At 36.1% G+C, this 144,179-nt stretch overlaps 9 protein-coding genes, 3 non-coding genes and 2 pseudogenes across 19 annotated transcripts; 8 read left to right on the forward strand and 6 right to left on the reverse strand.

Moving 5' to 3' along the window:
• Positions 1-12,317: 12,317 nt before the first annotated feature.
• Positions 12,318-15,950, forward strand: LOC147565930 (putative BOI-related E3 ubiquitin-protein ligase 3). 3 transcript variants are annotated; one of them, XR_015230320.1, is made up of 5 exons: positions 12,318-12,635; positions 12,728-12,774; positions 12,872-13,140; positions 13,404-15,226; positions 15,640-15,950. XR_015230320.1 is itself a non-coding variant. In XM_086652389.1 (4 exons), exons 1-4 carry the CDS (start codon positions 12,571-12,573, stop codon positions 13,926-13,928), a joined length of 906 nt encoding a protein of 301 aa, XP_086508515.1. In that variant the 5' UTR covers positions 12,318-12,570; the 3' UTR covers positions 13,929-15,950. The 3 variants fall into 3 exon arrangements, 1 of the variants encoding a protein (XP_086508515.1); XR_015230319.1 differs by having other exon boundaries at positions 13,404-14,544; XM_086652389.1 differs by having other exon boundaries at positions 13,404-15,950.
• Positions 15,951-16,347: 397 nt separating this feature from the next.
• TRNAR-UCU (transfer RNA arginine (anticodon UCU)) lies at positions 16,348-16,420 on the reverse strand. Its single transcript has one exon. It is a non-coding gene; the product is annotated as a tRNA-Arg (tRNA).
• A 10,511-nt stretch (positions 16,421-26,931) lies between these two features.
• On the forward strand, positions 26,932-30,617 carry LOC147565932 (S-adenosyl-L-methionine-dependent methyltransferases superfamily protein). The gene is made up of 8 exons (XM_086652394.1): positions 26,932-27,346; positions 27,798-27,865; positions 28,382-28,529; positions 28,635-28,715; positions 29,242-29,328; positions 29,569-29,654; positions 29,845-29,965; positions 30,396-30,617. Exons 1-8 carry the CDS (start codon positions 27,056-27,058, stop codon positions 30,471-30,473), a joined length of 960 nt encoding a protein of 319 aa, XP_086508520.1. The 5' UTR covers positions 26,932-27,055; the 3' UTR covers positions 30,474-30,617.
• Positions 30,618-30,922: 305 nt separating this feature from the next.
• Positions 30,923-30,995, reverse strand: TRNAR-UCU (transfer RNA arginine (anticodon UCU)). Its single transcript has one exon. It is a non-coding gene; the product is annotated as a tRNA-Arg (tRNA).
• A 6,996-nt stretch (positions 30,996-37,991) lies between these two features.
• On the forward strand, positions 37,992-41,982 carry LOC147565934 (triacylglycerol lipase OBL1-like). The gene is made up of 5 exons (XM_086652393.1): positions 37,992-38,639; positions 40,025-40,218; positions 40,323-40,356; positions 40,693-41,306; positions 41,557-41,982. Exons 1-5 carry the CDS (start codon positions 38,318-38,320, stop codon positions 41,845-41,847), a joined length of 1,455 nt encoding a protein of 484 aa, XP_086508519.1. The 5' UTR covers positions 37,992-38,317; the 3' UTR covers positions 41,848-41,982.
• A 3,733-nt stretch (positions 41,983-45,715) lies between these two features.
• LOC147565935 (uncharacterized) lies at positions 45,716-64,784 on the reverse strand. 3 transcript variants are annotated; one of them, XR_015230321.1, is made up of 8 exons: positions 63,697-64,102; positions 63,261-63,348; positions 63,040-63,132; positions 62,256-62,966; positions 61,396-61,750; positions 61,096-61,177; positions 60,189-60,885; positions 59,260-59,728 (listed from the first exon to the last, which is right to left on the reverse strand). XR_015230321.1 is itself a non-coding variant. In XM_086652390.1 (8 exons), the coding sequence occupies exons 1-7, from the start codon at positions 63,892-63,894 to the stop codon at positions 60,679-60,681; spliced, it is 1,734 nt and encodes a 577-aa protein (XP_086508516.1). In that variant the 5' UTR covers positions 63,895-64,784; the 3' UTR covers positions 59,260-59,552; positions 60,633-60,678. The 3 variants fall into 3 exon arrangements, 2 of the variants coding, with proteins under 2 accessions (XP_086508517.1, XP_086508516.1); XM_086652390.1 differs by having other exon boundaries at positions 59,260-59,552; positions 60,633-60,885; positions 63,697-64,784; XM_086652391.1 differs by lacking the exons at positions 59,260-59,728; positions 60,189-60,885 and adding an exon at positions 45,716-45,918.
• Positions 47,577-47,649, reverse strand: TRNAR-UCU (transfer RNA arginine (anticodon UCU)). The gene has a single exon. It is a non-coding gene; the product is annotated as a tRNA-Arg (tRNA).
• On the forward strand, positions 51,383-59,165 carry LOC147565937 (triacylglycerol lipase OBL1-like; annotated as a pseudogene). The gene is made up of 5 exons (XR_015230322.1): positions 51,383-52,151; positions 57,060-57,264; positions 57,447-57,480; positions 57,826-58,439; positions 58,692-59,165. The product of XR_015230322.1 is annotated as a triacylglycerol lipase OBL1-like (transcript).
• Positions 64,785-74,274: 9,490 nt separating the features above from the next.
• LOC147565938 (uncharacterized) lies at positions 74,275-77,747 on the reverse strand. The gene is made up of 5 exons (XM_086653029.1): positions 76,374-77,747; positions 75,528-75,944; positions 75,176-75,300; positions 75,004-75,118; positions 74,275-74,886 (listed from the first exon to the last, which is right to left on the reverse strand). The coding sequence occupies exons 1-5, from the start codon at positions 77,745-77,747 to the stop codon at positions 74,275-74,277; spliced, it is 2,643 nt and encodes an 880-aa protein (XP_086509155.1).
• Positions 77,748-78,050: 303 nt separating this feature from the next.
• Positions 78,051-82,440, forward strand: LOC147565939 (THO complex, subunit 5). Its single transcript, XM_086652395.1, has 8 exons — positions 78,051-78,328; positions 78,745-79,035; positions 79,284-79,620; positions 79,932-80,269; positions 80,355-80,611; positions 80,809-81,406; positions 81,484-81,618; positions 81,975-82,440. Exons 1-8 carry the CDS (start codon positions 78,119-78,121, stop codon positions 82,239-82,241), a joined length of 2,433 nt encoding a protein of 810 aa, XP_086508521.1. The 5' UTR covers positions 78,051-78,118; the 3' UTR covers positions 82,242-82,440.
• Positions 82,441-82,918: 478 nt separating this feature from the next.
• On the reverse strand, positions 82,919-85,685 carry LOC147565940 (Basic-leucine zipper (bZIP) transcription factor family protein). Of its 2 annotated transcripts, XM_086652396.1 has the most exons (5): positions 85,552-85,685; positions 83,884-85,184; positions 83,706-83,777; positions 83,587-83,616; positions 82,919-83,192 (listed from the first exon to the last, which is right to left on the reverse strand). In XM_086652396.1, the coding sequence occupies exons 2-5, from the start codon at positions 85,051-85,053 to the stop codon at positions 83,118-83,120; spliced, it is 1,347 nt and encodes a 448-aa protein (XP_086508522.1). In that variant the 5' UTR covers positions 85,054-85,184; positions 85,552-85,685; the 3' UTR covers positions 82,919-83,117. The 2 variants fall into 2 exon arrangements, with proteins under 2 accessions (XP_086508522.1, XP_086508523.1); XM_086652397.1 differs by lacking the exon at positions 85,552-85,685 and having other exon boundaries at positions 83,884-85,187.
• Positions 85,686-110,252: 24,567 nt separating this feature from the next.
• LOC147565941 (uncharacterized) lies at positions 110,253-110,927 on the forward strand. Its single transcript, XM_086653050.1, has one exon. The coding sequence runs from the start codon at positions 110,253-110,255 to the stop codon at positions 110,925-110,927; it is 675 nt and encodes a 224-aa protein (XP_086509176.1).
• A 4,381-nt stretch (positions 110,928-115,308) lies between these two features.
• ABA1 (zeaxanthin epoxidase (ZEP) (ABA1)) lies at positions 115,309-120,943 on the forward strand. The gene is made up of 16 exons (XM_086652398.1): positions 115,309-116,488; positions 116,872-117,034; positions 117,246-117,320; positions 117,453-117,553; positions 117,647-117,762; positions 117,899-118,110; positions 118,264-118,355; positions 118,523-118,637; positions 118,724-118,827; positions 118,996-119,041; positions 119,151-119,215; positions 119,318-119,407; positions 119,484-119,538; positions 120,239-120,327; positions 120,413-120,500; positions 120,712-120,943. Exons 1-16 carry the CDS (start codon positions 115,971-115,973, stop codon positions 120,790-120,792), a joined length of 2,010 nt encoding a protein of 669 aa, XP_086508524.1. The 5' UTR covers positions 115,309-115,970; the 3' UTR covers positions 120,793-120,943.
• A 14,143-nt stretch (positions 120,944-135,086) lies between these two features.
• On the forward strand, positions 135,087-135,796 carry LOC147565943 (uncharacterized; annotated as a pseudogene). Its single transcript, XR_015230503.1, has 2 exons — positions 135,087-135,552; positions 135,672-135,796. The product of XR_015230503.1 is annotated as an uncharacterized LOC147565943 (transcript).
• The last annotated feature ends 8,383 nt before the right edge of the window (positions 135,797-144,179 follow it).

The raw sequence follows: 144,179 nt of genomic DNA on the forward strand, positions 1-144,179 counted from the left end.
AACAAGATAATGGAAATAGGTACTGATAAGAGCAAATAGCACTACCATACTACTAGATTAAGAAAAATATCATAATTAACATAATTAAGTCAAAACTAACATAGCCTAAACCTAATTAAGCAAAAAACGAAAAGCTGCATAAACAGGTAATATACTCCAGCAAGAAATATCACCAAATTAGAGCTCAAATCATGAAATAATCAACATAGAAACTAGCTTTCATCAAGATCAGAGCAGCTTGCTGAAGTATGAAGTGAAAGGAAGCAACAACTTAAAAGATGAGGTTAATTGAAAGACTTTCCTGGAAGTAGAGAGTTGTTGATATGCTTAGGGTTTCCTTCTCTTGGCTGTCTTCTTTTCGATCGATTACTTGAGTCCGTCTTCTGCTAATAAGGGATTAGTGATCCGATGATTTGAACTTTGTCTTAACTGATTCGAGAAATCATCCGATTAGTTCAGAGATGCCCTATGTCTAAAGTGATGAGACGAACATGGGTTGAGGTGATTCCTGATTTTAGTGAGGATTTTTACTAGTAGTAGACGTGGTTGTTAACTGCTGGATCTTGGATGAAGGTTCTAGTAGGGATGTTCTTGTTTGTGAAGTGGATTGAGTACGGTTTTAGATGGAAGCTAGGGTTCCGTGAGATGAGTGTCGTTTGTGGTGTGAGGAATGAAATGGTAGGTATTGTGATGATTATGGTTGATTCTTTACTAAAAAGTAATTGCATGTGAAATAAGGTGGTTAGTTTGGTGGGTGATGATGAAGGTTTTTTGGTGTTTTAGGCTTGCAGTTTCGGGAAAAAGGAGAGGGAAGGGAAGATCGTCTGCTGACGTCAGACGGGACTCTCTCTCCCCTCAAAAACCCTTCAATCAAACCGCCCTTTAATTCCTTCCAGCCATACACTCATTCTTGTTCAGCTAGTGAACTTACTTTTATTATGACGAAGAAGGCTTGGGAAATACAAATTTAAACCTATTTTTGATTTGGGTCGTGGGGGCACGTGACCCCATAGGCCCCAACGTGGGTCTGCCTATATATTATATAAAGTAAATGTTAAAGGCAATATTTCCAGAGTAATCTCATGCTCAGTTTCAAAAGATACACGAAACTTGATCCTCAAAACAAATATAGGCTTTGCCAATTCTTAACTAATTGCAGTTTCTAATAAGAGAAAGTGTAGAGACTTTCTTTTGAACACTTAAAGTGCCAGTTTAATTCTCTTCAAATGAACGCTCTCTGTATAAGCTGAATATCTATAAATGTATGCCAAGTCTTATGCATACCGCCTAATATAAACTAAGACTATGTTGGCTTTGTTGGTTAGTTTAGGGATATTGGGTGGAATGACCTTTAACTAAAGGGTTTTTGTTAGAATGACCCAAGTTTCTTAAAACCTCTCAAATGACCTAATCTTTGCATTTTAGGCCAAAATTGCCCTCCTATATATATTAGAGTCCAGAAAGTCTAGACTCCGAATTTGCTAAAACCCACAAGCCAGAATCGAGAATAGGGGATTCTCTCTCTATAATCTTTGTTCCAAATTTGTCATCTTTAATCCATTCCACCATTTCTTGTTCGAATTTTTTGATGAAATCGTTGTAATTGAGTGTAAATCTTGAAGCATCTTGAATCTTTCCACTTTTCTAGGGTTTCTCTCTCAAATCTCTTCTTGTTCTTCACCGAAAATTTGGGGAAAACTTTTGCTCGGTTAGGGTTTCTATAATTGTTGAGGTAAGTTCATCTTGGCTAGGGTTTTGGAAATTTCAACTTCATTGTTACTTTGTTTCATATTATGTGTAGCTTGTTTGGTTTTGTATAGGGTTTTTGATTGATTTTGGTATTGTTCATCTTGCTAAGGTTTTAACTTGTTTGAACTTAATGATTAAATTATTTTATCTTATGTTTTGGTTGTTTGTCCATTTTTGTATGTCAAGTTCATCTTATGTGTTGTTAATTTTTCAATTTTGGCTACGGTTTTACCTTAATCTTTTGTATTGGTTACTTTGTTTAACAATGTTCACCATGTGTTTGTTAATAGTCCTCAATGAACTGAAATATTGTTCATGTTTGTTGAATTTTGTTCTTACTTCATCTTCATTATTACGGTTATTTATCTTATGTAGTGCTTGTTTGTCAATTTATATGTGAAGAATCAAAATGATGAAAATATTGAAAGTAATCTTGTATATGTTACAGTCGCGACTGAGTCTGAATTAGTCTAGACAGAGTCTGAAAACCTAATTTGCGACCCACATGCCAACTAGGAAACTTCCTAGTATGATTTTCTATACACTATATTATTGGTAACATCTCTAGATAACGTCCATTAAAATGATCTGATTATTACCAGTCCATCAATCTTCTTATTCTACTTCTTTATAATCTTCTTCTACTTATTCATTATTTACAGATTGCAGTAAAGGTAGAAAAAGTGGGAGGATTTAACAACGGTATTTGCGCTAGTTGTCGAGATCCGGGTCATAAATAGGTTGAATGTGTCTGCAATATGGAGAAGGTGTAGTCCAATGATTAAAGGTGAAAAATAATGAAAATCGTGACAAATATTTTTTCAATTGCTCGATACGTTGCAAATATTTTAAGTGGGATGAGAACGAGACATCGGGAACAATTGAGACTAATGAAAATAGATCATTTAACGGGGCAGTGAAGGAGGATGAAATTGCTCAACTCGAGCATATGTTTGAAAATTTGTCCCAAATAGCCGTGAAAAAAGATTTAGAGATTACAACTATCATTGTTTCGATGAAGAAAAATAATTTGTGAAGCCCCTTAATGCATCTCCAATAAAAGATATTCGAATGTAGTAGGACATTTTATTTGTTGCATTTTTTAATTCTGTTGTGAATTCGTTGTATGTGTGTGGATATTTCAAGACGTCAATTGATATTCTTCTGAAGATGTAACAAACTTGTACAACATTGTATGAAAACATTGCAACAGTCTAGACTCAATACTGCAGGAGTCTAGACTCAGAATGCAAGAGTCTAGACTCAAGACTGCAGAAGTCTAGACTCAAGACTGCAGGAGTCTAGACTCAAGATTGCAGGAGTCTAGACTCAGACTATGTCGAGGACTCTTTCGATTAGTCTAGACTCGAACTATGTCGAGGACTCTTTCGATTAGTCTAGACTCAGTTGAAATTGCGGCGGTTGTTCATTTAGAAGAACTTCAGTCTGTTAAAATGTGGTCAGGGGATATTTTAATGAGCAATAAATGATTGTTTATTTGTATCCTCGAACAATTTCTTTTGGAAGGAGTCGACATCTATCTTGTGCCTATTCTGTTACAACGACGACACACAATAATGTTTAAATTTTTTAATGTTGTGTCAATTTTTCATAGATCTTTTGTTGTAAGCACACTTACAATTTTATTTTGTTTTTAAATAATCTGAATACATATGAGGTTATTATTCATATCGAATTATTTAGAGAAATTTACAATGCTAGCAGGTCTGTCCAGACTCTGTCTTGACATGTCTAGACTATGTCTGAACTATGTCGTGATGTATCTATATGTGATTGAGTTTCACTTAAATTGTTGTAATGTGGTTCCTATACTGTAATATAGTCAAATAAATTAACTAATTATTTTTTTTATTGTTTTCAAACTATTACATTAGTATTAAGTGTGGAACACCATAGTAGGTTACACCAACTGTGGAACTAATAATAATAATCATTGTTTGTTCTTCGCATACATCATTAACTGGAATAGTTTAATCTCTGGTACAAATATCTTGTTATGCACCCAAGGTCTGACCTAACTCATCAACCCACAGACGTACTCAATATCGATGGTGATGTTGTAGCCATTATGTCTCGGATGGGTGAATCTGACTTCAATTGGTGAATGAGATTATATATTCTCATGGGACCTTTATCTTGTATAAGAAATAAAAAAATATGAGGTGGAAATTTAGATGAAATAATTTAAGTACGGTACTTACAAAAGTCCATTATGTATATTTCCTTCTAGATCTAACAATATGTTTTTGAAAGCTCAATTTTTTTTCTCAAATTTAAATAACAGGATTTCATTTTAGGATGAGGGAGGCGGACTAGGAGAACCCACGGGGGCAATATCATTAGGAAGTAACAACGATAGAGTTTTTAAATACTGATTTACATTTTTTCACTGAGCACTAACGGTAATTCTCCTGTTAGTACAAATTACTACTAAAATGTACATAAAACAACATCAATACAAACTAAACAATTAGAACTTAAATAAAATGAAATATACATAACACACTGCAGCAGTCTAGGCTCACGCTGCAACAGTCTAGGCTCACGCTGCAACAGTCTAGACTCACGCTGCAGCAGTCTAGACTCACGCCGCAGAAGTCTAGACTCAAACTACGAGTCAGTTTTTTTTCTTATGAACAAGAAAAGTAACAAGATTTTCATTATAAAAATTGATATTACTAAATCCTACCACTTATACACTTTTAATAACTCATCCCTGAATTCAACATAAACTACCATAAACTTTTAGTAAGTCAATTTGAAAGAACAATCCGAAAAAAATAAATATAATACAATTGAAGATGTATTAAGGATTCGTATCATAATATCAAATAATAATAACTTCAATCCGAAAGAGCCGATCCAACACATTTCTTTGAGTGCTCAACCTGCAATTTTAAGTTCATAATACTTATGTCAGATATCTACAAAAACACCATGCAATGTATGTGTTCAAGTAGGAATTTTTCTTTATGTGGTTTACAACCTAACTCATCATTTTCTCGGATACCTTGTTCTTCTTTAATCTCGAAGCAACTCAAATTAACCATATAATCTTCCTAGTCGGCATAAAATCATTATTCACGCATATTAAAACTACTACCAACCACAACAACACAGACAAAAACATAACATCGTAATGGTAATGGAAATCATTAAAGCTTAATGAACACGACTATCATAATTAATATTCCTATATTACCAACAATTTTGATTAGGTATTGTTATTACACTTAATAGGAAGTTAAACTAGTTATGTGATTACTAAAATGGGTAGTTTATAGTTGTTCAAGTAATATGCACCCATGTATGCCTCTATATCGAAGTAATCATAGTGATAACTTAATGGTAATATGGTTGATTTTATCATTGAGGAATATTAACAAACATTTAGGAGACATTGTAAAATATTAGCAAACAGGGCATACATAAAAGATACATTGCACCATGAATATAAAATGGAACCTAGCTAACCCTAACCAAGATAAAAACCTGCACATGTAAGAAATCAATACTTAGGTAAAGATGTATTAAGCTTATGGGAATAACACTAGTCACACAACCTTGTTTTATCAAGTTACCTGCCATTATGGAATTTCAACAACCTCTTTTATTGTTGAGATGAGTATTGCTCCAATTGATTGTTGGATCTACTCAACCTAATTCTATAGTGTGTGTTGATAGACCCTAGTAATTTTTTAGGTCAATCGGTGAAGAAAAACTAACGGATGTGTACTGCTGTAATAGATTGGAAGTTAGAAAACCCTGGGCAAGTGCGAAGATGGAAGATTGAAAGAGATGGAGAGTAAATCTTTCTATTTTCGGTGAAAATTTTGAAGAACAAAGGAAAAGTGAAACCTAAGTTGAAAGGGAGGAGCAACTCTCAGTTCTGGAATTGAAAAATTCGAGGTCTAGATTTTCTAGACTCATTTTTATAAAAGGGTAATTGTGGGAGAAAAGGAAAAAATGAGGTTATTTTCACAGTCTCCACAAAATTAAGGTCATTTTACCAAAGTCTTCTTGGTCAAGGGTCATTTGACCCAATTTCCCGTTAGTTTACAATGTATGACTTTTGTAGGATATCAACTTTTTATGTTTATTTGGCTTTAGTAGTAAACTGAAAAGAAATTCATTCATTGAAGGTATAAATTAACTTGACATGGGATGATACGAATTATACCTGAATTTATGAGTTCTCTGTTAGGTTTTTCACTGATTTTTTTTCACTATTAACATAGAGGGAAGACGATTACAGCGAATCTAAGGACTACAATCGGTAAGTTCCTTATTCTGCTTTTGATATTCTTTTTCCTGCTCTACATAGTTTGATCATAGGAATTTAAGTATTTATTTGAGTTAATCGGTTCCTAAATAATATAACTTGCATGTAGAATGTCTTGACTAATGAAACATGTTTATTTTGCAAATTAGATCACTTAGTTGCTAAAGTGTTGTCTTTCATTATCTTTTTATATTGTTTGGTTTGCTCAATTCTAATTTCCCAAAACTACCCTGCTATCTTTTTCTTACAACCCTTCTGTGTCTTGAATGTAGAGGTTTCGCTTCCTCGTACGTCTCCAACAACTATTTTTCTTGACTTGGATACAATGCTTTCAAAAGAGAAAACATGTTTCAAATATTTTATCATTTACCACAACAGGATACAACACGTCCCACAAAAAGAGAAAACCATTTGAAGTTAAAACACAATTCGGTTCTTTATCATCTGTTAATCGCCCATCCCCGCCACTGTCAACGGTTGCGTCATCGCCGCCCATTAATAAACCATCATCCCCTACATTGTCGTCCTCATCTTCTTCGTCAGTGAACGACCCTTCATCTCAACCACAACGTCCACGCCCACCTCCAATCTATGAATACTTTCGTTGTCCGCCTTGTCCCAAATGTAATACACCGTCTCATGGTATCCGAACATTCAAGTGGGTGAGCAAGACGTACATGGTGGCATGTTGTGAGAATGCCAACGAAGGACACTATGCTTAGTCAGAATGTGAAGACCCATAAACTAACATACTCTTCTGAGCCCCTTTCGCCACCAAAATGATGTTAACTTTTATATTGTTCTTTACTTTTGCAGAATAGTTTGAGATACCTCTTTTTTCTACAATCGTGAATAAATGAAATTGTTTTCTTTTGTATATGTTAGTTTATTTAATTAAATAGAGGTGGTTGGTCCGTGGAAATGATTTTACTTCTTAGTTATTGGTAATGTTGTTGTTTATGTAATGATTTCACGTAATTATATATTGAGTTGGTTGTTTCTTGTATAGTTGTGTTACCCTTACTGTTATTATATTTTACCAAACAACTATTGCATTGATGGTATTGTCAATATGCGACGTTGTAAAGTTTTTTTTCCCACAGAATACCTTATTGGATGGTTGGTTATCACTCCCACCAAGAGAAAGAACAAATCCGTGATGGCCTTTGTTGACCAAATAAGATATGTTAACTGTCGTTCCCTTGCTACATATTATTATGTATAATATATGTTTTCGTTCAGTACAGTAGTAGACATCCACAAGTACAAATCACTAATTGTGTTTTCTTAGTTAAATTGCATTGTCTGCGAAAAAAACAAAGGTGATATTATTGAGGGCATCTTTTTACAACATCCAACTCATTAATCGGATAACACATCAAGGTTGAGGTGAGGTTGATCCCTCTTTCTCATCCTTACACACATAAATTCACTCTTTTAGAATAACTCTAAATTCACTTTCATTATGTCATCTAATGATAACTTCGTGATATCAATATAGGGTTTGCAAATTATACAACGATAACACTGTTAGTTTCCAGGTTATAACTTTTTCCCCTTTCGAATAATTCTCTTAACGAACAAATACGTGTATTTCATTAGAATAACCCTAAATTCACTTTCAATATGTGATCCACCTATAACACTATAATAACAATATATTACAAATTATAAATTTTGTTCATGATAGACTTGATACTACTCCCCCTTAATAGCAAAATTTTGATATAGTCTACTTTCGCGGTTAGATCTTTATCATCATTAATATTGGAACATGTTTTGTAGACAATGAAGAGAAAATGTGTGTCAGATCAAAGCCAAGAGTCAAACATTGTTACGAAAGGAACTCCATCAAAGGCATTACTTATTAGGTCTTTAACTCCTAACCTGAAAAGATGGCCGGTGAAGGTCAGGGTGACAACAGAAAGTCCCCTCAAAATGTACAGTAATGCCAGGGGACAAGGAAAATTATTTTCATTCGATATCCTTGGGGGACTACATGTAACATGTTTTAACGATGTAGTCGATAAATTCTACGACAACATTGAGGTTCGCAGCGTGTATTTGATTTCTAATGGAGTGTTGACACCGGCCTCGCAGTCTTTCAATTACTTGAAAAATGATTACGAGTTGTATCTGAAAAAGTACTCTAGGATTCAGAAGTGTCTTGAGGATGATACGTGTATACCTCAACATCAATTCTAGTTTGTATCCATCGGTGATATTAAAACCATGCAATCCAACTCGTTGGTTGACATGATTGGGATGCTCTCATCAATAGATGTTACTACGCCTACAACGAAAAAAGATGGTACTCAAACGCAAAAAGAACACTTCGATTAGGGGATAACTCTTGCTATACTGTGGACCTAACTCTATGAGATAAATTCTGCAATAAGGAGGGACAGGAGATTCATCATATGATCGAATCTGGAGTGTTTGCTATTTTGTCTGCGAAGTCGGGAAGAGTTTCAAATTTTAATGGAAAATCAATAAGAATGCTCCCATCGGGTCAATTATTCGTGGAACCAGACCTTTAAAGGCTGACAAACTTAAGAAATGGTTTAACACAATGGGAAACAATGTCAATTCCATCCCGCTATCCAAGGATCCGCAGAAATGATGAAAAAATGTCGTACATTTATATGCCAAATCAAAGGCGATCAACTTGGAACATCTGAAAAACCCGACTTCAACTGTCAGTGCCACAATATCATCTGTCAAAATTGAAAGCTTTGCTATACAATATGTAGATATAAAACCCATATATATATATATATACCTGTCCTTGGAGGTCATCCCAAGGAGCCTTAAGCTAGCCCAACCTTATTTATACCAAAATTCAATAAATCTAATAAAATCTAAATTAGTACTTTCATAGACATACGTGTCGCAGAGTTCACAACCTCTGTAGCAAGAGATGGTGGAAGGGTCTAAGGGTGGGAATCGAGCACAAACGTTCGGTCTCGGGCACTCAAAGTCAAGGATGGAACTAGGAGTAGTAGTCAAGAGCGCCGAACAAAAAAACAAGTAAAAAATCTAAGTCTACCAATGCTCGAACCCAAGTGTCTCACATCTGAAACTCGGACCTCTACCATCTCACCCACGCTACATATATGTTATGAGTATGACTCGAACTTTATTTATACGAAAAGCCATAGAGCAATCAGCATTTCTAAAACAATTTACGGCAAGTCAAGGGGGACCATGGCCCCCTTTGGCCTGCATGTAGATCTGTCCCTGCTCAACGTGTCAGGTTGGCCCGGTCGGGTTCTCAATTTCAAAGTACACCAACAAACATCTTGCTCATCGTGTCTAGCTTATCACAAGAAAGTGATGCACACTGCCCCCCCCCATAAACACCAGTTTCTTCGTGCTTCGCGGGCCTCGGGTGACTTAGGTGTGGGGAACGAACAGATCTAAATTCTCACCCAAATCTAAGCACCCACTGAAATCAGATCTTCAATTCTCTATGTAAACTCTCCTCTACTTTCTCTCTCTACATCTATCTCTTTACCAACTTTTTTAATAAACTTTCAATAAAAAAAAAAAACTTTTTTAATAAACAAACAAAGGTCACTAATTATCTTCCATTTTTCATTATTGCCTCAAAAATCAATCCAATCGGAGGTTCTCTTTGTGTTTCTATTAGGTAGTTGGCTTTTTCATTCCAAATCCCCATTGACCCAGTTTTTCATTTTTCATCTTGTTTCTCTAATTGAATGAATTTGTCCAACGAGGCATACAGAAAAGAAAAAAAAATTAGAACGCACTTTGTATTTGTTCTAAGTAACAAAGGTTTTCAAGATTTCTTGATTTTGGTTGTAAAGTTTGAGGTCAGAAATAGTTCTGCTTTTCTAGATATGGGTTGGTAATGATGATGAATTTGTGTTTTTAACTTTGACAATTCAAATGGATCTCTGAGGTAGTATTACCATCTTCTGTTATCTTGCTTACTTTAAACAAGATATGAAGATTTAAGTTAGAGAGAACAAGATGAGAGAGATTGGAGAAAGAGGTGTGAGAAGAGAGGAGATGATGGAAAGATGTTCTGAGGTCATTATAAACATAAAGAAGCTTCTAAGGTTTAATCCAATGGATGAAATACAAGATTGAAGCCGTTGGATTATTCTATAGGTCGAGTTATTAAGCGGGCGTGTTTAGCGAGCTCTTGGGGATCGGTTTTTTCGGGCGGGGTGACGGGTGGGAGAGCCTACCCGTCCCCCGCCTATGAGTGCCTGAATGATCATGCCGGGCTTACCCTAGCCGCGTCTAAGGCGTCCATTATATGATTTCGGACCAGGTTTGACCGTAGGTCTCGAGTTCTCGGGCCGTTTTTCCAGCCCTAGAAGGGTTGGATGTAAATTGAACCACGATTGCTTTTTAATCAAAATCTTAGAGAAAGTTTTTGGGTTAATTCCGTTTTGGCCCCCATATTGTGACCAACTCACCGTTTTGGCCCCCAATTGTGTCCGGCAGTTCGTTTTGGCCCCAATTTCCTATTTGGCCCCACCATATTTTTGTAAGCTTCTCCATTCTACCCTTATGGCAATTTCGTAATTTAAATGTGTTTTCTTTCTCTTTGTCCACCTCACCAAGTAATTTCCACGTCACATTTGTCCACATAAGATCGCCGGAATATATCGCCGGAATATGTCGCCGACGACATCTTTTTCACGGCGACCTCCATTTTTTTCAAATAAAACTTAACCGATTTGTCGTACTCATTAACTTATCTCTACCCAAAAATCCCCCATTGATGAAATCTCTTCTATTCCACCTTGAGATTTCTGTTCCTGAAATTTATACCTCATTCAACAAATTAAACAAGAAAGATGAATAGATGATCACCACACAAATCATAACTTGATTGGATTCATTTTTCATGGTATGCACAATAAATAAATAAAAGAGGGAGAAACTTTTAGAGAGGGAAACAAGAGGATGGAGAAGTTAGTGATGATCATCACAAGAAAAACAAAAAAAGAGGAAAGTTTAGACGGAGAAACATTCCCTTTCTCTTTCTCTCTCTATATTCTCTTTCTCTTTGTTTCTCTATCAATACCAAGGCATTGAAGAACTCCTCATCCATTCAACAACAGTAACTGTAGAGAGAGAATATGAAAACCCAAATTAAAGTATGAAAAAAACAAAGTTAGGGATTTGTTTATCCATCAAGACCAAGGTATTAAAGAATTCTTCATCCATTCAACAACAGTAACTGTAGAGAGAGAAAATCAAATTTGAAATCAAAGAACAAACCTTAACAAGAAGAGATTTTGAGCAATCTCTCAATAACTTTTTTATCTAAAAATGTTGAAGCTACAGTTCGTGAACCGAGTAAACTGAGGAAAGGAGCTGACGTTTTTATTGAAGCCCTAAAACATGAAGAAGAACACAGTTGTTTTTGCTTATCTAGGTGGAGCTTATTTTAGAAATTCATCAAGCCCTAACTAGATCCAAAACTATAAGAAATGATCTTCCTAAACAAGAACAAGGTGGGATCTTTGCCGCCGGAGGTTATGCTCGTGCATCTGGTTGTGTCGGCGTCTGTACGTATCGCTACTTCTGGTCTCGGGCTCTCGGCCACACCAATCTCGTTAGTGGTGTTCCCGAACTCCTTGCTTGATTTTTTCCCAATCGGAACCGATGCTTTCCATGAAACCCCCTTGTTTCTATTGAACCTTCAACGGATCTGGTTTGGAAACCCAAACCAGATCTAGGGTTTGGTATTTTCTCAAATCCTGAAGTAAAGAGAGAGAGAAGAAAAGAAAAGAAGAAAGTTAGAAGGTGAAATTTATGTGTAGTTATGGTGGTAAGATTTAACCTAGACCTCATGATAATCAACTTGCTTATGCTTATGTTGGAAGAGAAAGAGAATATAGAGAGAGAAAGAGAAGATATAGAGAGAAAGGGGGTGGAGGAGATGATTGGAGAAGAATAAGTTAAAAAAAAATATATGGAGGTCGCCGGAAAAAGATGTCGCTGGCGACATTTCCCGGCGACATATTCCGACGATCTTATGTGGACAAATGTGACGTGGAAATTGCTTGGTGAGGTGGACAAAGAGAAAGAAAACACATTTAAATTACGAATTTGCCATAAGGGTATAATGGAGAAGCTTACAAAAATATGGTGGGGCCAAACAGGAAATTGGGGCCAAAACGAACTGCCGGACACAATTGGGGGCCAAAACGGTGAGTTGGTCACAATATGGGGGCCAAAACGGAATTAACCCAAAGTTTTTCTCCTCCAAAAATATCCTAGGGAGAGAAAGTTGGAGATCAGATTTTTTGGAGGGAAAACACGAAGATGGGCGGGAGGGGCCTGGTTTCAAGTAATTCAATTAAAATCGAACGGGTGTTAATTAACAATCTTAGATTAGATTTCTAATTGAACGGATTAAATTTGTTACCTATCGAATTGTAATATACTCGTTTGTACAGTAAAATATATTCCTGAACTATTTCTCTCTCCCAATCTCCGGCGTCTCTTCTATTCTGCTTGCGAGTGTGAAAATGGCGATGCCTCAACACCAATTCCAACAACAACAGCAGCATCAGCAACAAACTTCACAGTTGAGGTAAGAACAAAGAAAGATACAAGAGAAGATAATCGAAACCCTAGATTTTCATTTTAAATAGTTGACTGATTTTTATTCTTTTTATTCTCAAGGAACTTACCAACTATTGATCAAGGGTTTCCTCAATATATTCATCCATGTAATCTCTTTAATCTTCTTTCTATTTCGTTTTGATTCATTCTATTTCACATTTTCAGTGTGATTAAGCATTTTCTGTTGTTGTTTTTGTTATATAGTTCATGTTCCTGGATTTGCTCCTGCTCCGGTTTTTCCTTCTGATGCCTTTGATGGCGGATGGAGTAACGATGTGGAAATACCTAATAAGAGACTGAAAGAAGAAGATTTCTTGCAATCTAGATCAGTTTCTACTGGATTAGGGTTGTCTCTTGATTATAACCGTTTGGTTTCCTCAGGAGAATATCCGGTTCTATCTCTCTTCAATGGTGAAATTGATCAAGAGTTGCAGAGACAAGACGCTGAGATCGATCGTTTCTTCAAAGTTGAGGCAAGTTTATCTATTGAATTATAAGAATCACAATTTCATGATTCCTGCAAATTACATGGTCATAGATATGAATGTTTGAATCTATATGAGTAAGAATTGATTGTTTCAATCTAATTTCTTATCATCTCCAAAAAGCTTGTTTTTTTTATTTATTTATTTCAGATTTATGTTTTCGATTGTTTAGAATAATTTCTCTCATATGTTTTTTATGTTTTATGTATAAGCTAATTGGGAATTTGTTCAATTCATTCTTCTAAATAAAGGGTGAGAGATTGAAACAAGCAATCCTCGAAAAATTTCAAGCCAATCAACTCCAAACTATTGCAATCGCCGAAGGAAGAATCCTTCAAAAGCTTCGTGAAAAGGAAGCTGAAGTCCATGGCGTCAACAAGAAGAACCTTGAATTAGAAGAACAAATGAGACAAAAGATGGCAGAAGTTGTTGCCTGGCAGAAACAAGCAAAACATAACGAAAACATGATCACCAACTTAAAGTTTCATCTTCAACAAATATTAGTAAATAATCGAGATAGTAAAGAAGGGTGTGGTGATAGTGAGGATGATACAGCCTCTTGCTGCAACATCGGAGATACCGATTTTAACATCATTGGAAAGGAAAACAAGAACTTAAAGCAGCCAACGACTTGTAAGATCTGCGGAGTCAATCAGGTTTGCATGCTTTTGTTGCCGTGCAGGCATCTTTGCTTGTGTAAAGACTGCGATCGTAAATACGGGTTTTGTCCGCTATGTCAAACTCCAAAGGTTGTAGCCATGGAAATATTTATGTAATCAGACAACTTCGACATGAAATTTCAATATTTAAGTAATATATTTGATGTTGTTTATACTAATACCCTTACATTTCTGGTTTTAGCTATCGTAAATTCTTATATTTAACAATTCAATGTCCTAGAGGTTCTAACAATTGCTTGCAGAAAATTCTCCGATACTGGGTTTGCTTACTTTTACTTCATATTTATTCATTTTTCATTATTATTCTTCCTAGTTTTGCAATAGTGTAACTTGCTTAGTAAATGAAGAACTCACTGTTCTTGCATCACTTAAGCTTGTAATTATGTTAACTATCTTTATTGTCCTCGAGGATTCACAAAACAAAGGGTGGAAGGTTCGAGTCACTGACATTGTAGAAGCATGGAATGGAGTTATATTCTTTAGCAGTGATTTGAGCTACATATACTCTTAACTTCATTTTACGACCTCATTTGATTGATTTTGGACTTCTTGCAGTTGGAGAAGATACTAGAATTTCAAAAAAAAAAAAAATACAAAGACTGGTGAAGGATCGATAAACAATTGTTATTTGGTATATAAGCACAAGTCTTGAGCATGATGTATTATCTGCAACTTTGTCTAGATTTCCTTTTGTTGCAATCCAGGAGTATTGGTACGTGATTTTAACTTATTTCAACTTGTTATGCTTACTACAATTTGACATATACCGTACTTATCTAGAAACATTTTGTGTAGTCATTGATAAATTCCTCTTGTAGGAGAGATCTGTCTTATCATTTCTTTGTCAAAGAATACGTGTTAGTTACATTCTTCGGAAGGGCATCTTCTAGGTAGACAAAAATATTATATTACTGATCATTCTCTTGTAGTTGGTTAATGTGTGAAGGTCATGTTCTTCCATTAGAATTTCTTTTAGAAGGTTACTATCCTGGCCAAGTGAAATTGGTCATGGTAAGAGATAAATAAGAAACTAGGTGTGTATGTTACGTCCGACGTTTTAAAATATGTTTTTACGCCTCAAGGTGGTTTGTTGTCACTAAGCGAGGTGGCGCGTCAAGACATACACCTTGATGCGTGAAAGGCGTAAGCTATTCTTTTCTATGGAAAATGATATCAATTATGTAAAAGCATAATATAGCTTTCCAACTTCACTACCTTACTAATATTTAAACTAGTTTTAGTGTGGCTAACAGAGTTGGACGAAGTGAATAAAAAGATTGTTTTTTTAATAAGCTCTTATCGAGGATGGGGATTGAATCATTTTCCTTCTTGTACCAAGTTGGTGTTGACGAACTCAACCTGCTCTTTGTTGGTGAACAAATAATAGTTGATAGGTGAACTAATACCCCTGAATCTGTTTACTGATACATAAACCTCTCCGTCACTTCAATTGAGGCAGCCAGATGGAATTGAAGTGAAGATTCAGGTAGTGTTTTTTTTCCCAAGTCAGATTTATAATCTGACCCGAAGGTCTTAATTGATCTAGACAATATTATAGAGTTTGTTTTGTTTGACTCGTCGGAATGGCTGATATGGGTTGATTACGGGTACATTAAATTCAGACGCTTCAGTTGATTGTAGACGAGTCTTGTTCTGACAATGAAAGAAAACAAACACCAGCACGTTGCTCTTTTGATGCTTTAGCTAGATAGATATTTTATGATTCTGCTCCCTTTGTATGTTTTGGAACTCCTGCAGTAATTCTGTGCACTCATTAGAATGTTTTTTCTCGTGCATGTATGAGCAGGGAAGGCTGTAAAAATGCTGAATAAGGACTGGGTGGTGAAGGTTTTACTTCGTAATCTTTTTGAGCTCCTCAGGAAGCAGTGACACTCCAAGAAACCAGACCAAGAGAGGAAGGCATTCATTTGCTCCGTTTGATGGATTGCTCCGAGAACCATTGCATGAAACTAGAAACTAGTAGGTTCCTAGCCGACAAGCTCATGTAACAGAGAAGAGCTTCTTTTAATCTCCTTTAGATTTACGTATCTGTATAATAACGAATAATAAGAAAACTAGTAAAGCAATCCTTTATGTATACAGAACAAGGTTGTACAACTATGTGGCTCTTTATGAACTTGGATGACGTAAGAGCAATCCCAGTGTAGGGTTCGGGCTCCCAAATTTATGGAGCCTTTGGATTTTGAGAGCCCCTAGAATTTTCAAATGTCGGGTACCGAAAGGAGGGGTTGCCGATCAAAATTATATACGTGTGTGATCGTAGTCAATTTATCAAAAAAAAAATTGTTAGTTTCAAATATAAAATTTAATATAATTATGTGGAGAGGGAGAATTTTGAAAAGATTAACAAAAATAACTTATAAAACAGGTTAGACAAGAATTTAAAACAATAAAAAGAATAAAGAATAAAGAAAAAACAGATTTAAAAATAAATAAGAAGAAAAAACAGATTTAAAAAAACATAGAGAAAGGAAAAGAAAGAAAGAATTAAGAACACACCCGGTGGGACTCGAACCCACAATCGCCTGATTAGAAGTCAGACGCCTTATCCATTAGGCCACGGGTGCTGTTATGCCAAATGTGTTCCTATTCCATACTTAACCATCTAACTATCTAATTTCTTTAGACCTCAACATGCCTTACAAGGTTGCCCCAAATAGAAGAAGAGACCGAGAAGAACCTTTTTCCTTAGGGAAGTTTTTTTTTTGGGAAATTTGGCCAAAACTCCCTAAAAAATTATGACTTTGGTTAAAAAAAGATTCATCAAACTTTTTTAGGCTTCACCTCCCGGGTGGCATTTAGGTAATTTTTTATGATAGTGAAAAGACCAACCTAACCTTATTTAGAAAAATAGAAACTCCCTCTTTCCCAATCCCATCTTTCTCTTTCTAACTAAAAAAATTGGAAATACAAATTCCATATCTCTCTCTCGTTTCTCCGATTGCCTCCTCTTTCTGCTACTTCTTTACGTGTCAGACCTAGAAAATCTCAATTCTACGAATCATCCATTCAGATCTTCACTCAAGGTACTTTTCTCTTTAGCGATTTTTCATTTGAAGTATTTTCCACTGAAACTAGGGTTTCTATGTTCGATTGAGCTATGTTCCTTCCAATACTTCAAATTTTAGTGGAAATTACTCAGGGTTTCTATGTTCGATGTGCTTATGTTCGATTGAGCTTTTCCAAAATAGCTTAGAACAAGAGATAATTAATTACTCATTTCTTTCCGACTATCTCTGAAATTTTAGTTTTTGTTAGAAATTTCTCATTTTATATCTTTTCCTGACAATACTTTCTTCAAAACCCTATATTTTCAATTGTTTGAATTTCAATTGGTTTGAGTTTAGGATGATAAAAGGGTATTCTCTTGCAAAAGAGATGGGTGCTGGAAAGTATATAACAAGTGATACACTCACAGTTGGTGGGTATGAATGGGTTATTTATTTTTACAATCCTAAATAGACACCTTGCAAGGCCTTGCAAACACCTTGCAGAGCCTTGCAAGCACATTGTTAAGTCTAATTTATGTTCTATAATTAGACAACAATCCTATAATATCTTTGTTTTGTTTATAATCTCTTGACTAACAATCAAATTCTTTTGATGGACAATATGGGTAAAGCGGAAAAAAAAACAAAAGAGATCAAAAGATAAAGCGGTCGTAGAGAGGAAATTATCAATTCGGTCAAAGCTTAAATGGAGTATGCAAATGCATATCCGAATTCAAGGATTCGATCAACTTAAACATTATGGAGGTACTCAAGGAGACCCCTTTTGGGAGGTTATTTGAGGTGATATTTAAGAATTAACAAAGATAGAATTGCTAGTTCTTTGGAAAAAATGCTCAAATTTTTTGATTTCACACGTTTGGAATTCAACATAAGAAGCAGAAAGATAAAGTTGCATTATTATTTGGAGTTCCAAATCTTGGAAGTACAGATCTAGCAAGAGGAAATAAAAAAAAATTCGGACTTTGTCCGTAAATATTTCAATCAATTTGGAGAAGTAAACAAAACACACATTTATGATTGTTTGTTACAACACGCAAAAAAGTCAGAAGATACAGATAATGAAAATTATGATAAAGATTTTGCTACGATGTTGATACTCTACATGCTAGCATCACTTTTTTATGCAAGTGGTCCATGAGTTATACCACAGAATGTACTTAATGCTGTCATTGATTTTGATACTGTGAAATCAATCAATTGGGCAGCTGATATACATAAAGATTTGATGGACAAATTGTCAAAATGTGACAAAATTCCAATCTAGCTCGATGTGCAATATCTCTTTTGGTAAGTTTCTAATCATATTTAGCTTTATGTTGTTTCCTATTTTATTACAAAATGCTTTCTCATGATTCGTCATCTTTTTGTAGTACTTCTTTTGCGAAAGAATTAACATCATTTAAAGGATAAAAGGGAATGAAACATTGATTCCTCGGGTTGCTAGGTGGGATCTGTTTACATTGCAATCAACATTGAATGAATTTGATCTCAACAATATAAGGAGCAAAGATGTAAGATCTTATTGTTATGTTTTTACTGTTATTCCTTTGGTTATCTTTTATAATGTAGGTCTTTTCATTACAGTAACATCTTTGCAAGGCTGTTACAAAGTGTTTGCAAGGCCTTGCAAATCTCTTTCATTTTAAATGTCTTTCATGTTGCACTTTAAGATGAATGTGGATATTAATTACATTAACATCAATGCAGGTTTGTGACGAGTTTCTAGAAATTTCTGATGAAGAGAGACAGTTATTCTCTTCTTGGAATATTTTTGGAAGGAACTGAAAAGAATGAAAGCTCACCGGTGAAACGAGTGAATGTTCCTTCTAGAGCAACATTAGAAACTTTGATGGAAAGACTGGACAACCAAAAGAATGAAATTAGTATGCTTAAAAAAGAAGTAAAAGAACTGAAAGAAATAATGTTGTTACTAGAAAAGCGTCCAGAAAAAATTCATCATGGGGGAGAAATGGAAGAGGACGGAGAAAAAGATTATGAGGAGGATGAAGAGGGCAGCAACAAAGATGCAGAAGAATCTGAATCCGAAAAGATTGAAGAAGATGAGGGTAAAGAGCAAGAAAGAGTCGAAAATATGGTTTTAGCGATACTTGAAATCTTGTACAAATGCGAGGTTCAAAGTGTCAACACTTGGTTGCCCAAGTGGTTAAAAGGTTGACATAAACTCCAAACCCTGGAGATTCTAAGTTCGATTCCTAGAGGAGGTGGAATGCATGGTTTATTGAACTTGGATTATTAAAGTTATAAATAACTAGGTATCTCCCGCGCCCTACTGGCGCGGTCATTCCCGTCGGGCTTACGCCGGTCATGATCCAAAACTTTCATCTTACAAGCACGATGGGTTCAAGCATTCGCTCGAGGCACGTACTATGTTGTCTACATAGTACAAGCACGGTGGGTTCTAGCACTCGCTCGGATGCGTGTATTACGTTGTCTACGTAAATCTTCATCTGATGTCATATGGATCGGGCGGAAACCTAGACGTGGTAGCACCACATAATATTAAAATAGGCGAAAAAAGTGCTAACACGTCTAGGTTTTCGCTCGGCCCTTGTGACATCAGACGACGATTTACGTAGACAACGTAGTACATGCATCCGAGTCTGATGCTTGAACCCACCGTGCTAGTACTATGTAGACAACATAGTACGTGTCTCGAGCGAATGCTTGAACCCACCGTGCTTGTACGATGAAAGTTTTGAATCATGACCGGCGTAAGTCCGACGGGATTGACCACGCCCGCAAAGCGCGGGAGGTACCTAGTTAATTAAAAATATCCGTAGCCAAATTGATCATATCCCTCGAGTACCATATCAAAGTCTTTCAGTTCTGTAGGATATCTATTCAAATCATCTGTACAATTAAAATATGTGGAAAACTTTATTTCTCCCAACATGTCTAACAAAAGTGCTCATACATCAGTAACTTATAAGTAGCCAAATTTATCATATTACTAGGGTATAATCCGTGCCCGTTGGGCACGAAAATTTCTATATTTATGTTATACAAAATTATCAAATATTTTGGTCTTATACACGCTTAGCTTCTATTAGACCAAGATTTCAATATCTCAATTTTTGGAGACTTATAAGACGATGGATAGGATTCACAAATGAATATTGGACGACCAAGATTTAAATATCTCAATTTTTGTTAAGTGAAGAGAGTACTGAGTGGGAGTGAGCCATTAAAATTTTTCAATATCTAAGAACATTAAACAGACAAATCTCATTTGCAAGTTATTCATTATCTATGTCTTAAAGAAAAAGTTATACAAAATTTCTATATTTATGTTATAGAATTTCTATGTCTTAAACAGACAACTCTCCTAACCATCGTCTTATATGTCTTAAAATTTCTATATTTATGTTATACAAAATTATCAAATATTTTGGTCTTATACAAATATTGAAGTAATAAAAATATATTGAAAATAATAATCGAGATTATATTGAGGTGTTTGAAGGGAGAAAAAAGGAAATAGAGAAAAAGAGTTACAGAGTTACAGAGTTTTTAGGGGGTGGGTAGTTATTTTGACGGTTAAATATCTATCTTTTCAAAGACTCTTTAAAATGAAGGGTCATGATTTACAAAAGAAAAGAATCCATGGGTATATAGACCAAAATTAATTTGATAATAGGTCTATAGACCATTCTTCTTAGATTATGGATTTTTGGTCCTTTTACAAGAAGGGTATAAAGTATGGCTAATTTATTGGGTAATACCAAATGTATCCCAAATCAAAAAACCCCGGGTTTTTTGAATTTACGAGGGTTTTAGGAAACTTTCCCAAAACCCGTGGGCGTGATTTGTGGGGGATCTTTATTCAGCCGAAACAGATTGGATACCAATCTTCATAAAGACACTTTCTCTCTCTAAACCTACTTCATTTGGGATTTCAATCGGTTTAATGTACCTTGATTTTAGATTAAATTTAGGAAAAAACGATTAGATTTTCACGAAAATTTCTCTCTCTTCTATAATCTGTTTAGAAACAAAATCTAAACTTTCCCGAATCAATTTTCTCTCTCTTCTTTACAGATTTAATATGGAGATTTATTAGCCAAAAATATGGAGATTTATTAGAAAAAAAAGATAGAAACAAATCATAATTTCTCTCTCCTCTAAACAGATTTGGAAATCAAATTTTCTCTTTCCTATTATCTGAATCAATCTAGGATCAATTTAGCGTGATTTGGGGGTGAATATACAAAACATATATATCACTTTCTCTCACTTAACTTTCAGTTTTGGAAATAGTATATTTTTCTGGGAACATTAAAGCAGCATTTGTTTTCGTTTTTACTCATACATAAATACAAATCGAATACAAATTATGAAACAAATACGTAAATTATGTATTATTTATGACGAATAAACCATCATTAGTCAAGTATACAACGTAATTTATCAAATGTATTTGGGTCTTGATCAGTAAATTACACATACTTTCTATTACATAACACATAATTTCTTTTACATTACACATCGTTTACATTCTGTTACCAAAAAATCGTTTACACTATATTGTCGAAGAGCATATGTAGTCTTGAGCAGGACAAACAACATTTACACTATATTGTCGAAGAGCATATCCAAATGATTTTGCACCACCAGGAAACAAATGACCAACTTCAGTAGCAAATTCCATAAGTAACAACAAAACTGCAAAAAGAAAACATATACATTTGTTAACAAAACAAACAATTTACTAGAAACGACATGTATAATGGAATAAATTATGCATACTGTTTGTTAAACTTCATAATGTGTTAGAAGACAAACATAACGTTAGTTCGAATCACAAGGACACTGTTATGTGAAAAAATATGTATAATGTGCAATAAATTACATATAATTTTTGGAACATTTATTGTACTATAAACGGCAACTGTTTTGTGAAAAAGTACGCGTAAAGTACATGTACTTTATATCCAGAGAAAACAATGAATCTGAATATACCGCAAATCTGAGTCCGTCAGTGAAGATGAATCTGATCTGAAAAAAACTTCAGTAATGATTAAACGAAAATCTTAAGATACATACCACGAAAATTGGAAGATATAGAACATACCTAGATTGAATAAAACATTAAATATGATATAAAGATCAAAGATTTCATTATTGATATTAAAATTTTAGAGAGAGAGAGAGAAGTTTAGACTTCCATTTCAGATCTATCAAAGATGGAAATATATATTATGAGAAAGATCTACAATTGAATCGTTTTTTCAGAAATAATACATAACAATTTGATACAGTTTAAAAAATTAATTATTAGATCTGAAAAATGAATCTTAAAAACAAAATCGAAATATCAAATACATGAAAACAAAAACGAAATCTTACAAATGAATGTTCTCATTATGATTTTAGCAAAAATAATTACCTTCAAGAATTAATCTTCGATAAGTTTAATGGAGATGAATGTAGAGTTCTGATGTTAATAGTGGTTAAACAACTAGGTTAATGTTCTTGAAAATGAGATATACTATATTACGGTTACATATTAGATTTGTTAATATTTCTTTCATTATAATTCTGATTGGAGAGAGAAAGATGGAGACAATTAAGGAAATGATATATACATGATTATTTTGGCAAAAACGGTTACAAAATATATGGAAAGGTTATAATAGGTATTAATAAGGATTAAATATTATAGAGATTTGATATTTCTCTCGAGATGAATACAAATGGACTAGATCTCTTTTATGATGATTAATTTGGTTTTTAAATCCTTTTTAGGATTATAGAGGATTAAATCTCCTATTAGGACCCTATTTTTGGTCTATAGACTCAAAAATTAGAATCCATGGGTATATAGACCAAAATTAATTTGATAATAGGTCTATAGACCATTCTTCTTAGATTATGGATTTTTGGTCCTTTTACAAGAAGGGTATAAAGTATGGCTAATTTATTGGGTAATACCAAATGTATCCCAAATCAAAAAACCCCGGGTTTTTTGAATTTACGAGGGTTTTAGGAAACTTTCCCAAAACCCGTGGGCGTGATTTGTGGGGGATCTTTATTCAGCCGAAACAGATTGGATACCAATCTTCATAAAGACACTTTCTCTCTCTAAACCTACTTCATTTGGGATTTCAATCGGTTTAATGTACCTTGATTTTAGATTAAATTTAGGAAAAAACGATTAGATTTTCACGAAAATTTCTCTCTCTTCTATAATCTGTTTAGAAACAAAATCTAAACTTTCCCGAATCAATTTTCTCTCTCTTCTTTACAGATTTAATATGGAGATTTATTAGCCAAAAATATGGAGATTTATTAGAAAAAAAAGATAGAAACAAATCATAATTTCTCTCTCCTCTAAACAGATTTGGAAATCAAATTTTCTCTTTCCTATTATCTGAATCAATCTAGGATCAATTTAGCGTGATTTGGGGGTGAATATACAAAACATATATATCACTTTCTCTCACTTAACTTTCAGTTTTGGAAATAGTATATTTTTCTGGGAACATTAAAGCAGCATTTGTTTTCGTTTTTACTCATACATAAATACAAATCGAATACAAATTATGAAACAAATACGTAAATTATGTATTATTTATGACGAATAAACCATCATTAGTCAAGTATACAACGTAATTTATCAAATGTATTTGGGTCTTGATCAGTAAATTACACATACTTTCTATTACATAACACATAATTTCTTTTACATTACACATCGTTTACATTCTGTTACCAAAAAATCGTTTACACTATATTGTCGAAGAGCATATGTAGTCTTGAGCAGGACAAACAACATTTACACTATATTGTCGAAGAGCATATCCAAATGATTTTAGAGATTTGATATTATAGAGATTTGATATTTCTCTCGAGATGAATACAAATGGACTAGATCTCTTTTATGATGATTAATTTGGTTTTTAAATCCTTTTTAGGATTATAGAGGATTAAATCTCCTATTAGGACCCTATTTTTGGTCTATAGACTAAAAAATTAAAAAGAAAATTGGACGACCGTGATTTATAAATTAAAGTTATGACATGGCACCAAAACCTATGTCATTTGTTATATAGATAGTCACATTGATTATGGGAGTGGATCAAGGGCGCAGTTATTTTTTCAGTTTTAGAAAAAGCTATTGAAGAAACAAAATAAACCTCAGCTCACAGAAATAGTTGATAAAGAAACAAATAAAAAAAAAGCTACAAACATAAGAAACTTAGAATTTCAATTGCCGAATTTTCTAAATTCCAGGAAGACATTATTGGAAATAATGTTGAGTAAATGGTTTAGCATGTAGAATAAATAAAGAAATTACAAAATTTTAGGAAGATAATATTGGGTAGTTAACTTTCCAATAGATAATTGAAAATTTTGCATAGATGTTGTAAAATGAAGATAATTAGTTTATTTTAACATAAAGGTTGGATCTATCATTTTTCGTTTAGATTTAGAAAAATTAGATATAGAAGACGAAGAGATACAACTTTCAAAGAAGAGGATCAGAAGTCATGCTTACAAAGATGAAGCCTCTTAATCAATTCAAAATAATTCAATTAAACCAACTGGCATAAACAATTGAGAAGGAAAAAAAAGATAGATCCTTACATAGGATAAAAGATGAAAAAATACAAATCTAATAATTCGCGGTTGTGTACAAACTCATGTGTGCATAGTGAATTGTGATGTATGTTGAAGTAAAAGGAATCAAAGTTATTGCTATCATTCACAAACTGCTGGCACCAATTATGTCAGTGTATATCTATATACTCTGATGTAAATTTGCAAAAGCAATTAACAATCTTTACAAATTCTTAAAAGATACAAACACATCAAATACAGAGAGCCTCCATGAAAAAAGAATCAATGAAGGAGTAAAAAAACTATCCAAAAATTAATAATGGACACACCCTTTATGTCCTTCAGCCTTGATAATAGGATTTATGAATACTGCCTCCAAGGAAAAAGAAGACAATGAAAATTAAAATATAAAATAGAATATGGAAGAGTAAGAAGTTAAGAAAATTACGATAAGTGTTACATAGTTAGAAGATAAAGAAATAGTTACCTTTCAATGGTAGGTTAAGCTTAGAAAGAAATGGAGGAAACAGTATCTTATGCTCCATTGGTCTCTGAACTGATATTTTAGATTTAAAGAGTGAAAGGTGGAGAGCATTATGGCACTTAAATCAGTTTGAAATTCGAAATGGGGGTATTTAGCGAAACCCCTTCATCCCTAATGTCCAATTAGGGATGACCCCTTTTTTAATTGGATAATAAATAATAATAGGGATACCCCCTTTTTTGTACTTAAAAGTACAAAACCACCCTTGTTCTTATTGTTTCTTTTTTTTCTTCGATATCTTATATCTCTTCGATGTTATATTTATCAACTTATTTTTGTTTCTCGTATCTATCTTTTTTTAATTTACTAACAAAATTTTCAAAAATTTTAAAAATTGATAAATCACAACAATTCGAAATAAAAATCGTAAATTCTAAGAAAAAACTTAACTTTCCATTTGTTTTTTTCTTTTACGATAAAATTGATGTACGTTACCCATTTGAAGAAGACCTCTTGATATTTATTGTTCTTTTTATTAATTATAACTCGTATTATTCAAAAAATACAAATGGAAATTGAGATTATGAATCAAACAAAAAGTAAAAAAAATTAAAATAAAATTACTCAATGAACTTGCAAATGAGATTTCAAAATTCTTAGAACGGACAAAATTAGAGTGTTATGTTAGTCATGAATTTACAAAATAAATAGAAAAATTCACGAGAAGACCAAAATTAGAATGTTATGTCGGTCGTAATGATATGAAAGAGAAGAAAATAAAATACAATATGTCGGTCGTTGTGATTTATCAATTTTAAATTTTCGATAAATGTTGTTGGTAAATAAAAAAAGATGGATAAGAGAAAAAAAATTATGAGAAACGAAAAATAAATTGATAAACATAACATCGAAAAGGTATAAGATATCAAACAAAAAAAAAGGGTAGTTTTGTACTTTTAAGTACAAAAAAGGGGGCATCCTTAATATCCAAGGAGGCATCTCTAATTAGACATTAGGGATGAGGGGGTATCGCTAAATACTCCTTAGAAATGCCTAAAGGTTGGTTGTCTTGGTGGCGGATCAATATTAGGTAGTTTTGGATATAGTGGTATGAAGTGGGTGGTTATAAAAAAAAATTGAGAGAAAAGAGGTATTCAGTTATTTATTTTAGAAATATTTTGGGGATGGACAGATCTCTGCTCCCATGATTTAGGTAAGTGTCGATTATACCCTTATTCCAGAGTTAACATACTCCATTGTTGTAAGGGCATAAAACATAGAAGAAGTCTGGACGGTTATAAAAGTAGTTATTTAAACATGTGTCTTTTATTTTCAACAAGTTCACGTGGATTCAAGATTAATTTCTCACTAATTAATTTCCCATTAATTGATTCAAAAAAACTTCCACTAATTAATGGCTAAGATTTGTGGGAAGAGATTGAATGGTTCAGATTTATAAAGCCAAGTTATGACTTGACACTCAAAACCTAGCTAATTTGTTATATAGATGTAATAAGTTTGTCGGGCTTCAGACTTCTTTCATGTTATTGGGCTTTAGGTCTCTTTCATCATTAGTTTCCCTTAGTTTAACTTAGGCGGTTATGTACTTATCACATCTTCATGATGTATCAATGTCTTGTAACGACTAACGTTAATCTAGTCGATTTCTCAAAAGAAAACAAAAAATACGAGGTTCAGAGTCTAAACAAATTGAGTAACTTTAAAAATGCTCCTTCAAATTGTTATTGACGCATCCCTCGAAGCAAAATTTACAAACAAAATTGTGAGGACATGGGGGCGCTAATAAAACTTCCCATACCAGAATATCAAATATGTTTTTTTTTAAAGAAATTGACTACTATCTATCTAAGTTAGAAGCCATTGATACATCATGAAGGACGATAACTATCTAATTTAAACTATAATGAAAGAGGTCTAAAGTCCAACAAATTTATTATATTATTTACTTTATATTCTACCTAAAGTAGGTGGAATAAATCCTGAAGACAAACTGCTTCTAAAGAGACTCGATATCACGATTGTCCAACCGCTACACCAAAAGACTCTCTCTCCGTTTGGAATTTAGAAGACTATCGGAGAAGATAACGTTTTTTTTTGTTCTTTCAATGGCTTTTCTTCGAATTGGATCCGGACTCCCACGCTGTTTTTCTCCTAACCTCTTCTCCAATCTCTCTCCTCCTTCTTATTCTTCTTGTTCTCTCTCTACCATTTCTGTTTTTCGGTTACCGACAGAATTAAAAAGAAACAGAGGAAGAGAAAATAGAATTCTCCGTCGTCGCTTAATTCTTGGAATAGGAATTCCATCTCTGAGTCAGTTGATGAATATGTCTAGTAGAGGTGGAGGAAAATATTTTCTCGCATTTGCAAAACAGAAAAATGTCACCCCTGTTGAAGAGGTGATGAGTTTTCTTCAATTATTTTATCTTTTTAAGTGATTAAGGTAATGGGTTTTCTTTAATTTCTTTGTTTTGATACTAATTTTTGTTTATTTCATGTGTTAGTGTGATTAGGGTACTGGGTACTTCTCAATTTTAGATTTTTATTTTTTAGGGCATTTTTTTTTGGAGAAATGAGTTTAAGGTTCTTAATTTACATATTTTAGGAGTTATTTTTTCTCCTTTGAGGGTTTTACTCGATTTCTAGTTTAGAATCATGATTTGGGTAATGGGTTCTTCTCAATTTTTGGTTTCATTTTTTAGGGTAAATTTATTTGGAGCTAAATGAGTTAGGGTTCTTTTTTTTTTAGGATTTTTTTTATTTGTGGGTTTTACTTAATTTCTAGTTTAGAATCATGAATGCAAATAGAAAAATTGTAACTTTTTTGTTTTTTGGATCAAATTGGAATAGGTACTGAAGAATGTGGAATGGCCAGATGAATTTCCCTTCAAACCAGAGGATTTCCAGAGATTTGATGAGTATATTTACTCCTAACTCCATACTTCTTTTCTCTCATAACTTCCATATTTTTGCTTCTTGTGTATAGTAAGTAGTCCGTTTTGTGGTTGGGTTAAGCTTAGATTTGGGTTTAATTTTCAAGCTTGGTTTCTCCAATAGGAAAAGACGGGTTTTTGAAAAACGGGTTTTGGTTGGGTGGTAACATACTAACATGTATATCTCTCATTTCCGAGAGCAGAGTCTGATTCTTGGTCGTGAAGGTTTATGGTCCCCGGTTCCTCGCTATAAAACCACTGTGTCGTTTCACGAAAAAATAGGAGACGAGATTCAAATTCTCTTACTCTGGATTTTGGGAGATGTTCTTTTTTAAAACAGTAAGATGCGAACCCTGGTCTGCCAGTGGAGACACACTCATGTTACCACCTTACGGAAGTGGGTTTCACGAGTACAAGATGTTATTGTTGTTTCTATAAGGATCGTCCATTTTCTCGATAAACATAACTAAGTTTCTAAAATAGAACAGATGGCTTGTTTAGGTCATCGGATTCTGTATTCTATGAGTCTCCTCGCTTTGTGACACATATCGACGATCCTGCCATTGCTGCACTTACTAAGTACTACTCAGAGGTTTTCCCTCCTAGTAACACTCCTGGAATAAGCTTACTAGATTTATGCAGCAGTTGGGTAAGAAGTTTATGTTATCTTCGTCTTCACTTCTTTCAAACTAAACTTGCTATATATTGTTCGTTGCTTCGATGTTAGTAGTGAAAATATTTTATGTGAATGAAGGTGAGCCATTTTCCAGCAGGATACAAGCAAGATAGAGTAGTAGGCATGGGTATGAACGAAGAAGAGCTGAAGCGAAACCCGGTATGTTTAATGGTGCATAAGATGTTTAAAAGTTTTGGAAGTTCTAAGAACAATGTTGAGCTTTCAGTGATAGTTCCACGTCGAGATTAACTGTTTGTCGAAAATATTCATAACACTCGTTCTAAAGGGAATCAACATATCTGCAAAGGGTCTTTTATGTGGTGGACAAGGTCTCGAGGCCGAGCTCCATGGCAGATTCCTTGTCCTTCTTCAGGACTCTAAAGTCTAAACCGGTTGCATCTTATGGGCAGTTACACGAGGTGCCGGGTCTGTGGTTGGTCGTGTCCACTTTTGGACTTAACATGGCACAGCTTGACGATATGATGTCCCCTAAAGCCACCACCCTCGAGACCGTGGCAGGCCGGGCATCGTAGACAGGTTGTACTAGGCCTTGCCGTTTCCAAGTAGGCACGACCTACTACGAATCTCGAGTTGGAAACTCGAAGCCTTGAGGGGTTAAGTTGAAGGAAAATTAACCGTCATAGTATTCTCACTGAATCACTAAATCAAATCATTTATGTTGCAGGTACTAACAGAATATATCGTGCAAGATTTGAATGTAAACCCTAAACTTCCGTTCGGGGATGACTCTTTTGATGTCATAACTAATGTGGTAAGTTTCTCCTTAATTTCGATCTCTTTTCTCGTATTCTAGTTTCCATGTATATATTTTCTCGAAATTGGTTTCACATAACAGTTCTACAAGTAGATAATTATTAATACCTTTAACTTGATTTTTTTTCCTCAAAACCTCTCGTCTTGGATTACTAGTTATCAATCTTTTTCTCCTCGATCTTGTTCCTTAGTTTACTTCTACTTTTGGGCTTATCCTGCCTCTTATTATATCAAACAGGTAAGTGTTGATTACTTAACAAAACCTATCGACGTCTTCAAAGAGATGTCCCGAGTTCTTAAGCCAGGAGGTTTAGCTATAATGAGGTAATACTAACCGTTTACTTTTTGAAAGTCCCACTTTGAATTTTACGGTTGCTATGGTTCAAATGATCTTAAATTTGTAATCACATAGGTTACTTGCCGAAAGTTATATTTGCGAATTTCATCAGCCAAAATCTTTTTATTGTTTCGTAAAATATATGCTCAGTTTTTGTTGATATGGTTGGGAAATCAGCTTCTCGAATCGTTGTTTTTTCACAAAAGCGATATCTATATGGACATCAACCGGTGATGCTGATCATGCTCTCATTGTTGCGTCCTATTTTCATTATGCCGGCGGTTTTGAACCTCCTCAGGTACTCCAATATATCATTCTTCCGCTATAGAATTTTGTAGTGTGGTTCATTTTAAGATATCAAATGTGTAACATTTCCTGTCCCTGAGAGAACCGTTATAACGATCTTCTATTACTATTTGTATTTTCCTAATGCTTTTTTCTGTACTGACTGTTATAGTGACCGTTTTTTAGCTAAATAATTGTTTTATTGTTATAAAGTAAACGTTAAAATGTCATTTTTCCATTTTGCTAACTTTCTTACCATGTTTCAGTGAAAAATAATATAACAGCCGATATCGTTTCTGTTATAACAATAACAACCATCGACTATTATACACACTGGCTGAGATTTTCTGCCCATTACTTGTCGTTCGACTCTCTTTTGATATAGCAAATGAGTTGAATCAAGGCCCTAAACTAATCCATTTTGCCCATGATTTTGTATGCAGGCTATGGATATATCTCCGAATCCAGGGCGTTCAGATCCGATGTACATTGTTTATTCTAGAAAAATATCAACAGCTTAAACCATCCATATCTGGAACTGAAGATCGTTTCTCTCTCCTGTATGTAAAAGAACTCACATCATGGTTCTGGTAGTTCACAATTGTTGTAAATCTTGAAATTGTATAATGAGTAACTGCAATATAACCATGATCTCTAGTGGGAAACCTTGTACATTGAGAGAATGTTTCTTTGTATTTGGACCCTCATATATCAAGTGATAGTCTGCCTAGCCACATACCCCGGTCGAGATTCAACCAAGATTGTCTCTATCTAAATTCTGTCCAGCCACATAGTACGATCGAGATCCGATGATTCAAACGGGGTAGAAGAGTCCGATGATTGTAAATATGTCGAATAAGGACGGCGGACGACCATTGCATGAAACTAGAAAGTAGCAGGTTCCTACCTGACAAATTCATGTAACAGAGAAGAGCTTGTACAAGATTGAAAAGAAAAAGGTGTTCTACGACACACCCGGTGGGACTCGAACCCACAATCGCCTGATTAGAAGTCAGACGCCTTATCCATTAGGCCACGGGTGCTCCCCTGCTTATTATGTTCTTTTGGCTTTCAAATTAGAATTGAAACGCCTACAGAGTGACGGGCCTACACCCAAAAAGTGGGAGCTTATAGGAGTTGCCCATCCAACTCCTGTAACCATGTGATTGGAATACTTCTTTTCTCCCATTCTTAGAGCATCCCCAATGGGACACTAACAAATACTCTATAAATCCTATTTGTAAAGTGTCAATGGAGTTTCTCTTTCCTAAATATTAATATAGAGACATGGTCTCCAATGAAGATCTCTAAAGTCTCTATACTTAATACACATGTCCCCTCTTCAATCCAATTGATAAAAAGTAGTTGAAAAACAAAGTTTTCTATTGGTTGGAATTTTAAAGTAACACTTAGAGCATCTCCAATGGGACACTCTAATAAACACTCTAAAAGTCTAGTTGTCAAGTGTCAAATAAAGATTCTCTTTCCTAGTGTCAATATAGAGACACTCTACATTTGTTTGGTCTCCAATGGAGATCTCTAAAATCTCTTACTTAATACACATGTCCCCTCTTCAATTCAATAGATAAAAAGTAGTTGAAAAGCAAAGTTTTCTATTGGTTGAAATAATAAAGTAACACTTAGAGAGTCTCAAGTAGACACTCTCATTTTAGAGATTCTCTCTCTAGACACTCTATAATAAATGTGTCCAACTCATGATAGAGTGTGTAACAAAGTGTTCCATTGGAGATGATTTTTTAACAAAAACTCCAAAGAGTCATATGTGGCACTCTAAGTGTTAGAGATTGAGTGTCCCATTGGAGATGCTCTTAGAGAGTCTCATGTAGACACTCTCATTTTAGAGTTTCTCTCTCTAGACATTATAATAAATGTGTCCACCTCATATTAGAATGTCTAACAAAGTGTTCAATTGGAGATGGTTTTTTAACAAAAATTCCAAAAAGAAATATGTGGCACTCTAAGTGTTAGAGATTGAGTGTCCCATTGGAGATGCTCTTAGCAAATTGAGCCCATAAATAAACCTTAGAGCATCTCCAATGTAGAGGGGGCTGGGCCCCCCGCCCCTTAACTCCAACCCATGAGCCCCAGGGCTGGGCTCCCAGTGGGGCTGGGAGCCCCATGCTCCTGGGCTCCCAAATGGGAGCCCGGGCTGGGGGGCTCCCAGCCCCTAATGTGACCATTGGGGTGTTCCCAACGGTCACATTTGGGGTGGATTCCCTAAAAAGGGATCCGCCCACTTTATTTATTTATTTATTTATTATAATTTTTTTTAAATTGATTTTTTTAATCTTGTTATTATTTTAAATACTTCTTTTTAAAGTATTTTTCTCTAATTTTTTATTTTTTTTGTGTTTATCTTTTTGAAATTTTCTCTCTCGAATAATATCACACTTTGATTCATAGTCGAAATCTAATAATTCATAGTCGAAATTTAAAATCAAAATTTCGCACACATACTTCGCACACGTATATTATTTGATTTGGGAGCCCCGGTTGTGAGTCCGACGTTGGAATAGAGAAAAGCTCCGGGGCTCCCAAAATTCAGGGGCTCCCAAAATTCAGGGGCTCCCAAAATTGGGAGCTCCACATTGGAGGTGCCCTTAGAGCATCTCCAATGCAAGTACTGAAGAAAAACTTTAAAAATCTTATGTGTCAAGTGTGAAAAATAGATCTCTAAATGGTTTCTTCCCTATTTGTCTATTTAGAGATACTTTATTAGATTGTCTTCTCCAATGCATCACTCAAGAGAAACTCTAAAAACTTGTATTTTAGTATAAAACTTGTAATTTAGAGTGTCCTCTTAAAGATCTGTAAAATAACTACTGCCACCTCATTTTAGAGATCGAAGTTAAGTGTTGCATTGGAGATGGATTTTGAAGAGAAACTCTATAAAATCCTATTTGACTCTCTAAGATTTAGAGTCTAAGTGTTGCATTGGAGCTGCTCTTACAGACATAGTGGGAAGTTAGCGAACATGCTTTGATGTTTTGAGCAAATTGGGGTTTTTACTACTTATGAATAGTAGAAGACCCTACTCCCCAAAATTGTACATATATGGAAGCCACATTGTTTGTCACATTAAATTAATTTGTTGACGTTCAGGTGGATATAAAATTGGACCCAAACATCGAAAATTATGAATTTCTTTAACGGGGGATGGGATTTAAGTCCAAAATCGCATGATCAACGAGTCTAGAGACCAAAGATAATCTGAAATAGAAAATAAATCCACTCAAAGTAAATTACATGTCTATCCTTTTATTGTCGTTTACTGCCTAACCTATCCTAAGTAAAAAAAAAAAACAACTCAATATAAAAGATACTACTCCCTCCGTCCCAAATTAAGAGTCCCACTTTGAAAAGTCAATTTTTTTTCACAAGTTTTGCTTTTCCATTTTTACCCATATTAATTTAGTAGTATATCTTTTTTGGAATTTTAAGAATTATGGTAGGGTATTATTTCTCTCACTTCACTTACCATAAGTGTCCAACTATTGAAAATAAAATTAAACACTAAATTAGAAACACAATAAAACGTGATAATCTTAAAATTCAAAATTAATTAATTTTCACTATTCTGAAATTTGGCGCTTTTTATTTTCATTATAACTAAATTTGAGTTTTCAAATTAGAATTCAATTGTGAACAAAAAATTGAATTTACCGAAAGTGTTGTTTTGACAAATTTTAATTCTTGATTTCCAAAATAGATTAGTAGCACTATATAAGACTAATTTCCATAAGCACAAAATTATTCAAATTAATCATTCCTCGAGTTTTATGGTAGCAAATGTTGGTTGTATTTTATGTTTTGGTGTTTTCTTTCTTAATTAATCTCATACCCAAATAATGTTGATTTTAAGCCATTATGGAAAGCGGGATACTTTATTATGGAATGAGTTAGATTTTGGTGTTATTCAACTAAGAAAAATTCTAATTAGCTAATGATAACTCTAAAATCCAATACAAGGGTATACTTGGAAAAGGTAGAGATTTTATATGATATAAAAAGAAATGGGACTCTTAATTTGGGACAGACCAAAAAGGAATACATGACTCTTAATTTGGGACGGAGGGAGTATAATATATAGAGATTCATTAAATTATTTCTTAAAAAATAAACTTTCTTTCCCCGGAAAAATTTGCCTTTTTCGTTTAGTATAACTAAAAAAAGTAGCCTTTTCTGTTTCAAAAAAATAACAAAAAAAAACGGTTGCCTTTTCCTCAAATATCAAACCGAAGAGAGAGAGAGAGGGAAACTCTTATCATAAACACGCCTAAAATAAACCTAACAGAGAGAGAGCATCGAGTAGGAGAGGGGGATAATCCATTGTTGGTTTCGTTCATCATCATCAACAGTAAATAGTAAGTTATTTCTAGGGTTTAGTTGTTTCGAAGTGGTTTAATGGAAGTTATTTTCAAAACCCTAAATCAGTTCAAAGTGAAGAGTATGTTTCTTTTTTCCATGCAACAAAAAATTTGTATGGTTACCTTGTCTCTGTTGTTGTGTAATTTCTTTGAAGAAATAACATATGAAGCTTGATCTCTTTATAAATTGTAGTTACTACTACATCTTCTGCTTAATTTTTTTATTTTAGAACGACAATTTAGGGTTCTATCTAATTTAGGGTTTTGTATTATAGACTTTCAAGCATAGTGTTAGATCCAGAATATAGTTACTTTCAATAAAAACTTAATATTTTGTCTAGCATTATTAAGTTTCTTATAAAAGTTTATCAATGATTACCTGTCAAACCTGATTTTTTAACAACCATAGAACATTACGTGGTGTAATATGGGAAAAAAATGAAAAAATAAATTGGAAAAACAATGTCATTTTTTTTGTCTAGCATTTTTTAAATTTATCATAGAACCTTGAAATGGTTACTGTTCAAAACTGATTTCATAAGAAAAATGACTTGTTTGATTAGCATTTTTTAGTTTCTTATAGAAACGCATAAATGGTTACAACCCAAAAATGTTGAATTGGTTTGTTGTTTCAACTTTGACAGGCCTGATTGTGGGTCGTATGTGATTTTGCACATGGAAGAACATTATATCGAATTGAACTATAAACATTTTCCTAACGAGATGCCAAAAGATGATTGGACAAAACTAGCGCAAAGTAAGATGGGTGAACTCAAAATGTTTAAGTACTTTAAATTGTATTTTGTAACGGGCTATGTGATAAAACGTAACAAACATGTTTATGTTTTAAGTTTGAATAACATCTTGAGAAGTTATGGGATTATTTATCAATGTTCTATAATACCACAATTATATTATATTTTAGATGTCGTTCAACAGGTTTATAGATACGATAAAGATGTTACTCAAATTTCTTGGACACTACTGAAACTATACAATTATAATATGTGGTAGGGCAAAGTCATGATGAACTCAAACACTTAATGCTGAATCCATTGATGACATATATAACTAAGGAAACAAATAGTTCGTACAAAAATATATAAAAAATCTGGACATTTTGATTGAAATATAACACATGCTAAAACCAACCTGCTTTGATTGTATTGAAAACTGCTAAATTGCTAGAAACATCAAACAAATTTTTCTAGCATGGTCTAATGGGTATAAAGTTACCAGTAAGATGTTAACAACATTTCTCCAACACTACCAGCATTTTTTCAGTTTTTCGACATTTTGTAACTTACTCTAGCCAAATCATAATACCAACTGAAACATTGATCCAAATACATATGAGTATAACTACGATAATATCGTAACCATTGATAAAGTTTAATAGGAAATAGGAAAATCCTCTTGTTTAAATTCGATAATCTGGTAACATTGATTAAATTCTCTAAACATATAAAAGACATAAGTAGAATATTTATGTTTCTAGCAGAATACGTAAACCTTCATAATCAAAATTTAAGTTAGTTATTATATAGCTGTCGTGCATGAAGCACTATTGTGATAAGCCGGTTTTTTACACCGACCGCAACCCCTCATTTTTTTGGATATGTTTCCTGAGCTCTCTCTTCTTATTGTCCTTGGTCTTCCCGGTTTTTTTTTTTTGTTAATGGAGGTAGTGTTCTTGTTTCATCGATGTACTTCATTGGCTCATCATAATTTGGTATTGGGTAGACATAATATTGATAAGTGTTGACGAACGCTTGTTTGGGAAAAATGATCAAAAAAACTTGTCGTATCACCATCATAATTCTTGATGCACAACATGGCATGTTGACAAGGGATACCATCTATCGACCACCTACCGCAACTACATGTGAGATCAATGAGATTGACAAAGTGGGTAGGAAATGAGCATACCTCATACACAAGCTACTGTAACAAATTCATAATAGATGTCACTAGAATCGATAAAATGCTAGTAGAATACGGAAAATGTAACAAAAACAATTTCACCTTATACATTTTAATTACTAAAAAATATTTGTTAACCTATTGTTACAAATTCATTCAATAGATACTGATAGAATGTAGAATATGCTAGTAGAATCAATAGGATGCTAGAAAAATAGTATTTGCATTTTACCCTACTGTAATAAATACATTCAACAGATGCTAATAGAATGTAAAAAATGTTATTAGAATCAATAAGATGCTAACAAAATAGTATTTGTTTTTTAACCTATTGTAACAAATTCATAACAGATGCTAATAGAATGTAGAAAATGCTAGTAGAATACAGAAAATGTAGCAAACACAATCTCACTTTATAAAACTTTTTTATGAAAAAAAATATTGAATTGATAGAGATTTCAACATTCACTTTTTACCAAAAAGTGATAAAAATGTTACATATAAATTTTTTGTTAGAATAAATAATTTTTTTAAGAAGATTGTAGTAATAGAGATTTATAGATTCTAACACTCAATTTAAGTTGGACATACCTCACAAACGAATTTGTAGATGTCTAATTAGATCGAGGTAGAGATAAAACGCAAATCACAACTTCATACTTTCTTGAAGTTCAAAGAACAAAGAGTTACAGAAAGAGAAATTCGTTTTTGGGATTGAGCATCTCGTTTTAGGTAAATATCCATTGATTTGGTAGGTTACTTTAATCAAATACAACGGATTTAGAAATAATATACTTTTTTGAATTCAAAGAATATAGAGTTACATAGATAGAAACTCGTACTTTTGAGAGGCCAACTCGTTTTTGTTAAATATCCCCTGATTTGGTTAAACATTTATGGAGTTTATGGAAATAAAGATTGGTATTAAATATCCAACATAAATATTCTTTCATAAAATTTATGGAAAGAGTTATTAACTTAACCAGTATAAACCTTTGGTTTACCAATGGTTAAAAAATATTTATGAAAGGACAAAAATGAGAGATAATTAAAGGATTGATGCATGGGGCACACCAAATAGTTAATTTTTGGACTTATTTTACATTTTCGGTTTATTTTAGTTTTATTTTATTTATTGATTTAGGAGTGGATATATGATTCATTACCCCCCTATTTTTAGACCTTAAACTCAAAATTCCTTTCTTTAATACTAAATGAAGGTAAGAGAAACTTTCTCTTGTGCATTGGTATGCTCACATTCCTAAACATTCAATCATCTTTTATAGTCTTGTTGGTAAATAGAAAAAAGTATAACCGTACCAAACTACTGTTCTAGACCTATTTTGATTAGGTGTCTAATTGGTTAATTAATAAAAAAAGACGACAATAATGTCCAAGTCGTGCTAATTAACTCTTCATTAAAATAGCTAATCTCGTTTTCTACCCACGTGAAATACTTCTTTTTTATACATTAGGAAAGACCCATTCATATTATTAAAAATAATAATAAATTAATTAAATCTTGATCAAATGTAGATTCATTATATTACCAAACAAATAAATTAATTTAATCATGTTTGAAATTACTTAATTAATCAATTTGAATCCATCCAACCAACAATCAAACTCAATTGACAAAGTGACACCTTTTTTCTTCTTTTTTTTATTTATCAACAACTAACAAATATCGCTACGACGAAGCATTTGGTTAAACAAAAATAATACTCTGCCCAATCCTCAGCCTGATGATAGGTGGACGAGTTGTGGTGGACAAACATGATCCAGAGAGAAAAAGTATTGATAAAGTTTCTCTCGTTTATGCCCGTCCACCTCAGCTGGTAGCAGCCCGGTGTCAGGCAGAAGGTCGGGCAGACTACCCCTATTTTTATTTAAATTAATTAATCAAAGTAAGCTTAAGCACCATTTCAACTTAAGACTATCCCACTCTTTAAAGTCAAGATAATATTTTTCATACCAACCTATCTTCCTATCACTCTCCGTAGAGATGATTTTCTCTCTCTAGAGTCTAGAGATATCTTAGGTTTTAGAGTGCAATGGCAATGAATGGAGGTGATCATGGTGGGGAAGATGGATTTTGTGATGACTATCTACTTTTGAAACCAGAAGAAGGAAGTTGCTTTGATCTGTTGAAATTACTGTGTTCATGTGAAGTTGAGCCAAACAATTATGTTGAATCCACACAAGGGTTGAAGGTAGTAGGAGTTAGAAGAAGATGGGTTTTAGTGATATCAATTCTTGCACAAAAACTACTTCTACATTTGACAAAACCATTGTTTTGGATTGGACTTTTGTTCGATACTTTCCTCAACATTTCAGGCTCCAATTTCTTTAAGCTTTTCTTTGATCTCTTACAAGGTATGTTTTTTTTTATCATCAATTGTTTGCTACACTATTTTTGGAGTAATGCTATGTAACAAGAAAAATTAGGCAGACACTGCACAAAAATTATATGTTATTTCCATGATTCGCAGTTCAAGTCAAATTCACAGAAGCACAGATGATGTGTAAATTTGGCTTTAGGTTTTTGCCCAGAGTCTATCTATTTTCTCTTATTCCGTAACATTTTCCTATTTTTTATATCTACGCATTATAAAATGATCTATTTGACCCGACCCATGATCCAACGGTCTCCGTGCTAGTTTACAAGTGAAATTAGCAACCCGGGCTAGGGTTCGCATAGGTCTATGTCAAACAGACCAAACCATGCTTCTAAGCTACTCATGTTTTGTACACTACCATTTCTTTTCATATTTTGGTTGTATCTAGCACTATCTATTTATGTCCAACTGTGTAAATTAATAGGTTTGACCAAATCTAGACCGTTGAGAGATGAATATCACAACCGCCACATCAGCTGAGAACTTTCTTTTGTAAAATCCTTTATCAATCTAGCATCTCCCAAACTTAAATATGTAATAGTGAGTACAGTGAAACCAACAAAAAATGATAATATATAAAGCGTGGTATTATTAGAAAACAAGACTTTTTTGACCCTATGATAGATTAAGAGACAATATTTTGACATTTGAGGTAAACATGGAGATACAGGCCTACTCCTAGTGTTCTCGGCCCATTTAAAACAGAAGAAATTCATTCTTTTGACTTATAGACATCGAATGGCATGTGTGCGAAGAAATATTTATATATATACACATGTAAGTAAATTATTGAGGTGGGTCGATTTATTATGCAGGATCGACTTTAGATTGATTTTATTTCTACATTTATTTAAAAAAATTCCCACTACTATAGGATCCAAGTCACATGACAAAAAAAAATAACACACACACACACACACACATATATATATATATATATATATGATTTCTTTTCAGCTCATTTTCTCGGAAAATTACTGCATAATTTTAATTATAAAAATGGCTAATACACTAATAATTAAAAAGTATATTTCATAGATATATATCTTTGAAGAGTATCCCAAATAATTTCGAAGTTTTAGGAGCAAATAATTGTCACCGGGATAGATTTTACAGCAAAATGTTAGGGTAGTGAACCGTCGGAAAAAGTGACATACAAAACCGTCGTAAATAGTAACATACAAAATCGCCACAAATAGTAACATAAAAAATCGTCGCACATAATAACATATAAATGTCGCAGTACTTTTAGCAACGCATATATATCATGGTTACTTCTGTGCGGCTATAACTATTGCTTTTCAGAGGGTTTTAACTTTAGAATTTCAGAACAAATTAATATCATGATATCCGTGACGACAGGAAAGCTGGCAATGCCTGATAGAAACTCAGCAACGTTTAAATCGAGTATTGCACAACTAGACCCAAGAATTGAATTAGACAAGAACATAAAATTTGGAAATGTAAGATACAATTCAGCTCTTTCAGTAATGGCTGCTAAAATTTCTTATGAGAATGAAGCTTACATTCAAACAGCAGTCGAAGATAACTGGAAGGTATGTATATTCACAAATTATTGAATATATTTTTGATAGATTATCAAATTTATGGTTTATGTTATGTCTATTGGTAGCTGACCAATTTTTATTATTTTATGCAGATGAAGTTTCTAGGGTTCTATAATTGCTGGAATGGTAATAAACCTAAAAAGTTAATGAAATTGGCTTTAGCGATATATAATATGATATTGGGAAATAAAATTTAGGTACTAGAGTTTGTTTTGTCTCTAACTCAGATTTGAAATCTTACTCTAGATTTGAATTGACTCGCATTAGATTTAAGGTGCCTATTTTTGTCTGACTCTTCTGAATAGTGAGTGCATCGTCAGAAATGACTATTGTACCCTTGACTAGGACTTGTTAGGATCAAGGACCTCGATTCAAATGAATCAAACTTAAACTAGTCAGATTCAGACAGTGAAAAAAAAACACCACCTTAATTTTTTTACGTGATTACATTATTTTTTGCAGATTATGAAGGAAGACGATCGACCCAAGCCTTCATGTTCCAAGATAAAATGACAGACCCAGATTTGATAGTGGTAGCATTTAGAGGAACAACGCCTTTTGTTGCAGGAGATTGGATCACAGATGTAGATATCTCTTGGTATACTTTTCCTAGACTTGGTAAGATTCATGGTGGTTTCCTGAAAGCTTTAGGTCTTCAAAAAGGTCAAGGATGGCCTAAGCAGATTAATGAGGACACCCAACAAAAGTTATATGCTTATTATGCAATAAGAGAAAAATTAAGAGAAGTACTGAAGAAAAACGAAAAAGCGAAACTCGTACTGACAGGACATAGTTTAGGAGGGGCATTAGCGGTTATATTTCCGGTAATACTGGCGTTACACGAAGAAGAATGGATGTTGAAGAAGATAGAAGGAGTTTATACATTTGGGCAACCAAGAGTTGGAGATGAAAAACTTGGAGAATTCATGGAAGGAGAGTTTAGAACTCATGGTATTAAGTATTTTAGATTTGTTTATTGTAATGATATTGTTCCTAGGTTGCCTTATGATGATAAAACTCTCTTGTTTAAGCACTTTGGTACCTGCATTTACTTTGGTAGTCTTTACAATGGAAAGGTTAGTCTCTCTGTCTCCCTCTCTCTCTCTCGACTAATGGCAGGATACAAGAAAAATTAGGCAGACTCTGGACAGAAATCTTATGTGGCTTGATGTGATTCGTGGTTTAGTGGAATTAGAATCATCGGAAGCACGAATCACATCAAACCACATAAGATTTCAGTCCCGCGTCTAATTTTTCTTCTTCTCTAGCATTTTTCCTCTCTCTGTAAGATTGAATGGCTAACAAGTTTCATTTTGTTTGAAACAGGTTGTGGCAGAAGAACCAAACAAGAATTACTTTAACTTGTTTAGAGTGATACCCATGTCTTTAAATGCTGCCTGGGAGTTGTTTATTAGGAGCTTCTTTATAGGATATGTGAAGGGGCCTGATTATTCTGAAGGATGGTTTTTGAGATTGTATAGGGCAATTGGGTTAGTAATTCCAGGACTATCAGCTCATGGTCCTCAAGATTATGTTAATCTCACCAGATTGGGATCTCCACTTCATGCACCATTCCTTCTTCAAGACCAAACTCATGAAGGTCTTAAATCTCAATAAGATATCTTAATTCCTTACTAATGGAAGTCATGTTTAGGTCTAGTATTGTGTAGTGTGTCTTCTGCATTTCATCTATTCTAATATTGTTGGTATTTGAGTTATATGAAGTTAATAAAACCCGTATTCTACTTTTCAGTTGTGGTTTTATTTCTTCCGTCACTAATAAAGTACCCTTATGTTATGTTTGTGGTCATCCAACTCAAAACCAATTGGCAATGAGTGGAGAGGACCTATACTTTATATTTTTGGTTGCTAGTTACCTTTCTCCCACGTGGGACTATTCTCACACGCCCCCTCACGTGTGGCGTTCTTTGAGCCTAACACGTGTGTTTTTTTCTTTACGGGTGACGTGGAGCACGTGTGGCTTTTAAGCCTATCACGTGTGGGCCTAGCTCTGATACCATGTTAAGTTTGTGGTCATCCAACTCAAAAACAATTGACAATGAGTGGAGAGGACCTATACTTTATATTCTTGATTGCTAGTTACCCATTCTCCCATGTGGGACTATTCTCACACCTTCTTAGGTCCATGGTGGTTTTTAACAGAAATAAAAGATAAACCATATGAAGTCGAAGTCTCGGAACAGAATTGATATTAATACGGTGAATACAAGAGACGAACACAATAATAATTACACTCATTAATACGTACATTATTTGAACTCGTTAGCCACTACAAGATAAATCGGAATGATGATGTGGCGTTAAAATGTCACATTTGGATCGCTTAACTACGATGAGTCAGTTCGTTTCGGGTTTTATTTCTAATTCTTTATGTTTTTTTCTTGTTAAGAAACTTATTTGGAGTTTGACGTTAGATTCGGAATAAAACGGAGCATATATCACATTTTCTTCTCATGTGGAAGAGACCGGAAGGAAAGAACACCAGGAGTATTTTAGTAATTTTGTGAAAATCAGAGGTTAGATGGCAAGTGGAGTCTATGGTGAGTCCGATGGCGAAGACGGAAGTCGAATCGGAGTTCGGACGGAGAAATAATGGAAGAAAGAATTCGAAGGATGTTTTTGTCTATTCTGGAAATTATATGATGTAGAGACAAATTTGAAGGCACCCCTTTCGGTTTCTAAATGAGAAATAGGCCCAAACCAAAGCCCAAGTCTAAAGAAGAAGGCAAAGAAGACTTTATAAGCACCCCAAGACCAAGTCAATGGTCCAAAAACAAGTCAATGGTTTTTAGTCTTAGTGTGTGAACAAAAAGGAGGGAATCAGACTTGAGAGAGGATCTTCCACATTAAAAAAAGCTAGGGTTTAGAAATGATTCATCTTCTCCATCAAAGACTGAGGGTTCTTCGGGGAAAGAGGAAAGAGGAAGTTGTCGGCTAAAGCTAGGCCGGCCAGCACACTAGGCCGGCCATAGCTCGGCCGACACGAGAAGAAGAGGGACCGCGAAGCTGCTCGGACAGCAAGCTCGAGAGCAGCTCGAGAATTGCAGCAACTCCGACCTTCCTTCTCGGCGGACAGCAGCTAGGGACTTATGGATCATCTCAGGTAGGCAACAGTAGCTCGCTACCCTTCGAGAGCAAGCTCGGGAACCAGCCGGCAGTAGCTTGACCGGATCTAGGGCTTCTTCTCTTGGTCGGATTTGGTTGATGTTATTCCGGCCAATATTTGGCCGGAAAGTTTAGAGTTTATGCTTGAGATACTCACTTGATAATTTCCCTTGTGTTGCCTTGTCATTTGGTGTTGGTTTCCTAGAGAGAGAAAGCTTAGGTTAAAGCTTTCATGGTGGATTGTTATTGAAAGGAAGAAGACAACTCTGTTGTTAAGGGGAGGTCAAGTTCGGCTGAGAGGACACCTATTGTATTCTGTTAAAGGGACTCCTGCATTCTGTTACAGGGAGGTCGACAACACTTAAAGGCTTATATTATTTGACTATTTTAGTCTCGCGCCTCATCGGAATAGGGAGATTTTCACCTTGACTCGTGTCTTTCTTTATTTTCTTCTCGTTTATCATGTGTTTCACCATGTCTAGCTAGCTTTTGTATTCGGATACTCGTGAAGTATGAATCGATTTGTGATGAATGACTCATTGTTTATTAAATGTTAGTTTGATTAACTTTGTCTAATTTTATGAATTAGAAACCTCGTTCGTAATTGCTTATTGACACATAGTTTGATAGTCCGTACTTAATTTGATAGTCGATGCTTAGTAACTTTTGATCGGTTATACTTAATTTGACGGATTATGCTTATTAGTGTCATACTTTGATCATTGTCTACTCATTTGATAGTATGTTATTAGTTTGATAGTCGATACTTAGTAACTTTTGATCGATTATGCTTGGTTTGACATATTGTGCTTATGATTGTCAATGTGGGTGAAGTTAACTAACTTGCATGCCAATAGATAATTAGTACTAGTCACTATCGATTTTGTGGATCGAAGTATCCTTGTCACTCGATTCTTACTCGATCTTCTCCCGAATCTCTCTCACCTTTAGTTCAGTTAGTTTTTATTTGTTTATTTATTTCAAATCTATCCAAAAACCCAAATCATTATCTTTTTATTTTTAGTCTAAGTTAGTCAGTGACACCTAGACATGTGGGCTAGACTCTCTCGATATCTGAATCACCTTCATATCTCGTGGATCGATCCCGGTCTTACCGGGTTATTACTTGACACAGGGTATACTTGCGGGTGGAGACCTTTTAGGGTAACCTTTTAGGCCCATCAAATGACATGCTTCATATTCTTCATTTTGTATCGAAATTCCTTATCGAGTAAAAATGCTAGCACTTGCTGTTGGCTGCCGCTACAAAGTGAATCAATGGTAAATTCTGAGCGTTGCTGAGCAGTTTTATGCCAAGATGAATATGTTTATAGACCTCTGGACCTGATTCGCTTGTGTACGATAAATCTTATTAGAAAAATAGACAAGCATATTAATGTGTATAATAACAAAGAATGAATTGAACTAGGAGTTCGGGACTAGACGATCCTAAATGACATTTAGTCGATAGATAGAGGGAGAATAGTCCCACATGGACCAACGGAAATCTCAAGACTGAAAAAATAATATCTAGGACCGTTAATCTGATTGTCAATTGATTTTGAGTTGGATGTTGACAAACTTAACACGGTACCAGAGTTGGGCCTACTTGTGATAGGTCGAATTGTGGATAATCTCAAAGATTGTCGCAGTAAGGGGGCATGTGAGAATAGTCCTGCATAGACCGACGGAAATCTCAAGACTAGGGCCTTTCACTCATTTCCAGTTGATTAATAGGTAGATGGTCCTTTTTTAAGCTTTTGGCACCAGGGCCTTGTCTGACCCTTTCCTACATTCAAACACTTTAACAAGAAAAAGTGTGAAAAATAACATCCTTGGGCATTTTGGCTTGTGTAATGGGTAATTGATTGTTCTAAACAATAAGAAACTGTAAAGTTTGATCGAAACAAACATGTCAAGGTGAATTGCTAACTGTACTCGATACAAATTTATATTAAATGACGGGACGTTACTTGGTATTCACGATGAAAGAGATGGAATGGGGGAAAGACTGGGGTGTGAGAATAGTCCCACATTGGACAATGGGTATCTAGAAACCAAGAATATAAGGTCTAGGTCTTCTCCACTCATTGACAATTGGTTTTGAGTTGGATGGCCAAAAACTAACATGGTATCAGAGCTAGGCCCACACGTGATAGGTAAAAAGCCACACGTGCTCCACGCCGCCCGAAGAAATACACGTGTTAGGGTCAAAGAACCCTACACGTAAGAGGGCGGTGAGAATAGTCCCACATTAGACAATGGGTATCTAGCAACCAAAAATATAAGGTCTAGGTCCTCTCCACTCATTGCCAATTGATTTTGAGTTGGATTGCCACAAACTTAACATGGGGCACTAGATGGAAGGGCGTCTAAAGCAACCACTTAGGGAACCAATTTGTCCACGTTTACGGAAAAACAGATCTTATCGGTAGTCTCAATAACTTCGTGAGCCTGGTGGTCTGAAACGGAATTCCGCATCTTTTGAGCTTTCTTTTGGGCTGATTTTAGTTTGTTCACGATCTTGTCCATCGATGATGATCTCTTCTTCTCCAGCTTCATCTAAAAAAAACTTTTTAATTAGTGATAAACAAAAGTCATGACTAGCAGAGAGGTATATAATCTGCCTTATAGTCTAAGTATATATCTTAACATTGGGAGATAAAAATCACTACATTAAGTCTAGATAATTTATAAGTATTGAAACCATCTATTCTCCATCATATTCTCTTGAAATTTAAAATAACAAATAAATCTATTGCAGAATAGAACCTCTAATTTACGAATTGCAGCCTCAGCTTTTGCTTTCTGCAAATTCTCCCATGCCGTGATTTTCGCTTCCTCACTCTTGGACCTGTAAAAATGGTAAGCAGGGGTGGCCCGTGACCAAAGCCACCAAAGCGGTTGCTTTGGACCCCAAATAATCAAGGGCCTCATGTTTCCAATTTCGTGTGTACCTTTCGAAAAACTAATTATGCTTTAAACCAATTTCATACATAATTTAAGGCGTAGCTTAGTGGTAAAGAGTTTAGATCTTTGATATAAGGTCAAGGTTCGATTCCTACCCTTTGCACTGTTTACATTTTATTTAATTTTTTTCTAATATCCATTGCATGGGGCCCCAAGTTTCAATTTCGCTTGGGGCCTCAGATATACTTGGGCCGGCCCTGCTCATCTGGGTTGCCATGTCCCTTCTAGAAACAGCACGGAAACCATGGTTGCAGCATCTTTACTATCACCACAAGTCCCATCTGCGCGATAGTTTCAAAGTTTAGAGATAACACCAAAATGATATACTTGAATACTCAAATGCACTTTTTCTTCATGAAGTTAAGCGTCTTCGCGGATAAGGTGTTTAAAGAATGAAACCTCTCGTCTCTTGCATATTTCAGCGATGACAATCTGACATAAGTGCATCATGTGCATGACATTGAAATGGAAGGTAAAAAGGGAAGGGCTCGGGTAGAAAGTCATGGAAATGCTTGTGATAACATTAACCAATTGAATTCAACTAGATGATATCTTATTGATTGTTAGGTGGTCTTCCAAGTTCCAATTGAGCAGTCTTTGGTTATCTAACAAAGTGATGATTTGGTAAATGAAGCAATTTGGATTCACCAGTAACACAAACAGGAGAAGACAACAAGTCATATGTCTATTCAGCTCGCTTTCAGTATAATAAGGTCTCTGTATAATAAGTTAATAACGTCTCTGTATAATAACGAAGAATAAGAAAACTAATAAAGCAATGCTTTATGTACACGGAGCCCTTGGATTTTTTAAAGTCCCTAAATTTTTCAAATGTCGGGTTCTCAAAGGAGGGGTTGCCAATCAAAATCATATGCGTGCGTGATGTATGTGTGAGATTTTGATTTCAATTTTTAATTATAAATTGTTAGTTCCAAATATAAATTTTAATATAATTTAATGGAGAGGGAGAACTTTAAAAAGATTAACAAAAAGAAATTATAAAACGAAAGTTAGACAAGAACTTAAAAGAAGAATTTAAAACAATAAAAAGAAAAAGTGAAGTTGGGGAACAACTATTTTGGGGCTGGGTGGCCCCACACGACGGAGTCGTTTTAAAGGACAGAGACTGGCCAGGCCCCTGGACCTGTAGACTCGTATTGAGAACACTTCAAAACTTAATAATAGTTGTCGCATACACACTTGACGAACCGTTGCAAGGTATCAAGGAAAAGAAAAGAAGAAATTAAAAACACACCCGGTGGGACTCGAACCCACAATCGCCTGATTAGAAGTCAGACGCCTTATCCATTAGGCCACGGGTGCAATTCTGTTAAATGTGTTCTTATTATAGTTTAAACACCTGCCTAATATCTTTGGACCTCAACCTACCTTACAAGGTGCCCAAATAAAATAAGTGGCTGAGATTAACCTTTTTTCTAAGGGAAGTTTTAAGATGCCTTAGTGCTAAAGTCGTGAACTTCCCCACAAACTTCATTTCAAAGTTGTCCAGGAAAGCGTCTATAACACTATCAGGGAACGCCTTTGAAATTTCTCTTTTCTTTACTGAAAGAGAAAAATGATTTTGGGTCCTAAAAACCCTTAAGATGATCTTACGGGGTTTGAGAACTCATTCATTCCCACATCTACTATATATATACTCTGATTCAATAAATTATGAATTTCCACTTCTCTAGAGATCGAATTTGAGCCCTCTGAAAATTAGAGTAAATCAGAATTATAATCAAATCCGAATTGATTCCAAACAATTTTAGACTGTGTTTTGTCTAACTCGTCTGAATGGCTGATTAGGGTTGATTACGAGTGCACTTGATTCAGATGGGGTAGACGAGTCTGATTATAACAATGAAAAAACAAATACCACCATGTGATGTTTTGTTCTTTCGACGTTAGCTAGACACTCTTTATAGCTTTACATCAATATTTTCCCGCTGGAGTTCCTAAACAATGAAAATACACAAAACGCCAATAGGAATTCCGTGAACTCACTAGAATAATTTTTCCTCGTTAGCAAAGGAGATTGTAAATATGTCGAATAAGGAGGAAGGCATTCATTTGCTCCATTTGATGGATTGCTCCAAGAACCATAAATGAAACTAGAAAGTAGTAGGTTTCTACACGATGAATTATTGCAACAGAGAAGAGCTTTTTTATAATCGAAATCTGAATTCTTCAAGATTTACTAGAAAAGATGATCCTTCGTGATAAAATAGCTAGGTCTCTTATTTCGGGAAAAATAAATTGGACTGATTTTGCTTCCAAAATAGTCTGGGTTAGATCTTTTGGTTAAAATGGAATATAAGGTTCTCGATTGTTAGTTAAATGTTACCAGAATCAGAAATCAAAATACAAGCTCCTCAAATTTTCGCGGCTACACAATTCAATAATTCTCATACAAGACTGAAAAAAGAAGAAGAAACTAAAGACACATTCGGTGGGACTCGAACACACAATTGCCTAATTAGAAGTGAGACGCCTTATCCATTAGGCCACAGATAAACCCCTTTGTCTATTGTGTTCTTTAACATTTTGAGCACATAGATAAACCTTACAGAAATAGTAAGAGATCAGCAAAATATGTTGAGCAAATTGGGGTTTTTACTACTTATAGATAGTTAGGGGACCCTACTCCCCAAATTTGTATATATATATATATATGGAAACTACATTGTTTGTCACATTCTTAAATTAATTTGTTGACATTCAGGTGGAAATGAAATTGCAACCAAATAATGAAAATTAGAAATTTCTCTAAAACCTAATTTGATTCTAATTAGTTAATTAAGCAAAAAAAAAAAAAATTGAGTCCAAATCGTGCTAACTAACCCTTCATTGAAATACTTAATCTCATTTTCTACCCAGGTGAAAATTTCACTAAAATACTTCTTTTTAAAAGATTAGGAAAGATCCATTCATATTATTTAAAACTAATAATTAATTAATCAAATCGTGATCAAACATAGATTCTCTATATTACTAAACAAATAAATTAATTTAATCATGTTTGAAATTACTTAATTAATCAATTTGAATCCATCCAACCATCAATCAAACTCAATTGACAAAGTGACACGTTTCTCTTTTCTTTTCCTTTCTTTCCTTTATTTATCAACAACTAACCAATATTGACCTTTAACAAAAAAAAAAAACTAACCAATATTGTCATGATGGAGCATTTGTTAAAAGAAAAAGGGAAATTTAACGAACTCCCTCACCACTAATGTCCAATAAGCGATACCTCATTTTTTAACTAGATTCCTGTCGCGTCTTACGGACATGACAAATCCCTCTTGATTAGCGCTGGAGATAATATTTAAATCAAAATTCCTAAGAAGAATCTTCTAGAGATGAAAAAACATAGAACAATCAGTAATAAATAAGAAGAATCCTCTAGAGATGAAAAAACAGAGAACGATTAGTAATAAATATAATTGGAATAGAAAATAAAGAAGATAAGAGAGAATAAATAGGGAAGGGATATTAACCAACTCATAAATAAGTTGTAAAATTGTGAGTCGGAAGAGAAATACGTGGGTAGTAGTTATTGTAGGGATATCCTAACTAATTTTGCTCGATTTACACTAATATCCTTGATTTAATTTACACGAATAGGATTTTATACCAGTAGTCGGATGTGATCTTTATCAAAATCGCAATAAAATGAACGACAAGACTTATACCTCACATAACCGACTGAAGTGTTTTAATATATAGGATTAGATATTAGTGAATCTCCCATTTTTTCACTTAAAAGTACGAAAATAGCCTTACACTCAAGGGCGGACACACGTAGGGACCTGTGGGGGCACGTGGCCCCTCGGTCCCATGGTTTAGGACTAAGGCCTGATTCCTAATAGAGATGATATGTATTATATAGTGAACACTCCAGTTTTCTATCATCAAAGAATAGTTAGCTTGTCGGTACTCCCCTGGCCTTACCTTTTTCTTCTTAATTTTCTAATGAGTAAATTTCGATACGCCCCCTAGTTTGTAATTAGCTGTGCTTTTAGCCCTATAGTTTTTCATTTTGACCCCCTATTTACAGATCAATTTACTTTTTTAGTTTTTTTCATTGTAAATTCAGTGACTCCCATTAACATTGTTAGAGATATTTTTCTTTATATCATTCTTATGCCTTCTTTATATTTAATTTTCTTATACATATATGTGTTATTTTCTGACTATTTTGTAAAATGAGTTTGTCCACCCTCGTTCCTTAACTTCTTTATATATAATTCGAATATGTAAAAGATTACTTATATTGATTTCAGTCAAAATAACTCACAAGACAATAGTGGTTGAATTGGATTCGAATGTAACGATAATGTACAGATATTACTCGCTTTCACATCATATTAAAAATTTTGGACGATTTTCGTTCTAACTAAAAGTGCCTCCATAAAGAAAATTTTATGGGTCCCCCTCCGCCTACACTTATTATATATATATATATATATATATATATATATATATATATATTCCCCCCCCTCTCATGTCATTACGACGACCGACACAACACTCTAACTTTAGTCTTCCCGTGATTTAGTCTTCCCGTGAATTTTTCCATCGAATTTGTAACTCCATAGCTGACATAACACTCTAACTTCGGTCTTTCCATCAATTTTTCTATCTAATTTGTAAGTTCAATTAATAATTTCTCTTCTAACTTTCTAATTTTTTGTTCAATTCATAATTTCATTTTGCATTTGTATTATTTGAATGTATACGAGTTATAATTAATAGAAAGAACAACCGATATCAAGAGGTTATCTTCGAATTAGTTACACTTGGAAACATCAATTTTAACGTACAACAAAGAACAATTGAAAAGTAAAGAAATTTTCTTAGTATTTTACGACTTTTAAATTTTCAATTGTTGTGATTTATTAATTTCGAATTTTTGATAAATGTTGTTGTTAAAGTAGAAAAAGATAGATGAAAGAAAAAATTAGTATGAAAAATGAAGATACGTCGGCAAAGCATAACATCGTGAGAGATCGAAGAAAAAAAGATAGAAAATGCAATAAGAATAAGGATATTTATGTACTCTTAACTCTAAATAAGGGGTTTCACTAATATCCAATTAAAAAAGAGGGTATCGGTAATTAGACATTAGTGGTGAGGGGGTATAACTAAATTTCTCAAAGAAAAATAATACTCAGCCCAATCCTCAGCCTGATGATAGGTGGACGAACTGTGGTGAACAGACATGATTTAGAGAGAGAAAGCATCGATAAAGTTTCTCTCGTTTATGCTCGCCCACTTCAGCTCGTGGCGGCCCAGTGTCAGGCAGACGGTCGAGCAGACTATCGGTGTTTTTGTTTTGATTAATTAAGCGAAGTAGCCTTAAGCATCATTTCAACTTAACTCTTATATAAAGGGGTTTCCCACTCTTATTTTTCATACCAGCCCATCTTCCTACCACTCTCTCTAGAGATCATTTTCTCTCTCTAGAGTCCAGAGATATCTTAGGTTTTAGAGTGCAATGGCAATGAATGGAGGTGATCATGGTGGGGAAGATGGATTTTGTGATGACTATCTACTTTTGAAACCAGAAGAAGGAAGTTTCTTTGATCTGTTGAAGTTACTGTGTTCATGTGAGGTTGAACCAAACAATTATATTGAATCCACACAAGGGTTGCAGGTAGTAGGAGTTAGAAGAAGATGGGTTTTAGTGATATCAATTCTTGCACAAAAACTACTTCTACATTTGACAAAACCATTGTTTTGGATTGGACTTTTGTTGGATGCTTTCCTCAATATTTCAGGCTCCAATTTCTTTAAGCTTTTCTTTGATCTCTTACAAGGTACGTTTTTTTATCATCAATTATTTGCTACACTAGTTTTGGAGTAACGCTACATAACAAGAAAAACTTGGCAGACAACTACACAGAAATTATATGTTGCCTCCCATGATTCGCGGTTCAGTAAAACAAATTTATTAGAAGCACAGATGATGTCTAAATTTGGCTTTAGGTTTCCGCCCACAGTCTACCTATTTTCTGTAGCATTTTTCCTGTCCTTTTAAATATCCATGCATTATAAAATGATCTATTTGACCCGACCCGTGATCCAACGGTCTTTGTGCTAGTTTACAAGCGAAATGAGCGACTCGGGCTAGGGTTCGCATCTATGTCAAATAGACCCAAACCATGCTTGTAAGCTACTCATGTTTTATACACTACCATTTCTTTCATAATTGGGTTGTATCTAGCACTATCTATTTAGGTGCAATTGTGTAAATTAATCTGTTTACTAAAACTACTACGAATTCTATTATTAAGTGATGGTGTAACTTAAATGTAAATTATATATAATATAATAATGCTTTTTGGCTAAATTTATATATACAGTATATTAAATTAAACAGTGTTAATAATTTTGTTTAACTTCTTCAATTAATTATTGTACATAACCTATAAGTTCAAGAGATAATTTCTCATTTCCTTGCTAAAAAGCTTAAATATGTAATAGTGACGAATGTGAAACGCACGAAAATAATGATAATGTCTGAAGCTTGGTATTTGATGTAGAACGCAGCGGAATTAAAGAAGACGATAAAACTAAACAAAGAACGATAAAATAAAGATGAAATAACTCAAAATACTAAAATTTTATTAAACTTCAAAGGGGTTTTCTCTTCAACATGAAAATATAAAGATAGACTGGACATCCTTTTATAGGATATTAGACTTTCCTAGATAGACTCAAACTGCACTTTCCTAAATAATAGAAATACTGAAATAATGAAACTTCCTAAACCTGGATTCATTATGAATCCTTCTAAACTAGGACTCTTCCTAAACTACTAGAATGGCCGACTAGGCCATGGGCGCGCGGACACGCGGGCCCGGCCCGGATGCTCCTGCATCAGCACCCCTTTCCCCAGAAGGTTCGTCCCGAGCCGATTCGATGAAGAAAACAAGTTGACGCAACCGCATACGATAAATTTCTCCATACCGATCCTTAATTCCCATTTTTCACGAAAGTTGCCGAAAATTCGAAGAAGACAAAATGAACCAAATCACCGACTAGAATCCGAAACCTATGATGCGAAGACTCTCGCAAAATCAATAGTAGTGAATAAAAATCCAACAAATTTCTTCATCTACCGTCATCTAGTAATTCGATAAAGAAATCGCCAACCTCGTACTCAATCTCATATGACAATGATTCTCGCAAAATTAACTTCAGTGAATGAAGAACATCCATCTCGCCATCTGAAAAAAAACTCGTCATCAAGAGCCAATGTATAAACGTAACCAACTTCAATAAAGTTGAAACGTATAGTGTTGAAATGACACTCAAAATCTTCCTTCCCACGTTCATCTTCATGAAGTTTATGGAAGAAAATTCTATCATAATAAGTCAACTTATGATATTCCCGAGTTAATACATTACAAATGTTGACAAGATTCTTCCCAATTACGTTGAGAATCTTGTTCTGCAGAAGTATTTCCCTCGAGATGTTGAGTGTGAGATCATCTGAATCAACAACACCCTTCACAAACCCTACAGGTTCAGGAATGAGTTCGTCACAGTTGTCCATGATGTAGACTCTTCGGGGTTTTTCTCGTTTATTTTCATATAACTTGATATTGTTCATCTTCTTCCTCGTATCGAAGAGATCGAAAGGAGCTTTCTTCGGTACAAAGAGAATTTCTTTGGACTCAAGTTGTCCTTCAACAGAGATGTGCTTGACTTCAAGTTGTTCTTCCCAATCATGAGTTAGACGCTTGAAGAAAGAAATATATGCGTCCTTGGCGACTTGTTCTGGTTTTCGAAGCCAAATTGGTTCCTGCTTGTTGATTAGTTCCCATTCATGGCTGACCTCTTTCACTTTCATCTTTTTCTTAGAATCAGTTTCTTTCCCATCATCTACTTCTTCAATGTCACCTTTTTCATCCTTCTTCTTTTCCTCCATTGCCTGTTTTGCATTATCCGGGTTCTCGAAGTTAACAAATCCAAAACCCTTTGAATTCCCATAATCATCCTTTATAATAACCAGGTTAGCAATTTTTCCGAACTCAGAGAACATGTTCTTAAGAAATTCTTTTGTTATATCCTGGTCCAGATTCTTCATATATATCTTGGAAAATTGAGCATCTCTCAAACAATTCTCAATTGGCTCCATAAACCTCATAAATAAATTCATATTAAGTTCTTCAAATTTAACACAAGTAATGGTGAAGTAAAAGTCAATACCTTCAAACAGAGGATCAATTTCAATTATTGTGTGAGCAGTAGACGAAGGAGTTCTGCCTTCACAAGAAGTTCTCAATCTTCTCAAAGCTCTAGGATTTCCACTTATATTTTCTATGTTCTTTCTCTTGAATTCTTGAACAAAGTGATAAACGATTCTATTATCAAAATCTTCACTTTTATAGTTCACAGAAATCATGGGTTTATCTCCATGACCAGCAACAATCTTGAATGACCAATGCTTAATATCAGCTTGAACAGTGGGATCAAAGAGTTTTCGTCCAATCACTCGTTTGGCATCGAAAACAGTGTTAATGGGGTTCATGGCGACTTGCTTCTTGGAAGCATCTTCTATCAAACGTTCGGAATCAGTGAAAGCAACAGAAGATTGAGTAGTTATGTTTCCTTGATCATTAACAATGATCTCAACACAAATTTCTTTTTCTTTCTCCGATAGTGAAAGATTATTGTTTTCGTCGGGAATTTCTTCACTAATATCATCGGAATCATCTTCTTTAGTTAAGACACTAGCATCTCGGTTCTTATTGTCAGACCTAGTAGTCGTAACAATCGAATCATTAATCACATCCAAAGTAGAAGACTGTGAATTAGGAAACGGTGGCTTCTGTAATTCATCTAGAATTAGGGTACTTAACCCATCTTCTTCAACTTCCAATTCATCAATAAGAGAGCTTTCAGAACACTTTCGACTACTTTTTATTTTCTTTTCTTCTTTTATTATTTCTTCATGGTTGACGAAAATAAGGGGCTTCTCCAATCCAGCCAGAGATTGACTAGATTGAAGCATGCAATCATCATTATCCAAGTATTGAGATGAGAGGTTCATCGAGTATGGAAGTAAACCATTTGGATTACTTGGATCCAACTGAAGTGCATCAATATGATGTTGATGGAGAAATGGTTGTGGTGTTTGTGGTAGTGAATAGGAAAGAGATGGAGGTGATGGTGAATATGACGTAGAATAGTAATAAGATGGAGGTGAAGGTGTATAACACACTGGTGGTTGTGGTGACGGTTGGTATTGCCAAGGAGACGGTTGTGGTGTATAATAGTTCAATTAAAGCGTTTCTGGAAAAGAAGGAGACGGTTGTGGTGGTGGTGAAGTTGTTATTATAGGTGTTGAACACGGTGGTGAATACGGCAGTGGTGTATAATTAGGGTATGGAGGTGGTGGTGGTGTTGTTGTCGGATAGGAAGAAGGTGGAGGTTGTGATGGGGGTTTCTCGTACGGTTTCTCCCTGATTCCAATGATAATTGTACGAATCTCTATTCGCGTACAAACATGATGCGCATAAGCACCGATTCGTTATTCCTTCATGAGTATAATCTGATTGATTATAATCTTCTTGAGGAATAGAATATGATTGATACTGATTTAAATTGTCTGGAAAAAATTTCTAGAATCATTCACCCAAAACTTTGGTGGCTCTGAATACCACATGATGTAGAACGCAGCGGAATTAAAGAAGACGATAAAACTAAACAAAGAACGATAAAATAAAGATGAAATAACTCGAAATACTAAAACTTTATTAAACTTCAAAGGGGTTTTCTCTTCAACATGAAAATATAAAGATAGACTGGACATCCTTTTATAGGATATCAGGCTTTCCTAGATAGGCTCAAACTGAACTTTCCTAAATAATAGAAATACTGAAATAATGAAACTTCCTAAACCTGGATTCATTATGAATCCTTCTAAACTAGGACTCTTCCTAAACTACTAGAATGGCCGACTAGGCCATGGGCGCGCGGACACGCGGGCCCGACCCGGATGCTCCTGCATCAGAATTATTAGAAAACAAGACTTTTTTGACCCCATGATAGATTAAGAGACAATATTTTGACATTTGAGGTAAAGATGGGAGATACAGGCCTAACCCTAGTATTCTCAAGCATTTTTTTTCTTTTCTTTGATACATGCATGTTCTCCGAGCATTTAAATAAAAAAGAAATGCATTCGTTTGACTTATAAACATCGACTCTCATGTGTTTCTACAATTATATATATTACAAGTAATTATTGAGGTGGGTCGTTTTATTATTCTGGATCGACTTTAGATTGATTTTGTTTCTAGAATAGTTTAAAAGATTTTCCACTGTGATAGGATCAAAGTCACTTGACAAAAAAAAGCGTACACTACAACCAGTTCACATCTTAGTTTAAATATTGATATATATTTATTTTTTTCAGCCCATTTTCTTGGAAAATTACTGCATAATTTAATTATAAAAATGGCTAATACACTAATAATTAAAAACTATATTTCATAGAGATATATCTTTGAAGAGTATCCCAAATAATTTTCAAAGTTCTAGGAGCAAATAATTATCATAGGGATAGATTTTGCAACAAACTGTATGGTAGTGAAACCGTCGCGAATAGTAACATGTAAACCGTCGCAAATAGTAATCTACAGACTGTTGCTTTTCAGAAGGTTTTAACTTTAGAATTTCAGAACAAATTAATATCATGATATCTGTGACGACAGGAAAGCTGGTAATGCTTGATAGAAATTCAGCAACGTTTAAATCGAGTATCGGACAATTAGACCCAAGAATTGAATTAGACAAGAACATCAAATTTGGAAATGTAAGGTACAATTCAGCTCTTTTAGTAATGGCTGCTAAAATTTCTTATGAGAATGAAGCTTACATTCAAACAACAGTCAAACAACAGTCGAAGATAACTGGAAGGTATATATATATATATATGTTCACAAATTATTGAATATATTATCGATAGATTATATAATTTAGGGTTTATGTTATGTCTATTGGTAGCTGACAAATTATTGAATATATTATCGATAGATTATATAATTTAGGGTTTATGTTATGTCTATTGGTAGCTGACGAATTCTTATTATTTTATGCAGATGAAGTTTCTGGGGTTCTATAATTGCTGGAATGGTAATAAACCTAAAAAGTTAATGAAATTGACTTTAGCCTACATAATACTTAATATATTGAGAAATAAAATTTAGGTACTAGCGCTTGTTTCGTCTCTAACTAAGATTTGAAATCTTACTCCAGATTTAAATTGACTAGGCATCAAATTCTAAGGTGTCTATTTTTGTCTGACACGTCTGAATAGTAAGTCCATCGCTAGAAATGACTATTGTGCCCTTGATTAGGACTTGTTAGGATTAAGGACCTCGATTCAGCTGAATCAGACTTAAACTGGTCAGATTTAGGCCATGAGAAAAAAAAACACACCACTTTTTTTTGTACGTAATTACCTGTTCTTTTTTGCAGATTATGAAGGAAGACAATCAACTCAAGCCTTTATGTTCCAAGATAAAATGACAGACCCAGATTTAATAGTGGTAGCATTTAGAGGAACAACGCCTTTTGTTGCAGGAGATTGGATCACAGATGTAGATATCTCTTGGTATACTTTTCCTAGACTTGGTAAGATCCATGGTGGTTTCCTGAAAGCTTTAGGTCTTCATAAAGGTCAAGGATGGTCTAAGGAGATTAATGAGGATACCCAACAAAAGTTATATGCTTATTATGCAATAAGAGAAAAGTTAAGAGAAGTACTGAAGAAAAACGAAAAAGCGAAACTCGTACTGACAGGACATAGTTTGGGAGGGGCATTGGCGGTAATATTTCCGGTAATACTGGCGTTACACGAAGAAGAATGGATGTTGAAGAGAATAGAAGGAGTTTATACATTTGGGCAACCAAGAGTTGGAGATGAAAAACTTGGAGAATTCATGAAAGGAGAGTTTAGAACTCATGGTATTAAGTATTTTAGATTTGTTTATTGCAATGATATTGTTCCTAGGTTGCCTTATGATGATAAAACTCTCTTGTTCAAGCACTTCGGTACCTGCATTTACTTTGATAGTCTTTACAGTGGGAAGGTTAGTCTCTCTGTCTCCCTCTCTCTCTCTCTCGACTAATGGCTGGATACAAGAAAAATTAGGCAGACTCCGGACAGAAATCTTATGTGGCTTGATGTGATTCGTGGTTTAGTGGAATTAGAATCATCGGAAGCACGAATCACATCAAACCACATAAGATTTCAGTCCCGCGTCTAATTTTTCTTCTTCTCTAGCATTTTTCCTCTCTCTGTAAGATTGAATGGCTAACAAGTTTCATTTTGTTTGAAACAGGTTGTGGCAGAAGAACCAAACAAGAATTACTTTAACTTGTTTAGAGTGATACCCATGTCTTTAAATGCTGCCTGGGAGTTGTTTATTAGGAGCTTCTTTATAGGATATGTGAAGGGGCCTGATTATTCTGAAGGATGGTTTTTGAGATTGTATAGGGCAATTGGGTTAGTAATTCCAGGACTATCAGCTCATGGTCCTCAAGATTATGTTAATCTCACCAGATTGGGATCTCCACTTCATGCACCATTCCTTCTTCAAGACCAAACTCATGAAGGTCTTAAATCTCAGTAAGATATCTACATTTTCTTTTACGTGTTTCGGTTTTGAAGAATTTGTTTGCTCATCGGAAGTGACTACTTAATTCCTTGCTAATGGAAGTCATGTTTAGGTCTAGTATTGTATAGTGTGTATTCTGCATTTCATCTATTCTATTGTTGGTATTTGAGTTATATGAAGTTAATAAAACCCGTATTCCCTTTTCAGTTGTGGTTTTATTTCTTCCCTCACCAATAAAGTACCCTTCCTAGGTCCATGGTGGTTTTTAACAGAAATAAAAGATAAAACCATATGAAGTCGAAGTCTCGGAACAGAATTGATATTAATACGGTGAATACAAGAGACGTACACAATAATAATTACACTCATTAATACGTACATTAGTTGAACTCGTTAGCCACTACAAGATAAATCGGAATGACATGCTTCATATTCTTCATTTTGTATCGAAATTTCTTCTCGAGTAAAAATGCTAGCACGTGCTGTTGGCTGCTGCTACAAAGTGAATCAATGGTAAATTCTGAGCGTTGTTGAGCAGTTTTATGCCAAGATGAATATGTTTATAGACCTCTGGACCTGATTCGCCTGTGTACGATAAATCTTATTAGAAAAATATACAAGCATATTAATGTGTATAATAACAAAGAATGAATTGAACTAGGAGTTCGGGACTAGACGATCCTAAATAACATTTAGTCGATAGATAGAGGGAGAATAGTCCACATGGACCAACAGAAATCTCAAGACTGAAAATATAATATCTAGGACCCAGGGGCGGAACCAGGATTCCATACTAGAGAGGGCAAGCCTAAAGTCTCTATAGAGTAAAGTTCTACGTATATTGTGTAACGCCTTACTAGATACAACATAAGACAATTTTTTAAGAACATCCATTAGTATCATGATTTTTTACATCTATCTTAATAATCTAAGATCTTTGTACAAGAAGAAAAAATTACGAAGCCAAAAGTGTACCCAAGTGAAAACATTATCTTGTGTAGCAATGGTCTCTAGTAAAATGACACTTCAAACCAAAATGAAAATGAAAAAGAAACAATGATGCTGGCAATGGGATTTGAACCCCTGTCTATCATTTGGAATGCATTCAGACTTCCCACCAGAGCTATAGTACAATACTGTCTCATTGTTAGCTTGACTCAAATATGTGGAGACCAGGCCGGGCAGCTGCCCAGCCTGGTCTCCACATAGTTCCGCCCCTGCTAGGACCTTTAAACTGATTGTCAATTGGTTTTGAGTTTGATGTTGACAAACTTAACACGGTACCTTGGGCCTACTTGTGATAAGCCGAATTGTGGCGCATGATCCACAATTCCACATCACCCAACAAAAGGACACGTGATAATCTCAAAGATTGTCGCAGTAAGGGGGCATGTGAGAATAGTCCCACATGGACCAACGGAAATCTCAAGACTAGGTCCTTGTTTAGGCTTTTGGCACTAGGGCCTTGTCTGACCCTTTCCTACATTCAAAGACTTTTACAAGAAAAAGTGTGAAAAATAACATCCTTGGGCATTTTGGCTTGTGTAATGGGTAATTGATTGTTCTAAACAATAAGAAACTGTAAAGTTTGATCAAAACAAACATGTCAAGGTGAATTGCTAACTGTTACTCGGTACAAATTTATATTAAATGACGGGAAGTTACCTGGTATTCACGATGAGAGAGATGGAATGGGGGAAAGACTGGGGCACTAGATGGAAGGGCGTCTAAAGCAACCACTTAGGGAACCAATTTGTCCACGTTTACGGAAAGACGTGATCTTATCAGTAGTCTCAATAACTTCGTGAGCCTGGTGGTCTGAAACGGAATTCCGCATCTTTTGAGCTTTCTTTTGGGCTGATTTTAGTTTGTTCATGATCTTGTCCATCGAAGATGATCTCTTCTTCTCCAGCTTCATCTAAAAATTTTTTTTTAATTAGTGATAAACAAAAGGCATAACCAGCAGAGAGCTATATAATCTGCCTTATAGTCTAAGTATATATCTTAACATTGGGAGATATAAATCACTACATTAAGTCTAGAGAATTTATAGGTATCGAAACCATCTATTCTCGATCATATTCTCTTGAAATTTAAAATAATAAATAACTCTAGTGTGGAATAGAACCTCTAATTTACGGATTGCTGCCTCAGCTTTCGCTTTCTGCAAATTCTCCCATGCAGTGATTTTTGCTTCCTCACTCTTAGACCTGTAAAAATGGTAAGAACATGATAAACAGAATATGAGAATACTTTTCTTCCTCAGTTTTTTCCTTTACAACTCAATTCCAATCATCTTCGAAATGAATTCTTCTAGGTATCATTAACTATTTCAATAATTTATTGGCGCAGCAAGTTTGGATTCGTAAAGCTATTTTTTTGGCGAAAACATTATAAAGGAGTGCATTATATAAGAAAGCATCCATACATCGATGTGGATTTTGTAGTTTCTGCAGCCTCCCAAGCAGATGCCCGAGATTCAGCTGCTTTATTTTTCCAGTCCTCAACATTTGCCAAATCAAATTCTGGCCGTTTTGTTCCATGTTTCTTCGACCATCTGGTCATAATAACTCGATCATCCATCTGCACATCCCTGGCTTCTGAATGAGATGAATGGCGACCATTTTGCTCCACAATGGGAAGGAGAGAGGTAGAAAATGAAGGTCCCGCTTCGGGAGAAGAACATGTGCTACCCTCAGGGCTCATCTGGGTTGCCATGTCCCTTCTAGAAACAGCACGAGAAACCATGGTTGCAGCATCTTTACTATCACCACAAGTCCCATCTGCACGATAGTTTCAAAGTTTAGAGATAACACCAAAATGATATACTTGAATACTCAAATGCACTTTTTCTGCATGAAGTTAAGCGTCTTCGCAGATAAGGTGTTTAAAGAATGAAACCTCTTGTCTCTTGCATATTTCAGCGATGACAATCTGACATAAGTGCATGACATTGAAATGGAAGGTAAAAAGGGAAGGGCTCGGGTAGAAAGTCATGGAAATGCTTGTGATAACATTAACCAATTGAATTCAACTAGATGATATCTTATTGAATGTTAGGTGGTCTTCCAAGTTCCAATTGAGCAGTCTTTGGTTATCTAACAAAGTGAAGATTTGGTAAATGAAGCAATTTGGATTCACCAGTAACACAAACAGGAGAAGACAACAAGTCATATGTCTACTCAGCTCGAGCTTTCAGTACATGAAATTCAAGTAGAGACTACACTAACATTCAATTGGTGTTGGTAGAATTCACTTAGATGGCTAATTAGATGTAAACATCCGTACCTTGTGAATCGGGTAATGATGATCTGTTTAAAAGTTCCGAGGACCATCCATGCACACTAGCCGAACGCATTATACAAGGATCTGTATTTTCTGGATAGGATTGTCCTCCTCCACCAGCACCACTACTGAGGGTACCATCAAAATGACCCCGACCAGACAAATCATCAACAAAGACTCCAGCTGAAAATGGAGAAGGTGCCATAAAATTCCCACCACTACGACCATCAAACATGGGAATGGCGGGTGAGTACATCGAATAGTAGGCAACACCCGGTCGCCCAAGCGGTCCACTTTTCGCTTTCGGACGTCTCTGAGGCAATTGTGATGAAGTTCGAATACCTCCGTCTCCAGAAACTGGACTAAAAATCCATTTCTCTGCATCTTCCCATTTCGATGGTAAAGCCCTTCCATTTTGTAAAGGAAGTAATGCAGCACCACCATTTCTTCGATTACCATTAGGCAAAGCTACTCTTTCTGAGCACCAACCCTTCTGCATCCCTACATTACCTGGCCTATAATTCGGCGTTCCAGGACTTGGAAAAGCACCTGATTTGCGAGAAGAAACAGTATTTTTCTTCATGGTAGTTAAACGTGGGGAAGGGCTAGTCCCATTGCTTCCTGGGTAGTTTAGATCTAACGAAACCGGATTTCGCCTATCAGGTTGTTTCGCTGCCTGCCCAGCTTCAGACGTGACCAGTTGATTCCTAAATTCTGTAAACAAACAGAAAATAAGCTAAGGGTATCAAAGAAAGAAATCAGGAGCTTAGTATTATTGCTTTTCTACCTCTGCCAGCTTGAGAGATGTAGTTATTTGCTGGATATTGATTAAGATCTTCTCCTTCCTCTTCTTCTCCTTCCTCTTCTTCTTTTTCTTCTTCTGTATCACCAAATAATTGATTGAAGAGAGAACCAGTTAGCTAGCACTGAAGTAAAGGAAAATCTAAAGAATCTTTTCACCTTTTTTCCTATCTACACTAAATTAACCCTATTTTTTTGTAGGAGTACCTTTTTTTGCAGGAAGACTGTGGTTAGATCTGGTCGGATTTAGATTTAGACCGGTTGAATAGTCTTGTAAATCACTTCCTGCCAAATGCTGGATCAAATCAAAGGATTTTAAGTCATTTTCTGTATTAAATGAGACACAAATTCAAACCTCACTTTACTATCTAGTTATCAAGTTCCTTTCTGTCGTTTTCAAAAAAAAAACCGCGTTTTCTAATAAATCCTTATTTGAACTCAGTACAAGATATAACTCAATAAATCACTGAAAGAAAGAAGCTTTAGAGAGAGAAAGTAGTGAGAGAAGAACGACAATCACAGGCAAGATCGAGAAGATGAATCGACTACTGAAGAAGAAGAAGAAATTCAGCTTAAAGAATGAGACTGATTTATAAATCTTTCTTTTAAATAGATTTTCTTGAAGAAGTTGATGTATTATTACCTTGGAGAGTTGAGAAAGATCTTGATCATGAACATCAGAAGCAAATGAGGATCGATCAACACTACCAGAAGTAGATGATAAATGACTTAAGTTGTTGGAGTCAAGAGCGAAAATCACAGAATCAGGACTGTCATCACGATGTCTGAATATCAATTTAGAGGGTTTTTTCTTCTGATGGTAAAACCCTTTTCCCACCATTCTCAATTACTTCTCAAAAGATAGAAGAAAGAGAGAGAAAATTTCGGAGGTTGATTCTTTTTTGTTGCAAGAGCGGCCTGAAACATCTGCTTGAGTTTCGGGTCTTTGAGAGGGAAATTGTTTTTCTCTCTGCGCGTGCTTAAAAAGGTCAAGAAACTAACGTGATTTCTCCGCATCCAGTTAAGTTGTTTCGGACGATAATATCCCCTCCTTCCAATTTTAACTCAAACCAAGAATTCATCCGACCTAGACGACCAGATCCGACGTTGACGACCAGATTTGACCGAAGTTCAGATCGGGTTTTTGGAGCTATATTGACAAAGTAACATTTTCCATTATCAACTGGAGAGGATTGGAGAGTCATGTTTCGACCCTTCGAATTTTCTAGTGACATTGTGTGGTTCTGCACTTGGATTTGCAGTTTTAAACGTGCTACTATAAAATTTGTTTATAACGCGCTACAGTATTGGTGTAATTTGGGATTTGGGCCGACAAAATTTATTCCGCATAAATAAGAGGTGCAAAGTCCGCCCGCGCATCACCATATTTGAAATCAATATCAAAATATTCTTCAAATATCGAGATCATTATGATAAAGAATTAAACTTGATGGTGATGGAAGACTTGGAATTGATTGAATCGAATCATTTAATTGATTATAACTTAAACCTACAGTTTGAAGATTTGGATTTTCTAAAAGGGATTTAGGAATCAGACCAGAAATGAAGTCCTTATTAACAACAAGAAACCTAAGATTATTTCAACAAAAAAAAACAAGAAACCTAAGATTTTTGGAGGGTTTCTAGCAATGAACCAAAGTTTCCTATTTTTCTCTCTTCAAATTTCGTTGTTGGTGATGAAGAAGATGAAGAAGAAGGTGTCTGAAGTTTGTGAAAAGAAACAAAATGATGACTTAAAATAAAATTCTAATTTTTGGAGCGTATTACTTTAATATATTAGAGTAATATCCTCTAAAAATTATCGTCCATACAAGATTTCTAATTTTTTCATTTGTCAACATAAATTATTGTCCACATAAGATATTTAATTGTCTATATACTAGTTACCTTAGTAAAATGAGAAGCCACAATATAAAAAGTGTTTTGTGATATTAGGATCCACGAATGACATTTAGTAAAAATGTAGCCATAATAATCTGATGACTGAGGCAATTAGCAGGTAATTCATGACTAAAGCAAACGCCCCTCCACCTTCTATCTCACTTTGTAATAATAAATAACGAACACCACACTTCCTCTCTAATCCTATGTCAAATACTTTCAACAATATAGCCTTCAGAACCCATCATAAAAGATTACCGTTGTTTCGGTGACGTATTCTGTGATTGTTTTCGACACACCACAAGTGTTTATTCTCTTGTAGAGTAAGTTATAACGTATTATTATTGGTGACAATAATAGACATCATGTATTGGTCTAATGTAAAATTATTCTATATTTCTACTTGTTTATTTGGTTTTGGACGCATCAAGCACGTGATTGGAAAAGCTATTTTTATGTTTGCTGGATACTCTCATGTCCATATGCCAATAAAAGGTATCGTATATTATATGATTTTTTGCCTTGAAACTTTTAAGTAAAATATTGTAATATGAAAATACTCCTCGAGCATAACTAAAATCCTAGCGGATAGGTTCAAGGACACCCTCAAAGATATCATTTCTCCGTTTCAAGCGGCTTATATCCCGGGTAGGCAAATTTCGAACAACATAATCATAGGTCAGGAGATCATCCATTCGATGAAAAAAATGAAAGGTCCAACAGGATACTTCGGGTTGAAGCTTGACATGTCTAAAGCCTTTGATAGGATCGAATGGAATTTTATTACGAGCATAATGAGAAAATTAGGGTATTCAGAACATTGGATTAAGATGATCGACAGCTGCCTTTCTACTTCATCTATGGCGGTCCTTATTAATGGTCGCCCGGGACCAACATCTCATCCGTCCAGAGGCATTAGACAAGGAGATCCTCTCTCGCCTTTCCTTTTTACTTTGGCAATGGAAGGCTTAAGCAGAATGTTAATAGCAGATAGAGACTCGGAATCCTTCATAGGATTCCCCTCTAATCACCCAGACCTAGCTATCAAGCACCTCTTGTTTGCGGATGACTGCATCATCTTTGGCCGAAACTCCATCGACAACATCCACATCCTCAAGTCCATACTTCAGATCTTTTGTGAGTCCTCAGGTCAGATGATAAACTATAAGAAGTCTAACATCTTCTACTCGAAAAACTCTCACCCAAAATTCAAGCGAATCATTATGCGCTTGTTAAAAGTTCGGAATGCATCAACATCTGAGAAATATCTGGGGGCGCAGCTCTTCATAGGTGCTAATAAAACTAATGCGTTTAAGGATATTCTTCTTCAGATTCAGAATAAACTTGAGAGTTGGAACCACTCTTTCCTCTCTCAAGCTGGGCGCACTATTGTTGCTGCAACAATAGTTGCTGCTGTACCCCGATACCAAATGCAATGCTTCGCCATACCTAAAGGTGTAAGCAAAAGCATTATGACTTTACAAAAGTCATTCTGGTGGGGTAAGTCCAGAGGCATTTGCACGAAAGCTTGGTCGTCCATTTGCCTCCCCAAAGCTCTTGGAGGGCTGGGTATACATCTTCCAGAGCTTGATAACAAAGCTATGTTAAGTAAACTAGCTTGGAGGGTTAAAGCGGAGCCTAAGGCTCTGTGGGTGCGGTTCTTAAAAGATAAGTATTTTCCATTTACTGATACTCCGGGCCCCGTCAAACCCTACCACTCTTGGACTTGGAATACCATTAGGAAGCACATGTATCTGATAGATGACTTTCTGACTTGGGAGGTTCACAATGGTAAAAATATTAATATATGGAGAGATAGTTGGATTCCGGAGATTAATACCCCCCTGAATCATAATAACGAATCTGACATAACGAAAGTAGCACAGCTCATTCATAATAATAAATGGAACGAGGAGGTTCTGTCCAGAATCTTTGACAACCAAACACAAAACTTAATTAAAGCCATACCCATAGATGTAGAAGGGGAAGATGAGAGGAAATGGACACTCAATAAATCAGGTAGATTTACGGTCAACTCTATGTATAGATACTTGACCACCAGTATGCATTCCCCCCCTCTTCTCAACCCAAATTGGAAGTTCATCTGGAAGTTGCCGACTATCCCTAGAATCCAAACCTTTATATGGAAAATATGCACAAAAACCCTTCCAGTTAGAAAAAGAATAGACAAATTTATAGATGGCAATCTAAACTGTCCCAACTATGCGGAAATAGAAACTATTGAACATGCACTCTTACACTGTCCTTTAGCCAAAAATATTTGGTTCTATTTCAACACCATCTCAGAAAATATCTTTAATGTGACGGAATGGATTTTTTCATGGGAAAATACTACCCCCCTTAACGACCGGAATATCCAGAATCAGTTAGCTACGATCCTTTGGATTATTTGGAAAATTAGATGTGACCATTGTTTCCAACACGAGATTAATAATCTAACCCACATTATTAATATGATACAAAACTTCCCCAGAAATGACCACACGAATATCACAAAAAACGGACCAGTGAAAACTAAATGGACCCCACCTAAGCGAGGTTGGTTAAAAATTAATGTAGATGCATCTTTCTTGAATGTCCATGAAAGTACAGGTACCAGTCTGATTATCCATGACTCCGACTCTAAATTCATAGAAGCTCACACCTCCCTTGCGAGGAGCAGAACTAGCGAAGAAGGTGAGGCTATAGCAATTCTTAATGGCCTGGTATGGGCGGTTGAACATAATTATAAACACATCATCATTGAAAGTGATAATATCAATATCATCCAGAACATCAAGAACAGTAAACATAAAGTTCAATGGCAATCATGCACCCACATAAAGAGAATTAATGAAATCAAACGCCAGTTAGATAGGGTCTCTTTCAATTTCACTTGCAGGAAATATAATGCTGCGGCGGATAAGCTGGCTAAAAGGGCGCGTAAGAAGCATAAATCGGAATCCTGGAGCAGAATACCGTTCTTTATTTTGAAGTTGTATTGTAATGACACTCTTATTACTTAATAATATTTCACACCTTAACAAAAAAAATATATGGTCGGAATATTTATTTCTTGCTTTGGTTTTGTCAACTTTACAGTTCCCTATTTCAACAAAAAAAAAACTTTACAGTTCCCTATACCCTTGTATAGATAGAGATTCTACTTTTTTTTTGTTGAACTTTAGAGATTCTACTTATGAAGTGAATTCATTAGTATTCATTTTGCCGTGGCCACAACTATTTCTGATTTTGTACTGTTATTTTGTATTAGCAATGTGTTATAATTTTAATAGTAATATATAAGAAACTTTTATATGAAGATAATTTCGCTTGCTAACTTGAAATTTTGTGGTCAAATCAAAAGCATGATCCAAGATTATGTATTTTACCTCGACCAAATATTGAACGAAAACATTATCAATGTTTATGCAGTAGTTAGATGACCATTAAAAGACATTCTATGGTCTTTGAAGATCCAAACGTCAATTATATTGTAGTGTAAGAGTTCATCTAATTCTGATGTTGTACTTTAGTGTTGTATTTTTCTGATGTATCAATGCCAAACAATGATGTGGTGTCTTGTGGGGTCATTCTTAATGTAAATTAGATTATAATAACATGTTTTTCAAGAAAGAATTATAAAGGCAACAAGTGTGTCTCCTCTGCAATACAGAAGTCTTAGTTTCGATTACATGGAAATGCAAATCCAAAGGGCATAAGCAAACGCATTATGACTCTTCAAAAGTCTTTCTGGTGGGGTAAGTCAAAAGGAATATGTACCAAATCTTGGAAGTCGATCTGCCTCCCAAAAGATATGGGAGGTTTGGGTATTCATAGTCCCGATATTGATAACATAGCTATGTTAAGCAAACAAGCCTGGAGAGTAAAGACTAATCCGGAAGCAGCATGGGTAAAATTCCTGAAAGCAAAATACTATCATAATTTAGAGAATCCAGGACTAGTTAAGAAACACCACTCATGGATTTGGAAGAATTTGTGCAAATCGTTGAACCAAATAAACAGCCTGAGCATATGGGAAGTAAAAAATGGTGAGAATATAAATATTTGGAATGATATATGGATCCCACATACAAACCTCCCAATTACAAATCAACACAACTCAAATCTTACAAATGTATCTCAACTTATTGAAAATAACAAATGGAATAAAAATCTCCTACGAGACATCTTTGATGAAAATACCCAAAACTTGATAAAAGCAATTCCAATCAGCCAGGAAGGTAAAGATGAACTGAAATGGGCTTTAATAGAATCTGAAAATTTCACGGTCAAATCGTTATACAATCATCTGAGAAGAGAAAACCTTGATCCGAATCCCGATCAAACTAACTGGAAATTTCTTTGGGGTCTCCCCGTTATCCCCAGAATCAAGATTTTTCTATGGAAAATATGCAACAGGGCGCTACCGGTCAAAGGCAGAATAGGAAAATACATAAGAAATAATATGAACTGCCACATATGCAATGATATAGAGACAATGAAGCACGCTCTTCTTCATTGTCCGGTTGCCAGAAATATTTGGTTCCATTTTAATATCATTTCAGGAAATATAGAATCGATTAAAGATTGGATTTTCTCGTGGAAAAATTCTACTCATAGATGCAACAATCCAAAAAGAACACATTTTGCTACTATTATGTGGATTATATGGAAAACAAGATGCAATAGCTGTTTTCAAGGAACCAAAACCGAGACACTTAACACTATCAACGCTATACAAAATTTCCCGGACAATAGTAATGAAATTATCACGGAAAAAAACAAAGATACTAAAAAATGGTCCCCCCCAATAGAACCGTACTTTAAAATAAATGTTGATGCCTCTTTCAAGACGATTGATGCTATCATAGGCACGGGGTTAATTTTTCACGATTACAAAGCAGCGTTCATTGGAGCTGCGGCCGCTTGCACTAGAGCTAGAAACAGTGAAGAGAGCGAAGCTATAGCTATTTGGAAAGGTATGGAATGGGCAATACAAAGAGAATACAAGCACATTATCATTGAAAGTGACAGCTATAACCTCATAAAGCACATCAAAGATCGGAAGCATTCGATAAAGTGGCAATCAAAGATTCATATCCAGAATATTAGAGATATGATGAGAAGCTTTGAGGGTATTTCCTTCCAATATACAAAAAGAACGCTGAACTCTCAAGCAGATTTATTGGCGAAGTGGGCGAGAAGAAAGAAAAAAAAAAGATATGGAAGCAAGTGCCTTATTTTCTTATTAAAAAGTACTGTAAGAACATTTTAATTTAGTGTATATATAGCATTCTATTTCAAAAAAAAAGGACTATTGTAATATATATCCAAAAAAAATATGAAAATCATCAACAAACTTTTTACCGGCCTTCAACCCCCTTTCAACTCATTATCAAATATATATAAAAGAAAAAAATAAATACATTATTTTATTAATAAATACAATGGATCTTGAGTAGAATTTAAATCTCATATGCTAAACCCTAAATTCGGGAATCATGTGCTGCCTGAGTGAAACTACCTCAGTGGGAACGCTGAATAAGTGTTGCCGCTCGCTATCAATTTTTAATATGTAAATTTCCTGCATCTTCTGCAAGCCTGCGACTTTCACATAATTACAAACCAAAGAGAATTCATACAAAATTGAAAAACACACCATGTGGGGCAACCAACCAAGAAGTAATTGAATAAACTTATTTAGACCTAATGAGTTCTGGATAGAAGTTTTAGAGAGTCATTCTCAACAGGAAAAAAAGAAGTTGTCATTCATTCAACAAAAGATAGGAAAACTGCCCGAAGTCCCGGTGTTCGCTTGAGTCCGCCCGAGTCCAAAGTGGACCGCAGATACCTTATACTCGTCATAAGCATACCCGATATGCCAGAGAGATTGTTATGGGCGGAAAGTGATCATATGGTCTTTACCGGATAAACGTCTCGTTTAACTCAAGTGGTCGAAGACCGATGAGATGACCGATACCTCTACCCGTTAGATGTGACCCTTACTTTTAGGGTATGATCCGTGGCTCAATATAAGGGGCATTTAGAATATTCTCATATCAGCTGGACCATAAAATCCTAGGTTTCTTCACACCGCTTTCAGAAGTTTCTTAGCTCCTTATATATCATTAACACGAACACTGCTTATTTTAATAATGTTTTTCTCTATCTCTCTCTGAGCATTTTACTAGGCATTAACCTCTTCTCCTTCCTCTCGTCTCTGTAACTTTTCTCTTGCTAGTCTTCTAGAGGCTTATTTCATTGTAAATTATATTGAGTATCAATCTTAACAACTGTGAGACTGTAACTTCATCTTTCTCTTTGGACGATAAAAAGAAGGTCATGAATGGCGTTTCTTCGTCTTTTTATCATTAACTTGTTGAGTTTCTCTATGTGAACCATCTATTGATAAATATTTTTTCTGATAGAATTCTGCAACTTTTCTAATGTTGTATGATTTGTAATCTTATATCAGTAAGTATCTAATAAAAAAATAACTACCTTAACCTTTTTACTGGAGCTTCAATTGCTTAAGTAGTCAACATAGACTTGCGTGATAACTAACACGCATGTCCCTTCAGCCTGTCACAGATGAGTAATGCTCAAAGGAATTTTTAATTTTGATAGGACGGGACCGAGTGATTGAATGGATACAAGATTTTGGTTCCCGATCGAGACTGGCCCGAGAAATTTAGTCATGCAGACAACCTGACAAGACCGATTTCCTCTCTTACACCACCTGATTGTTGTGTCATTAAAACCGCGTTCTTCGATAAACAATCTCTAGATCGTTGTTTCGGGACCCATTTTTTATTTTAGGGCATGTATGAAAGAGTCTATCACCCCTTCACTAGTTGGGGACTTGGGGCCCCTGTGAGAGGGAGAGAGAAGATCACACAAATGGTGGTGGTGAAAAATGATTAAATGAAGATGATCTATTTTCATAATAGTCAGCGGTTTCGAGAAACAAGAAGATTACCGAGGTGCAAATATTTTGTTAAAAATTAGTCAACTTCAGTTGACTAATTCTTTTTGTGATTGTTAGAGAGAAACAAATTTTAGTTGACCATTTTTTCTCTAAGCCGACAAGGGACTCGGGTAAACTACCATCGCCGAAGACATTCAATTTTTTTCTCGAATATTTCTCTCTGCTCCTCCGTCCACCACCACCATTATTTCTCTCTCCCTTTTCTTCTTCTCTCATCCTTTCTCTTCCTCTACTCTCTCTCCTCCCTCTTTTTGCCCTCTTGTTCTCTCTTTAGTTATTCTGGCGAAGGAGATCCTCCCTTCGTCGGGTTAGATAGAGAGAGAGAATATGAGAGAAAAAAAAGGAATGATAAGAGGAGAGAGAAAAAGAAGGATGAATGGAGGTGGTGATGGAAGGAGAAAGGAAGAAAAATAGTGATAATTTGGTAGTGGGAGGTGAGGAAGACGAAGAAGCTACTTTGTTTCCTTTTAAATTTTACACCTTGAATTCTTTTTCAAAATTACATTTTCTCTTTAAAATTTTACACTCCATAAACTTTTTTATTTCTCCAATTCACCCTAGCTAGGGGTGGGAATTGGGCGGGTATGGGCGTCCATGGGCACTTAAAGCATCGGGTCGGGCGGGTCGGGCGGGTCGGGCACCAAATTTCAATGGCTATTAGGGTAAGTGGGTTAATCGGGGGGCAATTTTGAAATTCGCCTTACCCATTACCCGCACAAGCCCATTAAGAAGCTCGGGTAATTCGGGTATGGGCGGGCGGGTAGCGGGTAAGCTCATGACTTGAAAAAATTCACATTTTCCTCTCTTTTTTTTTATTTGAAATTTGTCAGCGGGTTGAAGGGACCCTACCCTTTACACAGAAACATTAAACCAATAAAGAAATAAACCAACTATCCAGAAAAGGGAAACAAAAAAATCAAGAACAAGTAAACAAGAAATTCAATGACGCCTAACTCTTATTATACCCTCTTTGTCTTCCCTCACAATCTTTTCTAATTCTTCCGGTAACACATTTGAACTCATTTCTTCATAGCCCGAAACTAGTTTCAGTTTAGAAAGGTAATCGGCCGCTTGATTTATTTCGCGATACACGTGTATAATTGTGCAATCATCCATACTACTCCATATGGTCCGTATCTTTCTGACTAATCTTGTGATCTGTCATGGTGGCTCTCTCTCGGTTTGTGATAAAATAAGAACAGCTAGTGAAGAGTCTGTTCTCTTGGGTCATTATTTATGTTGTTCTAAAGAGACAACACAAATAATGACCCAAGAGAACACTTTCCCTAATTCTAAAGAAACAATTTGGGATTAAAACTAGTTTGTGTTGTTCTTTTTAGGAATTTGATCTCACATTGATAACTAATGAAGAATTCTCATGAGATACAATATAAACTTATCCCTATCCTTGTTCCTTTAAAGCCAAACACTACTTCAGGAACCTACTAGGAATTCTCTTGGGTCATTGCAAAACAATGCATTGGGTTCGTATGGTTGCCCTTAAACATATTGTTTACCATCTTAACTAGGCTTAACAACATGGGCGGTTGGGCTTCATCAACCCAAAAAGTTGATGTAATTTGGTTGGTTATCATTGGGGACGTTAAATGGGTGCGGGCATGGGCGGGTGCGCGGGTAGAGGTTTTAACCCATGCCTGTCCACTAAAATTTGGCGGGCTGGGCGGGTTGTGCACGAGACGGACGCGGGCGTCCATGGTCCTCGTTGGGCTCGAGTGCCCGTGGACGGGTGCGGGCTCATGGGGAGAATTCCCACCCCTAAATTCACCTAATTCATCTTCCTAACATTTGTTTTGACATTTGTGTGCTCACACACAAATGAAGTCACACATCTCAAATTCAAAATTTCTAAGTTCTTATACATTACTAGAACACAAAATACTAAAATTAAATAAACAAGATGAAGTAAATAGTTGATAGAGGTGTGGCGGGCCAATTTGACAACTTCTCTCTCTTTTTTTTTTTTTTTTTTTTTTTTTTTTGTTGAAGAACAAACTTCTCTTACTTCAAAAAAAAAAAAAAGAACAACTTCTCTCTCTATCTAATCCTTTTTCATCTTCACCACCACCACCACCTCCCTCTTTGTGTCTATCAACCATCATTACCACCATCATCGTCAAATACCAATGTGTCCCGCCATGGTAAGAATATAAGTTCACTTGCCTCCATCTACAACACTATGAAGGGAAGTTTTATTGGCGTCCCCCACATTGGGTTAACAGGGCGTGTCGATTATTTGACTCAAAATCGGTGAGAGCCCGAATCAACTTTCTTTTTTTTTTGTTGAGAAGAAAACTAAAGACACAAGGACTAAACAAAAGAAGACAGTAAGGAGACTGGTAGATCTGATCGAGCTAGCCAAATCCAGGTTCCCCAATTCAGACGACTCCATTTAGCTAACTGATCCGCTCTAGTATTTCCTTCCCTGTTGATGTGAGAGTAAATAATTCGGACGAAGTTTCCTTCGAGCTGACGAATTCTGTCGATGAGTTTGATTGTTTGCCAACCAATGTCTACATGTTCCCCATTGAGCATCTGAACGATATTACTATTATCACTTTCAATATGAAGATATGCAATATTCTTTGAAGCCGACCATTGAAGCGCTTTGACAATTGCCCAACATTCACATTCTTCTGCGTTTTGGCCTCTGAAGTTACATGCCGACACCGCTAGAAAGTTGGCTTGATCATCATACACAACATAACCAATGACCGCAAATTCTTTACCATCCAAGAATGAGGCATCTACATTAATCTTGATGAAAGGCGCTACCGGAGGAGACCAAAGGGAATTCCTATCATGAGGTTGAGAAGTTAAAGGAGCCTTAAGAAGTTTTGGTGTGCTGTGAATCTGATCAATAATCATCATAGGTAAAACCTTAGTCGACGAGAAGCATTTATCACACCTCGCTTTCCATATCTGCCAAAGAATAATAGCAAAAAGTCCACTAATCTGCTCATCAATAACTTTCCAAGAAATAATCCAATCAAGAAGATTAGTAATGTTGCCAAAAATAATATTAAAGTGAAACCATACCACAGAAGCTAAATCACAATGTAAAAGAACATGAGTAATTGTTTCAGGTTCTCGACAAAACGCACAGTCAAAGTTATGATCAATAAATTGACCAATTTTACTCCGCACTGGTAAGCTGTTTGTGCAACATTTCCATAGGAATAGTTTGATTTTTGGTTGGATCGGTATATACCAGATGAAATTCCATTCCTTAATATCATACTCATTATATTCCGTACGTAAATAATAATACATGAATTTGATGGTGAATTTACCCGATTTGGTCAGAGACCATTGAGCAGTGTCGTCCATATGTTCCTGTAGATTGATGCTCAGAATAGAATTAGATATATCATTATTAAAGCATTGCGTAAGAATATTCGTATTCCACTGGTTGTTAATAATAAGTTGGGAGACCTTAGTGAGGTTACTATTATTAATATTATCTATAGGAGGAGGGTGATTAGGGATCCAATAATCAGACCAAATGTTAATGTTAGTACCTTTGTTGATATCCCAGAAGATTAATTTGGTAACATTACAACCTGTTTGGAGATAGATTTCCAGAACCACGAGTGATGGTTCTTAGCACGAATAGGTTTATGATCTTTGTTGAAATACTTCGCTTTGAGAATCTTAGCCCAAGGAGAACCAGGATCTTTGAGAAGACGCCACAGTAACTTACTCAAAAAGGCCTGGTTATTCAGAGCAGGTAAATGGAAACCAAGACCTCCCAATTTCTTAGGAAGACAAATAGCAGACCAGTTAATGGTATGAATCGTTTTAGATTTTCTCCACCAGAAAGTTCTTTGAAGAACTTCAATGCGGCTGCTTATGCCCTTAGGAATGGCAAAGCATTGCATTTGGTATCGGGGAACAGCCGCAACTATTGTGTTGATAACAATAGCGCGGCCAGCGGGAGAGAGGAGAGATGTCTGCCATTTAGAAAGTTTGTTTTGGATCTGAGTAATGAGGGAAGAAAACAACTTCCGTTTATTAGCACCAATGAAAAGATGAGTTCCGAGGTATTTGTCAAGATTGGAGGATTGATGGACCTTAAAATCACGGATGATCATACGTTTGAATTTCGGATGGGTGTTTTTAGAAAAGAAAATGGTAGACTTAGTGAAGTTGATCATCTGACCCGAGGCTGAACAGAAGGTGTCCAGAATATTCTTAAGGGTGGTGATATTGACAAGAGAGTTATGACAAAAAATGATGCAATCATCAGCAAAGAGGAGATGCTTGATAGTGATGTCGGTCTTTGGAATGGGGAAGCCCTGAAAAGGAGTGGTATTACTATTGGTTTCAAGAAGGCGACTGAGACCTTCCATGGCAAGAGTAAACAGAAAAGGAGACAGAGGATCGCCTTGCCTGATTCCCCTACTGACATTGAAAGTAGGACCAGGACGACCATTAATAAGGACAGCCATGGTCGAGGTGGAAATGCAGGTGTGAATGAGGTTAACCCACTTGGAGTTAAAACCCATCCGACACATGATAGTCTCTAAGAATTTCCATTCAATCCGATCAAAGGCTTTCGACATGTCCAGCTTAAGCGCGAAATAGCTCTTCGAACCTTTGATGAGTTTAAAGGAATGGGCCACTTCTTGGCTGATGATGATGTTATCAGTATTCTGCCTACCATGCACATAAGCAGCTTGAAAAGGCGAAATGATGTCGGGAAGCACCAGTTTAAAGCGATTAGCCATAATCTTGGTGATGATTTTATAGGTGGTATTCATAAGACTGATGGGACGGTAGTCAGCCGTAGTCTGTGGGGTTTTAGTTTTGGGAATAAGACAGATATGAGTATGATTGACCTGCTCAGGAAGAAGAGTATGAGTAAAAAAATCCGAGACAAGCTTAATCATATCGGCCTTCACCGTATCCCAATTAGTCTGATAGAAGAGAGGGGGGAAACCATCAGGTCCCGGGGCCGAGTCAGCTTTAAGCGACATGATGGAAGCATGAATCTCCTGCTCCGAAGGAACTCGAGTGAGAGCAAGGTTAGTAGAGTCAGAAATTTGATCAGGGAAGAGATTCAGTAAATCATCGGAGATAAGCGACCCCGAAGTAGTGGAAATGTTCCCAAGGTTGGTAGAGAAGATGTTAGCAATATCCAAAGCCCCCTGAATCCAAGAGCCATTATTGTCCTTGATAGCCGTAATGCGATTCTTTCTGTTCCGATTAATAGCTTTAGCATGGAAGAATTTGGTGTTTTGATCCCCCAACTGAATATTGTCATTCCTAGATTTCTCTTTCCAGAGGCTTTCCAGCTGATTATAAGCTTCTTCTAAAAGAAGAGTTAACTCATGAGCCCTATCACCACAGTCAGCATGTTGGAAAGCCTCAGTAAGACTACGAATCCTGGTGTCAAGGTGACCAAAAACCTGTTTATTCCACCTGGCCAGATTAATGGCTAAATGATTCAGTTTGGGTTGAATAGATTGCTGACTAGGAGGCCAATGATCTCTGATAAAGTCACCACACTCCGGATGAGACATCCAGGTCCTAATGAATTTGAAAGGGCGTTTGCCAAGATTGTTCAAAGCAGAGGTAGTCAGAAGAATATGAATGTGGTCAGAACCAACTCCCGGCAGATGAGTAACCAGAGAAGCCGGGAAGTCCATCAACCAGGAATGGTTCATAAGGGCCCGGTCTAATCTCTCTTTAATGAGAGTCCCTTTAAATTGCCGATTAGTCCAGGTGTAGGTGGTGCCCTTATACCCCGCATCTCTAAGACCCAGATTATTAATCCTCATATTAATTTTAGTGACCTGGCTAGAAATCTCATTACGACCACCCTCCTTATCCGACGGATGTAAGATAGTGTTGAGATCGCCAATGACAACCCAAGGGACAGTGGAGTCAATATTCTGATTACTAAGGTAAGCCCGAATCAACTTGAGTTCACAAATGTGTGTATACACGAAAAATGAGTAGGGTAAGCCCGTAAGGTAAAAAAAAGAAAAATTGATGTGTGAGTTTGAATAACCATGAATATATCGTCTAAAGGTTAAACAGTGGAGTGCGCCCATAAAACCTTTCAGCTGAATGAAGCAATCATTCCTCTTCAGTCTATCAAAGCCGACTGAGGAAGAGTAGCAGACGACGAAGAAGAAGAAAGAAAACAATGGAGGTGGAGGGGGAAGATAAAACGGCATCACTACCGGCGGAAGCGCGCAAGATAGAGAAGACGGCGTACGAATTACTGGAAGAGAGTAGGACATCAATGGAAGAAATCGTCGCTAAAATGCTCTTCATTAAGAAAGAAGGTAGACCCAAATCTGAACTTTCTGAACTCATCACTCAGATGTCTCTCCATCTCGTCAATCTACGCCAGGTATCTCTCTCTCTCTCTCTACGTATTTTTACGTATATAGAGATCGCTTTCTAGGGTTTTTTTCTTCTTCTAGTAGGGTTTATTCTTCGACTAAAGATGATTGCTTATTATACAATTCTAATGAAGTAAGGGAAAAATGAGTTCAATTTGAGGGGTTTTTGTGAAATGGGTCGTTCTAGAGGTTTGATTTTCAATCATTTCATAAATTTCTAAAAAGAATTCCTTTTGAGTTATTTATAGTAAAAAAATCCATGATCCCATTCCATGTTATTCAATTTCTTCAGTATAAGCAGACTGTTGGATTCATTAGGGTTTAGTGATGGATTACAATTGTGAATTGTTTCAGGATGTTAACATCATTTATTGGAATGTTTGAATAGCTATCGACAATTTGGTTGTTTGTTTTAAATATGCAGGCGAATCGATCAATCTTGTTAGAAGAAGATCGTGTGAAAGCCGAAACGGAACGTGCAAAAGCGCCAGTCGATTTCACAACATTGCAGCTTCACAACTTGATGTATGAAAAAAATCATTATGTTAAAGCTATTAAAGCTTGCAAAGATTTCAAATCAAAATATCCAGATATTGAACTTGTACCAGAGGAAGAATTTTTCAGTAGTGCTCCTGAAGAGATTAAACAAAAAGCTATGTCTACCGATAATACCCATGATTTAATGCTAAAGCGGCTCAATTTCGAGTTTTTCCAGGTATTCCCTATTTGTCATCAAACCTAAGTATCGTAATATCTTAATATACGAAGGACTATTGCGCGTATGTCGATTGCCGTTACTTCAAATGAGACATAATATTAGTTTTTTTTTATCTGAATACAAGATTGTTATCAATTATCATAAACAAAGAGAGGGTTATAGTCATTTGCTTTACAGTTTTGGTATTTCATTTTCATTATGATCTACTAATATAGTCCTATATACATTTCTCTTACTTTGAGCAGAGAAAAGAACTTTGTAAACTCCATGAGAAACTTGAGCAACACAAAAAAGGTCTTTTGGAGACCATTGCCAACAGGAAGAAGTTCTTGTCGAGTCTCCCTTCACACTTGAAATCTCTGAAGAAAGCTTCCTTACCCGTACAACAACAACTTGGGATTCTCCATACGAAGAAATTAAAACAACAACACTCCGCAGAATTACTTCCACCTCCTCTCTATGTTATTTATTCACAACTTGTAGCCCAGAAAGAGGCGTTCGGAGAGAACATTGATTTAGAGATCATTGGAAGTATGAAGGACGCTCAATCTTTTGCCCAGCAACAAGCGAGGAAGGATACAGGTAATTAGTGAGAACCATTTGAATCATGTCAAATTTATACTGAATGAACTTCGTTTGAAACAGTTCTAAGTTTAATTTATTTGGGCCTCTCATCTGTGGACTTAATATAATAGTTCAAGGTGAATGATAAAATGGTCTTCAAGGAATAGGTTGAGGTTTTTACTTGTTTGGGTCTTCACAACAATACATTTGACATTGTTGTCATACTCCAATGCAATCATTTGTTTGAATTTGTCATGAACCTGCTAGGTGGTTGCATCTAAATTGGACTCAAGTTTTCGAGATTGATTAATCTAGTTGTAAGATCTCAGGTATCTCTACAAATTCAGACACAACCAAGTTGGATGATGATGCACCTGATGATGAGGATGATGGCCAGAGACGGAGGAAGCGAACAAAGAAAGTTCCTAGCAAGGAGAACCTTGACCAAGCAGGAATCTATCAATCGCATCCCCTTAGAATTATCCTCCACATATATGATGACGACGATTCCAATCCCAAACCTGCGAAGCTGGTCACTCTAAGGTTTGAGTACTTGTTAAAGTTAAACGTGGTATGTGTTGGACTTGAAGGGTCACGAGAAGGACCAGAGAACAACATCTTATGCAACTTATTCCCTGATGATACTGGTGCTGAGTTTCCTCACCAGGTACAGATATTTGGAGCAAGTTTGTTTCAACTTAGTCATTCTCTTCTTTAGTTTCAGAAAATAATATGTTCCGATTATGATGCAGTTATCTAAGTCATGTGCTGGAGATGCTGTATTTGATGAAAAGAGAACCTTACGCCCATATAAGTGGGCCCAACATTTGGCGGGAATTGATTTTTTGCCTGATGTTTCGCCTCTCCTTACAGCTGACAAAACTCAAACCAATGAAGCAGTTAAAATTGCCACAGTCACGTCTGGCCTTTCGCTTTATCGCCAGCAGAATCGAGTCCAGACAGTTGTTCAAAGGATCCGATCTCGGGAAAAGGCTCAGCTGGCTCTTGCGTGAGTCACTGCTTTGCTTATTTTGTTGTCTTGGTGAACTGAAAATGGAATTTAAATACATACTTAGACAAACATAAAATGTAGGACTGGAAGCTGGATTTAAATTGACACTTAGAATTATGGCAGATGTCAATTTCACATTTTCTAATGCAGTAGTGAAACATGACGAGCACTTAAAATCTTTGGTTGCCTTACAGGGAGCAGCTTGATTCCTTAATGAAGCGTAAATGGCCTTCTTTGACTTATAATGATGTTCCATGGGCGTTGCATACTCGTTCATGCAATTTGCAGAGTTGGTCACGTATAGGAGCTTCAGTTAATCCGACCTCATCCTTGTCCGTTGTTGCAACAGAGCAACTTGCAGACCCAATGGACCTTGATGTGGATGGAAGAGGTGGTAGATCGAAAGAAGAGTTAGAGAGTGCAAGGGAAGATGGGGAGCTTCCTTCTATTCTGCAGGTTCCAGCCATCTTAAATGATGATATGAAAGTGACTTCTTCAAAAGGGTCCAATCTTGAGCATTCTAGAAGTCTTGCTTTGATTTCAAAAAGCATGACTCCGCCTTCGAAAATGGGAAAATCTCAAAGTTTCGTAAGACATGATGATGATATGGAACTCATCCCTGAGAGTGAGAGTGATCTGGATGAATCAGCACGAATTGAGCCAGAGATGGACAAGTTAGCAATCCATGAGCTGGTTGACAAGTCATGGGAAGAATATGGGGTTCAAGAGTTCCTTATAGTTTTGAGTCGAAGAATGGATAAAGATGACAAGACTGTAAATTTAGAAGCCAAGGTAACTTCCACTTCTTTTGTTGGATTAGTTTGTTTCTTGGCTAATTTGCTTTTCTAACTACCCTTCCATTTTAATAGATCAAGATAAGCATGGAATATCCTCTTAGACCGCCTCTTTTCACATTAAGTTTGAACCAGACTCTTTTTGAAGAGAACTCTTCCAAAAGAGATGCAGCTGAATGGTACAATGAACTGCGCTCTATGGAAGCAGAGGTAAGCAGTTAAATCGTTTATTTCTGGCTGATTCATGAGTCGTGGGGTCTGACTCGTCTGAATGGTTGACTCCTGTTGATTTGGGTTCATTTGATCTGGATTTAGACAATGAGAGAGAAAAACTCCTCTTAAGATGCATTTCATAGAACCAAATAATGGCGATGTTATTGCATTTTTCACGTTTCATCACTAAAATTGAAAAGGCGATGAGGGAAGTATATTGAACTTCGTATGCATCTCAAATCGAACTACGGTGGAATTAAAGCTTCTTAGCTCAATATGAGTTTAATATTTATCAACCCCACAGTTTTTTCGTATGGAATGTATATGAACTTGGCTTTTTATGGTTGTTGCAGGTCAATCTTCACATCTTAAAGATTCTACCATGGGAGTACGAAAACTACATACTAGCTCATCAAGTGTGTTTTCTTGCAATGCTATTCGACTTTTACTTGATGGAGGCCTCCCCATCTTCTAAGACGAGGAAGAGTACTTCTGTGGTCGATGTTGGTATGTGCAAGCCTGCTAGTGGAAGTATTCTCTCTCGATCTTTTAGAGGAAGAGATCGTAGAAAGATGATCTCTTGGAAAGACGTCGAATGTACTCCTGGCTACCCTTACTAAAACAGTATGATATAGGTGCCTTATTTCAGTCTTAGTTAGGTATGGATTCACCACTTTCATGTAGCTGTTGTTTGTACTTGAAAATTTTGTAATTCATTTTATACTTCATGAGTCATTGTTGCTGATTTGGGGCTCTAAGTTAACTTTTTCTATGTATTAGAAGTATAATACGAGGTTGCTTTCGGGACCGTTTGGATTAGATGATTCAGACTCAAAAGAGTTAGGTTTGAACACCTCATTAGCATGAACCTCTTCTTCGGTTTATCTTTTTGAGGTTGCATACTCCGATATGATACCCTAATATCTTGTCAGGCATTTCAATCATTGTTGGCGCTGTGATAGGGCCGCTCGAATATCTTGTCAGAGATTTTAGTCGATGTGGGTTTTATTAGCGAGCCTTGTTTTCATATAACAAAAAAAAGTATAGATAAAACTGAAGGACCTATAACCTATCAATTGAGAAAATAATATCATCCAAAACAATCAAAAAATAATTCATTCCAACTTCAGTCATTCATGGGCAAGAAAATATGTTCTAAATGAAACTTGAAAGCTGAAATCAACCATTAGCAAGAACATAAACAAAAACAAAAACAACGGTTACCCCGCAAATGGATAACAACTGCTACTCATCTACACTAACCGTATTCTTTCTTAAAACCTAGCAACCTATGATGTTAGGAAAAGTAATCGAAGATTAGGTAAATGGGGAACCTGATTCATAAATAGTAATACACTTAAAAACCTCAACTCACTACAGCAAACCGCTCGTTTCCCTTTACTTATGTACAGAACTACTTACCCTTTCATATCAAATTCAATAATTTTAAGTAATTAACCAAGCAAGCATTTCAATCACAACCCAATCCTTCAACTTCACCAAGGGCCAGTTTGTGTCCTCCTTAAGCATAGTCTCTTAGCTCCTGGTTGTTGATTCATCCTCTCTAACACCTGTGGAACCATATAGGAAAGAAAATAAACATTATATTTCCCTCAAGTACTTCAATAGCAAACTCAATTAAAAAAAAATGTACACTGTATTAGCATTATATCACATCGCCTGGGCATTAGAATATGCAAAGTAGACAAGCCTAGGGCAATCCTATCCCTGCAAGCCCGGTTTCAACGAGAGTTAGGGACTTAGGGCCAATAGGCTCTAACATGGTAGCGGGTATTTTTGGCATCGACTAATATGCAGAGATTACCACAACAATCTCTCGTCTAATGGGTAATATGCAGATTCTTTCGACATTCAAACTCCCACCTAATCCTTTACAAATGAATTATGTTAGCTTATTTAGTAAACCAAGGCAATTTCAGATTGATTGCTTAAGGAGCTACGTACCTGATTTTTTTGCATCTCCATAATTTTAGCCTGCAGCAATAAAACACATTCGAATATTATGATAGGAAACTAACCATCGATAAGGTCAAGGTGTTTGCTGCATTAAATAAACTACCAACCTGTTTCTTCTGCAAAATCTCGTTTTCCTCTTTAAGTTTTGCGACTTCTGCTTCGAGTTCCATGGTGTAAGCCTGGGCGAAAAAAGTTAAACATATAAGATGATATCACTATTGCTCCAGATATCAAAATTGAAAACAATCCATGACAAGATAGAAAGAAACATGGATCAATGTTTACCTGCTTACGAGCTCGCGATCTTGCAGCCGATTCTCTATTCTTTATCATTCTCCTCTGCCTTCTCTCGACAACCTTCTCCACGGCACCACTGCATCGTTTTCCCCTTAAACTTCCATTAAAAACATAAGGAACTGGAGATAAGGAAGAATTATCACCATTACTCTTCCCAAGCCCATCTGAAGAAGTTGGATTTGCAGGAGACACCGTCGAGATTGTAACTTGACCGGCTCCTAAACCAAGACCACCGCCCGGTACTCCACCACCTTGAATGAAGCCGTTACTTATCATAGTCTCTCCTAGTCCGACAACCCTATTTCTCATCCCTGGACTAGTCAATTGACCATTGTTGACTAAATTCAGTGGAGAAGCATAACCAACAGGAGTTTTCTTTGGGAGGATTTGCAGAGGCTGTTGATGGGTCGGTTGAGAGGCTCCGTTCCCGTTTAGGTTGATACCCATATTAGGGTTTAGATTGTTTAGTGAATTATTACTCTCAACAACTCCGTTTGTTCGATTTAGATGTCCAAACCCAAGAGCTAACCCTGCATTATTATTATTACTCGGAGTATATAATTCACCGTAAAATCCGTTAGTAGTTGGTTTTCCAACTGGTTGAGTCTCTTCTCTTACTACTCCAGCTCTCACCAAGAACTCTTCCAGAGTCATCTCTCCCATTGTATGTTGTCTCTGCTGTAAATTCGATCCGCCATTAACATTCCCATCTTTATTACCGTTACCCATACTACCATTATTAACATTGCCATTAGTACTAGTACCAACAACACCACCACTTTCTTTAAACAAGTCTCTCCAAACTTCGTCAACGGTTTTCGTACTTAGGGTTCGAGGTAACGTTAAAGAACCCTGTCTCTGTAAATTCCCATTAGGTATTCCTCCATCGTTAACCCCGAAGGACGAAGAAGCCATACCCATGACTTGAGCTTCTTCAGCTGTCCAAATATTTCTAAGAAATTCATCCATATTCATTGATCCAAAATCCTTCCCAAGTCCACCCATAGTGTTTTGAAATTCATCAAATGTCAATGAGTAGATGGAAGTTTGTCTAGCTAATGGAAATATTCCTGGAGGTCTTCCACCATCACCACCACCACCATTATTAACCTCAAGTGGCCCATCAATCATGTTCTTGAAGTTCAAATTTGATCCCATTTCTTAAAATCTTAAAACTAATCAGTAATAGTAAACTGAACTGACTGTCTTATCACCAAATTTAGAACCAGATCAAATACTTTTCCTTACTTCCCTTAAAATCCAAATTGATAGAGCAAACCAGCAAAACCCTAAAACAACTTCAAAAATTAAACATCACCCAAATCCAACTATCTAACAACTATACTATCTACCAAATCAAAATTCACAAATTCAAATCTCAATTAAAATCAAATTCTAACTCCAAAATAATAAATCATAAAAAACCTAACCCTAATTTACTTACATAACTCAACTCAATATCAACAATTCATACAAATCAGATTAAATCAAAGAACACCCAAATTACAAAGCTTATAAATCAGTTAAATTTTAATACCCAAAGTCTCAAAAGTTCATAAATTCAACTACCCAGAAAAAAAAAATCAATTTTTTTATGATCAAAAGAGGAAAATTAGAGAGAGAAAGAAGGAAGAAGAAGAAGAGAAAATAACTCACTTCAGCCGTTTTTTTATTCTTCCTGTTTTTTCGGGTTTTTTTTTGCTTTTCTTTCTTTCTGTCTCTCTGTATAAAATTTCTCAACTGTATTTTTCTTCCTTCTCTTAAGTAGCAAATTGGCAACCTATAATGATGCCAAGTGTCCAGGAATGGGTTGCCTTTAAATAGAATGAGGTTGCCTTTATTAATTATAAATAATAAAGCCAACTACTCTATAAAATCGTGGACCACTTAATCTTGACCTTTTTGACCTTTCTGTATTTAGTATCTGACCAATAAGAAGCTGCTATTTGGTGAAATCCTGACCGTTCAATTATCTTTCCGACAGGTCATTACGTCTTGATATTTGTTTTTTTATTGAGCCTTTCCTTATCGGGGAAGTAATAAGACACGCATGATGCGCATTACCCATCTCCTTCTATATTAGTATATTACATGGATTATATTTAGAATATACTTTTTTTTTTTTTTTTTTTTTTGTTGAAAAGATTATATTTATATACTACCCATGCCGCAATGCCTCTTTGTGATTCTATGTGGTATACCAAAAATATGTCTCTACTTTTTCATTTTTCAGGTAACCCATTTTTTCCCTTCTAAAGTAGGATGGGCAATGATAGAGTGACTTAGAAATTGGTACTTAGAGGGTGACATATTTTTCCATTTAGAAACAAAAGCGGTCCCCACTGTAGTCAAATTTTGAAAAACCTTGTCTTTTAGGGATTCCACATCAGCTGGGCGTTAAAATGCCCAAAAATTTGGGCACTCTAACATCTCCCAAGTAGGATTTAGTATTATAAGGTAGTTAAAAACAAAATAAGAGATTGTACAATTCATTTTGCGTACAAGATTAAAAATCAAGGTTTTTTGACGAGTGTTCAAACAAACTGATGAAACCAAGTCCGAAGATTGATTACATAAGTTTAGCGTTATATATATATTTACATATCTAGACATAAAAACACTTGAAATGTCATTTAAGAATGAGCTAAAATAGTCAAATGAACTAGGGGAAACAAATGAAAACTTGTGCATTACTAGTAAAGGATTCTTAAGTGTGATGAAAATATAAAAAGATTCTAATTAAAAAAGTGATAGGATAAGACAAAAAAAGTAGAAGGATAGAGATTAGGAGATAGATAGTAGCAAAGAGAGAAGTTAGGAGTAGAAGATTGATTAATTCTAAAAACAGAAAGGGGAGGGGTCATTTTCTAGGTTTGTGAAAAGGGAAAAAACATTTTATGGGTATAGGAGCTCGAGTCAATCTTGTTTTTAATTTGTAATGTTTAAAAAAGGGAAGGATAAGGGTGAGAGATTATGAGGCAATTACTTGTGGTATTTGTGCTCACAACTCATGAATGCTAACAAAGTCAAACCTACTTCCCCATCCGTGATCTTTTTTTTAAAAAAATTGCTTATGTTATACAAAAGAGTTTTCATAAGTTGAGCTGCAATTCATCAACGAGGGAAGGCTGACTTCATTTACATCTAATATACAATACTAGTAAAACCTTAGATAGTCTAACTCACTTTGCCATTAGCTTGTCTCTCTGCATGGCTAAAAGAAACAATTTCAGATGAGTTTGTGAGAGTTTCTGCTTTCAAAACCCAGTAGTTGATGGTCTAGTGTGTCAAGGATAAATCATAATTCAATCCAACAATACTGTTTCTCAAGTCTCATTTCAAAATTATTTGCACAACCTCCATTTGCTTCCAAAAGTATTGCATTCAGTGCCGACTTCACCTTCATCTATGGATCTGCATTTGATGCGTAGGGTATTCTCAGCAATAGAGATACCATTTTGATTTTGAAAAACTATTCCTACAACAACATCTTCATTGATTTTTTCAAAAAGAGATATCGAAGTTGAATTTGATTTTATGCGGAAGTAATGGTTTCCATGAAGTATCCACTATTTGGTTAGGAGTTTTGTGTGCTCTGTTTTGTGACTGGACGTCAGCTAGTCTTATTATGTTTTTCATACCGTCAAGAAGTTGAGAATGTTTGTTGTGGAGTAAGGACCGTAAAACCTCACAGCTTTTCTTCCCTATTAGAGAGTTGTGGTTATTTGTGTTGAGGTAGTAGGCTTTTAGCTCATCTAATTTCATAACTTCTTCAAATTTGTCATAATAATTATTTAGAATTTAGATTATCTTCACCAACAATTCTAATTTTTGAAGGATCTAAAGCATTACTTAAAATAAGTACTATTACCAACAAAAGAAAGGATATTTTAGTGACTTTAGGTTAGAATCACATAATTTGCACCTGCATGGGACTGACAGTGCACATGGTAACCATATCTTTAGACAAATTATATTCCGAAATCTAAGCTAAAAGAGATCTTTGCCGATCATATTCATGTGAAAAAATCTCAAGAACACGTGAGAGGCATATCAAGTTTCTTGTTTTAATCTTTGATTATGTCATTATTTTACTTAAAACAGTATATGAAAGGTGTATTAAATACCCTAAGCACTTTCTTTTGATAGAGTATTGACTTCACTATTCCTAATTTAGAAGGGACCTTGTCCAGATGTCCTTTATTGGTAACACCAATTACATTTCATGGAGTATTTCTTAAGATGTAATAAACAATGGAAACAATGAGAATTATTGAGGTTATAGTTTATGAAACTTGAGGTGAACCACATTCTTAATTGATAAAAGTAATGGCTGTCTCCATCTAGGAGACCTAAACATACAATCAAACACTTTAAGTTAATGGGATTTCTAGAAAAGACTCAAGTTAATGGGGTAAAATATTAATAATTTTGGACATAATGTATTTATATAAATGTTTAACTTGTCACACTTACATATATTGCCTTTGAAAGATAACCAAAGGTTATATGATATATTGATATGAGAGCTAACTTATATTATGATTTTTTTTAGATGACACGGATAGTTGAATAGTAGTATCGCTAGTTGTTTTCAGGTTTGTTTTGGATATTTACTTTCACTGTTTTATTCGATTAAAATAAAGTCTCGGTTTATTTTCTCAAACAGAATAATTCTTCTCTGATTCAATTGAGATGTAAACGATAATAATGGATTAAATAGTAACAATTCCTTTGGACTTAACTGAGATTAACAAAAACATATTTAGTCGAGGCGAGAAAAAAATTATCTTTCTTTAAGACATTTTACATCCCAGTGACAGTACCAACAGTTGGGTGTATGTCTCCAACGATTCGATTACATCCTTTCAAGCGTGTAATTGTACTTCACAGTTCTGAAAATGTGCGTACCCTCGAAAGTAATAAGAATTTCTTGATTTCTTCTGACTTGATATTCTAGACTAACTAAAATTCTTCAGACTAGAACTTCTAGACTGACTAGAATGCTTCTGACTTGATATTGTAGACTAACTAAGATGTGCCTGACTTAATCTTCTAAACTGACTAAAATGCTTTTAGGTTGATGCTTGAAACACTCATAAATAAATCCTAATTTTCTTTTGTCTTCGAATTCGGACTCTTCATATGAAAGAGAATAAAATCCGGTGTCCAAGAACTGACTAAGTGCATATTTTTAGTGACGACAATCTGTACCGTCAGATCTGATCGTTGAACAAATGGGACAGTTTGGGTCCCAAATCTTGCCCAGAATTTAAAAATTGGACTTACCCATGATTTCCCATTAAATCTAACAACCTTTAAAATTATTTGTTTTGGTGTGTGAGCCGTCAGATTTGGACGTTAACATATTGCAAAACGACCCCCAAACTAATTTTCTCATCTTACCTTTTACTCTTTATTTTAACTAATTCCGTCAAAAAGTTTAAACGAGAATGTTTGGTTCATCCGAAACCAATTTGAAGTGATTATTGACTTTGAATTAAAGAGTTTGATGAGAAGAACGTAATGGGGTACGTCTTTTATAAGTTTGACGAGTCGAACTGATCGAGAATTAGTTATCGAATCTAACATCCCTAACTCTCTTAGTATTCGATATAAAATTTTGAGATAAAAAGTGAAAGAGACGTAAATTCTAATACACCACCAATTCGATAGTACTTTTACCACCACAACTTTAAATTTTAGGGTTATTTCTTAAATAACCCCTAACTTTGTGACCAGCTTCCTGCCTAGCCCCTAACTTTATAAAAAATTCTCAGATGACCCATTTTTTCAATTACCGTTAGAACATCGTTTAACCAGTCATCAACTCTCTCTCCTACATCTCATCACCTCTATTTGCCACCTCATCTTCTCGCCACCTCATCGTCTTCTCCGGAGAAGGTCGCCGACCGACCAATTTTCCGGCCGACGACCTTCAAATATTAAATTATTTTTTTATTTTCTCTCTCTTCTCTCTCTCTCTCTAAATTTTTTTTATTTTTTCTCCTCTCTCTCTAGATCTGGCTCTAATAGACCTTTGAAGGTCTGTTCGACAGATCTGGTTCATGGTGAACCAGATCTAGAGAGAGATGAAAAAAAATTGGAGAGAGGATTATTTTTTTTAATGTTTGAAGGTCGCCGGTCGGAAAATTGACCGGCCGGCGACCTTCGTCGGAGAAGACGATGAGGTGGCAGAGAGAGGTGATGAGATGTAGGAGAGAGAGTTGATGACTGGTTAACGGCGTTCTAACTGTAACTGAAAAGAAAAGTCATCTGGGAATTTTTGACAAAGTTAGGTGCTAGGTAAGAAGCTGGTCACAAAATTAGGGGCTATTTGAAACATACCCCTAAATTTTTATTTCCTCATTTTTAGAAATGATACTTTAGCAACCAATAATATGATACATATGTCCGCTCCCCTCACAAACTAATCATATGAAATTATCTTTTCTTCCAAGTCTGTCATTATCAATTAAAACGTAGTATTAAGTAGATCTATCAACCTTTCTTTTAGCTGAGAGTTCTTTGAGGAGAGAGAGAAGCTCCACGGTGACGTAAGCCCTTCTCTCCTTTTCACTCTCAAACCAGACGAACCAATCTCCAAAACCCTAATCTCAACCCAATCCCTACTCAGACATCATCTTGGAAATCTTCATTGAATCTTCTTTTGATATTCGGCAGGGGATAATCATAATCCCCACCCCTTTGATTAGCTCTACCCCCAATCAACTCCGGCACAACTTCCCGAATCTTCATTATACTTTGCATGCAGCAATACTAAACTCCAGAAGGATCGACAACATTGGTAGAGCGTCAGATCGAGGTATTATTCAAGGCAGGTTCGTAGCTCTCCCGAGACTTCCCCTTTCACGCCAAAGATTGCATTAATAGTAAGTCTGCTCTAAAATCCTTTTGTTTCCAGTGTATTTACTGCTCTCTCTCTTAATTCCGTTTTAATTCTTGTTGTTGGGTTTTGTCGTTTCGTATTTTGGCTTTCGCCTCCTTTCTCTCTCTGATTTCTGCGTTTGAGTCTTCTCCCTCCGGCATGTCAATCGTCTTGTCCGACGAGTAGACTAGTTGGGTGGTTGGCACCAACCAATCCCTGAGCTTGCATGGCGATCATAGTCTGGTGCTTATATTTCTTGACTCTTCCTCGACCTCACTATTTAAGCCACAGTAAGTTCTACATCCTATCCACCCTCATTTGCTACCTTTCCTATTCCTGTTCATCTCCTTCCAAAATCCTTCCCTTCCAGCTTCCAAACTCATCTCCAATGGCAACCCACTTCGCTATTTCTCCCAGAGGACACTTATCTCTTCGATACCAGAAGCCCTCTACTAACCACGAACTCCAATCCATTACCCAGGGCTTTGTAACAAGGTGGTGCTGTCCTGAGGAAGCCTCACTTGCTCAAATCAAGAGAATGCTATACCCCCTCACTGTTTTCTTCAGGGACTGCTACTACTCTCCATTAGATGGCCCTGTCAACACATTCCTCATCAAACCTAAGAGCTTCTTCATCCTCAATGCCCTAAATTTTGGTCGGCCATGGATAATGAGGGGGATGTTACTGGTCCTTAAACAGGTGGATTTTCAACTCACTGAAGGGGTAGATGATTTATTCTACGAACCTATGTGGTGTACTCTATACAAATTACCTCTAGCTATCCAAAACAAGGAGGATCTCGACACCATATTTGAACGTATGGGTAAAATCATAGAAATCAAACCAAGAAGTCTGGGTTTTATAAACAACAAAGTCATCAAGGTCCATTTCCTTTACGATGTTCGCACTCCTCTTCTGGCAGTCATCAACCTACTTTTTGTGGATAAGGAATGCAACATAAATATCAGCTATCAAAAGTTCCCGGGTGCAATTTGCCAATCTTGTCGGATTATTGAACATCCCCTAGGCCATTGCCCTAATCAAGACCCAGGGGTCCCCTCTGATGAGGATGATGATTCGAGTTACGAACCAATGGAGGATACAGAGGAGGTTCCCCCTACTCAACATCCAGAAGAACCAATCCTTAGAGCCCCACCACCATCCCCGGTGCAACCCCACAACCCTTCTAACCTTCGGATCACCACCACAGGCAAGAGAGTTCGCACCAGCTCCTCCCATTTGTCTATCAGTTCCTCTGACGAGTCCATTGATTCTCCTCATCTTCGGGCAAGGTTGGTGGACAACTATGAAGCTCGTCAACTCCTGGAAGAGTCAACTATTCTGTCCCGAAGCTTAGACATTCTTGTCTCTCAGGGTGCGGAGGGTGCCTCTATACCACCTGCCTAGTCTACCATGTGTTTTGTCTTTTATTTGGTCTTTCTGTTGTTGTTTTTCTGTTTTGTAAATTGCTTGTTAGGTGGTTAGCTTGGTTGTTGCTTAGTTTCTTTTGGAACCCTGGTACACACGCAAGAGAGGTGGTCACCTAGGGTTGATAGTGTGGTGGCTCTGTCCCCACCTTTTGTCTTTTCTTGCTTGGTGTACCAGGGTAGGTTTTGGTCTTGTCTTGTCTTGCCTTTGCAGTCTTTTTCGTTTAGCTCTTGGTGCTGCTAGTTTTCTGTTGGGTTGTGTTGTTTGGTCTGCTCTTAGTATTTTTATGTTGTTTTGGTAATTTTGGTTTGGGTGGTAGTGCTTTTAGCTATTTCTTTTCCCTTCTTTTCTTGTGTGGTTGTGCCTTTAGATTGTAGTTTGCCCGTGGGCCCTGGGTGTGGAGCGCTTCTTTAGTTTTTCTGGCCCTGGCCAGATGGACCACCATCAGACGGACTCGTCTAGAGACCTGCCCCGACCTTTGTGGCTGACCCGGACCTCTAATTCTACAGACACCCCCCTCTTGACACCATTTCTATTCTGGCCTGGAATGTCCGTGGGTGTGGGAACTTTCTGAAGGATTTATCCGTTCGGTCTGAAGGAGATGTCCTTCCGAAGGAGTGTCCTTCGACCAAGGTGGCAATGCGATCAATTTGTCAGTTAGGATAACGATGACCACACGTAAAGATCATCCAACCCGGTCCAATTAGGGGTCGTAATGCTTTGCTAGAAGCCAACTACGATCGTCGGATCAAGGAGTTGATTCGCGGCTAACATAGACCGGATCCTACAACGGGTTACACATAAGAGTGGTAGCTTGATCGGAGAGAATTGACTAGACGGGAACTGGCTAAAGTTGGATGGGATTCAACTGGAAAGGCCGAAAGGGTCCGAATGGAGATTCAGGACAAGATAGAAGGAAGGCTCATTGGGCCGGCCATGAGATGGCCAACCAGAGTAAGTGGGCCGGCCATATAAGGCCCATGGTGGGCTGCCCTGGCCGGCCACACTTAAGTACGGGTGGCAATTTAGCCCGAACCGGCGGGTTTTTTCCCAAACCCACCCCTAATGGGACGGGTTTTACGGCCCCGTTAATTAAACGGTTCGGGTTTGGTATGAAGTTAAAAAAACAAATCGGGTTCGGGGCGGGTTTGGTATTAGATAGTAAACTCCGCCCCGAACCGATTAGTATGTTATATATTAAATATTTGTTTTATTTAAGGTTATGTTTCTAAAACTTTAATCTCATATTATCAATTTAATTATTTTATGTTCTATATTATTAAGTAGTTGTAGTGTTTATGATTGATAAACTCAAAGTCTTACAAAATTTTGTTAACAATTGTTATGTTACTTCAAACTAAAATAATTTTGTGAAGCAAAATACTTTGAACCCGACCCGACCCGACTCGTTTTATATTAAACGGGGCGGGGCAGGTGAGTAATGGTTTAGCAATTTTTAATTGGGACTGTTATGGTAATTGAATATCCACCCCGATTAATTATTAGAACGGTTATGGTAAAACCCGTTTACTAACGGGACGGAATTGGGAAGGGGATGAACCGTCCCAAACCCGCCCTGTTGACATCCCTACACTTAAGGGGATTATCAAAATACCCCAAAAAGGGGTATTTTGGTAATTATCTTTTCTGTGACTCGAAAATAGAAAACCTAATCTGAATGAGATTCTAATTAGGGTTTGTCTATATATTGGGTCAGTTGAGAACATAAAAGGTGTAGATTTTTCTCTAGTGGAAAAATATACAGCTCTCTCTCTCTCTGAATATACAGCTATTGGAGAGAGAGGAATATAGAGAAAAAGCTCCCGTTCTATCAATCTAGTCAAGAAGAAGAGTTCTTCTCAACCTTCTAGTAAGTCCTAGCAGTCTGAAAGGAAGGGAGATCAAGTCTATTCACTCGGTGTCTCAAGTAGAGGAGCTACAATTGGAGCTCTCGATCTTTGCATGCGATTGGAATGGTTCGAGGGAAAAATGCGTTAAGGTATTTATCCCTCTCTAGTTCATTGATTAGTTTATGCATAATGATCCTGGGCAATCTAGTGTTAAACATGTGATGTTTGAGATTCCGCTTAGAACACTAGTTAGTGCATAGGATACACAAAACCCTACAGTGGCATCACGAGCCGGTTGCATGAAACTATCTCTGACTAGTCGAATTAGATTCGAGCTTGATTGATTAGATGATTTTATGTTTAAATAGGGATTTAGACATGAAATTGATTAGTTTAAATTGGATTTAGACTTAATCGGATAGAAATTGAAAGAGTTTCAATGGGAGGACTTTAAAATTTTGAGTTTTTGAAAAGAGTTTTCAAAAGAAAATTTTAAAGTGGATGGTTTTTTGAAAAAAGTTTTCAAAATTGCTGGTTTTTGGATGAAGATTCATCAAAAACAGCAGCAAAAAGTTGGAAGATTTTGAAAATTGGAAGAGAAGATGGTGCTGTCCAGGAGCCGGACTGACCAGGACGCGTCCCAGTCCTTCCCGGACTGGGAATCCGAGAGCGTCTCGGATAAAGACGCGTCCGAGTTTTTCTCGGACAGGAAGACGTGTCCGAGAGCGTCTTGGACTGGGATCCCGAAGGATCAGCGTCTGGCACTTGAGGCCGCGTCTGTCCGGACGCGTCTCGGATTGAGAATCCGGACGCGACCGGGACTGTTCCTTCCAGAACGCGTCTGGGACGCGTCTGATGAGACCAGTAGCTGTCTCGGACTGGGAGTCCGAGAGGCATGAGCTTGGACAGAGCGTCTAGGACGCGTCTGTGGGGCTAGGTAAGCGTCTGGCCTGGGGCCAAGACGCGTCCACCCGAGGGACTTGGCACGGTCTGGAACGTGCCAATCCGGGTCCGACCTTGGTTCGAACCTTGACCGTGACTTGACTGGGTCTAGTCAAAGGGTTCCTTGACCAAGTTTGACTTAAGTCTTTGGAATTAAACTCAGGTCTTTTGGGTCTTGACTTAAGGGGTCCGTGGGTATATGGCCCAAAATAATGTTCAAAAAGGGTTTAGGGTTCAATCTTCCCCAAAAATGGATTTTTAGTCCTTTTGCTCTTGGGACTAAAAACCCTTAATATATATTACATAATTCCTTCCATGTCCCAGTCGTTTTTCACGGGATTTTAATGTGTGGGGCCGCACAAAAATTTCAAACAGTTTAATGTACCTTGATTTTAGGATAAATTTAGGGTCCGTTTGATACGTTACAATATGTGAGTAAGAAAATCAAGTTTTTTCTTATGGGAAAGAAATCAACTTTCTTTCACATTAGAATTTCAAATAAAAGTGTTTGGTAGGGTGTAGTAAAACTCTAGAGTGCCTATAAAAAATGACATAATTAATTAAACTCTTTAGGGTGCCTTCAGAGAAGCCATTCTTCTTCCCAAATCGATTACAGGGGAATGAAACTCTTTTTTTAGAGAGAGAGAATGGAACTCCTAACCCTAAATAAATTATATAACCCATTCCAAGCAAAATCAAGAACAAATCTGCCATGCCGGAAACATGATTGCTTTATAGATTCGTCGTTGATGTGGTACAATCTCTTTAACAACTTCAATACCATCTTTACACTTTAACCAAAACAAGGAAAAAAATGGGGAAATTTATGATTATGAGTTCAGCAGAAATTTTATCTTCACAACCTAAATATCATCTTTCATCTTTCTTGAACATCATAAATTCAACCACAATCTTCCATGAAATTCAATTTAGATACTTCAATATCACCTTCAATATGATGTTCCATGGAAAATCATCTTTATAGATCCAATCACGATCATCTCATTTTTTTCCTTTCTATCCTCATAACTTCAATATCATTTTCTATATTTATTCACTTCCATCTTTTAGTACTAGCTTACATCCTAGGGTTCTTCTAGTTGATTCAGAGAGAGATTAGGAGAGTTTCGTTGGGAGTGGATATTGAGATAAAGTCTCGGGATTTAGATGAGAGAGAGCGCGTTTTACTACGGGAGTGGGTGAGAAATGCCTTTTACCACCTTTTTGGTGGTAAAATAAAACACCCATTTTTCCCATCTTTTTTGCCAATGAGAAATGGGTTTTCTTACCTTTGAGTGCAATCAAACAACGAAATTTCAACTTTCTCGCGAAAACGACTTTCTCAGCCATGTTTTCTCATGTATCAAACAGACCCTTAGGAAAAAACGGTTAGATTCTCACGAAAATTTCTCTCTCTTCTATAATCTGTTTAGAAACAAAATCTAAACTTTCCCAAATCAAATTTCTCTCTCTTCTTTACAGATTTAATATGGAGATTTATTAGCCAAAAATATGGAGATTTATTAGAAAAAAAAAAGATAGAAACAAATCATAATTTCTCTCTCCTCTAAACAGATTTGGAAATCAAATTTTCTCTTTCCTATTATCTGAATCAATCTAAGATCAATTTAGCGTGATTTGGGGGTTAATATACAAAACATATATATCACTTTCTCTCACTTAACTTTCAGTTTTGGAAATAGTATATTTTTCTGGGAACATTAAAGCAGCATTTGTTTTCGTTTTTACTCATACATAAATACTAATCGAATACAAATTATGAAACAAATACGTAAATTATGTGTTATTTATGACGAATAAACCATCATTAGTCAAGTATACAACGTAATTTATCAAATGTATTTGGGTCTTGTTCAGTAAATTACACATAATTTCTATTACATAACACATAATTTCTTTTACATTACACATCGTTTACATTCTGTTACCAAAAAATCGTTTACACTATATTGTCGAAGAACATATGTAGTCTTGAGCAGGACAAACAACATTTACACTATATTGTCGAAGAGCATATCCAAATGATTTTGCACCACCAGGAAACAAATGACCAACTTCAGTAGCAAATTCCATAAGTAACAACAAAACTGCAAAAAGAAAACATATACATTTGTTAAAAAAACAAACAATTTACTAGAAACGACATGTATAATGGAATAAATTATGCATACTGTATAATGTGTTAGGAGACAAACATAACGTTAGTTCGAATCACAAGGTCACTGTTTATGTGAAAAAATATGTATAATGTGCAATAAATTACATATAATTTTTGGAACATTTATTGTACTATAAACGGCAACTGTTTTGTGAAAAAGTACGCGTAATGTTGAATAAATTATATTTAATTTATGCAGATTTATAAGATGTTTTTGATATTATTTATAAAGTATGTATAAATTGTAACAAAATACATATATCTTACATTCTGTTATAAAAACATCGTACAAAAGACGTCTGCGTTATGTATGTGTTATGTTCAGTAAACATCATGTAATGTCGTGTAAATTATATATCGTTTACATTCTGTTACAACCAAATCGTATTAGATCTACTCTGGATAAAAAATGATATGTAATTTATTGTAAACGATCCGTAATTTATGTTAAATTATATATCGTTTGCATTCAGTTATAACAAATCTTACGAGATCTTCTCTGCATCAAATATTGTACGGAAACATTGATTTAGATGTGAAAAAATGATCTAAAAATCTGTAACCTAAAACTACTAAAAAGTAACAAAATACATAGATACAAACACTTCTTAATCGCATTATCTTCAGTAAAGACGGATTTAACATTAACATAATAAAATCGGTTATGAATCTTAGAGAGAGAAAATACTGAATAATGATGAAGATTTGATTAGATGATACAGAGAGAAATTCCATACTGAATTTGTAAGAATCAGTCATGAAGGATTGTCTCATCAAAATATATATCATTCAATAAATTTTTAGAGAGAGAAAGACAAGAATTTCATATTCATTTGAAACAGAATCATTTAAGAAGATGATTGTTAACCTGTTTAACAATATTAAGAAACTATTTTTGAAAATCTCTAATGAATATTAAACACAAATTTCTTTGCTTTAATGGAAGATTTTCAGTAGATTAAGGTGTAGAGAGATAATCAATTATCATAAAATAAAACAAAATCACAAAAACTAATAACTTGATTAATGTTTTACCTGATTAACAATGGTGATTTGATTTCAGCAAATCAAAAGAATATGAATCAAGGTGTCTGATTTAATGGAGGATTTACTTTCGAATCAGATGAAGAGAGAGAGAGAGAGAGTGCAGAGACAATAAGGTTTCGGTTAGAAAACTTACTGATTATGAGAAGATCACGGTTTCTTAATATAAAAACGTGATTGGAGAGAAAAACAGGAAGATAAAAATGGAAAATATATTTGGTGATTTTGATCTTATAACTGTTTTTATATTTAAGAAAGGTTAGTCTAGGTATTAATATTTAATAGTTATTCTCGGGATTTGTGTTTTCTCTCTAGATTGAACCAAATGGACCGGATATCTATTTGTAATATTATTTTGGTTTTATACCCTTTATGGGATTAGAGAGGACTAAAAGTCCTATTAGGGCCTATTTTTTGGGCCATACACCCAAAAATTCTGACTTAAGTGGGAGGTTTATATTTTCTTCTTCCGACTTTGACCATATTTTTTCCGAAAGCGACCCGGGCAAACCAAAAGCCTAAATCGGAGTTTTTCCAAAACGATTTCAAATCTTTTAGGATAAAACCGAAACGAGCCATTAGTTAGACTTAAGGCACGTTAGACATAGAAGATGTCGGTAGCATCTCCCGAATAGCTATCTAGAACATAGCAAACCTGATTCGACCTAAGGAAGCGAATCTCATACATACTTGGGTGTTTTATGAGTGTCATATTATTATGTATGTATGGATGTGAATGCGGGTTCTAGTATGGCCATAGAATTGTTCTATCTTGTTTTTAAGCACGGATGGGTGCCCGATGTAATTAATTTAATTTCAAGTTTTATACGATCTGCGAATCGTTGAGTCTTGTAATTAGAGTTAAGGGTAAAAAAGAGTCCATTGAAGAGCCAAAGGATGAGATCGTGGTTCGAGTGGGAGAATTCAATGGATGTTCGAGGATGGAGATCCAGGCGAACGGAGGCTAAACAAGCAAAGAACCTAAGAAGATTAGATCTTTTAGGTTAGGGGCCATACTAGGATCATATCTCTTGATTTATTTTCTCGCGCGCATTTACTTATTTACGTTTTATGTGGTGTATGATTATGTTAGAGTTCACAGTAATGCATACAAACAAAAACGTAAGAGTCCCCAAAAAGAATTTTGAGTAATGCCTACCCAGATTAAGACACCTGTTGCGCCCTTGTTCATCGATGGTGGGTCATGCCAAAGCAGGGTGCCATCTTTTACCTCGGGACAATACGGGTAGACCTATGAAGAGGTCTACATGTCTAAATGGTTATTCTCAACGAGTCAGCAAAAGGGTTTTGGATTTCGAGGCAAAAGGATGAATTGAACACATAAGTGTTATTCATCAACCAAGAGTCATATGAGATATGATCAGTAAGGAGTTACTCACCCAGGAGGGTGAAGTTAAGGGCAGTGCCAAAGTACGCTTAACTTCACAGGAATGGAATCTTGGAATCGTATTATTCATAGGGGGACGGTTTTCATTGAATAATATGGCAAAAAGTGTTTTTGCGTAAACATTGAATATAGTACTTAGCAAAATCCTTATTTTGTTTCTGTAGAGTAGAGATGGCAAATAGTATTAGTTCACGTTTAGATAGAGATCTATACGACTTTCTAGATTGGGAGGAAGATCAGAGAAGAGTTCTCGATGCTTCAAAGAAAGAAAGCGTAATAGAGCTACCAGAAAGGGAAGTGGAAGTCGGTGCCTATGTTATAGAGGTCAATTTGGCAGATATGGCTGACTCTCCCTCATGGGTATATGATACCGGATGTGGAGCACATATAATTTTAGAATTAGATGAGCTCAAGGAGGTCAGGTATCTGACAAAGAGCGAGATGGTTCTACGAGTCGCAAATAAGGCAAGAGTTGTTGCTGTGGCTGTAGGAACCTTTGAGCTCAGTTTAGAGACTGGGTTGATATTAGTGCTTCATAATTGCTATTATGTACCCACTATATCAAGGAACGTCATCTCTGCGTCGGTGTTAGACAAAGAGGGATATCACGCTATAATAAAGGACAAGAGTTGTTCTTTATACAAAGGTGAGATATTCTATACCAGTGCTAAACTGCGTAATGGTCTTTATGTTGTGAACATAGAAGACGAAATCCTGAACATAGACACGAAACGGCTTCGTACTCATGATTCTAACCAAAGTTATCTCTGGCATTGTCGTTTGGGTCACATTAACATGAAATGCATGCAGAAGCTTTATTCAGATGGACTTCTGGGATCGTGTGATTTGGAATCATACGATACATGTGAGCCATGCTTAGTGGGCAAGATGACAAGATCGTCCTTCAAGGGGAAAGGAGATCGGGTGAGTGAACCATTAGGACTGATACATACAGATGTATGCGGACCTATGAGTACACTTGCGAGAGGTAACTATGGCTACTTCATAACGTTCACAGATGACTTCACTAGATATGGTTACGTATATCTAATGAGGCATAAGTCGGAATCGTTTGAAGTGTTCAAACAATTCCAGAATGAAGTAGAGAATCAGCTTGGCAAGAAAATAAAGACCATTCGATCGGATCGAGGTGGTGAGTATTTGAGTCAAGAGTTTGAGGATCATCTTCGGAGTTGCGGAATAGTTTCACAACTCACTCCTCTAGGAACACCTCAGATGAACGGTGTGTCCGAAAGGAGAAATCGAACATTGATGGACATGGTTCGATCGATGATGAACTTAGCCGATCTTCCTAACACTTTCTGGGGGTATGCTCTAGAAACGGCTGCTTTCACACTTAACCGAGCTCTGTCAAAAGCTGTAGAAAAGACGCCATATGAGATATTGATGGGTCATGAAAATGTCCCATCTAAGTCGTTTAATTTAGCCAAGTTAGTCGGTTTCGAGTCTTTATTATAATAAAATGGTTGGTTTTCTTGATTAGGTGTCTTTTGCGGAGTAAGATGCGAAAAACGGTTAAAAACGAGGAAAAGATGCATGAAGGGTATTTTGGTGATTTGGAGTCAAGGACAATCTGGTAATTTGGCCAAGGTTAGTGCGTGGTTGAAAAGTAGAGGTCGAGACGAGTCCGTAGGAGAAAACGGAAGTTAAATCGGAGTCCGGATGAGCGAACTAGGCAAAGTCAAAGATGGAGTCAAATCAGGTTGACTAGCGGGACAATGTCGGGCACTATTTTGGCGCGCGGTAATCCAAGGGACACGTGGCGCGCTATGGAGGCTGGTGCATCTAAATCCCGTGTTTCCTCTAAGCAGCGAAGTGGACCCTTATAAGCCTGATTCAGTGTAGCGCGTCGCATCTTGCTCCAGTAGTCCCGCTCCCACGTTATAATCTGGACCGTAGCCTTCCGCGTTTTCAAGATCTACGGCTGATGTGCGTCCGTCCTTGATTTCATTCCCGTGTAGCCCGTTGCAACTTAGTTCCGTACTCCCTGATCTAACGTTTTAATCTCAGCCGGTCGTTCCCGCGTTTTCACGATCGTGTGGCTCCTGTGCATCTCGTCCTTTATTGTTTATTCCGTGTACCCGTAGCAGCATAGCTGCCGTGCTCCCGGACGCGTGTCACTCTCTTAACAGCCCAGATCCGCGCGCTTCCAAATCCGACGGTTTCTGTGGCCGATTCACCCTACTATCCTATAACCGGGTACACCAAATCACCCGAATTCCCACTTTAAAGCCCTAGCCACCTGGTTTTGTCCTTTTAACCCATTAAATTCCAAAAGTAACCCTATCTTTTAAATCTTTTTACCATTTAACCCAACCAAAACCCTAACCCTATAAATAAATCTCTTTCTCCTCCATTAGAACCTAGACTTGCAAACCCTCTCAATCCCTCTTCTCAATATCCTTCTTCTCTATTCCCTTACCTTCTCTTCTCTACTTTACTTCCTCTTACCTAATCTTTCTTCTCTACTACTAAATCCATTTCTTTTCCATTCTTTTTCCATCTTCTTCTCTACTACTATTCTTTCTTCCATTAATAGTCTTCTCCTTCTTTCTTCCATATTCTTCTATCATCTTTACCCTCTTCATCTCTTCTTTACAACTTCTTTCTAGATCTAATTTCTTCTTTTTCTTTCTTTTTCTTATTTGTGTGGCAATAAAATAGCTATTACTTGGATTTCTTGGAGTACAATTCTTGAACACAAATGGAGCAAATCTTGGATAAAATGGAGATACATGGGAATATGGATTTTGAACATTCTTGGTGATTTCTTTCCATTAATTTCTTAGTATTTTCATTTATTTTACAATGTCAATGAATGTCACTCTAGATTCCATGTATAGTTAATTTAGCAATCTAAGGTTGTGAATGAAACCCATTTTGGATCTTTATAATACTTGTTCTTGATTAATTAAATCCTTTGATGTGCTTTAATGTCTATTGATTGTTTATCTATATGGATTGGATTTTCTTTCTATTACTCATGCCTCATAATTAGATATTTCATACTTTCGTTAAGTTGTTAGATGGAGTATGCTTTTTAGATGATGAATAATAGTTTAGAAATCTGAATCTCTATAAGGTAGACAATTAGAATTAGTAATTATAAAATTGTTTTAACTAGAACATCATCCGGAATCCAAATAGTTCATTATATTGGATCCCGAGTAAATACAAAAGAGATTTAAGTAATTAAGTGCTTGTCTTATAAAGTGAAATTATGTGGTGGATTTTATAACCTTAGATATCCTCTTACCTCTCACTTAGATAGTTTAGATAGTTTTATTTGTTTTCTTATTTCTTGCAAATCAATTATCAAATTTATGAAGTGGTGTGTGTGTGTGTGTGTTAGTCTAAGTTAGATATTGACATTTTGATTATTGGGCTAAACTCGCCGTTAATATCTGAAGTTACCTACCTATCCCTTGGGACGATACTCGATCTTATTATAAGCACTATAACTTGACCCCGTATACTTGCGGGAATAGACCTATTTTTAGGCCTATCAGATATGGACTGGAAAGGTTCCAAAGTTGTCTTTTCTCAAAGTCTGGGGTTGCGATGTTTATGTAAAGCGTTTACAAGGAGATAAACTAGCACCAAGATCAGACAAGTGTCTCTTTGTCGGTTATCCGAAAGAGACAAAGGGGTATTACTTCTACAACCCATCAGAGAACAAAGTGTTTGTTGCTCGTGATGGTGTCTTGCTTGAAAAGGAGGTCCTTTCCAAGAAGACAAGTGGGAGAAATATAGAGATCGAAGAGGTTCGATCTGAGCAACAAACTGACACCGTTGTACCGATGTCAGAAGTCGCGATTCCTAACTATTATGAGCCGATAGAAAAGGAAAGAGAGGAAGAGATGGTAGATCTCGGAGATCCTCCCGCGCAGAGCGAATGTGATTCGCAGGAGAACCCTCAAGGAGTTGAGAGTGTCTCACCTGTTGCTCAAGCCCCGCGTAGGTCCGCAAGGCTGATTGAGTTATCTCAACGACAAGAGTTGTTGTTGGTAGAGGATAATGAACCCAGCACCTACAAAGAAGCTATGACGAGCCCAAACTCCGAAAAATGGCTGGGAGCCATGAAATCCGAAATGGAATCCATGTCTGAGAATCAAGTTTGGAACTTGGTTGATTTGCCCGATGGAGTAGAACCTATCGGATGCAAATGGATTTTCAAGATGAAAACAGACAAGGATGGAAACGTGAGCATTTTCAAAGCTAGACTCGTGGCAAAAGGTTACAGACAAGTCCAGGGTATAGACTACGAAGAAACCTTTTCCCCTGTCGCGATGCTTAAGTCCATTAGGATTATTCTAGCAATTGCAGCTCATTACGATTATGAGATTTGGCAAATGGATGTCAAAACCGCCTTCCTGAACGGTAAACTGGAAAAGGATGTGTACATGACACAGCCTGAGGGTTTTGAGGATTCCGAGAATGCTGGAAAGGTTTGCAAGCTTCAAAGGTCCATCTACGGGTTGAAGCAAGCAAGTCGGAGCTGGAATCTTCGATTCGACGAGAAAATCAAAGAGTTTGGTTTTCTGAAGAATGAAGAGGAATCTTGTGTATACAAGAAGGTTAGTGGGAGCAACCTAGTTTTCTTGGTCCTATATGTGGATGACATACTGATCGTTGGAAATGACATTCCTATGCTTGACTCCGTGAAAGAGTGGCTTAGGAAGTGTTTTTCAATGAAAGACCTAGGAGATGCAGAATATATATTGGGCATCAAGATCTATAGAGATAGATCAAGGAGGATGATTGGACTTAGTCAAGAGACTTATATCGATAAGGTTCTTGGGAGGTTCAAGATGGAAGACTCTAAGAGAGGATTCCTACCCATGACACATGGTACGACGCTAAGCAAGACTCAGTGTCCCCGAGATCCTGATGAGCTAGCACACATGAAGAAGGTGCCTTATGCTTCGGCAATAGGATCTATCATGTATGCCATGGTCTGCACTCGCCCAGACGTCTCATATGCTCTGAGTATGTGTAGTCGTTACCAATCTAATCCAGGTGAGAAACACTTGATCGCAGCCAAAAATATCCTGAAGTACTTGAGAAGGACAAAGGATCACTTCTTGGTTTATGGCGGGAAAGACGAACTAATCGCGGAAGGCCATGTAGATGCGAGCTTCCAAACGGACAGAGATGATTTCCGATCGCAGTCGGGTTATGTCTTTTGTCTAAACGGAGGAGCAGTAAGCTGGAAGAGCTCAAAGCAGACTACTGTAGCAGACTCTACCACAGAAGCAGAATACCTTGCCGCTTCGGAAGCAGCCAAGGAAGGAGTTTGGATAAAGAAGTTTATCTCCGAACTTGGTGTAGTTCCTAGCATAGAAAATGGGGTTACCCTGTATTGTGACAACAATGGAGCTATCGCCCAGGCTAAGGAACCAAGGGCACACCAGAAATCCAAACATATCCTAAGGAAGTACCACGTGATTAGGGAAATCACTGAGCGAAAGGATGTGGTCATTTGCAAAGTCGATACGGACGACAACGTTGCCGATCCGTTAACTAAACCACTGCCTCAGCCCAAGTATGAGAGTCATAGAAGGGGCATAGGTATAAAGCGCATCGATGAATGGCTTTAAGTTGTAATTGGATTAATGAAAAGGGGTTTGCATGTAATTAATTAGCTACATTCAATAAAAAGAAATAAATAAGTTATTTCTGTCATTAAATAATGGTTTAGTGTTTAATGACGGTCCAAAAATAATGAGGAATTCCAGGTAGGTTTATCAGATACGTGATCTGGTAAATGGAACCCTACTAAGTGAACATGGAATAAATTCATTATTTAGTCCCTACTCCAGGTCATTGCATGGACAACAATGACTCAAGAAGACTAGCATGGGAATTGACTGATAGCGCAGTTCCATGGGCTATAGGAATATGGTATTTAAGTCAATTACATGGGTGTAGATTGGGGAATCTACACTGGATAACCCAAAGATGAGAGTTTTCCAAGGAGTTGAAAAAGCGTCACAAACTCTCATAGGCAAGATTGGAGAGATTCCGTAAACATGAGTGCTCCACTCATCTTATGTAAGGAATGTCGAACTTTGGTACTGTCAAACGCCGCGCCGTAAAAGGAGGTTATAAAGGCAGCATACTGGGGGAGACAGGATAGACATGAAGTTAAGTGGGAGTACAAGACTGGATGATGTCCTCCTATTAAGTTAGGAATAAGTATCTCCGGGCCACTTGAGGAGAAGCAACTGGAAAATGTGTGGCCACACTCAAATGGATTAAGAGTTAATCATTTGAATTGACAGTTGTTCTCCGGATCAAGAAAGTCTGAACGGTGTGACGTATCAGATGAGATACTAAGCGACATGGGAATCGAGCATTGCACTTGTTCTAAGTACAAGTGGGAGACTGAAGGATTTATCCGTTCGGTCTGAAGGAGATGTCCTTCCGAAGGAGTGTCCTTCGACCAAGGTGGCAATGCGATCAATTTGTCAGTTAGGATAACGATGACCACACGTAAAGATCATCCAGTCCGGTCTAATTAGGGGTCGTAATGCTTTGCTAGAAGCCAACTACGATCGTCGGATCAAGGAGTTGATTCGCGGCTAACATAGACCGGATCCTACAACGGGTTACACATAAAAGTGGTAGCTTGATCGGAGAGAATTGACTAGACAGGAACTGGCTAAAGTTGGATGGGATTCAACTAGAAGGCCGAAAGGATCCGAATGGAGATTCGGGACAAGATAGAAGGAAGGCTCATTGGGCCGGCCATGAGATGGCTGACCAGAGTAAGTGGGCCGGCCATATAAGGCCCATGGTGGGCTGCCATGGCCGGCCACACTTAAGGGGATTATCAAAATACCCCAAAAAGGGGTATCTTGGTAATTATCTTTTCTGTGACCCGAAAATAGAAAACCTAATCTGAATGAGATTCTAATTAGGGTTTGTCTATATATTGGGTCAGTTGAGAACAGAAAAGGTGTGGATTTTTCTCTAGTGGAAAAATATACAGCTCTCTCTCTCTGAATATACAGTTATTGGAGAGAGAGGAATATAGAGAAAAAGCTCTCGTTCTATCAATCTAGTCAAGAAGAAGAGTTCTTCTCAACCTTCTAGTAAGTCCTAGCAGTTTGAAAGGAAGGGAGATCAAGTCTATTCACTCGGTGTCTCAAGTAGAGGAGCTACAATTGGAGCTCTCGATCTTTGCATGCGATTGGAATGGTTTGAGGGAAAAACGCGTTAAGGTATTTATCCCTCTCTAGTTCATTGATTAGTTTATGCATAATGATCCTGGGCAATCTAGTGTTAAACATGTGATGTTTGAGATTCCGCTTAGAACACTAGTTAGTGTATAGGATACACAAAACCCTACACTTTCTCAACCGTAAACACCTCTGGACCCTTGTCAAGGAACATGCACCTGATATGATTTTTCTTTCCGAGACGAAATACATGAACATAAATATTGATAGGCTCCTCAACCTTCATAAGAGCTACAAAAAGGTCACCATTGAACCTATCAACAAAGGAGGTGGTCTGGCTCTTTTCTGGAACCCCGACATTGACCTGAAAGTGATTCATGTTGACCATAATATGATCCACACCACTTTAACTCTAGCCGGGTCTAGTGAGGCCATGTTGTTGACCTGTTTTTATGGGTGCCCCTATAACAAAGAGAAAATTAAGCCCTGGGAGACTCTTCAGTCTTTATCCCCGAACCCTAATATCCCATGGTTGGTAATAGGAGACCTGAACACGATTATGCATCCGTCGGACAAAAGTGGTCCTCCCAAACCTCTCCCAAAATATGCCAAGCAGATTGTCTCTTTCATCCATACTTTGGGGCTTCATGACTAGGTTTTAGTGGTTCGCCTTTCACTTGGTCCAATCGCCAATTTCACGGCCACTTAGTACAAGAGCGCCTAGACAGAGCCTTATCCAATTTGCCTTCGCTTTCCTCCTTTCCTCATTCCAGAATCAGGCACCTTCAGGGGGTGGGACCGGATCATCTTCCTATCTTGCTTTCTACCAATCACCCCTCTCCTTTAGGTGTCAAACCATTTAAATTCATTAGAACCTGGATGTCTCATCCCGATTGCAGAAACTTTATCCTTGAAAACTGGCTCCCGTCCTCCTATCTCATCCAACATAAACTCAATCATCTGGCGATAAAGCTGTCCCAATGGAACAAAAAGGTCTTTGGACATGTTGAGCAAAAAATCAAAAATCTTACCGCTTCGATCCAATCCACGCAAAATCCTGACACTCTGCTTCATCTCACTTCCCAGTTGGAAGAGGTTTATAATCTTCAAGAAAGTATATGGAAGGAAAAATCCAGGGTTGCTCATGTTCAGCTGGGTGACAGGAATACTAAATTCTTTCATGCCAAGGCAATTATCAGAAATCGGAAAAACCACATCTCGTCGATCAAAAGAGATGATGATTCTTGGTACTCTGACACCTCTGAAATCACCCAAATTTTCTCCACCAACTTACGTAATATCTCCTCTTCCACTTCCCCGACCTCCCGGGGCATCATAAAAAACCTATTCAAAACCCAGATTTCTGATTCTCAAAATACTATACTCCTCGCTGCTCCCAATGAAGATGAAATTCGTAAGGCTACTTTCTCCCTTAAACCAGAGGCAGCCCCCGGGCCGGACGGCTATCCCCCGTTCTTTTACCAATCTAACTGGGATACGGTGAAATCGGACATAATGCAGATGGTGAGTACCTTTTTTCAATCATCCCTTCTTCCTCCCTCCACTAATCACACTCATATTTGTCTTATTCCTAAATCCAAGTCCCCACAATCCACCTCAGATTTCAGACCTATTAGCCTTCTTAACACCACGTACAAAATTATCACCAAAATTCTGGCTAATCGTCTTAAAACCACTCTGCCGGATATCATTTCGCCTTTCCAAGCAGCTTATGTCCCGGGTCGTCAAATTACTGACAATATCATTATTAGTCAGGAAATATCTCACTCCTTCAAAAATAAGCGTGGCTCAAAAAGTTTTTTTTGGTCTGAAACTAGATATGTCGAAAGCTTTTGACCGGGTTGAGTGGCCTTACCTCGAAAACATCATGGTTAGTCTGGGTTATGACTGTCATTGGATTAAGTTGATTCATACATGTATCTCTTCTTCTTCGATGGCTGTGTTTATTAATGGTAGGCCAGGTCCTTCATTTAATGTGTCCAGAGGTTTAAGACAAGGAGATCCTCTATCTCCTTTCCTTTTCTCTTTGGCCATGGAAGGTCTGAGTCGTTTGCTTGATTCCCCTGATAGTCCTCACGAGTTCACAGGCTTCTCCATTCCTCGCTCTTCTTTCTCCATAAACCACTTGCTGTTTGCCGATGACTGTATCATCTTCGGTCGAAACACGCTTGATAACATCACCAATCTCATCAACATTCTCACATTGTTTGGGTCTGAATCGGGCCAAATCATAAACTATAACAAATCCACCATTTTCTTCTCCAAAAACACTCACCCCAAGTTCAAACGTTTAATCATCAAATCCCTCAAAGTGCACCAAGCTTCTTCCCTTGACAAGTATTTGGGCACAAAACTTTTCATTGGAGCCCAGAAAAAACAAGCATTTGAGTCGCTGATAGACCAAATTCAGAATAAACTTTCCAAGTGGCAGTCTAATCTTCTCTCTCAAGCTGGCCGTACAGTAGTCATCTCGACTATTACCGCGACGGTTCTCCGATACCAGATGCAATGCTTTGCCATTCCGAAGGGCATTAGCAACCGCATCGAGACCATCCAACGATCCTTCTAGTGGGGAAAAAATAAATCCATTCACACCATCAACTGGGCTTTTATTTGTCGTCCGCGTAAGTTAGGAGGACTGGGTCTTCGAAACCCTCTCATTGATAACGAAGCTTTTCTGTGTAAACTTAGTTGGCGTCTTCTTAAATTCTCTGATGCCCCCTGGGCTTAACTTCTCAAAGCCAAATACTTCCCGAAATCAGCTAAACCTACTCAGCCTAAACAAAACCATTCATGGGTCTTGAAATCTCTGGCAGTTCCTCTTGGCAAAATAAACAACCTTATCTTTTGGGATGTAAAAAGAGCACTAATATTAATATTTGGGATGACTTCTGGATCCCTAACCATAAACCGCCGATCCATAATTTTAATAATTGTCCCTTCAATACGGTGGATCGTTTAATCTCGAACAATACCTGGAACACGGATCTGCTACACATTTACTTTAACGATGAGGTTAGCAAAGCTATCCTAAGTATCAACATACACCCGTCGGCGGGTGACTCAATGATATGGACACTGACCAAATCGGGCAATTTCACTATTAAATCTATGTATAGGTATTCGAGGAACGATAATCTGGGCTATGATATTATTAACTGGCATTTTATTTGGAATATTCAAATCATCCCGAGGATTAAACTATTCCTCTGGAAGTGCTGCACTAACAGTCTCCCTGTTAAAGACAAAATTGGCAAATACATTGGCAACACTTATCAATGTGTTTTCTGCGAGGATCGTGAAACTTTGTCACATGTTCTCCTTCATTGCAATTTTGCTCGAGCTATTTGGCTACACTTTAATATCAGAACCAACAACTTTTCCACGGTGATGGAGTGGATTATGTACTGGCATACTCTGGATGAAACGTATATGGCCTTTTTGGCCAAAATAATGTGGTTTATTTGGAAAGCTAGATGTGAGAAGTGCTTTGGAAAGAAAGAACTCTTGCCCATGCAGATCATTAGGATGATTCAAAGTTACACAACAAGCATCCATGATGAAAAGACTCCCAAGCGCATTGCCCCTTCTCCAACATGGCAGCCTCCGCCTCAACCATTCCTCAAAATTAACGTCGATGCCTCCTTCAGTAATTACTCTGCCCCAGCCGGCATTGGTTGCATTACTCACGATGAGCACGGAGACTTTATAATAGCTAAGGCGGACACCATTAGGGGCCAAACTGCGGAAGAATGCGAATGTTTGGCAATCTTGAGAGCAGTTCAATGGGCGTCTGAGCTCAAAATTTCTCATCTTATGATTGAAAGTGATAACAGCAACTCGATTAATCACCTTCAGGATAAGAGAAATGGTATCAACTGGCAATCATTAAATCACATGGAAGACATTAGAGCTCTGCGCACTAGCTTTGATCAAATACAATTTCACTTCGGCCCGAGATCGATCAATACTCTAGCGGATGCTTTAGCAAAGTGGGGGAGGAAATATGAGGTCAAACGTACGTGGAACTCGAAGGAGAGGATGTTGTCAGAACTGAAGCTGTAGTTTGTTTTTGTTTTGCTTGTTTTTGCTTGGTTGGTTTTTCCCTTCAACAAAAAAAAAAGTAGATCTATCATCTATGCAACAAAATTATGAGCCTGGCCTTGGGCTACCTTGTTTCTACCCAAACTTTTGGTGGCCTAAAAATAACTTTAGTGGGAAATTTTATTAGCATCCCCATTACCTTTTTTTGTTGTTGTTGAACACATCCCCATTACCTTCAATGAGATAAAGAGAGGCTTAAGGGCAACTCCAATGTGGGGGCTCGGGCTCCCAATTTTGGGAGCCCTTGAATTTTGGGAGCCTCGGGGCTTTGCTCAATTCCAATGTTGGGCTCCCAAATCAAAATAATATACGTGTGTGAAGTACGTGTGCGAAATTTTGATTTTAAATTTCGACTATAAATTATTAGATTTCGACTATGAATTAAAATGTGATATTATTCAAGAAAGATAATTTCAAAAAGATAAACACAAAAAAAACAAAAAAATTAAAAATTAGAGAAAAATACTTAAAAATGAAGTATTTAAAATAATAAGAAGATTAAAAAAAATTAGTTTAAAAAAAATTAAAATAAAGTGGGGTAGATCCCCTTTTTAGGGGATCCACCCCAAATATGGCCGTTGGAGCTCCCAACGACCATATTTTGGGGGCTGGAAGCCCCCAGCTCGCGGCTCCCATTTGGGAGCCCGGGGGCATGGGGCTCCCAGCCCCACCTGGGCTGCCCCGGGGCTCCCGGGTTGGAGGCAAGGGGCTGGGGCTCCCAAATTCAAATTGGAAGCCCCAGCCCCTTATACATTGGAGTTGCTCTAAGAGATTATTTCAAAGTCGGATGCTTCCAAAACACAAAAGTTGCCCTCTAATTTTGTTTTGTTTATCTAAACTCTCTAGCAATTTGTGTCCCTTTAAAATTCAGTCCATATAAGATTTTTGTTGGTCCATGCCACCTTAAAAGAACTCTTATATTTGGTGTGGACAGTCTATCTATAACGGTGCGCGCCTTTAAAGGTATCATGTTGGCAATAGCTGTATATAGTCCATATCTTTGGGCACAGCCCAGGATGGGATCCACCTCATCATAGGAATCTTAAGACGGGCTGGTGTTAAGACACCTGTTTTGTTAGTGAGAGAGAGAGAGAGGTAGATTGGATTTGTGTTGATACCAACAAGACACCAAACACATTGATTAGGACCACCGCCCCACCTTGTAAATATACTGTACTCTATTTATTTACTTTTCCAAGCGTATTGGTTTCTATAGGTAATTGCATATATTTCAATTTTTCTTACTGATGAATAATTTTAGAATTTTTAGGTTTATAGTCCAAAAAACCGGTCCTAATAGTAGATATAATCCTCTCTAATTCTATAAAGGGTTTTAAAACCAAAAAAATAATATAAATGGATATCTAGTCCATTTGGTCTCATCTAGAGAGAAAACACAAATCTCTAGAATAAATATTATTTCATAATCCCTAATCTAACCTTTCCATATTTTATAACTAATTTATATTTGAAATCTATGCATATCTTTTTCCATATTTATGTCCCATATTTCTCTCCAATCATGTTTCTATTCAAAGTAAGGATATCTTCATTATTATCTCCCACATTTCTCTCCAATCATGTTTCTATTCAAAGTAAGGATATCTTCATTATTTTCAGTAACGGAAACTCTTTATTTGATCACTCTAAAACCGATTTAGTTGACAAACCTCCATTAAACTCAGAAAATCTTCTTCTTCTACATTATATTGCTGTCCAAATTCATCATTATCAGGTTTAATACTTTCGAAATCTTTATAAACACCATTGTTAATATCTAATATTTCTTCTTATAACTAAAACCCTAATTATTTCGCTCTATTATAAAACGTATCAGATTTATGCTACATATCTATAGATCTGTTTACTAATTCATTAATTTCGAATGTATGATGTTTATTTTCTCTCTCTAAAATTTTCATAACTGTTTAAGATCTTTATGTTTATTCCTTATTCAATGATTTATAACTAAAACCCTAAAATTTTCATAACTGTTTAAGATCTTTATGTTTATTCCTTATTCAATGATTCCTTCAGAGTTAGTATGTTATGTTTGCATCCAGTGATAATATCATATTTCTTTAGATCTATGTTTAATCTTCTGTTGTTTCTGATATTTCGTGAGATCAGATTATCAATTATCAATCGAATGTTTGATGTTTATTTTCTTTCTCTCTCTTAAAATTTCATTTATGTTTTTGATCTTGATGTTTAATCCTTCAACTAGAGTTTGACATTATTGCAATCAATCATCATAGCAGATATCTTTAGATTTGTAGTTTAAGCTTAATGATATTCTCATTTTTTTTGTTCAGATCTGGTTTTCAATCCATACGGATTTATAAAACATTTGTTCTTTCGTACGGTTACTCATAACAGAATTTACAGTACATGTACTGTATCGTAAATTACCACAATCTATAGTAAATTATGGGTAATTTACAGAACATTACCCGTGCTTTAACACCAAAACAGTACTCATTTCATTAGTAAAAATACTTCGCTTTACTATCAAATCTCGTGTACTTTGCAATAAAGTATATATAATTTGCGTATATCTTCATGTTCTTACCATTATGTATATAATTTACGTATAAGTGCTCATAAATTATGTATTATTTATTTACCATTACGTGTACTTTTCACCAAAAACAGTAGCCTTGATAAGTTTACCAAACTACTCAAAACCTTCAAATGTTGCCAAAATTTGACAAACATTATATATAATTTACGAAATTGTACATGTAGTTTATAATACAAAATATGATTTTTTTTTCTTTAATGTATGTGTATTTATGTGTGTAGATTTGATATACCAGATGAAATTTCAAAGAGAATCATCAAATCAAAGTGAGTCAACGAAACTAATGGAGAGTACATGGACGGGCACCATTTTTGAACCAAAGAAGATTTTGTACTTTTTTTTGTAACAGAATGTAAAGGAATTATATGTAATGTAAAAGAAATTATGTGTAATTTATTGAACAAGACCCACATACATTTGATAAATTATGTTGTATATTTGACAAATGATGGTTTCCTCGTCATAAATAATACATAATTTACGTATTTGTTTCATAATTTGTATTCTATGTGTATTTATGTATGAGTAAAAACGAAAACATATGTTGCTTTAATGTTCTCAGAAAAATATACTATTTCCAAAACTGAAAGTTAAGTGAGAGAAAATGATATTTATATGTTTTGTATATTAACCTCCAAATCACGCTAAATTGATCATAGAAAATATACTATTTCCAAATCTGAAAGTTAAGTGAGAGAAAATTGTTTTGAATCGAAAAAAATTTACATAGTAAGAGAGAGAAAATTGATTTGGTTTCCAAATCTGTAAAGAGAGAGAAAATTGATTTGGTTACGATTTTTGTTTTGAATTGATTTTGGAAATAGATTTGCTTTCCAAAACGGTTAGAAGATAGATAAAAATCAATTTCGGATTTATAGTTAGTTGCTTTAAATCCCCTAAATCACGCCCACATTAGAAACATTCCAAATTCACCCTGGAAAATTAAAAATCCCGTGATTTTTGTAGGAGGGACATGGACGATAGTTTTCTCATAAAGAATGGGTTATTATGTCCATAATGTAAAAAGACTAAATATCCATGTTTTGGGAAGATTGGATCATAAACCTTTTTTGAATATTATTTTGGTCTATATACCCACGGACCCATAATTTTAGCTTTCTCAAAAAATTTATTATTTATTTTGAATCTAACAAATAATTTTCATAACGTAATCACACACTTTTGTTTTCTTAATAATGAAATAGGCGTTCTTTGTAAAGGAATAGGAAAATACAAGTTGTGTAAAAAAAAAATTAACTTAATTTATAACTTTCAAACTCTTTACTTAAAGACAAATTTCGAAATTTTAAATTCTGTTGTTTTGAGATAAAGTGTGTCACCAAGTCACAACTTAAGTTAATGTTTTTTGTCCATATAGCACATTAAAAAAGATGTAAACATTCTTTGTAAGGGAAATTTGGTCAAAGCTCGTATAAATTTTTTTGTTTTAATTAAAAAGATCAGTTATTTTTTTTGAGTCTTCAAAGATATATATATTTAATTCGCAACAGTTTTGCGATAACTTGCGATAGCTTAACAACACATCGCAACATATTTACAACAAATATTAAGTTATCAACCAAACAAGATACAAATATTTACGTTTTTAATTAAAAAAATAAAATATTAAGGTTGTTAACAAAAAACAATATAGTTTGTCTTTAATTTGAAAAAATTTAAAACTAGGATCTTCAACTCAATTTTCCTTTTTTTAATAACGTCTTTTAAATGGTGAAACTCTAAAGTACTAAAAAAAATGATAATACCACTAAGAATTAATATCCAATATTTATAGAAATACAATTTTCTTCGAAAATAGGTGAGTTTGATGAATCAAGAGTGACCTTTTTTTGAGAAAAAATCAAGAATGATTAAGCATATTGAAATAGGCTGTAATTTAGAGTGAGAAAGTCCATCTATATACAATGAAATATCAAAGTCAACTTTTGGCCGACTTCAAGTTGCTTTGGTTTTTTTTCATAGTGAATCATTTATTACTTTTCAACAAAAAAAAAAAAAAAAAAAGAATCATTTATTACTTATTCCTCTTGAAGTTTAAATCTTAATAGGAATAAGATTTTGAGTTTGAAGGTTGAAGAAAACTTGACCACTAGCTTTGGATCTTTTCTTTCTGCAAACAAAGGGCTGCCACAACCCACATGTGATTATGTGAAGTACAACAAATTGAATTAAAATTTAAACAAAATCATAGAGACTGGCTCTAATTCCATCAGACCCCACCTCCACCATCCACTCACTCTAACTCAAATTTCTATCTCTCTACTCTCTAGACTTCCAATTTTGTTGAAACCCAATTAAAGAAGCTACTCTAATTTTCTTCTTCAGCTCATCACTGAAATCTACCTAGTATTTGAGCTCAATTTCAGTTATTAAAAAGTACAGTGAAGTAAAACACAAAAATGGCTTCAACTATATTTTATAGTGCTTTAAACCCTTCAATAGCTCTGTTCTCAAGAACCCATCTTCCAATTTCAACTTCCAAAGACTACTATGAAGCAATTTTACCTTCTCTTCATTACAATACTTCATTTAGAACCAAACCCTTTGAGCATAGAAAGAGAAAACAAGTTAAAATTTCTGCAACTACATCAATACCAACTACTCAAGAAATTGATTCTTCCCCCAAAAGTGGAAGTGGGGATCCAAAGAAACTTAGGGTTTTGATTGCTGGTGGTGGAATTGGTGGGTTGGTTTTTGCTTTGGCTGCTAAGAGAAAAGGGTTTGATGTTTTGGTATTTGAGAGGGATATTAGTGCTATAAGAGGTGAGGGTCAATACAGAGGACCAATTCAGATACAGAGTAATGCTTTAGCTGCATTAGAAGCTATTGATTTGGAGGTAGCTGAAGAAATTCTCAAAGCTGGTTGTATTACTGGTGATAGGATTAATGGATTAGTTGATGGCATCTCTGGTGCTTGGTATAATTTTCTTCTAATCTTTGTTTTCCTTTTGGTTTTCTTTTTATTGGGTTTTTAGGATTTCATTTATAATAACTATTCTTTGGGTTATTAATACTTGATTTCATTTATTATATGAGTTGAATCTATTCTATTGGCATGATCACTTGATAGGGTTTCATTAGATGAGTGACTTTTATGAGTTGATTTCTAAGTAAGAACAGTAATTCAATCCAGATCTAAGGTTGAGCTTGTTCATCTAATGAAGATATGGCAATTTTTTAATGCTTTTCGAATATTATGTTTTTGAATACGAGTTCCTTGTACTAGTTTCTTCCAGAATCGAAATTGAATGGGGTTCGATTTTGATGAGATGAGATGTTTTGATTGATATGGATTATCAGGTACATCAAGTTTGATACATTCACACCTGCAGTCGAACGGGGGCTTCCTGTCACAAGGGTTATTAGCCGAATGACCCTTCAACAAATTTTGGCTAAGGCAGTTGGGGAAGATGTTATTAGTAATGATAGTAATGTTGTTGATTTTGAAGATGATGGAAATAAGGTAGCATCAAGATTTCAACCCTATTCTTTAGCCGGAAGAAGTTTTTTCTTCTCATACTTCGAAATAGAATTTCAATTATAGAATTGGCCTGCTAAGTTATTTTCTTTGCTTCTAGGTCTCAACTATTCAAAATCATGCTGTAAGAATTTGATTTTTGTACTCTTGTGCTTCATATCGAAATTGTGATCATACATATTTTCTTGATGCTTAGGTTACTGTAATACTTGAGAACGGAAAGCGGTTTGAAGGCGACCTTCTAGTTGGAGCTGATGGAATATGGTCTAAGGTACTATTTTCTTGCATTCTTCCTTTTTATTTTAACTATGACAGTGATCATCAACCGTCCTATGTTGGCATGAAACCTCCTCAGTTTTCTATGTATTGTAAAATCGAGAAAATTGTTTTATGTTATGAATAGGTGAGGAAGAATTTGTTTGGGCCCAAGGATGCGTCATACTCGGGTTACACTTGTTATACTGGAATCGCTGATTTTACTCCTCCTGATATCGAAAGCGTTGGGTGTGTTTTTCTTCTGCTCCCAATGGATGCCCTATTTATATGTTAAATTCCTCTGATTTCATATTTTGCGTATGCTTTGTTTCTTTTCTTTAGGTACCGAGTATTTTTGGGTCACAAACAATACTTTGTTTCTTCGGATGTGGGTGGTGGAAAGATGCAGTGGTATGGATTTCATAAAGAAGAACCTGGTGGTGTTGATGCTCCAAATGGTAGATTATCTTCATATGTTTTAAGAACATTTAGATTAACATGAAAATAAATTCCTTCATGAATTTCACGAAGTCGACATTATGAAACATAATTGTTGGTCAGTTTTTAAAGTTGTGAATTGAATTCTTTTGGCAGGCAAAAAGGAAAGATTGTTTCAAATATTCGGGAGTTGGTGTGATAATGTGGTTGACTTGTTGAATGCCACGGAGGAGAGTTCCATTCTTCGACGTGACATATACGATAGAATACCTATCTTTTCGTGGGGAAAGGGTCGTGTAACCTTGCTTGGAGATTCCGTTCATGCTATGCAGCCAAATTTGGGCCAAGGTGGTTGCATGGCTATTGAGGTATTCTTCGCTAAGCACTTAATGAATTAAGCATCTTGTTTTTACTACCGGATCTGCCAAATTCATACTCGGTTTTATGTACTAAGATTTTTGTTTCTTTCTGGTATCGTCGTCAAGTGATTCTTAACTTTGCTTATTAGAATTTTCTTGTAGGATAGTTATCAACTCGCTTTGGAGCTCGAGAAAGCTTGGAGTGGAAGTGTAAAATCTGGAGCTTCGGTTGATGTCACATCTGCTTTAAAACGGTAATATTTTAGCCTTCCAACACGGGCATCTGTAGGCCCGCTGCGGGCCATTTTTTGGCCCAAATGTGCAATTGGTAACCTCTACCTGAAACCAATGATCCCCATATATATATTGGATTATGGTTTTCAGAAATGTCCCAAAATTTCTAATATTATTTTCGTTTCAGTTATGAAAAAGAGAGAAGATTGCGTGTTGCCATTATATATGGATTGGCAAGAATGGCTGCAATTATGGCGAGCACTTATAAACCGTATTTGGGTGTAGGGCTTGGACCACTTTCGGTATGAATACCGTTGCTTTTATAAAGATCTATGTTTACTCAGCGGAGTTTGTGTTTTCATCATGATTGTTTGAACTCCTTTTGCAGTTTTTAACAAAGTTACGAATACCGCACCCAGGAAGAGTTGGTGGGAGATTTTTCATTGATCTCGGAATGCCTCAAATGCTAAGTTGGGTCCTAGGAGGTAACAGGTAAAAAATTCTGAATATCGACTTTCTCTTAAACGTAGTTCTTATTTGAGGTGCTTAAATTGAAAAAAGAAATTCGATGTATTTTAAACTTAATTATTAGTTTGTGATTTTTTATTTTGATAGTTAAAAATTTATATGCACTTATATAAGTTTAATTCCCGGTCACAGTGGAAAACTTGAAGGAAGGTCATTAAGCTGCCGACTCTCAGATAAAGTATGTTTTTGATGATTTATAATTCAAAATTTTTGTTGTTTTCGACACTGTAATAAATGAAAATTTTAAGTTGGTTAGAAGCTAACCTTGGGATCTTCTTCATTAAAAGGCGAATGATCAACTAAGGAAGTGGTTTGAAGATGATGATGCATTAGAGCGCGCCATTAATGGAGAGTACGTATTCTGTGTTTATTCAGTTCTATTCTCCTAATTCTCATGTTTATTTCATATCTCTATCGAGTAAAGCTTATTATATACATCTTATTTTTTCTGTAGGTGGTTTCTTTTTCCTTCGGGAAATCAAAATAACGATTCCTTTCAACCAATTCGTTTGAGTGTAGATGAAAATAAGCCCATCGTCATTGGGTACGCGAGAAAATCATTTTCATGGTTAACAACATCTGAGAAGCTTTTTCTTACAGTGCGTAAATTGTTTATGCAGAAGCTCTTCACAAGCCAACCCTTCAGGATCGTCAATCGTCATACCTTCACCTCAGGTTAGTGGGTTCTTGAGTTGATGGTTGTTTTCCTATGTTGTCTTGACTAACAAATCCACTACCTATTTGGTGAAGACCTCTGAATTCCCTGTTTCCCTCTAATTTGTTGCTTATTGTGGAACTCTTTGTGTTAAAGCCCATTCGGCTTAACTCTTCTTGGAAACCGGCTTAAGGAGAGTATTGCCCAAGACTTTTCTACTATACATTCTAATACCCAGTAGTGTGGGACGATGCTAATACTTCTTCTCAATACTAGGGCTGGACTCACATGATATCCCCCGCTCCGAGCAGGGGTAAAGTTATGAAGTCCTAACCCATCCCTAAGACACTAGCTCTCATACCATGTTTCATCCCATTGGACCTAACTCCACTTGAAAACCGGCTTATGGAGAAAGTATTGGCTAAGAGTTTTCTATTATACATTCTAATGCCCAGGCTATGTGGGATAATGTTAATACCTCCCCTCAATGCTAAGGCTGGTGTTACTTGTTCTTTCCCCTCCACACAGGCCTGAAGTAAGTATCGACTCATCCGAGACACTGCTCTCGTACCATGTTATAACCCATTCGACCCAACTCTCCTTGCAAAACAGGTTTATAAAGGAATGCCCAAGACGAATTTACTCTATATTCTAATGCCTAGGCAATGTAGAATATTAATGCTATTACTTGGTCGATTGATTAACCCTTCGTAATCTCAGATATCAGAAACACATGCGCGTATTAGTTGCAAAGATGGATTTTTTTATGTCACCGATCTGAGTAGTGAACATGGCACATGGATCACCGAGTAAGTTAAATCGAAGCAAGATAAAAATTTCCCGCTCATCATGAAAATATTGAAGGTACATTTTGACTTTCTTAATCCAATGCAGTATTGAGGGAAGACGCTATCGGGTCCCTCCAAACTTTCCTTCTCGTTTTCGTCCATCCGACATGATTGAATTCGGTTCTGACAATAAGGTGAGAAAATAACTTTGATTTATTCCATAGGAATGGATACCGATTACGAAAAAATTTCTATTAACGAATCCAAATGCATATCTTAGAACATATTGCAGAAATAACATCAATTCTATAGCTTTTCGTTGTGATTTTTCCGACAAATAATACATTTTTCTTGGTTGTTCAATACTTGAAGGTCTAAACGAGTAAATTTCGACGTTTCTTGCAGGTTTCATTTCGGGTAAAGGTACTGAAGTCTCCTTCAAATATCACAGAGAAGAAAGGAACTCCAGTCCTACGAGTTGCTTAACAAGTTATTGTGGGTTTTCTTCTATTAGTTGAATAGTGAAAAATGGGAGGAGTAAAATGTAAATTAGAAAGCTGATTTTGGTTTTCTTTTCTTCTGTACAATATTGTTGTATTTATATGTGTATTGAAAGAAAGCAATTTAGAAAAAGAAATTGAGTACAGAGTTGTAACCTAACTTTTTAATTACTATATTTATAATCATTGTAGATTATTAATTATGAAAAAATGGATCAAAAATCCATTGTGTCACAAAAGTGGCAGTTACTCCTGCTCCAAGAAAAAAATGACCATAAGTCATAATCTTTTTGGACTAGGGACTTATAGCCTTATAGGCAAGGAAAAAAAACTGTAACCGAGGTCAAAACCGAAGTTTTCAGGGTCATAATACTCCTCCGCTCGTGGAATCAGTAAAATTACGTGAATTTGCATAATAGATTATGCTAGAAAGATTATCTTCGGATACAAGTCAAGAGAGATGGATTAGAGGCTTGAAACTTGTACTAAGTACACTTTCCTTAAAGCGTTATTTGCTCCTTCTCGGTCGAGAGTACTTGAAGGTATATGACAAGTTTTTGTGAAATTATACAAAGTAATTTGTGAAGATTTCAGATAAAGAGCACTAGAACACATTCAAGACAGCAAAGGATTTTCGACATAGCTTTTACAATCTACTAAAATCTGTATAGAAAAATATTTATTTATGAAACTTGAAAAGACACATTCTGAAGTAAATTTTTTTTTTAGCTTTAGAGTGCCTCTTCAAATCAGGAATCAATTCAGGCTATTTTGGATATCAGGCTTCACCAAAGAACAAGTCATGACAAGTTACGATGGTTACCCACAGAGCACGGGAATTTCTCCACCAAGTCCTACTACAAGCAGATAAAAACTCTTCCTAGCTTCATACCATGAATTTCATTGGAAACTTTTTTGGCAGAAAAATACCATGTCTCCTAAAGTTCAATTATTCATTTGGAAGATGGTACACAATGAAAATGCAACTTTGACAAACATTGGTACCTCAGACTTGTCGACTATGTCAAACCAGTGAACTAGTATCAGCAGAACACTTATTTGGAGAATGCTTATGCTTCAAAGACTTGATTAGGATCACTGGAGACACATATCTGCAACAATTAGGGACATATCCAGTGACAAACCTTTCAATAAAGCAAACAATTTATGGTTTAGATACTCTTACCTACTTTGGGAATGGTGGAAGACTCTTAACAACCACATCATTAATGGCCACAAACTCGATCTCAGGAGATGTTGGTGGACTACAATGAATGAGCTCAGGTACGTATCAGAACCCTCTCATCCTCTTCCAATTCTAACGACATGCAAGTTGGAGCTTGGTTACCTCCCCGAAGTAACCAGATCAAGATCAACACAAATGGATCGTATAGACTGAATGGGGCATCGGCATCAGCAATAACAAGAGATGCCACAGGAACAATTATTCAATCAAAGAGCTCAACTTTCGCACCAAAATCGCCACTTCACAGCGAAATCCAAGGAGTAAAGTAGGGGCTTCTTCTGGATGAAGAAATGGGTCTTGCCTCATTTATACTCGAGTCTGATGCTAAAGCCCTAAGGCCATGTTTGGCGCGCGGGATTGGAATGTGATTCTCAGGAACCACATTCCCGTAACGTGATTCTTAGGAATCAGATTACTGTAGTTTGATGTTTGGTTTGACCAGGAATGTGAATTTGATTTCTGACATATTCCTAATTAGATGTTTGGGTCGTAAAGGAATAGGAATGTAAATATTTGTACAAGTTCACTTTTACCCTTACTTAAACTAAATAAAATACACATTAACTTTGTTATATATTAAAATCAGTATTGTTTATTCAAATTCCTAGATATGAAATAATGACACGATACACCAAAGGGATAGAATTTAAAGATAATAAATAAAGGTCTTAATAAAAAAATTATCTAAAATAAATTTATGTTCGTAAACCTAAATGGAAATTTACCTAAATTTATATTTTGTTCATAAACCCTAGTTTAATCATGATTTATATATCACACGGTAATTTAAAATTTGATAATTCAATATTTTTTAAGGATACATTTGCTAATAAATGTTAATATATGTGATTCCGGAGGAATGAGAATCACAAACCAACCTCCCCCCTGAGTTTGCTATTGCCCCTTTTTTAGGGAATCACATTCCCGGTCCCACGCCATTCTCACAAGCCAAACAATTATCTGGAATGTGATTTCCGGGAATCACATACCATTCCCACGTCATTCCCGCACGTCAAACAAGGTTGAATTGAGTATCTTAAGGACGAGAATCTAACGGTCCCCTTGTAACTCTCAGTAGATCTGGAAGAGACACGCGCTTTAACTGGTTGCTTCCACATCACACTTTCTCACTGTCGCAGAGAACATAACACGGAGGCTCATAATATGGCTGCGTCAGCAGATCAAGAGTGATGAAGTCTGCTATTACTGAAGGATTTATCCGTTCGGTCTGAAGGAGATGTCCTTCCGAAGGAGTGTCCTTCGACCAAGGTGGCAATGCGATCAATTTGTCAGTTAGGATAACGATGACCACACGTAAAGATCATCCAGTCCGGTCTAATTAGGGGTCGTAATGCTTTGCTAGAAGCCAACTACGATCGTCGGATCAAGGAGTTGATTCACGGCTAACATAGACCGGATCCTACAACAGGTTACACATAAGAGTGGTAGCTTGATCGGAGAGAATTGACTAGACGGGTACTGGCTAAAGTTGGATGGGATTCAACTGGAAAGGCCGAAAGGGTCCGAATGGAGATTCGGGACAAGATAGAAGGAAGGCTCTTTGGGCCGGCCATGAGATGACCGACCAGAGTAAGTGGGCCGGCCATATAAGGCCCATGGTGGGCTGCCCTGGTCGGCCACACTTAAAGGGTTATCAAAATACCCCAAAAGGGTATTTTGGTAATTATCTTTTCTGTGACCCAAAAATAGAAAACCTAATCTGAATGAGATTCTAATTAGGGTTGGTCTATATATTGGGTCAGTTGAGAACAGAAAAGGTGTGGATTTTTCTCTAAGGAAAAATATACAGCTCTCTCTCTCTGAATATACAGCTATTGGAGAGAGAGGAATATAGAGAAAAAGTTCCCGTTCTATCAATCTAGTCAAGAAGAAGAGTTCTTCTCAACCTTCTAGTAAGTCCTAGCAGTCTGAAAGGAAGGGAGATCAAGTCTATTCACTCGGTGTCTCAAGTAGAGGAGCTACAACTGGAGCTCTCGATCTTTGCATGCGATTGGAATGGTTCGAGGGAAAAACGCGTTAAGGTATTTATCCCTCTCTAGTTCATTGATTAGTTTATGCATATCGATCCTGGGCAATCTAGTGTTAAACATGTGATGTTTGAGATTCCGCTTAGAACACTAGTTAGTGTATAGGATACACAAAAACCCTACAATTACCCCCTGTTTTACTTAATTAGTCCCTGAAGGACATTAGGGTTTCCTTTTTGTCTTTCTTGTATGGAACTTTGTATTCTTCTCGGTTTAATGTATTTGTAATTCCTCAAAAAAAAAAAAGTAAAATCCTTTCACAAAAAGATACATCTCATTTATAATCAAAATAAAATTCAAATAGTAAAAAACTAATTTCTAATTTATAAAATATTTTAGTTAATAACTTGTCCAAAATTCAAACTTATGGTAAAACCCTATTTTGTTCTTCAATTCGAATATAAACTGGTATTTCTTCCTGCACTAATTTTTATGAACAAACACAGTAATAATTTTTTGTTTTTCGTCATCGTACATATTGTATAGTAATAATATGTTTTTTTTGTTGAAAGAACAATAATAATATGTTATAAACAAGCACATCACGTATAGTTGTTCATCATAATACATTATGAATACAAACAAATTTGTACGCGTGAATCAATATTAACTCGTCTTCTTCAATTTCCTATGGGCAAGCTCTCAACCCTTCAATTATCTATTGAAGTGAAGATTTTATCATTAAATTCATCACTAATACCATTTCTAGCCAGAAAGAGATAAAATGGACAAAGAGATGGAGCGTATCATCATCTGATTGAGCTTCATTGATAGCTTATTTCTCTAGAACAATATGTTACATGTATAAAATTATGTTTTATGTTTGACAAATTCGATTGCACATTTAGAGTTTTAAGTAGACAATCTTTTGAAGGCTCTATTAAAATGTAGTTTCACAAATTTTGTTTCTGCCCTGTTTGAAAAGACCATACCAGTTTTTGAAATTCCTTTCTCACTCTAGAAATCTTGTATTTTTCATAACACATTATTAACTATTTTACTATTTAAATAGACGTTCACAATACGTTATTTTTTTGGTGCGACATGTTAAAAAAGCATAGGATTTTGCGTTTTAGTCGAGAAGGTTTCACTTAAAACCCTTCTCCTTCGTCTCAGACGAAGGGGGTTCCGGCATAGGTAATTCTTCCCTCTGTCGGAAGAGTGAAAATAGAGGGAGAGTGAAAATAGAGGGAGAGTGAGTGAGATATAAGAGAGAGAGAGAGAGAGAAAAAAAAAATGGTGGTCGTGGTATAAGGTGGTGGTCGGAGGAGGAGACCTAAAACTTCTAAGGGCCAAAAACAATTTCAATTTATGTTATGTTTTCTTTTCCCAATATCTTCTGTATAACACTTTTCTAGTTTATCATTTTTTGGTGTAGTGGTTGAACACCCACTACGCATTACTTAATTCCCGGTTCGATTTCAGAATCTCAAATTTAAGTTTTATTGAACTTGAATATAAATAAATAATTCATATAGACTTTAGACTCTTCTTGATGACGTTTGAAAACTTAAAAGTCAAGTCGTTGTATTGCTTATTAAATTAATGACTCATGGTGACGTTCTAATGTGTTATAATGACTTTTGTAATATTTTTTGACGAGTTGACTTTTGTAGTTGATATGGGGTTGGTGTTATCGATTTTGGTGATCAACCCAAATAAATCATCCGGTGAAATTGTATAAAGTGGACTGCATAGTTTGATTCAAAGGCTCAAGTGGCAGGTGTAATTGTTATTTCTTTATCTTCTTTTTTTTGTTAAAGTTTTTTTTTTTTTTTTTTTTGATTCAAAGGCTCAAGTGGCAGGTGTAACTTTTTTTTTGTTAAAGTGGCAGGTGTAATTGTTATTTCTTTATCTTCTTTTTTTTTCTTTTTTGTTAAAGTTGGTCTAGTTGATTGGATATTCTCAAGCTTGGTGCGTCCTTTGTTCAACAAAAAAAAGAAAAAAAAAAAAATTTGGTGCGTCCTAATATAATAGATATACTCAAATTTCCCTCAAGAATCTAGTCCACTTGCTTAATGGGACTCAGTCCCCCACCTCACTTACCTGACCCTGTCTGAATGCCATTTAAATAAGTCCCACATTCTTGACCACCAAATTAACTTATAATTAAGCAGTATTAATTAAAATTAGGTTACCCAATTCATTATTTTATTTCATAGTCTGAAGCACGATAGATATTTGAGAAGATGGAAAAGATATTTTCTATTTTTATGTTACAATAGAATATGAAAATTGAATGGCTCGTCGAAATAATGGAGTTACTTTTATTTGGTCTATTTTCTTTAGGTGTTGTAATTTTATTTAGAGAAGAGATGAAAGATTGTTGTAAAGGCTGATTATGATAATACAATTTCTTTACAAACTGGTCCATAATTTGTTATGAGTTGAGTAAACTTAGAAAAGTTGCTGGAAAAAGTATCAATCTAGTGTATCCAAAAACTTAAAATAATTGAAGCCTTATCGTGAGAGATTACCCTAATCTAGACAAAAAGCAAAAACTTCTAATTTTAAAATGTAAACCTATTGCTAGAATGTAGATGAAAGTCTTCTTGATTATTTTTGGCGTGGTTTATTACATATCTATTTGGTATCAAGATGGGAATTATTCATCTGTATAGCAACCCTTCAAATTTTAATTATATTTAGTTTAGTGGTAAAAGTATGCCTTTGAAGTAGAAAAATCAAAATCACAATTAATTATTTGATTATAATACTAATAATTTCCAAGTGGTGCAAGGTGTTGACATAAATTCCAGAAATCCCTGGAGGTCTCAAGTTCAAATCCCAGAGAAGGTGAAATCTTTGGTTATTTGAAATGGGATTATGAGGGTATTAATAATAATGTAGATGGGTTTCAGGCCATAATTTAGATGGGCTATAGGACCGGTTTGTTTCAGTTTGTATGGGTAGTAGTAGAGCCAGGGCCGGCCCTGACCTTTCGGTGGCCCGAAGCGAGGTCTGAAAATGTGGTCCCTTCTATCAAATTGTAAAACGTATAAATGTATTACATGAAAATCGTAAGTACCGCAAAATATTTTCATCATATTTATATAACAAAATAGTTTTTTTGATAATTACAATCACTGAAATTTTGTTCTTCTTAAATTTTTCGATGCAAAGTAACTAATAATCGTCGAATAATCAAGACTGCCAGCCATATCCTTCTCAATAGATAATATAGCTAACCCATTTAACCTTTCTAGCGACATATTAGATCGAATATGAGACTTAATCAACTTCAACTTAGAAAAACTTCTTTCTGCAGAGGCAACAGTAACTGGTATCGTTAACATAATTCTATACGAAACCCATGTGGTCGGGTAACAACCTTTCATATCTTTCAAAAAATCTAGCACTTCAATTGGTCTTTTGATCTCATTTGGTAAAAGACGCTTCAACACTTTCAGTTCAGAAAATAAGTCTAGTCTGTCTATGTCATACGACCCATTATGCTTGAAAAAGGTTTCAAGGCGACCACATGAATCTCTCAAATCACCATCATCTTGGGAGTTTAACTTCTTTTTTTTAACTCAAACAGAAATAAAATATTTTTTTGTACTTTTGGAATTAAACAACTTACAATAAAGAACAATAGACTTTGTTTCTAGAAATTGAATAAACAGTCTGGTTTGGCATTTTGGCTTGAAGAAAGGAAATGATATTGGAATTTCATGATTTGGATATTTAAAAAGCATTTTTGTTTCATAAGTCAAACAAACTGTTGGGCCCACCATTCATTTAAAGATCATCAAATTTAGTGGCCCTTTTTACTTAACAAGTGTTAAATGGAGCCCTTATAATTTTCTTAGAGCGTTGGACTTCTTTTATATTTCTTAAAGAAATTAATGTTTTGGTGGCCCCTAAAAATCGGTAGCCCGAAGCGACGCTTTGTTCACTTTGGCCCAGGGCCACCCCTGAGTCGAGCTTATCACATCTATAATGTATACCAATTGTAATGGAATTACCAAAAAAATAAAAATAAATAATAATAATAATTTCCAATTTTAGAATGCTTCAATGGTATATCACATGAATAGGATAAGATCACCATATGTTTTATTTACGAAACCAAAAGAAAAATTGTATTCAAACTATTTGAAATATGTCTTTCCCTTCAATTTTACGACAACAATTAAAATTAATATAATACATTGTTTGAAAGTAAAGGTTTAAATAATTTGGATTATTAAAATGATATTTCAAACTACCTTTACAGACCAACAATTCAGTTTGGAAAATAAAAACATGTTAGTCACATATTTAACATAATTTGTTTTATGAAACAATGTTTTTTTGATTTGTTCGCTCTTATCAAAAGAACAATGTTAATTACCATACTTAACCGAAATGCTAACCATCTCAGTTTTTTATTTAAGTTTGTTTTATGTGTTTGGTTTCATTTTGGGGCATATAGTATTTATAATAAGCTCTTTAACCTAATAAGGTGTAGGAAATAACCATTACATTCTAAAAGTGTAAACATATCAACTATTTCATGTTACTTAGGTGGAGAAGCTTAACGAATTAAACAAAGGGTTAATTTTAAATGACTCCCATAACATGACCAACTCGTTCAGTTGGCCTCCAACGTTGTCCCCTGTTTCCACTTGGTCCCTTTTTTTCCGGTACTGCTACTTCTCTTGTTAGACTTGTTAGATTCTCATTATTAGATTAACTATTTTTCTCTTCACTTAATATAAGTTTTTCTTTATCTAATCATCACTCTCTTTTTTCTACCTCATCTTTATCTTCTTCTTCTTTCATCTTGATCTTCTCTGCTGTAGATGTAAGAAGTTTGGAAGAAAAAGAAGTTTATGCAATCAAAATTCTAAAATCAACATGCGGGTTTTTCCGATTCCATTGTTAATACCACACTTTTAATAAACCTAAACCCATCTTTACTCTTATTAACTTCTTCCAAGATTAACAAAGCATATTTAATATTCATTATCCTCGTCTTTATCTTCTTTCTTACTTTAATATCCTCCAAAATCAAATCAATTGAAGATGATCAAGATGAGCGAATAAGATAAAGTCGTGAGCTAAGATGAAGAGAGAAGATGTGTGAGGCGATGAGATAAAAGTGTGATAATGAGAGAGAAAAACTAAAATCAAGTGGATGGAGAACAAGTCAAATCTGTTAATGATACTTTGACAAGTCTAACGAGAAGAGTCTATCACCTAAACCTAATTCTGACCATAGAGATTGTAGGGAGATCAGCATGAGTTTTATAGGCACCTTGAACACTGCGCTATTGTAGTTGCATTCAAATAGGTGGACCCTTATCAGCTCCATCGCTAAGCACTACTTAAGTCTTGAAATAAAGTAGGGAGGTCTACAGAAATCAGCTCAACACCTTGAGTTGTGCCTCGAGGCAAGCGCAAAGGTGGATTTGATTCAACCTTGTTCTGAGCGCTGCTTTAACCATAGAGTCATAGAGACACAAAAATCTACAAAAGTTAGCTCGACACCTAGAGCTCTTCTTCTCGAAGAGAACGCCAATGACGCGGAAGACCAGATGACGCCAAGGATCCACTTTTCATACACGAACTGGCATTGTTGGAGGATTTGGCATTGTCAGAAATACGCGCTAGATCAGGTATTATCTCACAAAAGACCATAACACGTGGCTCCCATCAAGCCGGTTCTTTATCACCGCATCATAACTGTTGGTGGTTTACCACAATCCTTTAAACTTGTATAAACATATCAAATTTGCCCTAATGAGATCGATTATTTCACACTCCCATCGAATTATTTCGTAAGCTGCAACACTTGACTGACTTGAGCGGCGCAGTATCTTATCTGCAGGTTCACCTTATTTAATATCATAGTGGAGAAAAAGGGCATTCAGTAGAGCTCATGATGTTTTTTAGGAGATATCCGAGAAACTACTTTTTGACATCATTAGATATAATTTGCAGAGTTCTCTAATCTCACCGAATACTCTGGTTTGAATCTTCCCCACTCTCGAACGAAGAGTTGTCCGTCAACGGTCATTTTCTACGACGATTGAAGTAGCGAGCAAAGAAACGAAGTGGAACAAAGTGAAAAGTAAGAGAGAAGAATAGATAATAGAATAAAAAAAAAGTTAATAACATAAACTAAAGGAAGAAATTGAAAATGTAAAAAAATCTGGGCCAAAATTAAAATTTGAATACAAATGAGGACCAAAACGACTATTTGAACACAAAGTGGGGGGGTCAAAAAAATTAACCCAATTTAAAGTATACGTGGGCCAAAAGCAAGGAAGGATTGACTTTTAATACGGGTCTCCTAAACCAAACCCAGTAACCCAACCCCACCCCACCTGGGGACAACTATCATAGCGTAATGGCCAAGCTTTCGAACAAATGAATAACAGACCGTTGACTACACATTTCTTCACAAACAAATCGGGTCGGGTTTGATATGACTAAAAGATCCATGGGATTATTGTTGGATTTTCAGACTCCACTAGTCCACTTTTAAGGGGTTCCCTACCAAAAATACGGAATTGACCATTTCTCACCTGCTTTTTGCCGATGACTGTATAATCTTCGGACAAAACTCGTTAGACAACATTCATTCTCTCAAGAGCATCCTCAAGACTTTTTGTGAGTCATCCGGCCAAATGATCAATTACAAAAAGTCTAACATTTTCTACTCCAAAAATTCCCATCCGAAGTTTAAGCGTATGATTATGCGCTCCCTGAAGGTTAAATACGCAACACCTTCGGACAAATACCTGGGGGCTCACCTGTTTATTGGAGCCAACAAGAGGACTGCGTTCCAGGATCTCCTAGATCATATTAAGAACAAACTAGAGAAATGGAATTACTCATTCCTTTCTCAAGCAGGGCGTACTATTGTTATTTCAACAGTAGCTGCCGCCGTACCCCGATACCAAATGCAATGCTTTGTCATCCCTAAGGGCATCTGCAAGAGCATTACGACTATCCAGAAGTCGTTTTGGTGGGGTAAGTCTAGAGGCATTTGTACGAAATCTTGGTCGTCCATCTGCCTCCCCAAGGCCTTGGGAGGCTTGGGCATTCACCACACGGAACTAGATAACAAAGCCATGCTAAGCAAACTAGCATGGAGACTTAAAACTGAGCCTCAGGCTTTATGGGTACGATTCCTGAAAGACAAATATTACCCTTTCACGGAGACCCCGGGGGCTTTTAAGGCCCATCACTCGTGGCTCTGGAAAAATATTTATAGACAACTTCATCTTATTGATGAATTGACAACTTGGGAAGTCCACAATGGAACACATATTAATATTTGGACAGATAACTGGATCCCAGGTATCAATCTCATGCATAATTCACCTAGCAATACTCATATAACCAAAGTAGCTCAACTTATCAATAATGATAGATGGGATGAAATTACTCTCAATAACACCTTCGACCATCATACCCAGAACCTCATTAAAGCCATTCCGATTAGTACGGAAGGCGAAGACCAGAGGATTTGGTCTCTTACTAAATCCGGTAAATTCACAGTCAAATCCCTATACAATCACCTATGTACTAGTATAAATTCTCCCACCAATCGAAACCCCAATTGGAAGTTCATCTGGAACATTCCTAATGTCCCTAGAATTCAAATCTTCATTTGGAAGGTTTGTACTAAGGCACTCCCAGTGCGGGAGAGAATCGGGAAGTTTATCAATAATAACCTCATTTGTCCTAACTGTGATGCGATCGAATCTATTGAACACGCACTCCTTCACTGTCCACTAGCTAAGAATATATGGTTCCATTTTAACATTATCTCGGAAAACATAGAGAACTTGACAGAATGGATTTTCTCGTGGGAACACACCCCTCCACTCAGTGACAAATCTTATCAGAATCGTCTATCTACGATTTTATGGATTATATGGAAAACTAGATGTGATCATTGCTTTCAGCACGAAATTAATGACCTTGCTCACATTATCAAAATGATATATAATTACCCTACACTCTTGATTTCGGAACAGAAAAGCAACCAACCCATAAATAATAAATGGAATCCTCCAGATCCTACGTGGCTGAAAATAAATGTAGATGCATCTTTTACCAATGTGAATGATATAACAGGTACAAGCTTAATTATTCATGATTCCGGGGCTAAGTTCGTAGAAGCCCATACCTTTATTACCAGAAGCAGGAACAGTGAAGAAGGGGAGGCAATAGCCATCCTTAATGGCCTGATGTGGGCGGCGGAACATACCTATAAAGATATCATCCTAGAAAGCGATAACATAAATATTATCAAGCACTTACAAAACCCCAAGTATGAGATTCAGTGGCAATCGCGAATACACATCAAGAAAATCCAAGAAATCATTAAAGAACTTAATCAAGTGAAATTTAGCTACGTCAATCGGAACTTTAACAGGCCTGCTGACAAGCTTGCTAAGCGAGCGAGAAAGAAGAAGAAGACTGAAACTTGGTGTAGAATCCCTTTCTTTTTAAGTTCGTTGTACTGTAAGAACTTTTTGATTTTTTAATTTTAATGCCACTCCTTAACAAAAAAAAAAAAAAAAAGACTCCACTAGTCCACAGTTCAAAAAAAAAAGACCCCACTAGTCCAATTAATCTAGATTTAACTCCTTGAGTTTGTTTTCTTATTTATTTACCTACTAGGGGATCCTGGGTCCTAGGGCACGGACACAAATATGACGAAATTCTAACTCTAAATTCGCCCGACTTTCCATATTTAATGTTGCTACATTCAGGACAACCTAATTTTTTGTTATTATTTTCTTTTGTTTCCTTTTTTTTAAATTAGTTATTATTTTATAGGGAGAGAATTTAATTTCTTTTTTAACCATTTAAATATCTTTTGTTTCTTTTTTTCTTAAATTAGTTTTTTTTTTTGACAAGGTTATTTTTTTCTTCAAATTGGTGATTTTATTTCTAAAAAGAACTGTATTTTAAATTTTGAGAAGGGCTTCTAGACAATATCTTTTATTAAAATATGATGTTTGTCCAGTCATCGTTTTTCCTTCTGCTTTATTATATAGATTTGGATCAATCATTTAGAAGGTCATAAGTAAATTTTTATGAAAACTAAACCAAGCAATTTCACTTAATTTTTTTTTTGACAAAGAAGATAAAACTTCATTAATTTGTTTCACTAAGGAGATAAGTTACAAAGTGTTCGAGTGTAACTGAAGAATCCCAAAAAACTCGATAGATTATGCATAAGAACATAAGAAGCAAAGACATGAGGAGGGGAGTTACATTCCCTATAACAATGGCTAAACAATGTCGATTCGAGAAAAGAACTTTTGTGTTTAATATCACTCATAACATGACGGAGACGCCAAGGTGTGTCATCTGAATGACATGTGATACCATGGATAACTGTTTCAGCATCTCCCTCAATATTGACTCTGTTGAAGCGGTAATGAATCGCAAGGTCAATTCCTAGTAAGAAAGCCCGGGCTTCTGCGAACTCACTCGAATGCTCATTTAAAATCTTTGAGGCAATGGCCAGAGTGGTTCCATCTTGGTCTCTGCGATTGCTGCACATGATGATCTTATAGTTGTAAAGCTCGCATCCACGTTAATTTTAATTTAAGTGGACGGTGGGGGGGGGGGGATCCAAGTATTGTGTAGACGATGAATAGTCGAAGGTTGGACCTTGTTGAGTTATGGGGATTGGGATTCCATAGATGGAAGTCGAACTGAAAACAAGATTGAACTAAATCACATGAGGGAGCCTTACATCATTCCGATCTTTCCAGATATTTCATTTAAGATTTTAAGTAAATAGACTTTAAGACTTCATGCAATGCCCAAAATTTTTATATGACTAGTAGGGTCCAAATAAGCCTTTTCTTTTTTTGAAAATTGACCACGAAAATTTGAACTATTACAAGAACGGGTCTAAAGCGAATTAAGTTATTTTTACCTAAATAACTCAAGTTTAATAATCATGGACCTCTAGGATTTTGAAATTGATGTGAACATTATTGACCAGTTAGACAACCAAAATATGTAAATAATATATGAGTTAATTCCTATATGGCCCCCTACTTTGTGACCAGCTTCCTTTATGGCCCCTTTTTTTTCGTAAATTCAAATATGACCCCCTATTTTCAGGTAAATGTCATTACTACCCTTCCCAATTCTAAATTTAAAACATTAAAACAAAATTATTTCCACCTCACCCCTCTCTCCCTCCACCTCATCTCACCCTACACCTCACCCTTCTCTCTCTCTCTCCAATTCACCACTCTCTCTCCAACTCACCTCTCTCTCTCTCTCCAACTCACCCCTTTCTTCTCCGGTGAGGTGGTCGGCCGGAAAATTTTCCGGCCGGCCACCTTCAAATTTAAAAAAAAATTTCTCTCTCCTCTCTCTCTCTAATTTTTTTTTTTTTAAATCTCTCACCTCTCTCTCTCTCTAAAACTCCGGCGAAGGGGGTTTCCCTTCGCCGGAGGATCTGTTCACGAACTAATCTCAATGTATTGGGGGTTTCCCTGGGCTAATCTCAATGTTATATAATGATGTATTAAATCTTGGGTCCAAGACTGAAGAAACTTTACCTGGCTAATCTATTTGACTCACGGGCACCAACCGAATCTGGGCCACATCCCACAGGATCCGGGTTCGGATCTAAACCGTTAAGGAATAAAACAACGCGGTAAACGTGGTCCGCCACTCGCGATCTGGGACCGTCACGTCACCAATCCAATCAGGCATAAGGTCCACTTCAGCATCCACCGTTAAATCCAACAACACAAGGTGGGCCCAATAAAATCAACGGCTTAAAAATTTCTGTCGACATCAATGATTAGCCAATAGCACAACATTTAGACTTTTTCCCTAATTTCCTTTTCTTTGCTCAAATCAGAAGAAAACTAGAAATGAAAAGACAGCCTGGACAAGTCATAATGACGAGGACCAATCATAACTTGCCAAGTTCATACTCTTTAATAACTTATCATGACCGGTAACCTAGGTCAACAAGCAAACCTTTCTCTTATAAAAACACAACCGGTTCACTAAAACCCGAAAAAGATTCAGGCTAAAAAAACCGGAGCGATAGCTCAACCGGAACCAAAACAACCCCCGTCGGGGGGCGGGGGCCTAAAAATTATGCCGGGAAACCTAATAGTAGCGCCACCACCACAAGCACCGCTTTACAAGCAACGATCTTGGTCACCCGATTCAGATCGGGATGAAGCCTGGTTGAAACGTAAGGGTAACAATTATAAGAGGAGAACAAAAAGTTTAACAGATGAAGATGTTGAGGAATTAAAAGCTTGTATTGAGTTGGGTTTTAGTTTTGACTCGCCGGATTTAGATAATAAATTATCTGATACTTTACCAGCTTTAGGGTTTTATTATGCTGTTAACAAGCAATATAATGATACCATGTCAAAATCTTCATCTTCTTCAACCAATTCTGAGTCTGACCCTTTTTCTCCCGTTGGAAGTCCTCTTACAATTTTCACTCCAGGTAACTTTCTCTCTGGTCTAAACATTTTCTCTCTCTCTCTCTCTCTCTCTCTCTCTCTCTCTCTCTCTCTTGATTTGGGTAATTAAAATTTGAAGTTTTTTTTCTCTCTCTCTCTCTAGGTGATAATCCGCAAATAGTGAAGACCAGATTGAGGCATTGGGCAAGAGTAGTGGCTTGTACTTTGCGGAAATAATCTTCTTTTATGGTTGATTTTAAGGCGAAAGGTTTTTTTTTCCTATTGTAAATTAGCTCTGTTATCATTTTCTTTGTGATAGCGAAAAAATAGAAAATGGAAAAAAAACGAAAAACAAGAAAAGAAAGACCACTTCTTTTTAGCATTGACTTATTTGATTTGTTGTTCTTCTCTATTTTCTTTTATAATTACTGTATTTTTTTTTTTTTGTGGAGGTAAACTTGATAATATCCAATAATAATCAATAGATATGATAATATCTAGCTGTAAAAAAGTGATTTAAGAATTCCCAGATTGTAAATGAAATTTTTTATATTGGGAAAGTGATATGTATTGGGGACCAAAAATGTTATTTGGGCCGGAAGTGAGGGACGAACGCAGAACGAAAACTGATGTGGTCTGCTCCTATTAGTCCGGACATGTGGTGAGAGAAACGCACGAATCAATGAGATGAGAGTTGGCGCCAAGAGCTTCTGGTATGTGGTCAACCTAATTTTTGGGCCAAATTGCATTTCACTATAATGAGTTCCATCTTTGTTGTGCTTAGAGAGGGACATCACTCTTATGAGATAGCTATCCAAGGTTGCTTAGCCTGTAAAAGAACTGAAAGTTCCACTATGGTTGTTTGAGTTCTATAAGGTGAAATTAGAATTTTGATAGAAGATATTGAGAGCACAAAGTGAGGAGAATCTCATGATACAAACCCTTAAACATATAGTAGCACCAATGGATAAAACATCGACAAAATGAGTTACAAAGTTGAGCTACACTCGTTCTAACAGGTCTATCTTAAATCAATCCTTCTAACAAATCTAACGTAAAGTTGATAATGCCTTGCCTGTTGAAATATCTTTCTATATATTAAGATAACCTATATAATAGATATTAGGAAATATCAAATATTAGAAACTAGTAAAGTTAGAAACTAGTAGTATTGTAACTCTATAAATAGTGTCTTATATTTCTTTTGTAATCCATCAAGGAATAAAACAAGTTCTTTGATTTCAACTTGGTACCAGAGCCAAAAGTCTTAAATTTTTGTCTGGGAATTTATATTGATTGAAAGAGAAGAACCTTTCATCTTCATCTTGTTTTTCCGGTTTAGCTAAAGTGAAGGGCAACTGATTCATCCGCAATAATGACTCTCAATAAGGCAAATTCAAATTTTGCTAAAGTTGTTGGTCAATCTGACAAAATTACTTATAAGTGTACTCACTGCAACAAAATTGGTCATACCAAAAGTCATTGTTATGAACTATTAGGCTATCCAGAATGGTGGGATCATAATCGAAAGAAAAACTTTAAGAAGACCCTTGTAGATCCAACTGTTAAGCAAGCTTCATCGACGGTAGCCGCTACAGGTAATGTAGGCAAGACTTTAAATATGTCTACACAATTTTCGAATAGTACTTGGATAATTGATTCTGGTGCTACAGATCATATGACTTTTGATTCTAGACAGGTCTCAACCATAAACCAATCTTCACATAAATATGTCTCTACTGCCAATGACACCTCAGCCCCTGTTGTAGGGGAAGGACCTATAACTCTAACGAACACATTGAACTTAGACTCTGTTTTGGTTGTCCCATCTTTAGATCATAATTTATTATCAGTGTCTCAAATAACCACTACTCTATTTTGTGTTGTCATCTTTTGGCCTGAATTTTGTGTCTTTAAGGACATCCGGACAAGCCAAACAATTAGTTATGGTGTTAGGCGAGGAAAGTTGTATTACTTGGATTTAGTATCTGAAAGCTCTAATAAATTGCGTCAGGCATTAGTAGTGAACAATTCTGAAATAAAAAATAAAGATGAAATATGGTTATGGCATCGTCGTCAGGGGCACGCCTCCTTTGGTTATCTTAAGAAATGATTTCCATCGCTATTTATTAAGTGCGATGTTTCAAGTTTTCAATGTGATGTTTGTGCACTTGCAAAAAGTCATCGTCCATCGTTTCCGTTAAATTTAAATAAAAGTCCAACTCCTTTTATGATCTTACATTCCGATGTCTGGGGTCCATCTAAGGTTCCTACTTTGGGTGGGGCAAGGTGGTTTGTTACCTTTATTGATGATTGTACCAGGATGACTTGGGTGTGTTTGATGAAATCTAAAAGTGAGGTAAAGTTATTGTTTCAGAAGGTTCATAAACTGTTTAGTACTCAGTACAACGCAAATGTTCAGATACTTCGTAGTGACAACGGAGGAGAGTATATGGATCATGAACTTCAAACTTATTTGGTGTCTCATGGTATTGTTCATCAAACTACTTGTCCAAATACCCTCAACAAAATGGGGTCGCTGAAAGAAAGAATCGTCACTTGTTAGAAGTTATCAGGGCTATGTTGATCGAAGCACATATGCCATTATCTTATTGGGGAGAAGCACTTCTTGCTGCAACCTATTTAATTAATAGAGTACCATTTAGTACTACTGAGTTTAAGACTCCTTTTCAAGCTCTATCGGATGTTACAACTTCTCCGACAGTTTCAAATTTACCTCCCCGTGTCTTTGGGTGTGTAGCATTTATTCATCTTCATGAGCACCAACGTACAAAATTAACTCCAAGGGCATTAAGATGTGTATTTGTAGGGTACGGTGCAAATCAGAAAGGGTACAGATGTTATCATCCTCCAACTAAACGTACATCGGATGTTATCTTTCATGAAGATTCTAAGTATTTTTCACCTGAGTCTGAACTTCAGGGGGAAGAAACTAAGCAGGAAGTTCTGACTCTTGATTATGAAGAAAGGGATAATCATGTAGAAGAGAACAAAATTGGATCTAATATTGAAGTAAATTTGATTCCTGAAGAAATAAGTAGAGCTGAAATTGAAATTCCAGAATTACCAACACTTGAATCGGTAATGGAAGAACGTGTTAATGAAATCGTTGAACAAATTGTGGATTCACCTCCAATTGAAGTCGTTGAACCAAGGGTTAGTAATACACCAAACCAATCAGTTGTCGAGGATGTTCCTGAAGCACCTTCTGAACCACCTAGGAAAATATTACCGTCGCGTCAAACCAGAGGTATTCCTAAACCGACATATGAACCTGAGCTGTCTAGTAGAGTGAAATATTCTATGAGTCAGTATGTGTCAGATCATCGGTTGTCAGAATCAAATAAGTCGTTTGTAAATCAATTATCCACTGTATATATTCCTAACAATGTACAGGAAGCCTTATCTGATTCAAAATGGAAAGCAGCTATGAATGAGGAGATGAAATCCTTACAAAAGAATGACACTTGGGAGCTAGTTGATCGTCCAAAAGATAAAAATCCAGTGGGATGTCGGTGGATTTATTCAGTGAAGTATAAAGCAGATGGTACAATTGAACGTTACAAAGCGAGACTAGTGGCAAAAGGCTACACTCAAACATATGGAGTCGATTACACAGAGACATTCGCTCCAGTTGCAAAAATCAACACTGTTCGCGTCTTGTTATCGTTAGCAGCAAATTTAGATTGGCCACTACAACAATTTGATGTAAAGAATGTTTTTTTACATGGAGAACTATTAAAAGAAGTCTATATGGACCTTCCACCGGGATGCAAGATACCACAAATACATAACGAGAAGGTATATAGATTGAAAAAGTCATTGTATGGATTAAAACAATCACCAAGAGCGTGGTTTGGAAGGTTTACAAAGGCTGTGAAGGAATTCGGTTATCACCAAAGCAATTCTGACCATACCTTATTTACAAAAAGGCAGAAAGGAAAACTCACAGCACTTATTGTATATGTTGATGACATGGTGGTTACTGGGGATGATCCTGAAGAACGAAAGGCTTTACAGAATTACTTATCTAAAGAGTTTGAGATGAAAGACCTTGGTCCATTGAAATACTTTCTTGAAATTGAAGTATCTCGATCTATTAATGGAATTTTCTTATCCCAAAGAAAGTATACTTTAGATTTGTTACATGAGGTGGGTATGTCAGCGTGTGAGCCGATTGATACACCTGTCGAAGAAGGATTAAAGTTGTCAGTGGAGCCTAATCAGATATCGGTGGATAAAGGAAGATATCAACGACTGGTTGGAAGGTTGATGTACTTGGCGCACACGAGGACAGATCTTGCATATGCGTTAAGTATTGTTAGTCAATTTATGCACAATCCCGGTGAAAAACACATGAATGCTGTTTTACGCATTTTGAGATATTTGAAGGCGGCTCCTGGAAAAGGTATTTTGTTTACTAAAAATTCGAGTTGTCGAACTATTGATGTATATACTGATGCAGATTGGGCCGGGGAAGTAAATGGTAGGCGATCAACTGCAGGTTATTTTACCTTTGTTGGTGGAAATCTTGTTACATGGAGAAGTAAAAAACAGAACGTTGTTGCACGTTCAAGTGCAGAGTCTGAATTTAGAGGAATGGCTAATGGCATATGTGAAGCGTTATGGTTAAGACTCCTGTTGGATGATTTAGGATATCCTTCTGAAAGACCAATTCAATTATATTGTGACAATAAAACAGCATGTGATATTGCTCACAATCCAGTCCAGCACGACCGCACAAAACATGTTGAGGTGGATCGATGTTTTATTAAAGAAAAGTTGGAAGACAACATTGTAGAGTTACTAAAGGTCCGATCTGAAGATCAATTGGCTGATGTTCTTACCAAAGCAGTTTCAAGTCGAATATTTTCGAAAATGGTAGACAAGTTGGGCATGTGCGATATTTATGCACCAACTTGAGGGGGAGTGTTGGAATATCTTTCTATATATTAAGATATCCTATATAGTAGATATTAGGAAATATCAAATATTAGAAACTAGTAATAATTAGGAACTAGTAAATATATTAGTATAAACTATTAAGAAATTAGTAAAATATTAGAAACTAGTAAAGTTAGAAACTAGTAGTATTGTAACTCTATAAATAGAGTCTTATATTTCTTTTGTAATCCATCAAGGAATAAAACAAGTTTTTTGATTAATTTCAACTTTGCCTACAAAAAAAAACTCCCAAAGAAAACAATCTCAAGCACTTCCTATAAAATTTGAGGTAGATTAATACTTTAGTGCTATTTTTTTTTAAATAACATGATTACATGAGTACAATAAGCATCCCACATCATACTTTAATAATCAATTAAGGTTGGTAATAGTCATAGAAATGTCTTCGAGACACTTGCACATCCTTAAGATCGTAAAAAAAACTACCTTACAGGTAATTATTTATACGTTTAATAACATAATTTCAATAACTCATAAGTTTCTATCTCCAATGAGAATCAAACTTGTGACCTCGTAATATTTAGAATGAGTGTCCAATCATTCCACCAAAAAATCGTAGACAATACTCCTACTTTTAATTTATTGGAAAATATATTTAGGCTTATACATTAATAAATGGGTACCAATAATGTTAGATTTTGTACATCATGGTTGAACAATTTAAGGTCAACACAGTTAACTTGTTATGGATGGTTTAGAAGTTGAGAATGTGAACCACTTGGATAGTTCATAGAATATATACCACATTTAGAGAGAGAGAGAGAGAGGACAAGCATCATTTGAGGGTGATGGTTGCGTGGGAGGTCAATAAACACATCACAAGCTAGGGTGCCTCTAAAGGCGCCCCATCATTTTGATCTTAAATCATTCCTTTCTTGGCTCTCCCTGTGAGCCTGCGACTGATGAGTACAGGGGCTTGTAGGGCCTAATCCGTGTTGGACTTGAGTGCCCTCGAGCTGCCCAATCCGTGGGGCGTAAAAAGAAAAAGAGAAGGAGGTGCAACCGTGCAAGAGATAATAAAGGGCGCGTATAGACACAACCAACAAACCAAGCATGTGGCGGTCAATTAGAGAGATCTGCAAAACCTCGGATGTCTCAGATTGGATTCTCACAGGTGGCGGAATCCATTATTATTGAATTTGAGTTATTAAAAGTATAAATAATAAAAAGTTTGTCGGACTTTAGGCTCTATGTTATTGAGCTTTAGCCCTCTTTAATTATTGGTTTAACTTATATGATTATCGTGCTTATCACATCTCGATGATGTATCAATGGCTTGTAATGACTAATGTAAATCGTAGTCAATTTCTCAAAAAAATAAAAAAGAATTAGAGAGATCTGCAGCAAAGCTCACTTTGGCTCTCTACTAGTTTCACGAAGAATGAACAGGCATGATCAAGAGAAATGGTGTATTTATGATACATAATGGTTGAATTATCTGTAAGAATAATATTGTTGGTGTCCGAGTGAATGAGATTTGATCAATGGATATGAAATTCTTTTTAGCAAGATAAGCAAAAACGAATATAACTTCTAATCAGATACGTACTCACATTCGAAAAAAGCACATAAAGATTACTTGAATTTTGTCTTGGTGGAGTTAGAATTTGAATCAAACTTCCCATCATAGTACATGAGTAATAAGTAGCAAATATCTCCTATTATCCACCCATCAGTCCATCACTATGTTTCACAAGACTTTTTTTTTTGTTGAAATTGTTTTACAAGACTTGGAAGTCTTAAAATGAAAAATATTAGTATATAATCAATAGAAAAAGAAATGCGACAACAGTTAATTCATGTTGATTGACATTTCTCTTTTTGTTGGTTTTTCGACGACTCCATCTATTCTTTTCCTTGTTTGGTACGTGTCAAATAAATTCGTCTTCAAAATGCAGTTGAAGTTGTTCGGTAGGTAATAGATATCAATAACAGTTAATTCATGTTGATTGACATTTCTCTTTCTTCTACAGGTGAATAGTTGACCAACTCCGGAGTTCGATGGAGAACGAAAACAATATAAATGAGTCTGATATCTTGTTTCATTATGGAGTATATTGAACTTCTCTTAATTAGTTGACCTAATCTTGATAACATATAGGGTTGACTTGGTGGGAAACTGGAAATGAATGAAAAGAGTACAAAACTAGATTCATAGTTTGGGTCTTTATAGCAACTGCAACTTTAGACAGAGTCTTTTTGTTCCATTTTGGTGCCACTTTTTAGCCTACTTGTGGCAACAGCTTTTTAGTGATATGACAATTTGTTTCTTAGTACTATGTTGTTGTAAATCAAAGCGTCGTAGAAAAAGACATCGAAATTATATTAGAAGCGTCGCGAAAGGCTGATATAGCAATAAGAAGTTCGTCACAAATGATACAAAGGAGAAAACATCACAAAAGTGTTGCACAATTTGTCACAAAGGACTAAGTATCACACGTAATGTTACAAAGTGCCACATATACTGTTTGAAAAACTCTATGGAAGCAATCTCAAAAAGCTTATGACTGACGTCGTGAAAGTGACTAACGCGTCACAGTAAGTGTTGCGGATGTGCCACAAAGGGGATTTTGGAAGCGAAGAAAATGGGGAAACATGATTACTATTACATGCGAAAACTGTTAGCTTTAGTGAATTTAGAAGAAATAAGAGAGAGAAAGTGTAGTTTCTGTTATTTAGTAAATGAGATGAAATCTCATACTTATACATGAAATGAGAGAGGTTAGTTAGAGGAAGTCGTTACTTGTGAATCAAGTAACAGACTTTCATAACTACCTAAACAGAAAATATTAAAATGACACTCCTATTACACTAACTAGAAATAACTCGGTTTACACCTCTTTTACACTTCTCTTCTCTAACACTTCTTTTACACTTCTCTTCTCTAACATTCCCCCTCAAGCTGAAGCAGGGAGAAACTGCATCAGATTGAGAAGAAGAGAATGATAAAGAGGATCGGATAACCCTTTAGTGAACACATCAGCAAGTTGGTGAAGAGAAGGTACAAACTCAAGAATGAGTCTCCCTGAGGCAACAAGATCTCTCACAAAATGATAATCAATCTCCACATGCTTAGTTCGAGCATGGAAGACTTGATTAGTTGCAAGTTGTCGAGCACCCACATTATCACATTTGAGAATAAATGGCGATTGAGTAGAAATCCCCAATTCAGTGAGAACATAAGAGAGCCAAAGAAGCTCAGAAGAGGCTATTGCTAGAGCCTTGTACTCTGCTTCTGTACTAGACCTAGCTACTGTCGATTGCTTCTTTGAACACCAAGCCACTAAGGTTGATCCTAAGAAGACACAGTACCCAGTGGTGGATTTCCTCGAATCAGGGCAGCCAGCCCAATCAGAGTCACTATAAGCAGTTAATTGAGAGACATCCCCTGGAGTAATAGTAATACCTGCACCAAGAGTCCCTTTGAGATATCGAAAAATTCTCTTGACAAGTTGAAAATGTGAATCTCTTGGAGCTTTAATAAATTGTGCAGCATAGTTAACACCAAAAGAGATGTCTGGCCTTGTCATTGTTAAGTATTTAAGTCCACCCACAAGACTTCTGTAAAGAGATGGATCACTTAGCAAAATACCATCTTCTTTAGACAACCTCTTACCAAATGGAATAGGAGTAGAAATAGGCTTAGTATCAAGCAGCTCAGCCTTCTGTAACAATTCCAATGTAT

This window comes from Eschscholzia californica, unplaced genomic scaffold (genome assembly GCF_041429995.1).
Source record: "Eschscholzia californica isolate CP2 unplaced genomic scaffold, dmEscCali1.0.p SCAF_1, whole genome shotgun sequence".
In the NCBI taxonomy this organism is placed as follows: Eukaryota; Viridiplantae; Streptophyta; class Magnoliopsida; order Ranunculales; family Papaveraceae; genus Eschscholzia; species Eschscholzia californica.

Coding starts and splice junctions, on each gene's coding strand:
- LOC147565930 (XM_086652389.1), top strand. CDS start 12,571: ATGGCGATGCCTCAACACCAATTCCAACAACAACAGCAGCATCAGCAA. Junction 12,775..12,871: donor TCCTCAATATATTCATCCAT/GTAATCTCTTTA, acceptor TTTGTTATATAG/TTCATGTTCCTGGATTTGCT. Junction 13,141..13,403: donor ATCGTTTCTTCAAAGTTGAG/GCAAGTTTATCT, acceptor TTCTAAATAAAG/GGTGAGAGATTGAAACAAGC.
- LOC147565932 (XM_086652394.1), top strand. CDS start 27,056: ATGGCTTTTCTTCGAATTGGATCCGGACTCCCACGCTGTTTTTCTCCT. Junction 27,347..27,797: donor ATGTCACCCCTGTTGAAGAG/GTGATGAGTTTT, acceptor AAATTGGAATAG/GTACTGAAGAATGTGGAATG. Junction 27,866..28,381: donor GATTTCCAGAGATTTGATGA/GTATATTTACTC, acceptor TGGCTTGTTTAG/GTCATCGGATTCTGTATTCT.
- LOC147565934 (XM_086652393.1), top strand. CDS start 38,318: ATGGCAATGAATGGAGGTGATCATGGTGGGGAAGATGGATTTTGTGAT. Junction 38,640..40,024: donor TTTCTTTGATCTCTTACAAG/GTATGTTTTTTT, acceptor CCGTGACGACAG/GAAAGCTGGCAATGCCTGAT. Junction 40,357..40,692: donor GTTCTATAATTGCTGGAATG/GTAATAAACCTA, acceptor TATTTTTTGCAG/ATTATGAAGGAAGACGATCG.
- LOC147565935 (XM_086652390.1), bottom strand. CDS start 63,894: ATGGTGGGAAAAGGGTTTTACCATCAGAAGAAAAAACCCTCTAAATTG. Junction 61,751..62,255: donor ATCATTACCCGATTCACAAG/GTACGGATGTTT, acceptor ACTATCGTGCAG/ATGGGACTTGTGGTGATAGT. Junction 61,178..61,395: donor ACTACAAAATCCACATCGAT/GTATGGATGCTT, acceptor CCATTTTTACAG/GTCTAAGAGTGAGGAAGCAA.
- LOC147565938 (XM_086653029.1), bottom strand. CDS start 77,747: ATGAGGATTAATAATCTGGGTCTTAGAGATGCGGGGTATAAGGGCACC. Junction 75,945..76,373: donor GTCCTGGTCCTACTTTCAAT/GTCAGTAGGGGA, acceptor CTCATTACTCAG/ATCCAAAACAAACTTTCTAA. Junction 75,301..75,527: donor GGAAATCTATCTCCAAACAG/GTTGTAATGTTA, acceptor ATCAATCTACAG/GAACATATGGACGACACTGC.
- LOC147565939 (XM_086652395.1), top strand. CDS start 78,119: ATGGAGGTGGAGGGGGAAGATAAAACGGCATCACTACCGGCGGAAGCG. Junction 79,621..79,931: donor ACAAGCGAGGAAGGATACAG/GTAATTAGTGAG, acceptor GTAAGATCTCAG/GTATCTCTACAAATTCAGAC. Junction 80,270..80,354: donor GTGCTGAGTTTCCTCACCAG/GTACAGATATTT, acceptor ATTATGATGCAG/TTATCTAAGTCATGTGCTGG.
- LOC147565940 (XM_086652396.1), bottom strand. CDS start 85,053: ATGGGATCAAATTTGAACTTCAAGAACATGATTGATGGGCCACTTGAG. Junction 83,778..83,883: donor GATCGCGAGCTCGTAAGCAG/GTAAACATTGAT, acceptor TTTTTCGCCCAG/GCTTACACCATGGAACTCGA. Junction 83,193..83,586: donor TGGAGATGCAAAAAAATCAG/GTACGTAGCTCC, acceptor ATGGTTCCACAG/GTGTTAGAGAGGATGAATCA.
- LOC147565941 (XM_086653050.1), top strand. CDS start 110,253: ATGGAGTGGATTATGTACTGGCATACTCTGGATGAAACGTATATGGCC.
- ABA1 (XM_086652398.1), top strand. CDS start 115,971: ATGGCTTCAACTATATTTTATAGTGCTTTAAACCCTTCAATAGCTCTG. Junction 117,763..117,898: donor TGGTGTTGATGCTCCAAATG/GTAGATTATCTT, acceptor TTCTTTTGGCAG/GCAAAAAGGAAAGATTGTTT. Junction 118,356..118,522: donor GTCACATCTGCTTTAAAACG/GTAATATTTTAG, acceptor TTTTCGTTTCAG/TTATGAAAAAGAGAGAAGAT.